The following is a 104,625-nucleotide window of genomic DNA, read 5'->3' as shown; positions in this document are numbered from 1 at the left end:
AGGGGTGACATCGAATTGCTGACAGCACCTCAGGCTGCCAGCCCCGTGACTAAAGGGCAGGGCTGGAGGAGTGCCAGCGCTGGGTGCTGCCGCTGCAGCCTGCCTAGGGATGGGAGATGCTCCTCACCGCCCTGCCCAGGCTCCCAGTGCTGTGGAGTTAGGTGGGGCTTGGGCTCTTCTCTCTGGTATCAGGTGATGGAAGGAGAGGAAATGGCCTGAAATTGCCCCAGGGGAGGTTCAGAGGGGACGTTAGGAAAAGTTTCTTTGCTGCAAGAGTGGTCAGGGATTGGAAGCAGCTGCCCAGAGAGGTGCTGGAGTCCCCAGCCCTGGAGGTGTGCATCCCCATGGCACCTGGGGATGTGGTTTGTTGGCCATGGTGATGCTGGGCTGATGGGTGGGCTGGATGAGCTCAGAGGGCTTTTCCAAGCCAAACAAAGATGCTGAAGGGCCTCAGGCAGCTCTGTGAGGAGGAAAGGCTGAGAGCCCTGGGGCTGCTGAGCCTGCCGAAGAGCAGCCCCAGAGGGGATCTGAGCAATGCTCAGCAGGAGCTAAGGGACCTGTGGGGGACAAGAGGATGGAGCTAGGCTCTTGTCAGTGGTGCCCAGGGACAGGCCAAGGGGCAATGGGCACAAAGTGGAACCCAGGAGCTTCCATCTGAACAAGAGGAGAAACCTCTTTGATGTGAGGGTGCTGGAGGCCTGGAGCAGGCTGCCCAGAGAGGTTGTGGAGTCTCCTTCTCTGCACAGCTTCCAACCCCACCCTGGTCATGGTGATGCTGTGCAAGCTGCTGGGGGTGCCCCTGCTTGGGCAGGGAGGTTGGACTGGATGCATGGAGCAAAGCTGGAGGTAGGTTGAGAGTGGAGGTGAGAAGGAAGTTGTTGAGCATGAGAGTGGTGAGAGGCTGGAATGGGTTGCCCAGGGAGGTGGTTGAGGCCCCATGGCTGGAGGTGTTTGAGGCCAGGCTGGCTGAGGCTGTGTGCAGCCTGCTCTAGGGTAGGGTGTCCCTGGGCATGGCAGGGGGGTTGGAACTGGCTGCTCCTTGTGGTCCCTTCCAGCCCTGCCTGATTCTATGATTCTAGCTGCAGAGTTCCCTTCCAACCCCATCCCTGGGATTCTAAGAAACTCTTAGGCATGGTTGCTCTCCTGTAAGGTTTGGGTGCTGCTGGAAAGCAGCAGTGGAGCTGTGTTTGCTGGGGCTGCTGGTGTCCTGTGGGAGCAGGGGGATCTGGGTTACTTGGTAAATTAGCTGCCATCCAAGAAAAGAGGAAAAAATGTGTTTTGATAGCATCTGAGGCAATGCTGCAATCTAGAGACAGAGAATATAGGCCAGAAACTGGGAGCCTGTGTCCCAGAAAACATCAAATGGGATATAAGGAGGGGGAAAAATAAAATCCAAACTCAACAGGCTCTGTCCAGGCTGCACTTTGAGTCAGGCTGTGAACATCTCTGCTGTGCTGGGCCATACTGGTGTGTGACTGGGAGGTGTGTGTGGGAGGGGGGGTTGCCTAGATGATCTTTGAGGTCCCTTTCAACCTAAACCATTCTGTGAATGTATGATCCTACGATTCTATAGTGCTATGATTCTATAGTTCTGTGATTCTAGGACTCTGTGAATCTATAGTTCTATGATTCTATGGTTCTATGACTCTCTTATTCTATGGTTCTATGATTCTATGACTGTGAATCTATGGTTCTATGACTCTGTGATTCTATGGTTCTATGATTCTATGACTGTGTGATTCTATGGTTCTATGGTTCTATAACTCTGTGAATCTATGGTTCTATGACTCTGTGTTTCTATGATTCTATGGCTGTGTGATTCTATGGTTCTATGACTCTGTGAATCTATGGTTCTATGACTCTGTGATTCTATGATTCTATGGTTCTATGATTCTATGACTGTGGATCTATGGTTCTATGACTCTGTGATTCTATGGCTGTGTGATTCTATGGTTCTGACTCTGAATCTATGATTCTATGACTTTGTGATTCTATGATTCTATGTTTCTATGACTCTATGGCTGTGTGATTCTATGATTCTATGGTTCTATGACTCTATGGTTCTGTGGTTCTATGACTCTGTGGTTCTATGGTTCTATGACTCTGATTCTATGGTCCTATGACTCTGTGGTTCTATGGTTCTATGATTCTATGGTTCTATGACTGTGGTTCTATGATTCTATGACTCTGTGATTCTATGGTTCTATGACTCTGGTTCTATGACTCTGTGGTTCTATGGTTCTATGACTCTGATTGAATGGTTCTATGACTCTGATTCTATGGTCCTATGACTCTGTGGTTCTATGGTTCTATGACTCTGTGGTTCTATGGTTCTATGACTCTGTGGTTCTATGGTTCTATGATTCTGTGGTTCTATGATTCTATGACTCTGTGATTCTATGGTTCTATAACTCTGTGGTTCTATGACTGTGGTTCTATGGTTCTATGACTGTGATTCTATGGTTCTATGACTGTGTGATTCTATGGTTCTATGATTCTGTGGTTCTATGATTCTATGACTCTGTGGTTCTATGGCTCTATGGTTCTGTGGACCTATGTTTCTGTGCATCTATGATTCTCTGGTCCTGCCATGCTTTTGGGAGCAAGGGGAATATTCCAGCTGGGTCTGAGGGCTGTGGTTAGTGAATCATGCAACGCTTTGGAACAGACTGGCTGGGGCACTTAGTGGTTGATTGGCCAGGACTGGGTGCTAGGTTGGACTGGCTGAGCTTGGAGGTCTCTTCCAACCTGCTTGATTCTGTGATTCTGTGACTTTAAAGGTCATCCAGCTCTAGCCTTGCTGCCATGGGGAGAGACACCTCCCACCAGCCCAAGTTGCTCAAGGCCCCATCCAAACCTGGCTTTGAACACCTCCAGGGAGGGAGCAACCACAACCTCCCTGGGCAACCTGTGCCACTCTCTCCTCACCTTCACTGGGAAGAATTTCCTCCCAGTCTCCAGTCTCAATCTCTCCTCTCCCAGCTCAAAGCCATTGCCCTTTCTCCTGTCACTATAAGCCCTTGTCAGCAGTCCCTCCCCAGCTCTCCTGCAGCTCACTTCATATACTGAAAGATTACTCCAAGGTCTCCCTGAAGCTTAAAGCCATTGCCCCTCATCTTTTAAAACAGAAAGAGGGCTTGGGGTAAACTGGAGAGCACCTAGAGGCAGGAAAAGTCTTTGAGGTCTGGAAAAATGCCTCTGGTGGAGCAGGAGAAGGAGGAGGGATGGAGTGGGGCTGAGCAAATGGAGGATCCAGAGGTGCCAAAAACCTTCCCAGGGCTGGGAAGGGCTCTGAAAGGAGCCTTTAACTGGGAAAAGCAGAACAAGAACTAATGACTGAAAGGCTGGAGCCAGACACATTGAAAGGAGAACAAAGGACACATTGCTAAGAGTGAGAGTAATTAACCACTGGAACAAATTATCCAGGGGAAGTGATGCCTTCTCCAGCTCCTGAAGCTTTCACATGAAGATGGGGAGGGTTGGTTTGGGGTTCTTTTTTTCCTCTCCCCCCCCCTCCCCCTCAACCTCTACCCCTAGAAGAGGTTTTACTCCAACACAACTGATTGGGCTGCATCCAGCAGCTACTGGAGGAAGTAAACTGGCCACGCTCAAAAAAGATCAGCCCAGACCCTGCAGAGTCCTCCTGGCTCTAAAAATCACCAGAACCAAGTTGTGGTGGTGGAAGATTTAAGGCAAAACAACAAGGTTCAAGTCCCCCCCACCGTGGGAGGTGTTTTGCAGAGCTGTTCCCATCCCCAGTGAAGCTGAGGCTGCTTTTGGCTGGGGACAGTTCCTTTGCCTCCTCTTTATTGGTGTCCTGCTCAAAAGGTGAAGCCAGAAACTGGTCTGGGTGGGGCTCCAGGCTGTCTGCTCTGTACTATGGGGCAAAACCAACCTGGGAAAGCAGAGCCAAGTCCAAGCTGGGAGTTTGCTTATCACAGAGTCAGTCTGCTTGGAAAAGACCTCCAAGAGCATCGAGTCCAACTATGAACCCAACACTGTCAGGGCACCACTCAGCACCACATCTCCATAGCTTTGAAACCCCTCCAGGGATGGGGACTCCACCACTGGCCTGGGCAGCCTGGGCCAAGGCTTGACAACCCTTAAGGGGAAGAAATTGTTCCTCATGTCCAACCTCTGATGCCACTTGAGATAATTTCCTCCTGTCCTGTTGCTTCTTACTAGCAGGAAGAGACCAACCCCTACCTGGCACCAGCCTGCTCTCAAGGAGTTTCAGAGAGCCAAAAGGTCTCTCCTCAGCCTCCTTTTCTTCTCCAGCCTGCACACCCCCAGCTCCCTCAGCCTCTCCTCACAGGGCTGAGCTCCAGGCCCTTCCCTAGCTTCATCTCCCATCTCTGGACACCTTCCAGCACCTCAACATCTCTCTTGACTTGAGGAGCCCAGAACTGGACACAGCACTCAAGCTGTGGCCTGCCCAGAGCTGAGCACTGGGGCAGAATGTGTTTGTGTGCATCTCTACTTATGCAACCTGTTGAGCCATGCTGAGAGCTCAGAGGTTGCAGCAGCAGCAGCAGCATTGCTGAGTCCCTGGCTGCTGTGACTCCATCCTCACATGTGTTTGGTGTCCAACAGCTCATCCCTTCCCATGAGCTGATGCAGGCAGGGGAGAGTCACTCAGAGCCACAGTCCTGTCATTACTCCACGATTAAATAAAGCCATGTAATTCCTTCCCCACCTCCACACTCCTGCTTTATTGCTCAGAGCCCACACAAGGAATTAATGTTTAAATAATGGTGGTGGGGTTTTGTTTTTCCCCTCCCCAGGAGCAGTTTCCAATAGAGGCAGGAATCTAATAGATCCTAGGAACAGGAACGAGCAGCTCCTGCCTCTGGGGTGGGATGCTGGGACTGGGGGGGAGGCTGCAGAGCAGAATTCAGCAGGAGGTTCCCACTGAGCTGCATCTCCATGGCCTCTGCTCTGCCTGGATACAGCCAAGGGGTCCTCACAGGCAGAGCAGGAAGGGGCAGCCCTCCCCCTCCCCAAACTCCTCCTGGCTAGAGCTGGTACTCATGGCAAGTCACCTTCCTCAGCATGGTGCCACCAAAACCCACCACCCAGACACTTCTGCCCAGGCATGACAACCAAGGCAAAGCACCTTCCTCAGCGTGGTGCTACACAAAAGCCACCACCCAGATACCTTTACCTCAGGCTGGCAGCCAAGGCAAGGCACCTTCCTCAGCATGGCACCATCCAATAGCCACCACCGGGATGCTCTTGCCCCAGGCTGGCACCTTCCTCAGCATGGTGCCACCCAAAAGCCACCACCCAGATACTCCTGTCCAGGGATGACAGCCAAGGCAAGGCACCTTCCTCAGCATGGTGCCACCCAAAAGCCACCACCCAGATACTCCTGTCCAGGGATGACAGCCAAGGTAAGGCACCTTCCTCAGCATGGTGCCACCCAAAAGCCACCACCCAGATGCCCTTGGCCCAGTCTGGCAGCCAAGGCAAGGCACCTTCCTTAGGGTGATGCCAGCTCACTCCAGCTTGGGAACTGCCTCCAATGCTCCCACTTCAGCTGTCAGCTCTACCACCTGAGGCACTTTCTGGGTTGTCACTCATCTTTTTGGTAGCAGCAGATGCCAGCCAAGCTTACCCCATGAGGAGTCTCTCCCTGCCAAGGCTTTCTGCTGCCCAACCTCTTTATGAACCCCAGCACAGCCCTGTGCAGCAGCAGGCATGGAGAAAAGCCCCTGCTAAGCAGGACCAACCATTCCCCTGCCTGTCTCCTTGGTTACAGCAGCTCCACACAACATCTAAAAGCACTTTTGGAGACCAGGCTGCTGGCAGCAGCTCCTCTGCCAGGCAGTTTGGGTCTCAAACAGTCTCAAGTTGTGGCAGGGGAGGTCTAGGCTGGATGTTAGGAGGAAGTTGTTGGCAGAGAGAGTGATTGGCATTGGAATGGGCTGCCCAGGGAGGTGGTGGAGTCGCTGTCCCTGGAGTTGTTGAAGTAAAGTCTGCATGGGGCACTTAGTGCCATGGTCTGGTTAGTTGGCCAGGGCTGGGTGCTAGGTTGGCCCGGCTGAGCTTGGAGCTCTCTTCCAACCTGCTTGATTCTATGGTTCTCCTGCAGGGATGCTGAGATTGGGTGATGGGGCTGGAAGGATGCTCTGCAGAGGAAGGCTTCGTGCAGATGCTTACACCCTCTACAGAGGTGAGTTTGCAGCTGGAGTAGAGCTGATGGGTCCTGTGCAGGGGCTGGGTTTTGATCAGAGAATGACAGAATTGGCTTGGTTGGAGAAGCTCTCCAAGATCAGAGTCCAATCCACCACAGGCAGCACCACTGTGGCCACTAAACTGTGTCCCCTCTGCAGAGGAAGGCTTCATGCAGATGTTCACACCCTCTGCAGAGGTGAATTTGCAGCTGGAGCAGAGCTGATGGGTCCTGTGCAGCCCCAATCACCACCAGCTGCCATTGCAGGTGCTGCAAGGGGCTGAGTTTTGATCAGAGAATGACAGAATTGGTTTGGTTGGAGAAGCTCTCCAAGATGATGGAGTCCAACCCAGCACCACTGTGGCCACTAAACCATGTCCCAAAGTGCCATGGCCACACATTGCTTGAACTCCTCCAGGCTTGGGGACTCCACCACCTCCCTGGGCAGCCTGTGCCACGTCAAGGAAGAAGATGGCTTTAGACCAGAGAAACTCTCTTTGGCCATCTCTGCAGAGGCTGCTCCTTGATGACTACAGCAGGAATGCTCAGCTCTTCCCCCTGGGATGACCTCTGCATGTCTGCTTTGGCAGGGAAGGGGTTGGGCTTGATGGCCTCTGGAGATCCCTTCTGACCTCCAATGTTCTGTTGATTCTGTCTGCCAACAGCATCATGTCCATGCAGCATCACTGGAGATGCCCCCACAGAGCTCCTGCTCCCAAATTTGTGAGACCTGCTCTGCTCTCATCCATCCCTGCTGCTCCTGAAGCCCGAGCAGGCTGTGCCCAGGGTCCCAGCACCTCTTGGGCTGCATCCCTCTGCCATGCATGGGTTGCAGGCAGCACTCAAGAGAGGCAAGATTTAGGAATCTGCTAAAACTCCACAGAATGTCTCTGGTTAATGTCTCTGGAAATTGATTTTGTTTATTTTTACCATTGGAGGTATTGATAACAAACCACAACCTACAGCTGAGGCCAGGAAGTATGGTTGGAGAGGAAGCTGATCAGAGTCTGAAGCCAAAGAGGCTGGGAAGGGCATTTAGAGGACATCTCTCAGCTCCTCCATGGAAGGGAGAGGACTCTTCCATCAGAAAGTGCTTCTGTGATCTCCTGGGGCCACACACAGTCCCTTTCTGCATGTGCTGGAGCAGGGAGAGGAGCTGCAGCCTCCACCTTGGCACACAGCAGGGTCGATTCCAGCTCAGAAGCCCCAACCTGGCAGCTCCTTCCCTGCAGCTTTGCTACTGGGCAACGACTTAGGCTAAGCCAGCAGCAAAAGGAGCCAAAAGCTGGCTCATTCTCTACAAGTTCTCTATAAGCTTCTCCACAAGCTCTCTCTTCTTCCTTCTCTACAAACTCTCTTTTTCACTCTCTACAAGCTCTCTCTTCTTCCTTCTCTATAAACTCTCTTTTTCACTCTCTACAAGCTCTCTCTTCTTCCTTCTCTATAAACTCTCTTTTTCACTCTCTACAAGCTCTCTCTTCTTCCTTCTCTATAAACTCTCTACAAGCTCCTTCTCTACAAGCTCTCTACAAGCTCCTTCTCTACAAGTTCTCTTCTTCCTTCTCTACAAGCTCTCTACAAGCTCCTTCTCTACAAGCTCTCTACAAGCTCCTTCTCTACAAGCTGTCTCTTCTTCCTTCTCCACAAGTTCTCTACAAGTTCCTTCTCTACAAGCTCTCTCTTCTTCCTTCTCTACAAACTCTCTACAAGTTCCTTCTCTACAAGCTCTCTCTTCTTCCTTCTCTACAAACTCTCTACAAGTTCCTTCTCTACAAGCTCTCTCTTCTTCCTTCTCTACAAACTCTCTACAAGTTCCTTCTCTACAAGCTCTCTCTTCTTCCTTCTCTACAAGTTCTCTACAAGCTCTTTCTCTACAAGTTCCCTCTTCTTCCTTCTCTACAAGCTCTCTACAAGCTCCTTCTCTACAAGTTCTCTCTTCTTCCTTCTCTACAAGCTCTCTACAAGCTCCTTCTCTACAAGCTCTCTACAAGCTCCTTCTCTACAAGCTCTCTCTTCTTCCTTCTCTACAAGTTCCTTCTCTACAAGCTCTCTTTTTCCTTCTCTACAAGCTCTCTTTTTCCTTCTCTACAAGCTCTCTACAAGTTCTCTACAAGCTCCTTCTCTACAAGTTCCTTCTCTACAAGTTCTCTACAAGTTCCTTCTCTACAAGCTCTCTTTTTCCTTCTCTACAAGCTCTCTACAAGTTTCTTCTCTACAAGTTCTCTACAAGCTCCTTCTCTACAAGTTCCTTCTCTACAAGCTCCTTCTCTACAAGCTCTCTCTTATTCCTTCTCTACAAGTTCCTTCTCTATAAGTTCCCTCTCTACAAGCTCCTTCTCTACAAGTTTTCTCTTCTTCCCTCTCCACAAGTTCTCTCTTCTTCCTTCTCTACAAGTTCTCCACAAGTTCCTTCTCTACAAGTTCCCTCTCTACAAGCTCCTTCTCTACAAGTTTTCTCTTCTTCCCTCTCCACAAGTTCTCTCTTCTTCCTTCTCTACAAGTTCTCCACAAGCTCCTTCTCTACAAGTTCCCTCTCTACAAGCTCCTCCTCTACAAGTTTTCTCTTCTTCCTTCTCTACAAACTCTCTCCTTCCTTCTCTACAAGTTTTCTCTTCTTCCTTCACCACAAGCTCTCTCTTCTTCCTTCTCTATGAGTTCTCTGAGGCCTTCAGAGCATCAGGAGGACCTAGAGCTGCAAAGTCAAAGTGGTCACCCCTACCCAGATGCTGCTAATGCTCCTAATCTGCCCAAAATCCGTGGGGATTTGCTGGCTGGTCCAAAGGGAACAGCCTGTGTCTGCCCTGTGTAGGTGGGGGGTAGCACCAACCCTGCCTGCAGTGGATGGGGAGCTCAACTGAGGGCTCTTGAGTGGGGAGGGGGGGTGGTGTCCCCCCCAGCATCATTCCTTGATATGGAACCATGACAGAGAGTAGGGCTGGAAGCTTGGAGGGGGAGAGGGTGTTGCTGTGCATGGTTCTCTGTTGATCCCTACAAAAGTCAAAGCCAGAAGTTCTCTTCCCTCTCCTCCTGTGCTAATTTAACCCAGAATGGTTTAGGTTGGAAGGGAGCTCAAAGCTCAGCCAGCTCCAACTCCTTGCCATAGGCAGGGACACCTCTCACTAGAACAGGTTGCTCAAAGCCTCATTCAAGCTGGTCCTGAACACCTCCAGGGAGGTTGTGGAGCACAGAATCACCCAATGTGATCAAAGATCACATTGGGTGATTCTGTGCTCCACAACCTCCCTGGGTAACCTGTGCCAATGTCTCACCACCCTCACTGCAAACAACTTCTTCCTCACATCCACTTTCAATCTCCCCTCTGCCACTTTAATCAGCTCTGGGATGCTGCAGCACTTGCACAGGGATTCCTCTGGAGCTGGGCTGTGCCCCTTGGGACCATTGCCATAGAATCATAGAACTGTTTGGGTTGGAAAAGCCCTCTAAGGTAATCCAGTCCAACCACCAACCCAACATCACCATGGCCCCAGCAAGCCCTGTCCCCAGGTGCCATGGCCATAGGTTTCTTGAACACCTCCAGAGATGAGGACTCCACCACCTCCCTGGGCAGCTTCTTCCAATCCCTGACCACTCTTGCAGCAAGGATATATTTCTTTACCCACTAAGTCTCCCCTGGCACAATTTGAGGCCATTGCCTCTCATTCTATCACCTGATAGGTCTGTGAGGAGGAAAGGCTGAGAGCCCTGAGCCTGCAGAAGAGCAGCCCCAGAGGGGATCTGAAGCAATGTTCAACAAGAGCTAAAGGACCTGTGGGGAGCAAAAGGATGGGGCCAGACTCTTGTCAGTGGTGCCCAGGGACAGGCCAAGGGGCAATGGGCACAAAGTGGAACCCAGGAGCTTCCATGTGAACAGGAGGAGAAACTTGTTTTGTGTGAGGGTGCTGGAGGCCTGGAGCAGGCTGCCCAGAGGTTGTGGAGTCTCCTTCTCTGCAGAGCTTCCAACCCCACCCTGGTCATGGTGATGCTGTGCAAGCTGCTGTGGGTGCTCCTGCTTGAGCAGGCAGGTTGGACTGGATGCATGGAGCAAATCTGGAGGTAGGTTGAGAGTGGAGGTGAGGAGGAAGTTGTTCAGCATGAGAGTGGTGAGAGGCTGGAATGGGTTGCCCAGGAAGGTGGTTGAGGCCCCATGGCTGGAGGTGTTTGAGGCCAGGCTGGCTGAGGCTGTGTGCAGCCTGCTCTAGGGTAGGGTGTCCCTGGGCATGGCAGGGAGGTTGGAACTGGCTGCTCCTTGTGGTCCCTTCCAACCCTGCCTGATTCTATGAACTCTCACCCCCATGCCCACCCCACAGCTCTGCCCTGGAAGGGACAAACCTCACCCTGGAGAGTTCATCACAGCCTGAGGAGCAGGAGAGGACATTTTTTTCTTTCAGGTAGGAAAAAAAAAAAAACTAAGAGGAGGCAACAAAGTCTTGTGCAGGCTGTCTGGGGATTCTGCCACGTGATGGCTGAAGGCTGAAGAGGAGGTTTTCTGGCAGAGAAACCTTCCAGCAGCATCACTGCCAGGCTGAGCAGCAGCAGCAGCAGCAGCTCCTCCAGCGTTAATGGCCTTGTCCTTGACATGGAGCTGGCTGCTATTAATAGGCAGCAGCATGGATGCAGCAGCCTGGGCTGGAGCAGAGCTGGCTCCATCCTCCCACCCTGCTCCCCCAGAACATCCCCTTCATGCCCCACATTTCCAGTTGCCACACTAATTATAATCACCTCCCTAATTCCTCAGCAGCTTCCCTGCTGTGGCAGGAAGCAGCCAGGCTCGGGGCGAGGCTGCTGCAGGTTATTAACAAGAAAGGATTAATTGGCTGCTGGGAGCTGCCCAATAGGACTGGTGTGGGATGGAAGATAGCACAGCAGTTCCTACCTGGAATGCTGGGTGGGGAATGGCTAGAGAGAAGCCCTGAGGAAAAGGATTTGGGGGTCTGGGGTGGTGAAAAGCTTAGCATGAGCCTGCAGTGTGAGTGCAGCCCAAACAGCAGCTCTGTGCTGGGCTGCAGCAAGAGCAGTGTGGGCAAAGGGCAAGGGAGTGGAGTCTGTCCCTTGCTTCTGCTCTGCTCAGACCCCACATGGAGTCCTGGGTGCAGTTCTGGAGCCCCCATACAAGAAGGACATGAAAGTGTTGGAGCCAGTCCAGAGGAAGCCACAAAGATGAGCTCAGAGGGCTGCAGCAGCTCTGCTGTGAGCACAGACTACAAGAGTTGGGGCTCTGCAACCTGGAGAAGTCTTCAAGAAGACCTTGGAGTGGCCTTCCAGGATCTGAAGGGGGCTAGAGGAGGGCTGAGGAGGGACTACTGACAAGGTCTTGGAATGACAGGATGAGGAGGAATGGGTTTGAAGTGGCAGAGGGGAGATTGAAAGTGGATGTTAGGGAGAAGTTGTTTGCAGTGAGGGTGGTGAGACACTGGCACAGGTTGCCCAGGGAGGTTGTGGAGCACAGAATCACCCAATGTGATCACTATAGACCCCAACATCTCCTCCTACCCCATCACTGCCCTCTCCTACCTCACCACTGACCCCTTCTCACCCACTATAAACCCCAAATACCTCTTCCTACCCCATCACTGTCCTCTCCTACCTCATCACTGACCCCTCCAACCCCAGAACCATCCCCTCTCATCCACTATAGAACCCAACATCTCCTCCTATCCCATCACTGTCCTCTCCTACCTCACCACTGACTGCTCCTACCCCAGAACCATCCCCTCTCATCCACTATAGAACCCAACATCTCCTCCTATCCCATCACTGTCCTCTCCTACCTCACCACTGACCGCTCCTGCCCCATCACTGCGCCCTCCTGCCCTACCACCAGCACTCCTGCAGCTAATGGTTGGACCTGATGATCTTAAAGGTCCCTCCCAAGCAAAATGAATCTGTGACTGCCTGGTTTCAGCTGGCACAGCCTTGGCTCTGCCAGGACTGCTGGCAGCTTGGCCGCAGCACCGCACGCAACTGTCAGCAGCACGGCAGGAGGGTGGGGACTGGCTCACGGTGATGTAGCAAACCCAGCAGGATGTCAAGGAGGATAAAACTCAGCTTGGTAACACAGCCCAGCCAGTCTGACAGATGGCCTTGGATCTTCAGGAGCTCAGCCTTGGGCTGAGGAGGAAGGCAGAAGCAGGGAGCTGGGCATAGATCATGGCACCGCAGAATGGTTTTGGTTGGAAGAGACCTTTTGGGTTGCAGAGTCCAAGCATGAGGTCACCACTAAGCCATGGCCCTCAGTGCCACATCTCCATGGCTTTGGAACCCCTCCAGGGATGGGGATTTCAGCACTGCCCCTGGCAGCCTGGGCCAGGCCTTGACCACCTTCAAAGGGAAGAAATTGTTCCTGGTGTCCAACCTAAACCTGCTCTGGGGCAACTGCTGCGAGTGTCGCAGCTGCCAGCAGCATGGCTTTGGCCAGTCAGCCCCGGGGGGACAGGCTGGAAGAGTTGGGGTTGTTCAGCCTGGAGAACAGAAGGCTTCAGGGAGGCTTTGGAGCTGTGTCTCACTATCTGAAGGGCACCTACAGGAATCATAGAAGCAGGCAGGGTTGGAAGGGATCACAAGGAGCAGCCAGTTCCAAACCCACTGCCATGCCCAGGGACACCCTACCCTAGAGCAGGCTGCACACAGCCTCAGCCAGCCTGGCCTCAAACACCTCCAGCCATGGGGCCTCAACCACCTCCCTGGGCAACCCATTCCAGCCTCTTATCACTCTCATGCTGAACAACTTCCTCCTCACCTCCAGGCTGACTCCCCCACCTCCAGCTTCATTCCATTGCCCCGCCCCAGTCCTAGCACTCATCAAGAGCCTCAAAAGTCCCTCCCCAGCTTTTTTGTAGCCCCCTTCAGATCCTGGAAGGCCACAAGAAGGTCACCTGGGAGCCTCCTCCTCTCCAGCCTGCACAGCCCCAACTCTTTCAGTCTGTGCTCACAGCAGAGCTGCTGCAGCCTCTGAGCATCCTCCTGGCCCTTCTCTGGACACTCTCCAGCACCTCTACATCCCTCTTGTCCCAGGGGCTCCAGAACTGGATGCAGGACTCCAAGTGGGGTCTCAGCAGAGCAGAGCAGAGGAGGAGAATCACCTCCCTGGCCCTGCTGGCCACACTGCTGGGAAGGCTGCAGAGGGACTGTTTAGGAGGTCTTGTGGTGGCAGGACAAAGGGCAATGGTTTGAAGCTGCAGCAGGGAAGATTTAGGTTAGACATCACCAGGAAGCTGCTGACAATGAGGGTGGTGGAACAGTGGAGCAGGTCACCCAGAGAGGGGGACAGACTCCCCATCCCTGAAGACATTCAAGGTCAAACTTGACATGGCCCTGAGCAACCTGCTCTAGTTGGAGATGTTCCTGCTGACTGCAGAGGGCTGGACAAAAATGACCTTTGAGAGTCCCTTCCAACCCCATGGGTTCTGGGATTCCATTCTCTGTGCTCAGACTGAGAAGCTCCAGCCCAAGAAGCCTCCTTTAGCCCTGGTTTGTTGCTAAAGGATTTGCAAAGCCATTTCAAGTGACAGAGCAATTTCCTTTGTGTCCTGTGGAAGCAGAGGGAGAAGAGCAGCAGTCAGTGTGTCACACACAGATCTGCTTTTCTAGCTGCATGTTTAAAGAGCAGCAGCTCAGTGTTCAGCAAAGGCACCACTGCAGTTAGCCCCAAATCAAAGGCTCAGTGTCAAAGGAATCATTTTCCTTACAGCCATCGAACCATGAGCCACTTATGCAGCCTTTGGAGATTAAAAGTGATCCAGAAACCAACATCTTCCCCACTCAGTGTTTGAAGGGATGAAGGTGGGGAGGATGCCAGGCTGGGCTGAACTCCCACTGTGAACAAATATCAACATCTTTGTTGGTGATCTGGAGCAGGGGATTGAGTCCAGCGCCAGTACGTTTGGAGGTGACACTCAGCAGGGAGCAGGTGTGGAGCTGTTGGAGGGTAGGAGAGCTCTGCAGAGGGACCTGGCCAGGCTGGATGGGTGGGCAGAGGCCAATGGGATGAGACTGAACAAGGCCAAGTGCAGGGTTCTGCACTTTGGTCACACCAACCCCAAGCAGCACTACAGGCTGGGGACAGAGTGGCTGAGAGCAACCAGGCAGAGAGGGAGCTGGGGGTGCTGGGAGAAAGGAGCTGAAAGTGAGGCAGCAGTGCCCAGGTGGGCAGCAGAGCCAATGGCATCCTGGGCTGGCTCAGGAGCAGTGTGGGCAGCAGGACAAGGGAGGTTCTTCTGCCCCTGTGCTCAGCACTGCTCAGGCCACACCTTCAGTGCTGTGTCCAGTTCTGGGCTCCTCAGTCCCAGAGAGATGTTGAGGTGCTGGAAAGTGTCCACAAGAGGGCGACAAAGCTGTGAGGGGCCTGGAGCACAGCCCTGTGAGGAGAGGCTGAGGGAGCTGGGGGTGTGCAGCCTGCAGCAGAGGAGGCTCAGGGCAGACCTCATTACTGTCGGCAGCTGCCTGCAGGGAGGCTGTAGCCAGGTGGGGTTGGGCTCTTCTGCCAGGCAAGCAGCAACAGAAGAAGGGGTCACAGTCTCAAGCTGTGCCAGGGGAGGTCTAGGCTGGATGTTAGGAGGAAGTTGTTGGCAGAGAGAGTGATTGGCACTGGAATGGGCTGCCCAGGGAGGTGATAGAGTCTCTGTGGCTGGAGGTGTTGAAGCCAAGCCTGGCTGGGGCACTTAGTGCCATGGTCTGGTTGCTTGGCCAGGGCTGGGTGCTAGGTTGGACTGACTGAGCTTGGAGCTCTCTTCCAACCTGCTTGGTTCTCTGATTCTACGACTTTTGACAAGGGCTTGCAGCAATAGGATGAGGAGCAATGGCTTTGAGCTGGGAGAAGGCAGATTGAGACTGGAGATAGGGAAGAAATTCTTTCCAGTGAGGCAGGTGAGACACTGGAACAGGTTGCCCAGGGAGGTTTGGGGATGCTCCTTCCCTGGGAACGTTCAAAGTCAGGTTGAATGAGGCCTTGAGCAACATGGCCAAGTGGAAGGTGTCTGGCCATGGCAGAGGATTGGAAGTAGATGATCCTTAAGGTCATTTCCAACCCAAACCATTCCATGAGGCCATGATTTTATGAACCTGCAGAACTTGGCCACAAACCTCAGAGAAATGAGTTTGGATCCCTTCTAGGGAAGCAAAGAGAGGCTGGGAAAAAAGAGCTTCTTGTGCATGCAGAGTTATGGGGAGAAGGCAGGGTCCCAGGGAGAGGGAAGGGTCCCAGGGAGAGGGGAGAGGACAGGGTCTCAGTGAGGGGGGAGAGGGCAGGGTCTCAGTGAGGGGGGAGAGGGCAGGGTCTCAGTGAGGGGGGAGAGGGCAGGGTCTCAGTGAGGGGGAAGAAGGCAGGGTGTCAGTGAGAGGGGAGAAGGCAGGATGCCAGTGAGAGGGGAGAAGGCAGGATGCTAGTGAGAGGGGAGAGGGCAGGGTGTCAGTGAGGGGGAAGAAGGCAGGGTGTCAGTGAGAGGGGAGAGGGCAGGATGCCAGTGAGAGGGGAGAGGGCAGGATGCTAGTGAGAGGGGAGAGGGCAGGGTGTCAGTGAGGGGGAAGAGGGCAGGGTGCCAGTGAGAGGGGAGAGGGCAGGGTGTCAGTGAGGGGGAAGAAGGCAGGGTGTCAGTGAGAGGGGAGAGGGCAGGGTCTCAGGGAGGAGGAAGGAGGCAGGGTCTCAGGGAGAGAGGAGAGGGCAGGGTCCCAGTGAGAAGTCCCCAGCCATGGGGATTAGTGGGGTGGGGATGCTCAGCTCTGCACTGTGCCACTGCCACTGAGCCGCTCTTGCTGCTGGGGGAGGAAAGATGAGGGCAGGCTCCTGGCAAAGAAGCAAACGTTTTATTGTGTAAACCCCAAGCAGCTGCTCAAACACAGCGCCCCCCCCAGCTCCACATGCACCACAGTGTGACAGCAGGACAGGCCCAGGTGTCCCAAGGAGGCAGGAGTCACGAAGCCACCTATGGATCTATCTCCAGGTATTATACCAGCTCCTTAGGCTCTGCTGCTGTGGGTGCCACAGCAAGACCCAAATGCACTCTTGAGCAAGCAGGTCAAAGGAGATTCTCCTCCCCCTCTTCTCTGCCCCAGTGAGGCCACATCTGGTGTACTGTGTCCAGTTCTGGGACCCCCAGTTCAAGAAGGACAGAGACTTGCTGGAGGAGGAATGGCAAAGGGCTGAGAGAACATCTCTGTGAGGAGGAAAGGCTGAGGGAATTGGGGCTGTTTAGTCTGGAAAGAGCAGACTGAGTGGGATCTGATCAGTGCTGATCAATACTTCACGGGTGAGTGTCAGGAGGATGGCACCAGGCTTTTTGCAGTGGTGCCCAGAGACAGGACAAGGGGCAACAGGCACAGACTGAACATCAGAAGTTCCACCTGAACACGAGGAGGAACTCCCTGAATTGAAAGGTGAGGGAGCCCTGGAGCAGGCTGCCCAGAGAGGCGATGGAGCCTCCATCTTTGGAGACCTTCCAAACCTGCCTGGATGTGTTCTTGTGTGACCTTCTCTAGGTGGCCCTGCCTTGGCATGGAGGGGTTGGACTGGCTGAGCTCCAGAGGTCCCTTCCAACCCCTGCCGCTCTGTGTGACTCTGTGAGCTCTGAGCGACGCTGCATGGCATGGGACATCTGGGCAGCCCTGTCTGGGTTAAAAAGGAAAGGGTTTGGTGTTCCTCCAGCTCTTCAGAGCACGTTGTGTTGTCAGGCACTGAGGCAGCTGCTGGCTTTGAATGAAAGCACCAACTCCTGAGTCAACCAACTGCAGGAGAACAGGAAAGTCTCTCGTCCCCGCGGCTGGCGGGGAGGGGAAAAGGGCAGGAGCATCGAGAAACCACAGCGTGTCTAACAACATAAACCAGTCTCATCATCTGCAAAACCACCCCACAGCTGTTGAGGGGGGCTGTTTTGGGGGGGCATGGCACCAGCAGTCTCTAAGTGAAGTGTTTCCTACCGGATGCTCTTCTAGAGGAGCAGGCAGCAACGGCAGGTGGCTGCTGATCCTTCAGGCAAAGGCTGGAGCAAGTGGGACACCTCCTTCTGCAAACGGTGCTGCCTGGAAAGAAACGTTTGCTTAACAAGGCACTCCCCCTGCTCCTGTTGGCTGCTTCAATTTGGGCCCAGCTTGACACCCAGTCACTTAGTGGAAAGGCAATGGCACTACAAAATGTTTTGCTAATCTGTTTGAAACACTTAATTAGAGTCGCGGCGCATTCGTTAGGGACTCTGCTTTCAGACTGGGATTGCAGCAATAAATCCTCATTCTCCAAGTGTCAGCTGCAATGCAGATATGGGAGCCAAAGGGGTTGCCAGAGGCAAGCTGCTAACTGAGGGATATGCTCTCCTCTTCGCCTGAAAGGGTGACCTCCAGCACCCAGACAAAGCTGGAATGGTATGTTAACCCAAGGAGCAAGGGTGCTCAGATGGAGCTGTCTTCTGGGTGCTCTGCTGGCAGCTGGGGACACTGTTTTTGGGGATCCAAGAGGCTGGAGGAACCCAGTGGACTCAGAGCTGATTTTGTGACCAGCCCTGGCACTCATTGCCCACCCTTCTCCATTTCTAAAGAGAGAAAGGAGAGGACAAAAAGGAGGCTGAATCCCATGGGACATCCCTAACAGTGTCCTCATTGCCCACTCTCCTGAAGCTCCAAAGAGGTTAAAGAGAGAACAAGGATGAGGCTGGACCCTATGTGGCATCCCTAGCAGTGTCCTCATTGCCCACTCTCCTGAAGCTCCAAAGAGGACAAGGATGAGGCTGGACCCTATGGGGTATCCCTAGCAGTGTCCCCGTTGCCCACTCTCCTGAAGCTTCAAAGAGGGTAAGGAGAGGACAAGGATGAGGCTGGACCCTATGGGGCATCCCTAGCAGTGTCCTCATTGCCCACTCTCCTGAAACTCCAGAGAGGGCAAGGAGAGGATAAAGGAGAGGCTGGACCCTGTGGGGCATCACTGACACCACCCTGGCTGCTGCAGAGCAGAGGCAGAGCTGGGCATCGAGGGTGAAGCCAGCCCAGCGCACCCCCTCCCAGGCTGCTCTGCTGTGCTGGGGTGGAGCTTGGGGACACCCAGTGGCCCAGGTCAACATGTCCCTATTCATCCCACGACACGGGTGCAAGCATCGCGTGGGCTGGAGGGACAGAGGCTCAGGGCAAACAAGCACCACAGCTGTGCCAGCAGTGCTCTGAGCTGGCACCAGTCAAGCAGCTCACATGGTTACCTCAGTCTTGTCCCAGGTACTTCTTCATGATGCTGGTGACATCGTCCTCCTTCCCTTCTGCCTCTGCCCGGCGGCTGGCACTGCCTCCCTGGCCGCTGCCCTTGCCGCTGCTCCCCTCCCCGTCCCCTCGCTGGGGCTGCGGCCGGCGCTTGATGCTGTCGTTGCTGCGAGAGGAGACGAAAGAGTCGGAGGATGAGGACGAGTCGGAGACGTCCCCAGGGTCCTGCCGGGCGGTCGGGCTGCCTTTGGCCGTGCCTTTCATGCCGGAGGACACCGAGCTGCCCGCTATGGCCTCGTCCTGGAAGCGGACGGTGAGGGGCCGGTGCCCGTCCCGTCTGTCCCGGCCGGGCTTGGCCAGGCTGCTGGTGGAGCGGCACTTGCGGATGGCCGGCAGGAAGTCATCGAAGTCCACGTTGGTTCTCCTCTCGTAGTTGAGGGTGGGGATGCGCCAGCTGAAGGGGTCGCTCCCCTTCCCCTCACCCAGCAGCTCCTCGCTGGATGGGTTGCTCAGGAGACTCCTTCCCACCTCCATATCTTCAACCGACGGCTCTAGGTAGCTTCTCCAGGAGCTCAGCCGGGGCGCACCCAGCACTTCCCCTCCAGGAGAGCTCGGCCGGCGCCCGGAGCCGTCGAAACTCTGCAGGAGGGAGTCGTAGGAGCCGAATTTGGCTGCTCTGCTCAGCGCCGGGGAGCCAGCAGGCTCGGCTGGCTCGGGGACCACGCTCCGCAGGCTGGAGGAGCGCACCGGGCTGGGGTCTGGTCCTCCCCCATCCTTCAGCTGACTCCCATCCGCCTTGCCCGGGGAATCCTCGGCTGCCGGGGCAGCCCTGGCGCGCCGCAGCGCTGCGGCACCGGTGGTGCGGTAGATGGGCAGGGCAGAGCTGTCACCCAGCGAGGGGGACCCCGGCTGCCGCCGCAGCTCCCCCACGTACTCTGAGAGGGCAGCTGAGGAGCTGGGCACCGTCCCTGCTGCCGGAGAGAGACGTCTTCTGCTTGGCACGGGCGGCGGCGCCGGGCTGGGGAACCTCCCATCCGAAGCAGGGGATGCCCCTCGGCGCAGCAGCGATGGGGACATCTCTCCCAGCCTCTCCCCAGGCTTTCTGGGGCTCTCCAGCTCCTCTTGGGCTGCTGGGGGGTTTCCATACTCCCGTCTCCTGGCGCCAAGTGAAGGACTCGCCACCCTGCCCAGACCTGCAGCCTCACTGGACCTGGCAGTGCCATGGGAAGCAGGCAGCCGGCTCGGGGATGGCTCCTTGCTGTCTCTGCTCACCCTAAACAAGAGATGGTGGAGTCAGTGTGGCTTCCAGTGACCAGAATCATGGCATCCTGAAATGGTTGGGATTGAAAGGGACCTTCAAGATCATCCAATTCCAACTCACCCCTACTATGGTCAGGGACACATTCCATTAGCTCAGGCTGCTCAAGGCCTCATCCAACCTGGCCTTGAACACCTCCAGGGAGGGGACATCCACAGCCTCCCTGGGCAACCTGTTCCAGTGTCTCACCTGCCTCACTGGAAAGAATTTCTTCCCTATCTCCAGTCTCAATCTGCCTTCTCCCAGCTCAAAGCCATTGCTCCTCATCCTATCGCTGCAAGCCCTTGTCAAAAGTCATAGAATCAAGCAGGTTGGAAGAGAGCTCCAAGCTCAGCCAGCCCAACCTAGCACCCAGCCCTGGCCAAGCAACCAGACCATGGCACTAAGTGCCCCAGCCAGGCTTGGCTTCAACACCTCCAGGGACAGAGACTCCATCACCTCCTTGGGCAGCCCATTCCAATGCCAATCACTCTCTCTGCCAAATACTTCCTCCTAACATCCAGCCTAGACCTCCCCTGCCACAACTTGACACTGTGACCCCTTCTTCTGTTGCTGCTTGCCTGGCAGCAGAGCCCAACCCCACCTGGCTACAGCCTCCCTTCAGGGAGCTGCAGACAGCAACGAGGTCTGCCCTGAGCCTCCTCAACCTCTCCTCACAGGGCTGTGCTCCAGGCCCCTCCCCAGCCTTGCTGCCCTTCTCTGACACCTTCCAGCACCTCAACATCTCTCTGGGACTGAGGAGCCCAGAACTGGACACAGCACTCAAGGTGTGGCCTGAGCAGTGCTGAGCACAGGGGCAAAAGAACCTCCCTTGTCCTGCTCCTGAGCCAGCCCAGGATGCCATTGGCTCTGCTGCCCAGTTCCACCCAGCAAGGACAAGGCTGAGCAGGAGCAGATGACATTGGCATGGTTGTCTCAGGATGGACTCCTGCTGCTGCCTCGAGCAGCTGGGCAATGCCCAAAGATCTGATCTTAAAGAACTCTGGGTGCCAGCCTGGCTAAATCCACAGGGTATGGTGAGAGCCAGCTTCAGCCCTGCCAACCCAACACACGCTTCCAGTTGTCCCTTTTTCCTTGGCAGATGACAGCCATGAGTTGGATTTATTTGATTCCTGTCAAAGCCAAAGATTATTCACTAAAATTTGATGAAGCCAACTCACAGAGCACCCTGAGTGCATCTTAATGCTTGTTCCACCCAGCCTGCTGCTGGGGAGGAGAAGGAGAGGGAGCTGTAAGAGCTAATCTGTGCCTGGCCAGGGGCTGCCTGTTGAGGAGGGAGCTGCAGAAGAGATGTGTGGGATTGGGAGCTCACACCCTGCAAGCAAGGGCTGGCGCAGGAACCTCATAGGCTTTAGCTCCTTTTCTCTCACCAAAGAGGAGTCAAACTGATCATCACAGTAGGGCACTGTCCTGGCAGGCTGATGGACAGCCTGGGTTGGTCAGACTCACAGAATTGGTTTGGCTGGAAGAGGCTTTTTTGATCATCCAGTCCAACCTTTAAGCCAGCACTGCCAGAGCACCACTAAAATCATGTCACTCAGGCACTGCATCCTCATGGCTTTGAAACCTCTCCAGGGATGGAGACTCCAGCACTGCCCTGGGCATTCTGGGCTAGGCTTTGACAACCCTTTCAGTCAAGAAGTTTCTTCTAATACCCAACTTAAACCTCCCCCTGGGGCAGCTTGAGGCTGTTTCCTCTTGTCCTATTTGCTTCTTCCAACCCTCACCTCATTCCAACCCTCCTTTGTTGTAGAGAGCCAGAAGAGGAAGCAGCAGGACCTAAATATAGACACATCTCTGGGAAGCCAGCAGCAGGCTGGGAGGTGTGGGGGCAGTGGTCAAGTTGTACAGCGCTGGTAATGAAGTGCCCTGCCCTGGGGGGGATGCTGAGTTGCCATGGGAACAGGGTGATTGCAGATAATCCACCCACCAGGCAGGACCTGGTGGGAGCAGGCTCTGCTGACCCATGACATCATTTACACACCGAGATAGGCTGGAGACCAAGCCCCAGGGCTAGGAAATGAAAGTGCTTGTGGAAGTGATGGGTAATGGAATGGCTTCGGGTCCCCAATGCACAGCAGCCTGGCCCCAGCCCTTGCCACTGTGCCATGAGCTCATTAAAGCAGCACAAACCTTTTCATTATTCAGCACCAAATGAACTGAGCAGAGATTGCACCTCCCTGAGGCTGTGGAGTTTCCTTCTCCTCTCCTTTCATCGTACAGGGGAAGTTCTTTACGATGAGTTTGGGTGCAACACTGCAACAGGTTGCCCAGAGAGGTGGTGGAGGCTTCATCCCTGGAGATGTGCAAGGTCAAACTTGACAGGGCCCTGAGCAACCTGATCTAGTTGGAGATCTCCCTGCTGACTGCAAGGGGCTTGGACAAGATCACCTTTATGGGTCCCTTCCAACCTGATAGGTTCTGTGAGTCTCTGGAGGCTAAGAAGGCAAATGGGCTCCTGGGGGGCATGAAGAAGAATGTGGCCAGCAGGTCAAGGGAGGCTCTTCTGCCCCTCTGCTTTGCCCTAGGCAGGCCACAGCTGGAGACCTAGCTCCAGTTCTGGGCTCCCCTGTTCAAGAGAGACAGGGAACTACTGGAGAGAGTCCAGCAGAGGCTACAAAGATGCTGAAGGGCCTCAGGCAGCTCTGTGAGGAGGAAAGGCTGAGAGCCTTGGGGCTGTTGAGCCTGCAGAAGAGCAGCCCCAGAAGGGATCTGAGCAATGCTCAGCAGGAGCTAAGGGACCTGTGGGGGCAAGAGGATGAGGCCAGACTCTTGTCAGTGGTGCCCAGAGACAATACAAGGGGCAATGGGCACAAAGTGGAACCCAGGAGGTTCCATGTGAACAGGAGGAGAAACTTCTTTGGTGTGAGGCTGCTGGAGGCCTGGAGCAGGCTGCCCAGAGAGGTTGTGGATTCTCCTCTGGAGAGCTTCCAAACCCCCCTGGCCCTTGTGATGCTGTGCAAGCTGCTGTGGGTGCCCCTGCCTGAGCAGAAGGATTGGATTGGATGATCTGCAGAGGTCCCTTCCAACCCCTACCATGCAGGAGTTCAGTGAGTCTGGGACTGCCTCCCTTTGATGCTGGTTGTCCTTACAAAGTCATTAGCTTCTAAAGGCAAAAGCAGCTCAGAAAGCTCTCACCTAAACCTCCTCACCAGGGCTGCCCAGGGCTCCCAAGTGATATTACAAATCCTGGGAGTCAGCCTCTAGCTTGGGATTTATGGATGAGCAGAGGATGCTACAGGATGGGATGAGACCATTTCACACTTGTGCCTTGGGAGATGCTCTCTGAAGGAACTCTGCTGCCTTGGGAGATGCTCTCTGAAGGAACTCTGCTGCCTTGGGAGATGCTCTCTGAAGGTTGGAGAAAAGGAGGCTGAGGGGAGACCTCATTGCTCTCTACAACTCCTTGAAGGGAGGTTGGAGCAACATGGGCATTGGGCTCTTCTCCCAAGCATCAGGACAAGATGAAACTAAACAGCCTGATGTTGTCCCAGGGGAGGTTTATGCTGCACATGAGGGACAATTTCTTCTCCTTGAGGGCTCTCAAGGCCTGGCCCAGGCTGCCCAGGGCAGTGGTGGAGCCCTCATCCCTGGAGGGGTCTCAGAGCTGTGCAGATGTGGTGCTGAGTAATGAGGTGCTGAGGTTGGAGCAACATAGGGGTTGGACTCTTCTCCCAGGCCACAAGGCAGGATGAAACTGAACAGCCTGATGTTGTCCCAGGGGAGGTTTATGCTGCACATGAGGGACAATTTCTTCCCCTTGAGGGCTCTCAAGGCCTGGCCCAGGCTGCTCAGAGCAGTGGTGGAGCCCTCATCCCTGGAGGGGTCTCAGAGCTGTGCAGAAGTGGTGCTGAGGGCCATGCTTTAGTGGCATCCTGGCAGCGCCGGGTCCACTCTCAGACTCAACGACCTTGAAGGGACCTTCCAACCCTACCAACTGAAGGAGCAAACCTCTGCTCCACATTTCAGCCTCAGAGCAGATGATTTTTCTTCCCTCTCCAGCCAAAGGCAAAAGCAGGCCCTGATGCAGAGCTGCAGAAGGCATCTGGAAGCCAACGGGAGGCTCTGCAATCCGCCATTCACGGCGCAGCAAATGACACACAACAGTAATTAGGGAAGATTACACAGCAATTAACATGATTACAATTATGCTAGTTGAAATAATTTCTAGAATAAAACCCACACATGCCTTGCAACACAGAACCAGGGCTGAAAGTGTTGAGGAGGGGGGGAGGGGGGCTTGGGTGCTTTTTTTTGCCTGGTGGCTCAGAAAGTGCAGCCAAGACGACTCCACTCCAGGGAGTGAAAAGACTTTGGCCTCATTTCTGTCAGAAGAGGATTTTCTTGTCATCTACAGAGGAGCTTCCCAGGCCCCCATGCAGTGATCTGCTTTTGACACCACCATGTTTAAAAATAAATGTGTTGGATCCCCACCAGCCCTGGGACCCAGGGAGAAAGGAGGAGGAGAAGGGAATCTCAGCGTGGCGAGGGTTGGAAGAGGACCTCTGCAGATCATCTAGATCTAAGCACTAGGTAGAACACTGCTGCTGCCTGCTGTGCCTCAGGGACAGAGCTGGTGTGATCCTGGGCATCTCACTGTGCCCCAGGCACCCCTGGGCTTACTCAGGGTTGGAGCTGCCCCTACCCACCCAGCATGAGAATCATAGACTCATAGAATCAAGCAAGTTGGAAGAGAGCTCCAAGCTCAGCCAGCCCAACCTAGCACCCAGCCCTGCCCAACCAACCAGACCATGGCACTAAGTACCCCAGCCAGGCTTGGCTTCAACACCTCCAGCCACACAGACTCCACCACCTCCCTGGGCAGCACATTCCAATGCCAATCACTCTCTCTGCCATCAACTTCCTCCTCACATCCAGCCTAGACCTCCCCTGCCACAACTTCACACTGTGTCCCCTTCTTCTCTTGCTGCTTGCCTGGCAGCAGAGCCCAACCCCACCTGGCTACAGCCTCCCTTCAGGCAGTTGTAGACAGCAATGAGCTCTGCCCTGAGCCTCCTCTTCTGCAGGCTGCACACCCCCCCAGCTCCCTCAGCCTCTCCTCACAGGGCTGTGCTCCAGGCCCCTCCTCAGCCTTGCTGCCCTTCTCTGGACACCTTCCAGCACCTCAACATCTCTCTTGACTTGAGGAGCCCACAACTGGACACAGTTCAAGCCTACACTTCAGTTGCAGCAGAATAGATGCTTTAGGATCTCAATTCTCTTCCAAATTCACAGATCAGTTTCATGTTCAATGACTCCCAGCATGGTGGGGTTGGAAGTGACTTTGGAGATCATCCAGACCAAGCCCTCTGCCCAAGCAGGAGCACCCACAGCAGCTTGCCCAGCATCACAATGGCCAGGTGGGTTTGAAAGCTCTGCAGAGAAGGAGACTCTACAGCCTCTCTGGGCAGCCTGCTCCAGGGCTCTGCACTCTCACACCAAAGAAGTTTCTCCTTAAGTTCAAGTGAAATCTCCTGGGTTCCAGTGTGGCTCCATTGCTGGGCTGATGCCAGGGTCATGATGTGGTGAGGTGCAGGAACCAAGAGGCAGAGCCTTGGGCTGCAGGTCCATCCCCTGACCTCACCTCAGGACCAGCCCTTCTAGCATAGAATCAGAGAATGGTTTAGGTTGGAAGGGACCTCAAAGCTCAGCCAGTTCCAACCCCCTACCATAGACAAGGACACCTCCCATTAGAGCATCATTCAGCCTGACCCAGAGCAGGATGAATCCATAAAGTCCTGAATTGGCTTCCTGAGGGAAAACCTGCTGGCTTAAGGGGTGATGGCTTGAAACTGAAAGGGGGATGAGAGGAGATTTATGTTAGACATAAGGAAGAAGCTCTACACATTGATAATGACCAGATGAGGAGGTTCAGACTGGCAGAGGGGAGACTGAAACTGGATGTGAGGAGGAAGCTGTTTGCAGTGAGGGTGGTGAGACACTGGCACAGGTTGCCCAGGGAGGTTGTAGAGCACAGAAGCACCCAATGTGATCTTTGATCACATTGGGTGCTTCTGTGCTCTACAACTTCCCTGGAGGTGTTCAGAATCAGGTTGGATGAGGCCTTGAGTGACCTGTTCTAGTGGGAGGTATCCCTGCCTATGGCAGGGGCTTGGAACTGGCTGAGCTTTGAGGTCTCTTCCAACCTAAACCATTCTCTGATTCAAGCAGCAGAGAATCAGAGAAAAGATGAGCCAAGCCTCCTGTAGACTGCCACAGAGCAGCCTCCTCTGCTCTCCTCTGGCTGCTGGCAGCTGTTTGTTCAGCAAACATCTCCCATGTCGTGCAGAGAAGATTCATTTTTCATTACTGGCTGCTCTTGTAAGACAAAGGAATCTCAATAAGGATGAGCTGGTTCTGCTGATCTCCTTTTTATTACCTTACCACCCTCCTGGCCTCTTGCTTTGCATTTCTCATCACCTCCTCTCCTCTATTTCCATCTTAAATTAGCTGAAGCCAAACAAAGCAACTGACATCAGGATTTGTAGGTCACCTTTTTTTGGTGACTCTCTTCCCCCTGCTCCTCTACCGACCAGCATAGAGGAATTGTCACATTGGCTCCAGGTCTTGGTACAAATTGCCTCTCCCTGGGGTTTGTCCCTGCACTAGAAGGTCTTTTGGGTGAGCACCCAGCTGAGGTGTCAGTAATTCATTGAATCATAGAATTCAGTGGTGGGAAGGGACCTTCAAAGCTCATCTGGTCCAGCTACTCTGCAGTCAGCAGGGCCATCAGCAAGTAGAACAGGTTGCTCAGAGCCCCAGCAAGAGAGCAGGTTGCTCAGAGCCCCAGCAAGAGAGCAGGTTGCTCAGAGCCCCAGCAAGAGAGCAGGTTGCTCAGAGCCCCAGCAAGAGAGCAGGTTGCTCAGAGCCCCAGCAAGAGAGCAGGTTGCTCAGAGCCCCAGCAAGAGAGCAGGTTGCTCAGAGCCCCAGCAAGAGAGCAGGTTGCTCAGAGCCCCAGCAAGAGAGCAGGTTGCTCAGAGCCCCAGCAAGAGAGCAGGTTGCTCAGAGCCCCAGCAAGAGGGCAGGTTGCTCAGAGTCCCAGCAAGAGGGCAGGTTGCTCAGAGCCCCAGCAAGAGGGCAGGTTGCTCAGTGCCCCAGCAAGAGGGCAGGTTGCTCAGAGTCCCAGCAAGAGGGCAGGTTGCTCAGTGCCCCAGCAAGAGGGCAGGTTGCTCAGAGCCCCAGCAAGAGGGCAGGTTGCTCAGAGCCCCAGCAAGAGGGCAGGTTGCTCAGAGCCCCAGCAAGAGGGCAGGTTGCTCAGAGCCCCAGCAAGAGGGCAGGTTGCTCAGAGCCCCAGCAAGAGGGCAGGTTGCTCAGAGCCCCAGCAAGAGAGCAGGTTGCTCAGAGCCCCAGCAAGAGGGCAGGTTGCTCAGAGCCCCAGCAAGAGGGCAGGTTGCTCAGAGCCCCAGCAAGAGGGCAGGTTGCTCAGAGCCCCAGCAAGAGGGCAGGTTGCTCAGAGCCCCAGCAAGAGGGCAGGTTGCTCAGAGCCCCAGCAAGCCTGACCCTGAATATCTCCAGGGATGGGACCTCAACCATATGGCAACCCCTTCCAATGTTCTACCACCTTAATTCACACTGGGCACCCACTGAGTCCTGGACAGCCCTGCCAGCAAGCACCTCAGGGTGGCATTGGGAGCCAAGAAGGTGAAGTTAAGCCACACAGGTGCTTGGGCCACTCTCCAAGGCCCCCACAGCTCATTAGCATCAAGAAGAAAGCACTGAGCAGCGAGCAGATGGCATACAAATCCTCACATGGGCTGCAGAACCTCTTTAAATTCCCTCTGGAGAGCACCTCCAGGGATCCTACACTGCTTGGAGCACGGGTTTGATGGGCTGGCTTTCATCTCACTGATCCTGACATGGCAATGACTACCTTTCTCCAGCTGGTGTTTTGACCTTAAACCCCTCCAGCTCCTTTCTGCACCTCCTGGAAGGAGCAGAAGCAAAGCACTCACCATGCTTGTGCCAGCATCTCTAGCACCCCACAAGGAGCTGTGGAGACTTCCCTGTCCCTGAACAGCTGCAGTCATTGCAGCCATGCCACCAGGGAGCTCCTGGCTGTGCCAGGGGATCCATCACCCAGAGTGACTTTGTTTTGTCTATGGGAAAAGAAAGAAAGGACATGGGAGCCTCTGAGGGCTTGCAGTGGTTTGGGATGCTCATCTCTGCTGAAGGAGCTGTGGGGTCCACTCTCCTCGTGTCCTACCCTCTGTGTGCCTGCAAGTTGCTGGAGGTGGCACCAGGCACCTGCAGTTTCCCTGGAGGAAGCTCTGGTGGTGTCCTGTGCCAGGGAGCAGACACACATCTGTCACTGCTGGAGGTGGCTGTGACCAGGATGGGCTGAGGGTCCCTTACTTGGCCCCAGGGGTCCCTTACCTCAGGTTCTGGGGGTACCTTGCCCAGTCCCTGGAGCTCCCTTACCTTGGTCCCTGGGTGCTGTGGCTGCCAATGGACTGTGCTGAGATGCTCCCAGCCATGCTGGTACCCACAGACGACCCTGTCCAGGACCTGATGCTCTCTGCAGGCTCCAGGCTGAGCACAGAGCCCACGCTGGAGCAGGCATCCCTGTGGGGAGAGGAGAGAACCCATCAGCTCCAGAAGAACAGACAGGAGGGTTAGCAGCACTGGGGAGGGGTCCTGGGCACTTGTGAGGGTGAGGTCAAGGCAGGGGGGGGAGGGGTCTCATGTGGCTGCAGTAAAAGCATCTCCAGCTGGTGCATTCTGCTCTGGCTGGTACATTCTGCTCTGGCTGGTTTGTGGCACAGGTGGGCCACACCAAAGCTCTCCAGGTAACCTGGTCCCTGTGCCAGTCCTGGTGCCATTGTTCCCTTCAGCTGTTCTATAAGCAGTGGGTAGGAGAACCCTGCTGCTAGCTGCAGTGCCCCAAGGCTGGAGCTGCAAGGACAGAGCCAGTGTGTGACCCTGGGCACCCTACTCAGCCCCATGCACCCCTGGGCTTCCCCAGGGCTGGAGCTGTCCCTGCCCATCCACACTTCAGCTGCAGCATGATAAATCATTTAGGATCTCAGTTCTCCTTCAAAGCCACAGATCAGCTTCATCTTCACTGAATCCCAGCATGGTTGGCATTGGAAGGGACCTTTAGAGATCATCCAACCCCTCTGGCTCAAAGCAGGGGCAGCCACAGCAGCTTGCCCAGCATCACAATGGCCAGGGGGGTGTTGGAAGCTCTGCAGAGAAGGAGACTCCACAACCCCTCTGGGCAGCCTGCTCCAGGGCTCCAGCACCCTCACACCAAACTGATCTTCAGACAAAGCCTGCTGGATGCCTGTTTGTGCCTGTTGCTCCTTGGGGCACCCTGAAGGAGAATGATCCTTCTCGAAGCACAGCCTGGTGAGAGCATCTTGCCTGCTCTAACAGAGGGAGGTGCTGGGAAATGAATGGGCAAGGTGGGGCACAGAAAGCCAGCACATTCAGAAGCTCATCTGCACCCTTCCCATGGGCATCTGGTGGTCCACAACCCATCTGGCAGCTCCCCAGGGCTCACTCACGTCTCTCTCCCGGAGCACAGCGACTCCCTCGTCGTCCTCACGCTGTAAGGGACAAACAGAGAGTGAGCAGAGGGGATGCTGATGGGTCCCAAAACCCCTTGATGCCAGCAAGAAGATGAGCACCTTCCCAGGTGATGCATCCCCTCCAGCAGCCCAAGCTTGGAGTGCTTCAGAAGATACCATTTGGTAATCAGAGTTGGGTTTATAACTCAAAATCATAGAAAGGAAAAGGCCTCTGAGACCATCACATCCAACCAGCAACCCAGCACCACCACAGCCACCAGGTTGTACCCCAGAGTGCCACTTTCTGAGCAGCTCCAGAGATGGTGGCTCCACCACATACTCACAGCAGCTAAAAGATGCTCTAAACCACACCCTGAAGTGCCATATCCTTTTGAGAGGTCCCCCAAAGCCAGAGTTAGCAATATCCTTCTGAGAGCTCCCCCAAAGCCAGAGTTAGCAAGACCCTGGCAGCCGTGGAGGAGCAGCTCACCTCTCCCCTCCAGCTCCAAACAAGCACCCAAAGCAGCACACAGAAAATGCCTTGGGACCTTCAGGGCTGTCTGCAGGTTAGCTCAGGGTCACAGCAGGTCAGGGGCTGGAAGGGACCTCCAAAGCTCAGCCAGTGCAAGCCTCCTGCCAGAGCAGGATCACCTGGACCAGATCACACAGCAACACATCCAGGCAAGGCTTGAAGGTTTCCAGAGAGGGAGACTCCACAACCAACCTGGGCAGCCTGCTCCAGGGCTTTGTCACCCTCACAGGGGAAAAAATTCCTCCTCATGTTTGCATGGAGCTCCACAAGCAGCCCTGGCACTGAGCTCTCCCCTGCCATGCTTCCACTCAGTTGAAATCAGAGACAAACACAGCTCCAGCACCTCTCATTAAACCATCGACTCCCAGGGTGGTTTGGGTTGGAAGGGACCTCAAAGCTCCTCTGACTCCAACCCCCCCACACCATGGACAGGGACACCTCCTACTAGACCAACTTGCTGAAGACTGCCAGCTTCCATTCCACACAGCCACAGAGTGTCAGGGGCTGGAAGGGACCTCCAAAGCTCAGCCAGTGCAAGCCCCCTGCCAGAGCAGCATCTCCTGCACCAGATCACACAGCAACACATCCAGGCAGGGCTTGAGGATCTCCAGAGAGGGAGACTCCACAACCCCCCTGGGCAGCCTGCTCCAGGGTTCTGCCACCCTCAGTCAGGAAGGCAATGGTTGAGTGGTCTCCCCAGACAGCAAGTCCCCTTTGCAGCCCTCCCTCCCTCCATTCCCGGCCCCTTCTGCTCACCTCTCGGCATCGCTGTCGTCGCTGGAGCGCAGCTCCTCCAGGGCCACCTGCAGGTCAGCGATGCGGCGGATGGAGGTGCCCAGGTCTGCCTGCAGGACCTGCCGCACGGCTGCCAGCTCTGCCACCTGCTGCTCCTGTGTGGGTGGCACTGCGTTAGAGCCTGCAGCTCCCCACGGCCCGGGAGAGGATAGGAAAGGGGCTGCTGGTCACAGGAGCTTAGGGGTTGGAAAGGACCCGAAGAGATCATCCAGTCCAACCCCTCTGCAACAGCAGGACCATACAATCTAGCTCAAGGCACACAAAAACACATCCAGACAGACCTGGAAAGGCTCCAGAGACCCCACAACCTCTCTGGGCAGCCTGTGCCAGTGCTCTGTGCCACTCACAGTCAATAAGTTCCCCCTTGTGTTGAGCTGGAACCTCCTGTGCTGCAGCTTCCATCCATTGCTGCTTGTGCTATGCCAGGGAGCAGTGAGCAGAGCCTGTCCCCCACTCCTGACCCCCAGCCCTCAGATAGTTATAAACATTTATTAGATCCCCTCTCAGTCTTCTCTTCTCCATACTAAGCAACCCCAAGTGCCTCAGCCTCTTCTCATCATTCCCCCATCCTGATGCTGTCCTAACATCCAGTCTGAACCTGCCCTGGCACAACTTGACACTGTGTCCCCTTCTTCTCTTGCTGGCTGCCTGGCAGAAGAGCCCAACCCCACCTGGCTACAGCCTCCCTGCAGGCAGCTGCAGACAGCAATGAGCTCTGCCCTGAGCCTCCTCTGCTGCAGGCTGCACCCCCCCAGCTCCCTCAGCCTCTCCTCACAGGGCTGTGCTCCAGGACCCTCCCCAGCCTTGCTGCTCTTCTCCAAACACCTTCCAGTACCTCAACATCTCTCTTGACTTGAGGAGCCCAGAACTGGACACAGCACTGAAGGTGTGGCCTGAGCAGTGCTGAGCACAGGGGCAGAAGAACCTCCCTTGTCCTGCTGCCCACACTGCTCCTGCCTGCCAGAAGAGCAGACCCACCCAGGCCATGCAGGGACTCAGCACCACCCGGGGCCGGGTGGCCTCGCAGCGCACCAAGGATGCTGAGCACCGCAGTGCCCATCGGCCCTCCAGCTAGGAAGGAGATCTTTGTGCCATGTTCCAACCCAGAGCAGAGAGGAGGGGAGCAAGCAGGAGCTGCAAATTCAGTGTGACTGAGGCTGCCAGCTGTAAAATTGCCCCAGCGGCCGTGACAAGGTGAAGGATGATTTGCAGCCTGGGCTGCGACAGGGCACGGCGCAGGAGCTGGCAGAGTGTCAGAGTAAATCATGGAAGCCCTGGGATCAGCAGCAGAGGGGGCCTGGGAGAGGGGAAGAAGAGCATCTCAGTTCATCAAAACACGCAGAGAAGCATCCCAGCTGGGGCTGCACAGCCTGATGGCTCTGCAGGAAAGCACTGCAGAACTCAGCTCTGCCAAGAAGGTCTCCAGGAGGCAGGGCTCCACAGACCCTTTCCTGCCCTCCCAGCTTGAGGGAAGGACTCAGGCCAGTGTGGGAATTCTCTGACTCACTCCATTCAAGTCATAGAAGCACAGAATCCTAAGCATGGTGGAGTTGGAAGGGACCTCTGGAGATCATAGAATCAATCAGGTTGGAAGAGAGCTCCAAGCTCAGCCAGTCCAACCTAGCACCCAGCCCTATCCAGTCAACCAGACCATGGCACTAAGTGCCCCATTCAGTCTTTCCTTGAAGACCTCCAGGGAGGGTGCCTCCAGCACCTCCCTGGGCAGCCCATTCCAATGCCAATCACTCTCTCTGTGAAGAACTTCCTCCTAACATCCAGCCTAGACCTACCCCAGCACAACTTGAGACTGTGTCCCCTTGTTCTGTTGCTGGTTGCCTGGGAGAAGAGGCTACCCCCCACCTGGCTACAGCCTCCCTTCAGTCCTCCAGTCCATCCCACCCTGCTAAAGCAGAGACATCTGCCACCAGGTGAGGTGCCCAAATCTCCTGGGTATCAGCCACAGGTGCCATCAGCTGCCACAGGTGCCCTCAGCTCCCACAGGCCTTTTGATCACCACAGAACCATGCTTGTAGATAGCTGAAGGGTGGGTGTCAGGAAGGTACCAGTCTCCTTTCAGTGATGGGCACAAACTGGGACCCAGGAGGTTCCACCTCGACATATGAGGAGAAACTTCCTTACTGTAAGGGTGCTGGAGCCCTGCAGCAGGCTGCCCAGAGAGGTTGTGAAGTCTCCTTCTCTGGAGGCTTTCAAGGCCCATCTGAATGTGCTGTGTGTGAATGGCTCTAGGGGATCCTGCTTTGGCAGGGAGATTGGGTTCCATGATCTCTGGAGGTCCCTTCCAACCCCTACCACCCTGTGGTTCTATGATAGAGTAGTAGGGGTTGGGAGGTACCTCCAGAGAACACTGAGTGTGAGGGGAGAGAGCCCCAAGCCTGTGCCAAACTGTTTGCAGCTGTGACACCAGCAGCAGATGAAAAGCTCAACCCTGCCAGTGGCTGACAAGAGGCTCTACAGAACCAGCTCCTCAGCCCCAGGACGTGGCACAGATTAAACCCAGCTCAGTGCCTGCATTCAGTTCCCTTCCTTAGTTGTTCTGCTGTGAAGCTGGCAGGGAAGCAGCTGGACACAAAGCCAGGCACAGCCCTCCTGGTCCCTCAGCCCTGCTTCTTCTGGTCATGGACAAACAAAGTGGACAAACTTCTGCAAGAGCACTGCAAGAGGCTGCCCGGGGAGGTGGTGGAGTCCTCATCCCTGGAGGTGCTTAAAGCACACATGGATGTGGTGCTGAAGGACACAGCTCAGCGGTAGCAGCTCCGCAGTAGAGGTGGGATTGTGAGCTCTAGGCAAGCAGTTGGCATCAGTGATCTCCAAGGTCTCTTCCAACCCCAGCAGCTCTGTGGTTCAGTGATTCTAAGATAAGAAGCATGAGCTCTGCACCTGGCAAGGACAGGAGGAGCTGACAGCTGCCAGAGAGTCCTTGCTCCTGGGGAAAAATATTGCCCCTCTCCATCCTCACACACAGGTGTGGGTAAGGGTCCCCACTGCCACCCTCCTCCTGTGGTCCAGCTTCCCCATCAGGCAGAGAAAGATGCTCCAGCCCTTGACACTCTGCGTGGCACTACAGCCACCAGTGGAGAGCTGGTCAGAGTCCACCTGGAACTGAGAGGAGACACCCAGCTGGCTGCTTCCTCTCTCCCACCCCCTCACCCTTCCATCTCTCCACATCCCAGCTTTGTTTTTTGTTGCCTCTCTGGAAGAGGATTTCTCAAAGCTCCTTTTCCTTCAGAGCTTCTCTTTTCATCTCCTTTTGTCTGGGAAGCATTTGAAGCCCAGTTAAAAAGAGCTGAGCTAAAGCAGCACTGAAATAATTAATGGCAACTCCAAAGGATGCTGAGGCAGGAGCCACCCAGCACCACATCCTCATCACCACCTTCTGTTGTTGTTGTTGTTGGGGCTTCTGCTGTCACAACACAACCTCTGCAAGCTCCCCCCTCCACCCCAAGTGAAGTGTGAGCTAATTAGCCCAGGTTGGATTGCTGCTGCTGGAATAATTTAACCTACACCTGCAGAATTAATCAATCATTATTGCTTTTAATTAAGTAATTAAGGTGCAGGTTTTCAGGGAGTTTGAAGTGACAACATTTTTGTAGTTGAAGGTTGGAGTGAGAAGGAGCCAGCAGAACTGTGGTGTTCCTGGTAATTGGGGTGAGGAGCTGCAAGGGCTGGAGATCTCCTGAAGGATTTGCTTCATTAGTGGCAAACCAGAAATCAGACTTCTGCTCTACAGCCTCCAGCACCCAGCCTCACCTCTAGGCTCTGGCTGAGCCTTCCCTTGCTGCTCCTCCAGCACCCAGCCTCACCTCTAAGCTCTGGCTGAGCCTTCCCTTGCTGCTCCTCCAGCACCCAGCCTCACCTCTAGGCTCTGGCTGAGCCTTCCCTTGCTGCTCCTCCAGCACCCAGCCTCATCTCTAGGCTCTGTTTCAGCCTTCCTTTGCTGCTCCTCCAGCACCCAGCCTCACCTCTAAGCTCTGGCTGAGCCTTCCCTTGCTGCTCCTCCAGCACCCAGCCTCGCCTCTAGGCTCTGTTTCAGCCTTCCCTTGCTGCTCCTCCAGCACCCAGCCTCGCCTCTAGGCTCTGTTTCAGCCTTCCCTTGCTGCTCCTCCAGCACCCAGCCTCACCTCTAGGCTCTGTTTCAGCCTTCCCTTGCTGCTCCTCCAGCACCCAGCCTCGCCTCTAAGCTCTGGCTGAGCCTTCCCTTGCTGCTCCTCCAGCACCCAGCCTCACCTCTAGGCTCTGGCTGAGCCTTCCCTTGCTGCTCCTCCAGCACCCAGCCTCACCTCTAGGCTCTGTTTCAGCCTTCCCTTGCTGCTCCTCCAGCACCTACCCCACCTCTCAGGACAGAAGATCCTGATAACTCCTGAAATTCAGGAAGGGCAAATGCAGGGAGAGGAGGAGGCTCCTGCACCAGTACAGCTATGGGGGTGATCTGCTGGAAAGTGGCTCTGCAGAGAAGGACCTAGGAGTGCTGGTGGACAAGCTGCTCATGTGCCAGCAGCAATGTGCCCTGGTGGCCAAGAAGGCAAATGGGCTCCTGGGGAGCATGAAGAAGAATGTGGCCAGCAGGTCAAGGGAGGTTGTTCTGCCCCTCTGCTTTGCCCTAGGCAGGCCACAGCTGGAGACCTAGCTCCAGTTCTGGGCTCCCCTGTTCAAGAGAGACAGGGAACTACTGGAGAGAGTCCAGCAGAGGCTACAAAGATGCTGAAGGGCCTCAGGCAGCTCTGTGAGGAGGAAAGGCTGAGAGCCCTGGGGCTGTTGAGCCTGCAGAAGAGCAGCCCCAGAAGGGATCTGAGCAATGCTCAGCAGGAGCTAAGGGACCTGTGGGGGCAAGAGGATGAGGCCAGACTCTTGTCAGTGGTGCCCAGAGACAATACAAGGGGCAATGGGCACAAAGTGGAACCCAGGAGGTTCCATGTGATCAGGAGGAGAAACTTCTTTGGTGTGAGGGTGCTGGAGGCCTGGAGCAGGCTGCCCAGAGAGGTTGTGGATTCTCCTCTGGAGAGCTTCCAAACCCCCCTGGCCCTTGTGATGCTGGGCAAGCTGCTGGGGGTGCCCCTGCCTGAGCAGAAGGGTTGGACTGGATGATCTGCAGAGGTCCCTTCCAACCCCTACCATGCAGGAGTTCAGTGAGTCTGGGACTGCCTCCCTTTGATGCTGGTTGTCCTTACAAAGTCATTAGCTTCTAAAGGCAAAAGCAGCTCAGAAAGCCCTCAGAGAAGGTGGTGCTGAGACCCAGGGCTGCAGGGACATCAGAAGGTTTAACTGGGACCCTGCTGGGAGCTATGGGTTTGCCTGGCTGGGAGCATGGCACTCCTGGCTGGAGGCACAAACAGCTCCTGCTTCCCTTCTCGAGTTCACTGAAAGCAGCAAGTTAAAAAAAGAACAACAAGAAGAAGAAAACCAAAAGCAAAACCTTTCAAGCTTGTAAATGAAAAAGAAAATCTCAGAGAGGTGAGGCTGTGATGTCTCCAGCATGCTGGGCTGGCAGCAGATAAGGGGGCTGAGAAGATCTGGAGCCCAAGAATTAGGGGGGGAAGGTTATTTACACCATGAATCTCACCTTCCTTAATGAAAATACAAGGGTGTGAAGAAGATCTTCACACCTGCACTCTGGGTTGCTGCCAAAATAGCTGCTTATTATGCTGAGGAATTTCACAGCTCTGGTAAAGGAGCCTGATTTGAAGATAGCACCCAGCAGAGCCACCCAGGACGTGGCTCAGTGGTGGGGCTCCAAGGTGGTTATGGAGCTGGCTGTCCATGCAGGGGAGCTGAAGAAGATTAGGAGGAAGTTGTTGGCAGAGAGAGTGATTGGCATTGGAATGGGCTGCCCAGGGAGGTGGTGGAGTGGCTGTGCCTGGAGGTGTTGAAGCCAAGCCTGGCTGGGGCACTTAGTGCCATGGTCTGGTTGACTGGACAGAGCTGGGTGCTAGGTTGGACTGGATGAGCTTGGAGGTCCCTTCCAACCTGGCTGATTGTATGGGATGCAAAGTCCAGCTGGCTCCCTAGCCTGTGTCTCTGCCAGCAAGATCAGCTTCACCAGAGGATGCTTGTGTTGGGATAAATATAGAGTCACAGAATCACAGCAGTGGTGGGGGTTGGAAGGGACTTCTGCAGATCAAGACCAGCCCCCTTGCTAAATCAGGATCACTTAGGGCAGGACACACAGGAACACTGGCTGAGGCACTTAGAGCCATGCTCTAGTTGACTGGATAGGGCTGGGGGATAGGTTGGACTGGGTGATCTTGGAAGTCTCTTCCAACCTGGTTGATCCTATGATTCAGATGGTTTGATCTTTGATCACATTGGGTGCTTCTGTGCTCCACAACCACCCTGGAGCTGTTCAAGGCCAAGTTGGATGAGGCCTTGAGCAGCCTGTTCTAGTGGGAGGTGTCCCTGCCTATGGCAGGGAGTTGGAATTGGATGATCCTTGAGCTCCCTTCCAACCTAACCCATTCTCTGACTGACTCCAAATTGGACATTCACCTCTCTCTCCTCATAAGACTCAATTCCTGCTGTGGCCTGAGGAGATCAGCACAGCAGCTGAGCAATGAGGAGCTGTCACAGGCTGGGATCCAGGTTTTCTTGGAAGAGGAGCTACAGCTCCATGGAGGAGATCCAGTACATGCAACCAGAGCAACAAACAGGGCCAAGTACCTCCCCCCCTGCACTGGAAAACATATCCCCTCCCCTGCTAGCTGCAGGCTTGGAAGGTATCCAAACTCCCTTCTCCTCAGAAGATTCATCAGGCAGAGCCATCTGCCCAACAGCCAGCTCAGCAGCTCCCATCCCTGCTTCCCGATGGATTTTCCCTGCTGCCTGTGAGCACTGTGAAATCTGCCTCCCAACCAGTCAGAGAGATGGTGGAGAACATCCAAGAGAGGGAGGAAAAAGAGCTGGCCTGAGCAGAGCTGGAGGTGTGGGATGGTGGGCTGGGATTTTCAAGTGCCTCCAGCACTGCTAAGTAGGAGCTGTGAGAATAAAATACCTTAAATAGAGACATCAGGAAACAAGGTGGGATCTGTGTGATCAACAGCAGCTGAAGAGGAGCCAGCAGTGTGCTCAGGTGGCCAAGAAAGCCACCAGCATCCTGGCTTGCATCAGTGATAGAGTGGCCAGCAGGAGCTGGGAAGTGATGGTGCCCCTGGACTGGGCACTGGTGAGGCCACAGCTTAAATCCTGGGTTCAGTTTTGAGCCCTTCACTCCCAAAAGGCCATTGAGGAGGTGGAGCAGGTCCAGAGGAGTGCAACAAAGCTGGTGAAGGGTCTGGGCTGGTGAGGAGCAGCTGGGGTTGCACAGCTTGGAGAAGAGGATGCTCAGGGGAGACTTCATTGCTCTCTACAACTCCCCAAAAGGAGGCTGGAGCCAGGTGGGGTTGGTCTCTTCTCCCAAGGAAGAAGTGATAGGATGAGAAGAAACAGCCTCAATGTGCACAAATGGAGGTTTAAATTGGACATGAGGAACAATTTCTTCCCTTTGAAGGTTGCCAAGGCCTGGCCCAGGCTACCCAGGGCAGTGGTGGAGTCCTCATCCCTGGAGGGGCTTCAGAGCCATGGAGATGTGACCCTGAAGGATGAGGTTCAGCAGTGCCCTGGCAGTGCTGGGTTAAGGCTTGGACTCAATGATCTGGAAGGTCTCTTCCATCTGAAGCAGTTCCACGATTCTATGACTCTGAGCCAAGCCACACAATGATTTTGTCCCTCCAGCCACACCTCCTCCCCCTCAGCAGCATGTGGCCAGTCCACAGCCTCCCATCTGTTTATTGAAAGGGATTAAAAGGAGCCAAGTCTGAGGTGCAAGGCCCTGACTGGAGTGGTGTTGAGTGAATAATTGAAGCAGCATTCATAATTGATGGGAGATTTAACTGCAGCAGAGCCCTAAGTGGCTTTCTATTAACTATTGATGGTCTCCAGCAGGTTCTCCACAGGCATGGTCTGGCCCCCAGCCCTCCCCTGACGTTTTATGGAAGGGCTCCTAGGAGCTCACACAATCTGGGTGAACATCTCTGCTCCTGGGGAACACCACAGCATAGAATCAAGGTTGGAAAAGCCCTCTGAGATCACTGAGTCCAACCATCAGCACAACACCACCACAGCCACCAAACCACATCCTGAAGTGCCATATCCTTCTGAGAGCTGCCCCAAAGGCAAGGTTAGTAATATCCTTCTGAGAGCTGCCCCAAAGCCAGAGTTAGCAACATCCTTCTGGGAGCTCCCCCAAAGCCAAAGCCAGAGTTAGCAATATCCTTCTGAGAGCTACCCCAGAGCCAGAGTTAGCAGCATCCTTCTGAGAGCTCCCCCAGAGCCAGAGTTAGCAACATCCTTCTGAGAGCTCCCCCAGAGCCAGAGTTAGCAGGACCCTGGCAGCCATGGAGGAGCAGCTCACCTCTCACCTCCAGCTCCAAACAACAAGCACCCAAAGCAGCACACAGAAAATGCCTTGGGACCTTCAGGGCTGTCTGCAGATTAGCTCAGGGTCACAGGGACCTCTGAAGCTCAGCAAGTGCAAGCCCCCTGCCACAGCAGGATCTCCTGGACCAGATCACACAGCAACACATCCAGGCAGAGCTTGACTATCTCCAGAGAGGGATACTCCACAATCCCCCTGGGCAGCCTGTTCCAGGTTCTGTCACCCTCACAGGGGAAAAAAATTCCTCCTCATGTTTAAATGAACCTTCCTCTGCCTCAGCTTCCACCACTGCCCCTTGTGCTGTCCCTGGGCATCACCCAGCAGAGCCTGGCTCCAGCCTCCTGCCACTCACCTTTACATCTTTATAACCATTGCTGAGGTCACCTCCTCCTCTCCCAGCAGCACAGCCCCAGCTCCCTCAGGCTCTCCTCACAACAGAGCTGTTCCACTCCTTTAACCATCTTTGTGGCTCTGCATTGGACTCTCTCAAGCAGTTCTATGTCTTTCTTGAACTGAGGGGCTCAGAACTGGACACAGCACTCCAGATACAGCCTCAGCAGGGCACAGCAGAGGGGCAGGAGAACCTCTCTTGACCTACTAACCACAGCCCTTCTAATCCACCCCAGAGTTGAGGTCATAGAGAGGGAAAGTACAGCAGCAGCAGCTTCAAACTCCTCCCCTAGAGTGACCTCCCCCCCGCCCAGCACTGCCTTACCAGCTCCACACGCCGGCGGCTGGACTCCAGCTCCCTTTGCACCAGGTCATCCATGGCAGCCTTCATCTCCTCCATCCTCCTCTGGTAGTACCTGGTGTTTTCCTTCTCCCGTGCCTCCGACTCAGCTGCTTTCTCCAGCTCCTCACCCATCTTGATGATGCTGTCTCGCAAGCGCAGCACCAGCACCTGGGAGGAGTGGGGCAAGGTGAAGCGTGGGAGATGTGGCCAGCCTGGGAGAGACCTCAAGGACCATCTTCTGCAGCTCTCCACCAGCATCAAGTGATGTGAAGAGCCCTCCACCCCGTGCCACAGAGCCAGGCACCATGATTAGCATTACCAAGCACCTCTCTAAACTGGCTGCAGTGACTGCACGCCACAGGGACCACAGCCCACCCCTGTATGCAGCTCTGCAAACCACCACAACTGGCAGCACAGGACCCATGGCACCTCCTGAGGCTCCCTTGGAGCTGCCTGCTGCTTTGTGGGGGCCCAAGGGCATTGAGGCATGGTCTAGTTGATTGGGACAGGGCAGGGTGATAAGTTGCAGTGGCTAAATTTGGAGGTCTCTTCCAGCCTGTTTGGTTCTATGATTTCTTTGCCCTGGGGCTCATTTGAGCAGAGCAACCTGGAGGAATTGAATCATAGAATGGTTTGGGTTGGAAGGGACCTCAAGGATCATCCAGTTCCAATCTCCTGCCATAAGTAGGGACACCTCCCACTAGAACAAGTTACTCATCCAGCTTGGTCCTGAACACCTCCAGGGAGGTTGTGGAGCACAGAGTCACAGGATGTGATCTTTGATCATGTCCTGTGACTCTCTGCTCCACAACCTCCCTGGGCAACCTGTGCCAGTGTCTCAGCACCCTCAACCTGTGCCAGTGTCTCACCTCCCTCACTGCAAACATCTTCTTCCTAACATCCATTTCAATCTCCCCTCTGCCACTTTAAACCCATTCCTCCTCCTCCTGTCATTCCAGGACCTTGTCAATAGTCCCTCCTCAACCCTCCACTTCAGATACTGGAAGGCTACTCCAAGGTCTCCTTGAAGCCTTCTTTCCTCCAGGCTGCAGAGCCCCAACTCTTGTAGCCTGTGCTCATAGCAGAGCTGCTGCAGCCCTCTGAGCATCATTGTGGCTTCCTCTGGACTTGCTCCAACACTTCCATATCCTTCTTGTGTTGGGGGCTCCAGAACTGTACACAATCCCCTGAGGTGCCAGTGGAATCATTTGGGTTGGAGAAGTCATTGAGCCCAAACACTCTGCCTATGACCTCTGGGGCTAAGCCAGACTCACAGCATCCATCAGGCTGGAAAAGACCTTTGAGATCATCAAGTCCAACACTACCCAATCAACCAAACCATGGCCCCAAATGCCACATCCAGCCTCTTTTTTATCCTTTCCAGAGACAGCATCTCCACCCTTTCCTTGGGCAGCCCATTCCAAAGGCCAATCACTCTTTCTGCAAGGAGCTTCCTCCTCATTTCCAGCCCAAACCTCCCCCACGCTGCGCGGCTTGAGGCTGCTTCCCTTCCCCGCCTCTTGCTCAAGCTAGGAGCAGGTGTTGATCTGTTGGAAGGTAGGAGAGCCCTGCAGAGGGACCTGGCCAGGCTGGATGGGTGGGCAGAGGCCAAGGGGATGAGATTTAACAAGGCCAAGTGCAGGGTTCTGCACTTTGGCCACAACAACCCCAAGCAGCGCTATAGGCTGGGGACTGAGTGGCTGGAGAGCAGCCAGGAGGAAAGGGACCTGGGGGTACTGATAGATAATAAGCTGAAGATGAGCCAGCAGTGTGCCCAGGTGGGCAGCAGAGCCAATGGCATCCTGGCCTGCATCAGGAACAGTGTGGCCAGCAGGACAAGGGAGGTTATTCTTCCCCTGTACTCAGCACTGCTCAGGCCACACCTTGAGTACTGTGTCCAGTTCTGGGCCCCTCAATTCAAGAGAGATGTTGAGGTGCTGGAACATGTCCAGAGAAGGGCAACAAAGCTGGTGAGTGGCCTGGAGCACAAATCCTATGAGGAGAGGTTGAGGGAGCTGGGCCTGTTTAGCCTGGAGAAGAGGAGGCTCAGGGGTGATCTTATTGCTGTCTACAACTACCTGAAGGGGCATTGTAGCCAGGTGGGGGGTGGCCTCTTCTCCCAGGCAACCAGCAATAGAACAAGGGGACACAGTCTCAAGTTGTGCCAGGGTAGGTCTAGGCTGGATGTTAGGAAGAAGTTCTTCACAGAGAGAGTGATTGGCATTGGAATGGGCTGCCCAGGGAGGTGGTGGAGGCACCGTCCCTGGGGGTCTTCAAGCAAAGCCTGGCTGAGGCACTTAGTGCCATGGTCTGGTTGACTGGTTAGGGCTGGGTGCTAGGTTGGACTGGATGATCTTGGAGCTCTCTTCCAACCTGCTTGATTCTATGATTCTATGATTCTCTTCCCGGGTGCCTCTTCCCCCAAAGCCGACGCGGTGGCATGGCTGCCCCTGCCTTTTGCCCACGAGCTGCAGCTCCCCAGGGCTGCTGCTGCCCTGTGTGAGTGGTGGAGGGGCTGGTGGTACCTCGAAGCGCTTCATCTGCACTGCCTGGAAGTCCAGCTGGCTCTCCAGGTCGCGGATGCGAGCCTCCTGCCGGCTGACGATGGAGCGCTCGGCCGGGCACTGCTCCAGATGTGCTGCTCGTGCCTCTGCTGCCTGCAGCTGCAGGAGGATGGGCTGAGTTAGCATCCCCCCCTCCCCGTGCCATGGGGCTTTGGCCTCATCCCAAAGCCAGGCCCCATCGAGTCATCGAATGGTCTGGGCTTGGAAGAGACCTCCAGAGGTCATCCAGTGGTGTCCCCCTGCAGTCAGCAGGGACATCCCCACCAGCCCAGGTCACCCCCAGGGACCCCTCAAGCCTCACCTTGAATGTCTCCAGGGAAGGGGCCTGCCTGGCAACCTGGTCCAGTGCTCCACCACCCTCATAGTCAAGAACTTGCTGCTAACATCCAACCTAAATCTGCTCTCCTCAAGCTTGAAGCCATTGCCCTCATCCTGTCACTGCAGGCCTCTGTGAACAGCTTCTCTCCACCCTTCCTGTAGGCTCCCTTCAGGCACTGGCAGGCTGCTATTAGGTCCCCCCAGAGCCTCCTCCTCTCCAGACTGAACACCCCCAGCTCCCTCAGCCTGTTCCCATAGCAGAGCTGCTCCAACCCTCTGATCATTTTTGTGGTCTCCTCTGTACCCTCTCCATCAGGTCCATGTCCTTCCTATGATGAGGGCTCCAGAACTAGATGCAGTACTCCAGGTGAGGTCTCACCAGAGCAAAGTGGCAGAATCACCTCTCTGGTGAGTCTCCATCCAAAACACCTCCCAGTTCCATTCCTTCACCACCCCACCAGTCCCTCACCCTGGTGTAAGCTGCACCAAGGAACCTCTCATAGCATCCTAGAAAGGTTTGTGTTGGAAAGGACCTTAAAGATCCTCCAGTTGCAACCCTCTGCTGTGTGCAGGGTTGCTCACAGGTTGCTCAAGGCCTCATCCAACCTGACCTTGAACACCTCCAAAGGAGGGGGGGATCCACAACCTCCCTGGGCAACCTGTTGCAGCCTCTCACCACCCTCACTGCAAAGAATTTGGGGTGCTGTGGAAAGCATCAGCTTCCTGCTGCTAACACCAGGCAAGGAACACATGGCACAGATAGGGTTTGGGCATGAGAAGAGTGGTGGCCAGAGGAGACACGTCTGGGTCTCTCTTGCTTTTGTCACAAGCCCTTTTAGGACAGCAGGAGTGCAAATGCCCAGCTTACAGCTGCATGGAAAGCTGCCTGCATTGAGCCATGGAATCACAGAACTGTTTGGGTTGGAGAAGCCCTCTGAGGTCATCCAGGCCACTGACCCAGCGTCACCACAGCCAGCAAACCATGTCCCCAAGTGTGTCCATACATTTCTTGAACACCCCCAGGGATGGGGACTCCACCACCTCTCTGGGCTGCCTCTTCCAGTCCCTCACCACCTCTTGCAGCAAAGAATTTTTCCCTCCTCTCCAACCTGACCCTCCCTTGGCACAATTCCAGGCCCTTTCCTCTCATTCTGTCACCTGATACTAGAGAGAAGAGACCAACCCCACCTGGCTCCAGCCTCCTTTCAGGGAGTTGCAGAGGTTGTAGTGAGGTGGGGGCTGGTCTCTGCTTTCAGCTTTTCCTTCAGCCCTTACTCCAAGGTCTCCAACACAAGCCACCCTCTTAGTGACCCCATGACAGGTTTGGTTCAGGTTTGTACCTGACACAGAACCCTATGAGGAGAGGCTGAGGGAGCTGGGGGTGTGCAGCCTGCAGAAGAGGAGGCTCAGGGCAGAGCTCATTGCTGTCTGCAGCTCCCTGAAGGGAGGCTGTAGCCAGGTGGGGTTGGGCTCTGCTGCCAGGCAAGCAGCAACAGAAGAAGGGGACAGAGTCTCAAGTTGTGCCAGGGCAGGTCTAGGCTGGATGTTAGGAGGAAGTTGTTGTCAGAGAGAGTGATTGGCATTGGAATGGGCTGCCCAGGGAGGTGGTGGAGTCACTGCTCCTGGATGTGTTCAAGCAAAGCCTGGATGAAGCACTTGGTGCCATGGTCTGGTTGACTGTATAAGGCTGGGTGCTAGATGGACTGGCTGAGCTTGGAGGTCTCTTCCAATCTGGTTGATTCTATGGGAATTTGTCTGCTTTTATCTGGGCTGTCTCTAAAGCCAGTGAGTCCTGCTCCTGCTTCCTGGAAGGCTTAGCCATGCTCCAGTAAAGCACTGCACTTAATGGGATTATTGATGTGTCTTAAATGGAATCCAGGGGCTCCAGGAGGATGGGAGCAGCTGCAGAGGGAAGGCAGTTTGGCATCTGCTAGGCACCCAGGCCAAGGGCAATACCCCGTCCCTGGGTCAGCCCCAGCTCCATCTCACAGTCAGTCCCACCTTGGGATCAGTCTCATCCCAAAGCCAGTCCCCTGCCAAGGTCAGGTCCATCCCATGGGTCAGCCACATTTTGGGTTTAGCCCCCAGACTCCATCCCAGGGTCAGCTCCTTTCCAGGGTCAAGGCCATTCTTGACTTCAGCTTCATCCCAGAGTTGGCCCCATCCTAAGGTCAGCTCCATCCTGGGCTCAGCCTTGCCTTGAGTTTAGACCCATCCCAGGGGCAGTTTCATCTCAAGCTCAGCTCCATCCCAGGGTCAGCCTCATTTTGGGTTTAGCCCCATCCCAGGGTCAGCTCCTTTCCAAGTTCAAGGCCATTATTAGGTTTAGCTTAATTCCAGAGTTGGCACCATCCCAAGGTCAGCTCCATCCCAGGGTCAGCCTCACCCCCAGTTCAGACTCACCTTGGGTTTAACCCCAGTTCCAGGGATCAGCCTCATTCCTGAGTCAACCTCATCCCCAGTTCATCATCTTGGATTTATCCTCACCCCAGGATCAGCCTCGTTCCTGGGTCAGCCCCATCCCAAGGTGAGCTCCACCCTGGGCTCAGCTGCATCCCAGGGTCAGCATCATCACAAAATGACATTCACGGTTGGCACCAGCTGCCCAATGGGCACAGACAAGAGAAGGTGCCCAGATGTCTCTTGCTCCTCAGCTGTGGGTGCCAGGGGCTGGGGAGGAATTACCTTCTCCTGAAGGCTCTGCTTTTCTTTCTTCACATCCTCCACCTGTGCCTGCAGCTCCCGGATCTGAGCGATATCTGTCGCCGACTGCAGAAAGAGGAAGCCTAAGAGTGGGAGCAGACCCCAGGGCTTGGAGCAGTGGGCAGGTGCCACAAGGAACGTGGTGCCAAAGCCTTGCTCATGCCAGCACCTCCTACCACCAAAACAGTCAGCTTTAATTCTCCTGACTCAGTGCAACTGCCCTAATTTTTGAGGCAATACTTGGAGACCAGGACAATAAGCATAGTGTCGAGGTCGATCCTGTCCCCAGGGACCTTCCAGACACAGACTCTTGGCTCTGTAACACCACTGCAAAGGGCACCAGACTGTGAGCTGTCCATCTCACCAACCCAGCCCTGCCCCCCTGAGAGCCTTGGGGTCCCTCAGCTCCGGCTACAATCCTGTGGGAGAACCTGGCTGTTGCTCAGGAAGCCCCAGGGCTGTCTGTCAGCACTAAAAAGTCAGCACTGAAAAAGCTCTGCTTGAGAAAAGAGTGAAAGAAAGAGAGAAGAGGATCCAGAGAGGAATGCTGGAGGATTTCCCAGCTACTGGGACCAAAGCCATGCCATCTCTTGAAAGAAGACTCAAAATCATGGGGGAGAGAAGCCAGAGCCGTGAGCCATCCCTTCCTCTCAACACATCATCTGCTTCCTGAGGTCCCTTCCCTGTGTCCCAGGGAAGGAGCTGCTGACCCTTCCCTGCCCCAACCCCTACCTGGGCAATCAGAGCTTTGTGCTTGGCCATGAGCTCGTTCAGGTCTTCCTGGTCCTCATCGATGCGCTTCAGGAGGTCAGCTCTCTCGTGCTGCAGCTGGTACAGCTGCTCATCCACCTGCAGGAGGGTCCATGGGGGCATTGGAGGAGCACAGCATGACACCACCCAGACCATGGCATCCTCAGGAACGTGCTGCCACCAGCCTCTCATCCCAAAACGGCACCAGGAGAAGCAAAGGCAGCTCCTGGATATCTGCAGAGGGGAACTATGGAATGCTGAACCCCTTCAGTGTCCACTGCTGCCTAAGGCAGTGGTGGAGGTCCCCATCCCTGGAGAGGTTTCAAAGCTGTGAAGATGCAGTGCTGAGGGCCACAGTTTAGTGGTGCCCTGACAGATAATGGTTGGATTCAATGACCTTGGAGGTCATTTCCAATCTTACTGAGTCAATGATTCTAAATATGCTGATTATTGCTCTCAAACAGAGGGAGGGAGGACTGTGCCCACTCCAATCCCACCTCCCCCTGCCCTTGCTACAGCTCCACAAACACACCAAGCTCTTGTTTCTGTTGAGGGTCTCCAGCTCTGTCTGTAAGTTCTCCAGTTGCAGGGCTGCTGTCTGCTGGCACCTCTGGGCCTCAGCACATTTGGCTTCACTCTCTTCCAGCTGGGAATAAAATGGGGCAGATGATGACTAAAGGTGCAGGACCCACATGCTGCTGCTGCTGCTGTTTATCCTGCATCTCCAGGTTCACTTACACCTCACCTCCAGAGCATTTCCCTCTGCTAACACAAACAGAAACTTGACCTTTTAACATCAGGTCAAGCAGTTTGGAGCTCTGAGCCACCTGCTCTGGTTGCAGATGTCCTTGCTGACTGCAAGGGGCTTGGACTAGATGACCTTTAAAGGTCCCTTCCCACCCAAAGCCTTCCATGCTGCCTCCAGAAGCAATCCTACCCACAAGCAGCCCTGGCACTGAGCTCTCCCCTGCCATGCTTCCACTCAGTTGAAATCAGAGACAAACACAGCTCCAGCACCTCTCATTAAACCATCGACTCCCAGGGTGGTTTGGGTTGGAAGGGACTTCAAAGCTCCTCTGACTCCAACCCCCCCACACCATGGACAGAGACACCTCCTACTAGACCAACTTGCTGAAGGCTGCCAGCTTCCATTCCACACAGCCACAGAGTGTCAGGGGCTGGAAGGGACCTCCAAAGCTCAGCCAGTGCAAGCCCCCTGCCAGAGCAGCATCTCCTGCACCAGATCACACAGCAACACATCCAGGCAGGGCTGGAATATCTCCAGAGAGGGAGACTTCACAACCCCCCTGGGCAGCCTGTCCCAGGGTTCTGCCACCCTCATAGGGAAAAAAATCCTCCTCCTGTTTGCACGGAACTTCCTCTGCCTCAGCTTCCACCACTGCCTCTTGTGCTGTTGGGCATCACCCAGCAGAGCCTGGCTCCAGCCTCCTGCCACTCACCTTTACATCTTTATAACCACTGCTGAGGTCACCTCTCAGTCTCCTCCTCTCCCAGCAGCACAGCCCCAGCTCCCTCAGGCTCTCCTCACAACAGAGCTGTTCCCCTCCTTTAACCATCTTTGTGGCTCTGTACTGGACTCTCTCAAGCAGTTCCATGTCCCTCTTGAACTGTGGGGCCCAGAACTGAACACAGCACTCCAGATGCAACCTCTCCAGGGCCAAGCAGAGGGGCAGGAGAACCTCTTTCAACCTACTAACCACAGCCCTTCTAATCCACCCCAGAATGGCATTGCCCCTCCTGGCCACCACAGCACATTGCTGGCTCACAGTCACCCTCCCATCCACAAGGACCTTTTCCACTTCACTGCCTTCTAAGAGGTCACTCCCCAAACCTATACTGAGGTTAGAATCATAGAATGGTTTAGCTTGGAAAGGACCTCAAAGCTCAGCCAGTTCCAACCCCTTGCCATAGGCAGGGACACCTCCCACTAGAACAGGTCGCTCAAGACCTCATCCAACCCAGTCCTGAACATCTCCAGGGAGGTTGTGGTGCACAGAATCACCCAATGTGATCTTTGATCACATTGAGTGATTCTGTGCACCACAACCTCCCTGGACAACCTGTACCAGTGTCTCACACCCCCCCCAACTCACTGCAAAAGAACCTCACCCTTGTTCTTTTCCCCTTCACACAACGGAATTTTCCACTTGGGAAAGGAGAAATTGAAATCACTCAAACCCCCCCCCCCAATTAAAAAAAATGCATAATGCATGAACTCCTGAAGAACATCTCAGTGAAGTGCTGCACCATCTGTTAAATACCTGAGCAAAAAAAAAACAAGGATGCTGCAGCCTTATTAAGAAGCAAAGCTCCACTTGGAGCCAGATGGATGCTGCTGAATGGAAACGGAGTGTTTCAGCTGAGCTCTCCTCACTGAGGAGCTGGGTGGGTTGCTGGTGGGCTGGTTTGGCTGCCTCTGAGCCTTGTTGTGAATGCCATCAGGAATGGTTTAGGTTTGAGGGAGGGAATAAATGCAGGGGTGAGAGAGAGGAAGAGGAGGAGGGGGGGTTAATGCGTGGCAGTGCAGCGGAAACTCAATAGCCTCTGAATCCTGAGGAGTTGGACTTTGATGGAATCACAGAGAATGGTTTGGGGTGGAAGAGACCTTAGAGAGCCTAGAATCCAGGAATGGATTAGGGTGGAATGGACCTTAGAGATCCTAGAATGCATGAATGCATTGGAGTGCAATGAACCTTAGAGACCCTAGAATCCATGAATGGATTGGAGTGGAATGGACCTTAGAGACCCTAGAAGCCATGAATGGATTGGAGTGGAATGCACCTTAGAGATCCTAGAATCAATGAATGATTTGGGGTGGAATGGACCTTAGAGACCCTAGAATCCATGAATGGATTGGAGTGGAATGGACCTTAGAGACCCTAGAATCCATGAATGGATTGGAGTGGAATGGACCTTAGAGATCCTAGAATAGTTTGGGGTGGAAAGAAACCTAGAAATCCTAGAATGGTTTGGGGTGGAATGGAACTTAGAGAACCCAGAATCCATGAATGGATTGGGGTGGAAGGAACCTCACAGATCCTAGAATGTTTTGGGGTGGAAGGAATTTTAGAGATCCTAGCATGGTTTGGGGTGGAATGGACCTTAGAGATACCAGAATCCATGAATGGATTGGGGTGGAAGGAACCTTAGAGATCCTAGCATGGTTTGGGGTGGAATGGACCTTAGAGATCCTAGCATGGTTTGGGGTGGAATGGACCTTAGAAATCCTAGCATGGTTTGGGGGGAAGAGGACCCTAGAAATCATTTAGTTCCAACTCCCCTGCCACAAGCAAGGACACCTCTGACTAGACCAAAATGCTCAGGGTCCTCCCTGGGCAAGCTGTTCCAGGGTCTCACTGCCCTCACTGTAAAGAATGTCTTCCATGGAGATGGGCATGGCTATGGGCATGAGTATGAGCATGGACATGAGCATGACCATGGACATGGGCACTCCATCAGCCACGCCAGGCTGAGCTCACCTTCCCTTCCCTTCTTCCTCGGCGCAGGTGGGAACAGCTGGTGCTGGCAGATGTTCTTTCTGCAGAACCATTATCTCAATGACATCTGCATGGTGTTGGAGTTGCTCCTGCCTCCTGATGGCTTTGTTGCTGTGCAGATTAATTAATCACTGCTGGGTTTGGAGAGTTGGCATCTTTAGCTCAGCCCTGGTGCTTCGGTGGTGTGGGCTGCGCAACCATGGCCAGCTTAGTGTCATCTATGGGCACCCCACGGGACCTCAAGCTCACCCCAAGGCTCAGATTGCCCCCAGCGTGGTGGGCACAAGTGTGGAACGTGCCTGCAGCTAGTCAGGTTGCTCAGCACCAGCTATGAGCTGGCTTGAACTAAGGAAAATCCACTGTGATTCCTGCTCCTTTCTCTAGCATCCCTGAAGGACCTGGGATTGTTCAGCCTGGAGAGAATGAGGCTGAGCAGAGACCTTCTGGTTCTCTGCAACTCTCTGAAAGGAGGCTGTAGCCAGGTGGAGTTTGTTCTCTTCTCTCTACTATCAGGTGATAAGATGAGCAGAAGTGGCCAGAAGTTGCCCCAGGGGAAGTTTAGGTTGGACATGAGGAACAATCTCTGCCCCTCGAGGGAAGTCAAAGCCTGGTTCAAGCTGCCCAGGGCAGTGGTGGAGACCCCATCCCTGGAGGGGTTTTAAAGGTGTGGAGATGTGGTGCTAAGGGATGAGGTTTAGCAGTGGCCTGGCAGTGCTGGGTTAATGACTCAACTTGGTCAGACTCTGATCTGAAAGGTCCCTTCCAACCCAAATGCTTCTGTGAGTGCCTGATTCTCAGATCCCTATGGCAACACAACCCAAACCAAGGGCTGCTGGAGCTCCTCATTAGACAGCCAGCAAACGTGCTGAGCAGAAAGTAATTAACAGGGCTGCAGGAAATACAAAGAGAAGACTACTTCACCACTGTTGGCTTAATCACAGAGAAGAGCTTCTGACAAGGAGACTCTCCTCAGCACCAGAGGCTCTTCTCACTGCCTGGGGCAGCAGGATGCTCACACAGAACAAGGTCACCACTCACCCCATGGACAATTGCAGTCAGACCTGCAGCTAATTCTTGTGCCTTACCCAATGGGAATCAGAGAGTGGCTTGAGCTAGAAGGGACCTTAAAGATCATCTAGTTCCAATCTCTTCCATAGGCAAGGACACCTCCACCTAGAGCAGGTGGCTCAAAGCATCACTGCAGGTGTTTGAGGCCAGGCTGGATGAGGAGGTGCCCACAACTTCTCTGGGCAACCTGTTCCAGTCTCACCACTTCCATAGCAAGGAATTCCTTCCTAACCTCCAGTCTAAATCTACCCTGCTCTACTTTCAAGCCCTTTCTCCTCATCCTATCACTACAAGCCCTTGTAAAAAGTCCCTCCCCAGCTCTCCTGTAGCCACCTTCAAGTACTACTAGAAAGTTCCCTTGGAGCCTTCTCTTCTCCAGGCTGAGCATCCCCAGCTCCTTCAGCCCGCTCCGCTGGGCAGGGAGGTGCCCTCCCAGATACCCACCTGCTTGTGCAGCTTCTGCAGCTCCTGGGCACTGGCAGCAGGCTCTCCAGGGGCTGTCACCAGCAGCTGGACGTCAGCCAGCAGAGCCCGGGTGCGCCGCAGGTCCCGCCGCAGCCGCTTCTCCACGTCGAAGTCTCGGTGGCCAATCTGAAGGAGAGAGGAGAGGAAGTGTCCTGAGAGTCCTGCTCTCCCCAGAACCTCTCCACTAGACCTTTCCACTCCAAGGTGAACATTCCCCATTCTGAAGCAGGTCCAGAGTAGGGCAGCAAAGCTGGGGAAGGGTCTGGAGAAGAGGGGTGGTGAGAAGCAGCTGAGGGAACAGGGATCGTAGAATCAAGCAGGTTAGAAGAGACCTCCAAGCTCATCCAGTGCACAAACCCTATGAGGAGAGGCTGAGGGAGCTGGGGGTGTGCAGCCTGCAGAAGGGGAGGCTCAGGGGTGACGTCACTGCTGTCTACAACTACCTGAAGGGACATTGTAGCCAGGTGGGGGGTGACCTCTTCTCCCAGACAACCAGCAACAGAACAAGGGGACATAGTCTCAAGTTGTGCCAGGGCAGGTCTAGGCTGGATGTGAGGAGGAAGTTGTTGGCAGAGAGAGTGATTGGCATTGGAATGGGCTGCCCAGGGAGATGGTGGAGTCACCATCCCTGTGGGTGTTCAAGAAAAGCCTGGATGAGGCACTTAGTGCCATGGTCTGGTTGACTGGATAGGGCTGGGTGCTAGGTTGGACTGGCTGAGCTTGGAGGTCTCTTCCAGCCTGCCTGATTCTATGATTCTATGATTCAACCTAGTACCCAGCCCTAGCCAATCAACCAGACCATGGCACTGAATGCCTCATCCAGGCTTTTCTTGAACACTTCCAAGGATGGCAACTCCACCATCTCCTTGGGCAGCCCAGGTTCAGTCTGGTGAAGAGGAGGCTGAGAGCAGACCTCATTTCTCTCTGCAACTCCCTGAAAGGAGGTTAGTCTCTTCTCGCAAGGAAGAAGCAATAGGATGAGAAGAAATGGCCTCAAGTTGCACCAGGGGAGGGTTAAGTTGGAGATTAGGAAACATTTCTTTGTTGCAAAAGTGGCCAAGGATTGGAACAGGCCACCCAGGGAGATGATGGAGTCCCCATCCCTGGAGGTGTTCAAGGAACGTGTGGCCATGGCACCTGGGGTCATGATTTAATGGTGATGGTGGTGTTGTGTGGTAGGTTGGACTCAGTGACCTTAGAGGATTTTTTCCAACCCAAACAATCCTGTGATCCCATGATTCTATTCCCCACATGGTCTGGGAAGAGAGGGGGAGGGTCAGGAGAAGGAGAGAGGGTCAAGAGAAGGGGAGACCCAGAAGCTGTGAGTCCAGTATCCATGCTAGGAGCCAGTGAAGAAAATGCAGAAATGACTGTGTCAAAAATCCCAGGGAAAAACCTCTCTGTCCCTTGAGGGGAAAAGACTGACAAAGGCAGGAGAAAGCCAATCCAAAGGGGAAAGGGGATGCCCCAGCAGCTGCTGCTGAGGAAACTTGGTGTGGGGTTATTCCCACACCCCTGATGCAAAGCATCTGGAGTCCCTGTCAGCCACCGTGGGGTGGAACCTATGCAGCCACCCCTCTGACAATCCCCAGCCTTGACTCCCTCCAACCCTGCTGAGGCATTCTGGAAGCTCATCCCGGGGCACTGTGGTGTCACCTCACTACTCTGAAACCTTTTAAAGTAGTAGAAAGGACTTCAGAACAAACCAAAACACAAACCCATCCTCCACTCTCCCCCCTCAAGCTGTGAGCAGCCATGGTTTCTAGGAGAAAAGAATCAGCAAACCAGCAGCTGAACAGGGAGATGGCTCCAGAGCTTGATTTCAGACTTAGTGGAGTGGAAGAACATTTCCCACCGTGTCTGTTCTCCACAGCTCTCCTTTCAAACTCCTTCTCCTGTTTTCTGTCTGCTGGCTGAAATTAATTGTGTGGATTTGACCTTGCAACCCAGTCCGCAGCCGGCTGGCATTTGCTGGGAGCAGAAATCGTTGGCATCTCCATTTCCTTAATTAGTTTTCTGGGCTGGATGGGGTTGGGTTTGGGTTTTTTTTTTCCCCTCTCACTTAATAAACTGTTCTGAACTCCCTGACCACTGTACATCAGGTGGGGTTTGAGCCACTGCAGTGGAGCAGCTCTGCTGTCATCCCTGCAGGCAGAATCTTGGAGAGCGTTCATAGAATCATAGCACCAGAGAACCATAGAATCACAGGATCATAGAATCATAGGACCACAGGATCATAGAATCAACCAGGCTGGAAGAGACCTCCAAGGTCATCCAGTCCAACCTAGCACCCAGCCCTATCCAATCAACCAGACCATGGCACTAAGTGCCCCAGCCAGGCTTTGCTTCAACACCTCCAAGCGCGGCGACTCCACCACCTCCCTGGGCAGCCCATTCCAATGCCAATCACTCTCTCTGCCAACAACTTCCACCTAACATCCAGCCTAGACCTCCCCTGGCACAACTTGACACTGTGTCCCCTTGTTCTATTGCTGCTTGCCTGGCAGAAGAGACCAACCCCACCTGGCTACAGCCTCCCTTCAGGTAGTTTGAGACAACAATGAGGTCTGCCCTGAGCCTCCTCTTCTCCAGGCTAATCAACCCCAGCATCATCTTCCCATAGTTCAAGGTTTCTCCATCATCATGCAGAAGGGATATGGGGGGTCACAGACTCATGGAATGGCTTGGATTGGAAGGGACCTTCAAGATCATCTAGTTCCAACCTCCCTGCCATGGGCATAGACACCTAACAAGTAACCTAGGTTATGCAAGACCTCCTCCAGCTTGGCTTTGTCTCACCTCCACAGAGGAGGCATCCACAACCTGCCTGGGCAACCCTTTGTGGGCTGTAGCTGGAAGCAGCAGGGCAGGTACAGCAGTCACCACCTCCTACAACTTTCCAGCCTTGGAAGTGATCTCCTAGCCCAATCTAGAACTCTACTCCACAAGATTCACCTTAAACCATAGCCCCAAGCCCCACAGCCAAACCACCCTTACACACATCCAGGCTGGGTGACTGCACCACCTCCCTGGGCAGCTCATTCCAGTCCCTGACCACTCTCTCCAGGAAAAACTTCTTCCTAATGTCTAATCTAAACCTCCCCAGCCTCAGCTTGAGGCCATTCCCCCTTCTTCTGTCTCAAATTCCCTGTGAGCAGAGCCCAGCAGCAGCCTCTCCACGATGTCCCTTCAGGTAGCTATAGACAGCAATGAGGTCTGCCCTCAGCCTCCTCTTCCTCAAACTAAAATCCTTTAAGATGATCCAATTCAACCATCCACCCAACACCACCTGTGGCCATTAAACCATGCCCCAGAGGGCCATGTCCATGAGTTTCTTGAACACCTCCAGGACTGGTGAATCCATCACCTCCCTGGCCCAGGATGGAGCTTGGTGGGACTGGTTATCTCCTGTGTGATGCTTCTGCCCACAGCCTGGCAGGCAGTGCCTGCTGTCACACATGCCACTGCTCTGCTGGTGCTGGGAAGAGGCAGGGGACAGAGGACACAGCAGCCAGCTGCACATGCCTGAAGAACCAAGCTGCTGTCCTCTCCACACACACATTCCCACTCCCTTTTTGACAGGCAGTGGGGGCAAGGCCAGCAGTGCACTTTGCCTGGCCGAGGGGTAGCAGTGAGGAGAGGGGAGAAGGCTTCAGCCCCATCAGGCTGCCCCCCGAGGTGGGAACCTTCCTCTTACCTGCTCACACAAGGTGCCAATGAGCCCTTCCAGGTCCTGCTTCTCACGTAGCACCTTCTTCTTCTCCTCATACTCCTGCTCCAGCTGCATCTCCAGCTGCCGGAGCTGTGCACAGGAGAAGAAGCCAGCTCAGAGCATGGCCACCACCCTGTCAAAGCCCCATGTCCTGGCAGGGCATGGCCACCCCCACAGCAGGAATCTGGTAGCTTCTGGCAGAGGATGCTCACCAAAGCCTCCCATCGCTGCAGCTGCTGCTAGGGACCAGGCAGGGGCCACTGCTACCCTCAAGGCAGTGCCGCTGCTCCTCACTAGGAGGAACAGACAAAGCTGTTCTGGTACCTGCAGGACTTCTGGGGACATGCTGGCCTGTTTGAGCCACCCTGCCTGCCAGGCATGGCCTGAGCTCAGGAGTGGTTACATGCTCCATTCAGCCAAGCCAGAAGAGGGTTTGGCTCTAGGGTCTGGAGCATGAATCTCCTGAGGAGTGGCTGAGGGAGGTTTAGGCTGGGCATGAGGAACAATTTCTTCCCCTTAAAGGGTTGTCAAGGTCTGGCCCAGGTTGCCCAGAGCAGTGGTGGAGTCTCCAGCCCTGGAGAGGTTTCAAAGCCATGGAGATGTGGTGCTGAGGGCCATGGTTCAGTGGTGCCCTGGCAGTGCTGGGTTAAGGGCTGGGCGAGCTGAAAGGTCTCTTCCAACCCAAACAATTCCATGATTCTGTCATTCCTCCAGGTTTCCTCAAGCTCATTCCATGACCACAAAGAAGGCAAGGAACATGCTTCTTGCTCCAGGTGCCCACCAGTGAGGGCATCAGAGGTCTTGCAGGGCAGAGTGTGGCACAAAGGTAGGGTTTGTCCCCAGGAATAAAGGGAGCATAAGATCCAGCACCAAGTCTTCACCCCTCTTGCTCAAGCATCACCTTCCCACAGCACTGCAGCAGCATCACCTGGCACCCCAGAGCTCTGCCACGCAGCTGAGAAAGGTCCAGCAAGTCCAGCTGGGTGCTGGTGGTAGCAATGTGCTGCCAAGCCAAGGCAGCTCACTGCCAGCCTGCTCCTCCCCCTCAGGAGCAGCTGCTTGGCTGTGCCTGTGGGAGCCAGCGTGCCAGGCTGTGACCCTGGCATAGCTCCCTGGAGTCCTCCCTGCCCCAGCCACCTCCTGCAGCCCCAGCTGCTGCTCAGACTGGGTTTAAAACAGGAATGGAAGCAAGCTGCTGAAGACTGGAGGCTCTCCAGGGTGTCTCTGCCACGTAGTCATTTGGAAAACAGTCCTGGGGCCATACAGGGTGAAGGAGAGAAGGATGAAGCTTGCGCTGAGGGAAGTTGTGTGCCAGCCATGCTGGCAGCCCCCTGCTCTCTGCCCTAGGTAACAATGGAGATGGAGGTGCAGGAGGGCAGGGAGGACCCTAGGAGAAGCCCTGAGCTGGTTGTGAGGATATGACAGAGAACTGCTTGGGTTGGAAAAGGCCTCTAAGATCACTGAGGCCAACCATCAACCCAACCCCACCATGGCCATCAAGCCATGGCCCCAGGTGCCACGGCCACACACCTCTTGGACACCTCCAAGCATGTGGACTCCACCACCTCCCCGGGCAGCCTCTGCCAACCCATCCCCACCCCTGCAGCAAAGAAAGGGTGAGCAGAGCTCATGCTGGGCTGGTGGTGGGAAAGCAGCTCTCACCCCCCTGAGGAGGAAGGACCTTCGGGGATCCTCCTTTGCACCGTGGGAGGAGGGGCAGCCAGCTTTGTGTGTTCCCCCCCCCCCCCCCGTACCCAGCGCCACCCTACCCTCTTCTGGCAGGACTGCCGCACGTCCTCCAGCTCCTCCTCCTTGTCCTCCAGCTCCTTCTGCTGCATCTGCTTCATCCGCTCTATCTCCAGCTCCAGCCTCAGATGGAGCTGAAAGAGCCCGAGGTGAAGGTGCCAGGGGTGCCCCCCGGCGCTGGGGGGGATGCTGGCGGTGTGGGCGTGGGCTGGAGGCGCCCCTGGGGACCGCCTTACCTGCTCCAGGTGATCGACAGCAGCCGTTTGCCGCTCCAGCTCCTTCCGCTGCTCGCCAGCGCTGGCCTCCAGCTCCCAGAGCTGCTTCTTGAGCGTGGGCACGCTGTGGGCATCCAGGGCACTGGGGGTGCTGAGCTCCTGCAGCCGGCTGGACAGCAGGCTCAGCCTCTGTGCCAGGCTGGCCACCTCTGCCTCCTTCTGCTGCTCGGCAGGGGGGCAGAGGATGAGTCCCAAGCGTAGGAGAGAGGTTTTGTGCAAGCATCCTGACCTTAGAGCCCAGACAGCTTCCCAACAGCGACAGCAGAAGCACCCTGGAGCAGCAGTGGGCAGACCCTGCCCTGCACGGACCCCATGCCCTCAGCAACCCTCTTGCTCTTCACAGAACCACAGACTGGTTTGGCTGGTTTGGCTGGGAAGGGATCTCTGCAGGTTCATCCAGCCCAACCCCGCTGCAGCCAGCAGGGACATCTGCAACCAGGGCCCCAAACAGCCTGACCTGCAGTGCTTCCAGGCATGGGGCATCAGCCACCTCTGGGGGAGCTGGGCCAGGCTCTCACCACCCCCAGTGTCAAACACTTCTCCCTTCTCTCCACTCTGAATCTGCCTCTTTTAGTTCAAACCCTCACCCCTTGTCCTGTCACCACAGGCTCTGCTCAGAAGTCTGGCCCCAGCTTTCCTCTTGGCCCCTCTAAGCACTGAGAAGACACCAGAAGCTCTCCCTAGAGCCTTCTCCTCTCCAGGCAGACCAACCCCAACTCTCAGCTCGGCCTCCCAGCAGAGCCCTTCCAGCCCTGCCAGCATTGCTGTGCCCTCCTTTGCCCCCCCTCCAGCAGGTCCCTGTCTGTGCTGTGGACTCCAGAGCTGGTCCCAGCACTGCAGGTGGGGACTCAGCAGAGCACAGCAGAGGGCAGAATCCCCTCCCTGCCCCTGCTGCCCACACTGCTGGGCATCAGCCCAGGATGAGCTTTGCTGCCTGGCTCCTGATCTCACCTTCTATCTCCTGTGGGGTGTCCCCACAGGGGTTCTCCTCATCCCCTGCTGCCCAGGGGATCCCCCCAGCCCCTCTGCCACGAGGGGCACCTGACACAGCATCACCCCATGGGAGCACAGACCTGCACCTGCTTGCAGGTGAGTTTATGGCTGGAGATGTGAGGAAGACCACAACTGACTTCAGCAAAACGAGCTTGGGGTTAATCAGCTACATGAGTGGATGGAAACCACTGCTACAAACTGATCCCTGTTCTTCTGGCAGAGGAGGGCAGTGCTGAAATACCTTAGGGAGGCCCTAGAGCTGTGCTACAAGAGATGGGAACCACCTTGCTGGGATTTTCCTGGTGGCCTCTGCTGGGACTGATCAGAGCTTGGCTCCAAGAGCTGGTGTCAAAGAGGGATGACCCCATCTTACCTCCAAGCTCTGCTGCAGTTTGCCCATCTCCCAGCGGATGCTGGTGTTCTCCTGTGACACTTTTTCACGGAGGCTCTTCTCAAAGGCAGATTCCCCCAGGGCTTGGGCTAACTGCAGGTCGAATCTGGAGAGCAGACAAATGTCAGCCCCCACCTGAGATGATTTGCAATGGCAGCACAGCAGCCTTCTGCTCGAGGGCAACGGCAGAAGGGCAGGGAGACAGCCTCAGGCAGCAGCACACCAACCCCTCCTGGTGTTTGGCTTCCCAAGTGCTCCTGGCTGCCAGCATTTTGTGCCCCCCCAGTCACTCCACACAAGTGAAGGGCAGCCACGTTGCTGAAGGGCTCTGACACAAGCCTGGTGAGGACCAGTTGAGAGAACTTGAGTTGTTTAGTCTTCAGAAGAGGAGGCTGAGAGGAGACCTCATCACCCTCCAAGACTCCCTGAAAGGAGGCTGGAGCCAGGTGGGGGGAGGGGGATTGGTCTCTTCTCACATGCAACAAGGGCACATCAAAGCTTGAGCATGAGGGTGCCCCAACACTCAGTGAGCTGGGAACCAGGCAGCCCTCTCCAAGATGCCACCAAGTGTTACCATGGAATCATTGAGGCTAGAAGAGACCTCTGAGATGATCAAACCCAACTGCTCACCCAGAGCTCACAATCCACCACCACCACCACTGCTAAGCCACTGCCACTAAACCACATCATAGAATCAAGCAGGTTGGAAGAGACCTCCAAGCTCAGCCAGGCCAACCTAGCACCCAGCCCTGGCCAATTAACCAGACCATGGCACTGATTGTCTCATCCAGGCTTTGCTTCAGCACCTCCAGGGATGGGGACTCCACCACTCCCAGCACCACATCCACCTCCAGGGATGGGGACTCCACCACCCCCTTGAGCAGACTGTTCCCATCTTTGATGACCCTTTCCTTGAAGAAATTGTTCCTCATGTCCAACCTGAACCTCCCCTGGCACAACTTGAGGCTGTTACACAGAATCACACACAGAGAACCATGCAGGTTGGCAAAGCCCCTCAGGATCACCAAGTCCAACCTAGAACCCTACTCTACAAGATTCACCTTCAACCATAGCTGCAAGCACCACATCCAAACCACCCTGAAACACAGCCAGGCTGGGTGACTCCATCACCTCCCTGGGCAGCTCATTCCACTCCCCGACCACTCTCTCCATGAAAACCTTCTTCCTAATATCCAATCCAAACCTCCCCAGCCTCAGCTCGAGGCCATTCCCCCTTCTTCTGCCTTCAATTACATCGGGAATTATCCCATTCTGGAAGCATTTTACAGTCCCACAGCAAGGAGATGTAAAAAGGAACCTCCTGGCTTGGTGCAACCTCCAGCACCCAAGACAGATGAAAGCCGTGGCTCTTCCAGCAGCTCCTCACTCAAAGCCACCTCAGGCATCCCTGTCCCCTTCCCTCACAGCTGTCCCCACCAGTCTTACTTCTTTTGCCTCTTCTCCAGCTCGTGGCCGCGGGTCTGCAGGTTCTCAGCCTGCACTCGAGCGTCCTCCAGCTCACACAGCAGGCGCCGGCACCGCCGCCGCAGCTGCTGCAGCGCCTTCCTGGCTGCCTCCCAGCCTGCTTGCGCCTCGGCCAGCTGTGGGGAGAGGCGACAGCGAGCTGTGAAGGAGCCCTGCAGCACAGGGACCCTACAGCCACTCCCTGTCTGGGGCTTGACCCCTCTCCAGCACCAGGGAATGGTGCACTTGGGGATCTTCCTTCTAACAAGGGTGCCTGGAGCCCTTATGCTCCAAGTCTGCTGGCAGCATCACACCCCACTCTAAACCACCCCATCCTGCCCTACACCATCCCATGCCATCCCATCCCACCCTACACCATCCCATCCCGCCCTACACCATCCCATACCACCTCATCCCACCCTACACCATCCCCTCCCACCTCTACACCAGCCCATACCATCCCTTCCCCTTCCATCCTACACCACCCCACCCTACACCATCCCATACCATCCCATCCAACCCTACACCATCCCCTCCCCTCCCATCCTACACCACCCCACCCTACACCATCCCATACCATCCCATCCAACCCTACACCATCCCCTCCCCTCCCATCCTACACCACCCCACCCTACACCATCCCATCCAACCCTACACCATCCCCTCCCCTCCCATCCTACACCACCCCACCCTACACCATCCCATCCTGCCCTACACCATTCCATACCATCTCATCCCACCCTATACCATCCCCTTCCATCCTACACCATCCCATCCTACACTACCCTCTCTAACCTCTACACCATCCCACCCCACCCTACACCATCCCATCCCATCTCATCCCACCCTATACCACCGCAGCCGCAGCCTACACTGTCCCATCCCATCCCACCAGACCTCATCCCACCCTACACCATCCTATCCCACCCGACCCCATCCCATCCTACACCATCCCACCCTACACCATCCCATCCCACTCCACCCCACCCTACACCATCTGATCCCACCCCATCCCACTTTACACCATCCCACTCTACACCACCTCACCCTACCCTACACCATCCCACCCCATCCCATGCCACCTCACCCCACCCCACCCCTCCTGCTCAGTCAGCTCCAAGGGTGGATGCCTGATCCCATTCCTGGAGCCAAGGAGTTGACTGCTCCGAGAATTCACACGGGGTTTTTTTGGAGAGGGCCAGAGGCAGAGCTCCGAGCAGCCAGAGGATGCTCTCATTAAGGACTGACTTTAACTAAGCAAAGCTCTGGCGTTAATGAAGCCTGTAATTCCAGAGCAGCTCTCGGGAAGCAAATGGGCTGCTTGGCTTTACTCAGGCTCCTCAGCCTGGGCTGCTTCTCTGATTACTCTTTAATGGGCCATGAATAACTCTCATTTCTTCAGCTCTTCCTCCTGGGAGGTGTCCTGCCTCCAGGCACTTGGGCTTTTTCCCTCCTGATGCCAAAGCTTGGCAACTGCCAGCCCTTTGCCTCAGCAGCTCTTTGTGGGACAGATGATGGAACTGTAAAATGGATTGGAAGGGACCTTCAAGATCATCCAGTTCCAGCCCCCTGCCATGGGCAGGGACACTTCCCACTGGGCTCATCCAACCTGGCCTTGGATACCTTCAGGGAGGGAGCATCCACAACCTCTCCAGGCAACTTGTTCCAGTGATGATGGTGCAAGCACAAGCCAAGAACATCAAGACCCACCACTAACTTCCTCCCCACCCTAGAGCTTCCCAAGCCCATGCTCACTCCTGGGCTTGACCAAGGTTGAATTTTGGCATCATTTAGGTATTGGAATAAGTTCCCCAGGGAGGTGGTGGAGTCACCATCCCTGGAGGTGTCCAAGTGGTGCGTGGCCATGGCACTTTGGGATATAGTTCAACGGCCATGGTGGTGTTGGGTTGAGGGTTGGCCTCAAATGATCTTAGAGGGTTTTTCCAACCCAAAGAGTTCTGTGATTCGATGGAAGTGACTTTTCAAGCTGCTCAGTGAGAGCAACAGCAGCAGCAGCAAGCAGCTGCGTTTCTGAGCCCCAGCCCTGGGATGCTTCACCTGGCCAGCACCACAAAGAGAGGACCTCCAGCTTCAGTAACATCCCTGGCCCTTCAGCGTGCCCCTGGGGAGTCCCTGACCCCTCCTGTCCCACAAAACCAGCAGCTTGCCTTTTGCTCCAGCCCTGCCTTGGCTCCCAGCTCAGACTCCAGGCGCTCCTCCAGCTGTGCCAGCCTCTTCCGCAGGAAGGAGATCTCCGTCTGCGCGCAGTCAAACCGCACCTGCCACTCGTCCTCTGCCGAGGCACAGACACCCAGAGGGGCTGGGTGGGTGCTCAGGCCGTGCCAGGGGCAGATGTGTCAATGCTCACTGACACCACAGCTCCTGCACATCGTGAGCACCAGTACTGAGCTGGTAAGGTGCAGCTGGCCCAGCTCACACACAACTGTGGAGCTCTTTCGGTTGGAAGAGACCTTGGAGGTCACTGAGTCCAACTATTAGCCCAGCACTGCCACTGGTGCCACTGCACCATGGCCCTCAGCACCACATCTATGTGGCTTTGAAACCCCTTCAGGGATGAAGACTCCATCACTGGCCTGGGCATCCTGGGCCAGGCCTTGGCAACCCTCAAGGGGAAGAAATTGCTCTTCGCATCCTAGCGTGTACCCCAACCCCAAGCACAGCAGGCATGCTCATCCCATCCCACCCCAGCCCACTTGTGTCTCAGCAGCTTCCCCAGCACTCCAGAGCATGCTTCAAGCACACTACGAGCTGCCAGGAGTGCCAGCAACACCCTCTGGCAGAAACCTTGCTTGATTCCCTGCCTGCATCCCCATCCCTCCTAGCAAAGGAGCAACAGAGGGACCAAAACCATGCTGGGATGACCATGGACTGAGGGAGCAGCGTTTCGTGGGGGGTTCAGACCTCTACCCATTGCAACAAGCTTTGGAGCCCCACAGGTCAACCCAGGTGCCCACAACATGCATTTCTTGGGGGGGTTCAGACCTCAGGTCAATGCAGGTGCCCACAACATGCATTTCTTGGGTGGTTCAGACCTCTACTCATTGCAACAAGCTTTGGAGCTCCACAGGTCAACTCAGGAGCCTGCAGCATGCATTTCTTGGGGGGTCCAGACCTCAGGTCAATGCAGGTGCCCACAACATGCATTTCTTGGGTGGTTCAGACCTCTACTCATTGCAACAAGCTTTGGAGCTCCACAGGTCAACTCAGGAGCCTGCAGCATGCATTTCTTGGGGGGTCCAGACCTCAGGTCAATGCAGGTGCCCACAACATGCATTTCTTGGGTGGTTCAGACCTCTACTCATTGCAACAAGCTTTGGAGCTCCACAGGTCAACTCAGGAGCCTGCAGCATGCATTTCTTGGGGGGTCCAGACCTCAGGTCAATGCAGGTGCCCACAACATGCATTTCTTGGGGGGTTCAGACCTCTACCTATTGCAACAAGCTTTGGAGCCCCACAGGTCAATGCATGTGCCCAGAACATGCATCCCCACCACCACCCTTAGAGACAATTCCTACCTCCTCCAGAGCCACTTATCTTCATCTCACGCAACTGAACCAGCTGCTGGGCCTCCTCCAGTTGCTTTTCCACTGACTCCAGTTTCTTCTGCACTTGGTCATGTTTGCTCTGGAGAAACCCAGGGGAGGAAAGGAGTAGCTCTACCCACCCCCAGGGCACTCAGGTGCAGTGAGGCTGTGTTGAGAGGGTGGCACTGCCACCAGCGTGGGTTCAGGGCTCTCCTACCTGCAGCTCCTGCAGCTCACGGGCACCTCGCAGCCTCTCTGCCCGCTCCCCATCCAGGGCCTGGCAGGTGACATCACCTTTGTACCTCTCATCTGACAGCTCTGTCGTCAGGTCGATGATCTGGAGGTCAGCAGGAGTCAGTCTGGGCACCACCATGCTCAGGGAGTGGCCAGTCACCTTTCAGCAACCCGAATGCCCTCACCACTGCCCCCTGACAGATGCCTCTGCTTAGGCTATGTGCTAAGTGCACATCAGCACCCACCAGTACCACCAGTGGGAAGCCAGGCAGTGCCCAGTGTGGCTGCCTGCGATGGCTGTGCTGCCAGCAGCTGGTGCCAACAGGCTCCCAGTGCTCCTCTTCCTCCATCCAATGACATTTTAAGGCACTTTGCAGCCACCCTGCACCATCTCCTTGTGGTATCCAACAAGTTCAACTCCACAGTTGATATGACTCCACAGCTGAAGCTGGATGAGGCCTTGAGTGACCTGTTGTAGAGGGAGTGTCCCTGTCTATGGTGAGGGGCTAGAGCTGGATGAGCTTTGAGGTCCTTTCCAACCTGTGGCATTGAGTGCAGCCTCAGCAAGTTTGCTGCCCACACCAAGCTGTGTGGTGCAGCAGCCAGGCTGGAGGACAGAGATCCATCCAGAGGGACCTGGACAGGCTGCAGAGGTGGGCACAAGCCAACCTCAGGATCTTCAACAAGATCAAGTTGCAAGGTTCTGCAGCTGGGTTGAGGCAATGCCAAGCACAAATGCAGGCTGGGCAGGGAGTGGCTGGAGAGCAGCCCTGAGGAGAGGGAGCTGGGGGTGCTGCTGGAGGAGAAGCTCAACAGGAGCCAGCAGTGTGCACTTGCAGCCCAGAAAGCCAAGCAGAGCCTGGGCTGCAGCAGCAGAAGTGTGGCCAGCAGGGCCAGGGAGGTGATTCTCCCCCTCTGCTCTGCTGAGACCCCACCTGGAGTCCTGCATCCAGTTCCTGGAGCCCCTGGGACAAGAGGGATGTGGAGATGCTGGAGTGTGTCCAGAGCAGGGCCAGGAGGATGCTCAGAGGGCTGCAGCAGCTCTGCTGTGAGCACAGACTGAAAGAGTTGGGGCTGTGCAGACTGGAGTGGAGAAGGCTTCAAGGTGACCTTCTTGTGGCCTTCCAGGATCTGAAGGGGGCTACAAAAAAGCTGGGGAGGGACTTTTTAGCCTGTCAGGGAGTGACAGGACTGGGGGGAATGGAGCAAAGATGAAAATGGGCAGATTCAGACTGGATGCTAGGATGAAGTTCTTCAGCATGAGAGTGGTGAGAGGCTGGAATGGGTTGCCCAGGGAGGTGGTTGAGGCCCCATGGCTGGAGGTGTTTCAGGCCAGGCTGGCTGAGGCTGTGTGCAGCCTGCTCTAGGGTAGGGTGTCCCTGGGCATGGCAGTGGGGTTGGAACTGGCTGCTCCTTGTGGTCCCTTCCAACCCTGCCTGATTCTATGATCCTGTGAGTCAGAGGAAATAGCCTCAAGTTGCCCCCAAGGTTTAGGTTGCACATGAGGAGCAGTTTCCTCCCTCAAAGCATTATCATGCACTGGAAAAGGCTGCTCAGGGCAGTGCTCTCAAGGTGCTCTCCAAGCAGGAGACTCTGATCGTGCTGAGAGGCAGGGGACAGGCAGAACACTCCTCCTGCACGCTGTCTCCTTGCCATCAGCATTCATCCCGCGGAGCTCAGCCTCTCCTGGTGTCAGCAGGGGTTGGCAAGCGTGCTCCTGAGAGCTCGGGGAGAACATGAGCCGGCTGTGTGGCATTCCCCACTCAAATTACAGCCTGTGTCAGCAGAAGGGATGACACTCACGGGGCCACCTTCCAGCCTCACACGCTGCTGCCAGCAGGAGGTGACATCCCTCCTTGCTGGAGGGGACATGAGGCTTTCCCTGGGGACACCCCAAACCACAGCCCATCCCCAGTGCATCCTGGCTGCTCTCTGGGTGCAGATGGAGCAGATCCCACCACTGCTCTGGCCAGTGGGATCTCATCCAGCAAGGATCCCCTGCAGAGATGCTGACCCTGGGTGCTGCCATGGGGCACCAGAGCTTCTCTGGGTCCTGCCTGGAGGGCCACAGCTGCCTGCAGTCACTCTTGCCCCCATCCAACCCTCAGCTTCTCCTGCTGGGATGGTTGTGGCTGCTCCCTCCCTGGAGGTGTTCAAAGCCAAGTTGGCCTTGAGTGACCTGTTCTAGCAGGAGATGTCCCTGCCTATGGCTTTGAGGTCCCTTCCAACCTAAACCATTCTATGGTTGGTGGCTGCACCCTGCTGTTATACTGCTATCAGAACATCCCTGGAACCTCCCCAGCTCAGCTTGTTTGGGGCTCTCAGCAACCTGCTCTAGCTGAAGGTGACCCTGCTGAGTGCAGAGGGCTGGAACTGGCTGAGCTCTCAGGTCCCCTTCCCACCCACCCCAGTCTGGTTCTGTGCTTTTACTTTCACACCCTGCCCCAACAGCTCCTTTTCCAACCCAACCAATTCCAGCAGAGGAATTTTGGGCCCTGGAGGGGGGGTGTGGGCGGTTCTACCTTGCTCTCCAGCTTCTCTGTGTTCTGCCTGAGCTCGCTGCAAGCCTGCTCAGATTTCTCCAGCTTCTTTCTCAGCGCCGCCAGCTCCTCCTAGGGCAGATTGCAAAGGAAAGGTCCATGGAGAGCTCCAGCATGCCTGCTTTAGCTGTGAAAAATACACCACCCCCCCCAAACCAACGACCCAAGCACCTCCTTTTCTGCTCAAAATAAGCAGGAGAGACGTGGCTGCCTTATTAAGGCCATTCACCAGGCAGCTTTGAAGGCTGCAAATTGCTGGGGCTGCAGCTCCTGACGTGAACTCCATCGAATGGAATCCTCAGCCCTGCTGTGTACCAGGGCACAGTTGCACCAGAAGGAACAACCACCCCCTCAAAGGCTTGGGATGAAGCAGCTAAAAGTCCCCAGATCTGCTCACGGAGCATTCCTGGGGCCCTGGGTAAGGTTATCAGAGAGGAAAGTTGTTTGCTGTGATGCTTTTGTAGGCAGCCTGAAGGAGCTGCTCAGCGGAGCCTGGTCCTGCTTTGATGTCCCAACGCTGAGCAGAAGCAGGACGTGCAGAGCTGTGATAAAACCAGGGGTTAAGGGGTGATGGGGCCTGATGGTTCCCGGGTGGGTTTGGAGGGAGACACAGAGGCTTGGGCAGCTTTTATTTTCGGCTGAACCAGCCTGCAAACATCTTGTTAAGCCCTCACTAAGGCAAGAGGAGGAGCAGGACTCCGGGGAAGGCAGACTGAGAATTTGCTGCAGGTCTCAGAGGGTGTAGAAGGGCCAGAGGTGGCGTTTCTGGGTCAGAAAACACCCATTAATGTCCCCTATTAGCGGTGGAGCACAGCTGGCAGCCAGCAGAGCTCTGGGGACAGCAAAGAGCAGAGTTCCCTGTGCCGAGGATGAGTTTGGCTGCTCATTAGCCATCATCTCACCAAAGGATGTGGAACACCTGTCCCCACGGGGCTGGGTGCGGTGAATCCAGCCTCAGCAAGCTCCTGGGGGGGCACAGGCAGGGCAGCAGGGCTGCCACAGCCCTGGGGTAGGGCTTCTGGACACAGGGACGTGGTGCATTTGCTTCTGTCTCTCTAAGGAAGGAGGGGAGCTGCTTCTCCCTCCACATCTCTGCACAACACATTACTCAGGGCAAAAAAAAAAAAAAAAACCAAACCAAAAATGGAGATGGTGACTTCTGGGTGATCAGAAAAACATTTCTGCCCTGGCAGAAGAGGCTTTCAATGGGGCTGATCCACCAGGCAGAGCCCCTAAAGCATCCCAGCCCATCCCATCCCACACCAGCACTCCCCAGCCATCCCACTCTGTTATCCCATCCCCTCCTATCCCTTGGAGCATACTTCTTTGGCATGGAGCTGCTCATCTGCCAGGTTAACACTGAGCAGAGGTCTCACACGGCTCAGCAGCTGCCACCAGGACCAGTGCCTGACCAACTGGAAGACCACCAGGTTCTTCTGGATGCAGCGGACAGCAAGGCGCTGGACCTGCAGGGAGACACAGCCAGCAGTGTCCCTCCCCCAGCCATGAGCAAGCCCATGAGGAAGGACCTTGCTGGGGCACTGGGCTGGGGAGGGATGAGGTGGTGGAGGAGCTCTGCACTTCAGGAGATGGCATCATGGCATCTGGTGTCTCTGCCCACGGGGCATGGCAAGGTGGGGACCCTTCAAAGGGGCAATCTTTTCTGCTCAAAAGAAGCTGCAACGTGGATGCTGTGGGCTGTGCCACAGCAGCACTGAGGCACTGAGCCCCCCGCAGCAGCAGCACTGAGGCCCTGCAGCAGCAGCACTGAGCCGCCCCCGCAGCAGCAGCAGCAGCACTGAGCCCCCGCAGCAGCAGCAGCAGCACTGAGCCCCTGCAGCAGCAGCAGCAGCACTGAGGCCCCGCAGCAGCAGCAGCAGCACTGAGCCGCCCCCGCAGCAGCAGCAGCAGCACTGAGCCCCCGCAGCAGCAGCAGCAGCACTGAGCCCCCGCAGCAGCAGCAGCAGCACTGAGCCCCCGCAGCAGCAGCAGCAGCACTGAGCCGCCCCCGCAGCAGCAGCAGCAGCACTGAGCCGCCCCCGCAGCAGCAGCAGCAGCACTGAGCCGCCCCCGCAGCAGCAGCAGCAGCACTGAGCCGCCCCCGCAGCAGCAGCAGCAGCACTGAGCCGCCCCTGCAGCAGCAGCAGCACTGAGCCCCCGCAGCAGCAGCAGCAGCACTGAGCCGCCCCTGCAGCAGCAGCAGCACTGAGGCCCCGCAGCAGCAGCAGCACTGAGGCCCCGCAGCAGCAGCAGCACTGAGGCCCCGCAGCAGCAGCAGCACTGAGGCCCCGCAGCAGCAGCAGCAGCACTGAGCCGCCCCCGCAGCAGCAGCAGCAGCACTGAGCCCCCACAGCAACAGCACAGGGGCTGGCATTTGGTGGGCACAGGGTGTCCATGGCCTGTGGGATTGATACCTTCAACCTCTTGAACTTCTGGCGGCTGAGGAAGCCTTTGCAGGCAGCCTGGAGCAGGATCATGTTCCTGGCTATCAGCTTGTCACGTTGCTTCTCTAGCCTGGAGATGACTCCTGGCTTCAGGAAAACCTGGCAGCAAGCAACAGAGGTTATAGCAGGGAACAGGACAGGGTCTGAAACCTGCCTGCAGCCAGCAGGACACATTCCTGCCTAAGACCTGGCAGCCTCCCCTGAGATCTGCAGGAGACCAAAGGTCCTTGGGGCCAGCTCAAAGCACTGGGCTAGGAAACGATTCCAACCCTACCTGGCCAAACCCACATTGCACACATCTGCTGCATGCCAGGAAGGTGGCCCTGGCACCAATCACCCTGGGGATGCTCATGGGTCAGCAAGAATGACCTGTGTCACAGCTCCCTCCTACATCACAGCTCCATCCTGCCCCCAGGACCTGCAGCAGGGTGGCTGCACGTCCCAGAGAGCACTTTCCACCCATCCCTGCATCTCCTGCTCCTGGAGCATCACCAAAATGGGTTGTGTGTGTGCAGGTCCCAGTGGCAGCCTGGTGCAGGTCCCAGTGGCAGCCTGGGAGCACAGGTGGCGATTGTCCTGTTGGATCTAGCGACTGCACTCTGCATGTTGGGCATTTGCTCTGCCTCTGCCTCCTCTCACTCCTCCTTTCTGCCAGACTCCTCTCAGTGGTGACCAGTGACAGGACAAGGGGCAACTGGCACAAACTGGAACCCAAGGAGGTTCCATCTGAATAGGAGGAGAAAATTCGTTGTTATCAGGGTGCTGGAGGCCTGGAGCAGGCTGCCCAGAGAGGTTGTGGAGTCTCCTTCTCTGCAGAGCTTCCAAACCCACCTGGCCATTGTGAGCCCAGGCATCAACCATCAAGTAGCTTCAAGTCCTCAAAGCTCTTCCCTTGGGCCATTGGCCACATCCCACCCACTACAAAGGCAGCAGAGTCACCTCCCCGGGTGGGGGCAGTGCCAGCACAGGTATAGAGAGCAGCAAAGGAGTTGGGAACAGGGAAACCAGAACTATACACATCATTTGAGAAGAGAAAGCTCTGAGGATAGCTCAGAGCAGCCTTCCAGGATTTGAAGTGGGGTGGAATCACAGAACCATGCAGGTTGGCAAAGCCTCTCAGGCTCACCAAGTCCAACCTAGAACCTTACTCTACAAGATCCACCTTAAACAGGCTGCTCAGGGCCCCACCAAGTCTCATCTTGAATGTCTTCAGGGATGAGGTCTCAATCACACCTCTGGGTTACCTGTTCCAGTGTTTCACCATCTGATCTGTAAAGAACTTCCTCCTCATGTCCAGCCTAAATCTCCTCTGCTCCAGTTTCAAACCATTGCCCTTTGCCCTCTCACCACAGGCTCCCCTCAGCAGTCCCTCCCCAGCCTTCCTGTAGGCTCCCTTCAGATACTGAAATACAGCTCTAAGGTATTCCCAGAGTTTTCTCTCCTGCAGGCTGAACAGTCCCAACTCTCCCAGCCTGTCTATATAGGAGAGGTGCTGCAGCCCTCTGACCATCTTTGTGGCCTCCTCTGGCCCTGCTTCAGCAGTTCCATGTCCTTCTTGTATCAGAGGCCCCAGAACTGGACACAGTATGCCAGATAGGGTTTGGTTCCTCACTCCACCCAGATGCCATGGGAAGCAGGGGAGGCTTTCTCTCCAGTCTGGGATGCTCTGAGCAGCTGGTGTGGGGCTGGCTGTGCACTGGGAGCAACTGAGAAGCAGAGATCAGAGTCATCATACCTGGCTACGTCCTATGGCAACGCTCTTCTTCTCCAGATCCAGTGCCTGGAAGAGCTCCTCTATAGCCTGTGGAGAACACCAGAACATCACAGAACTGCTCAGAAGACATTTACACCCTGGCATGAGTCTGCTGAAACTGGGGTCAGAGACCTCTGGGCCTTATGAGCATGTAGTAAGGGTGCATCCAGCTTATGGGCACCCAGCTGTGCTTTCCTTTCCTCCTCCCCATCCAGAAGTGCACTCACCCAGCCCAAGAGCAGCCTCAAAGCAGCTTCTCCAGCCCTGACTCATGGTGCCAGAAGGGCTTTCTGCCAGGGAAGGGGCTTTGGGCAGGATGAGGAAGGGAGAACTACAGCCAAGAGCAGCCTCAAAGCAGCTTCTCCAGCCCTGACTCATGGTGCCAGAAGGGCTTTCTGCCATGGAAGGGGCTTTGGGCAGGATGGGGAAGGGAAACCTACAGCCAAGAGCAGCCTCAAAGCAGCTTCTCCAGCCCTGACTCATGGTGCCAGAAGGGCTTTCTGCCATGGAAGGGGCTTTGGGCAGGATGGGGAAGGGAAACCTACAGCTTCTACAGCTGTGAGATTTGCCCCCTGTTGCTGCCATTCCTGTTCAGGAAGGACCCAATGCACAGGTGGCCATAGAAGGAGACTACTCAAGGGAAAGAAAGAACCTATCCCAGCACCATTTAGCCAAGGTCCAGCTGTGCTGCTTGGCTGTGAGCCCTTGGTGCTCCCTAACAGCTCAGCCCATGAAGCTGAAAGCAATGGGGAAAAGCATCAAGCTCTCCTCCCGAGCTCAGCAGCACAGAGCTGAGTCCCCCACGGAGAGACTTGCAGGAGATTAGTCCTGAGCTGCTGGAGAAGCCTGAACTCAATTACTCTGAGCTTTGGACCAACGTGAGGACTCAACAACCAGCAGCAGCAGTAGCATCAAGCATTTCCCCAGGGCAGCAAACCCTGTCTGGACAAAGGAGTGATGTGAAAATCCCAGAAACAGCCACAGAAATCCTCTGCTAATACTTCACTCCATATCACATCCTCCAGCAGGATCATCTCCTTCAGGAAGGACAAACCCACGTGAGAAATCTTTTGGCATGGACCCAAGAGCACCTTGAGGCAGCAGAGCTGCAGCAGCAGCAGCTGAGCACGCAGCAGGCAGAGGTGGGGATGTAGCACAGGAGTGCCAGGGGGGTTTGGACCAACGGGTGGGGGTGAAGGGATGGAAAAGGACTTGGAGGTGCTGGGGTGTGAAAAGCTGGACATAAAGTGTCTCCAAGCCCAGACCCAACCATGGCCTGAGCGGGCAGGAGGGGCAGGGAGGAGATTCTGCTCCTCTGCTTCACACTGTTGAGCCCCCACTTGTTGTGCTGGGCTCAGCTGTGGAGCCCTCGGCACAGCACACACAGGGAGCGGGGCCAGAGGAGGCTACAGCAATGCTGGCAGGTCTGGAAGCTCTCTGCTGTGAGGCCAGGTTGGAAGGGTTTGTGTTATTCAGTCTGGAGAAACCTTCTGGTGACCTTTCAGCACTTAGAAGAAAGCTGGGGACAGACTTTTGAGCAGGGTCTGTTGTGACAGGACAAGGAGGGAGATGGTTTGAAACTAAGAGAGAGATTCAGAGTGGAGAGAAGTAATGTTTGACACTGAGGGGTCATGAGAGCCTGGCCCAGGTTGCCCAGAGAGGTGCTTAATGCCCCATGCCTGGTTCTGTGGAGCTCTGAGCAGCCTGCTCTAGTTGCAGATGTCCCTGCTGACTGCAAGGAGGGGTTGGACTGGATGACCTTTGAAGGTCCCTTCCAACCCAAACCATTCCATGATTCCATGATCCTGCCCTCCAGACCCAGCGTTTGTGCCGTGGCTCTGCCAAATCAAACCAACCAGACAGAGCCAGAGCTCTGGAGAAAGTGGCACAGCCTTCAACAAGAAGATTTCCAAAGCCATTTCCTCCTGAGCACTGAAAAGCAGCACTGAGAGGCTTCATTCCCAGGCTGATTGCTCCAAGTCCTCTCCACGGGTCAATAACGTTGGTGATGCAGCCCACGCCTGCTGCTTCTGCACAAAGAGCCCCTGGGGAGAGGGACTGCAGGATGAGGAGCTGAGCTTGGCTGGCTGCTGAGCTTGCTGGCTGCTACAGAACACATGTCCCACCCTGCTCAGGGGGAGGATGAAGAGAAACAGGATGAAAAGCCACCCCTTGCAACCCAGCGCTGCATGATGCTGCACCCATGCGGGATGCAGCCCTCTGGTTGGACCTCTCCTGGCAACTGTAAGGGAATCATGGAATGGTTTTGGTTGGGAGAGACCTCTCAGATCCTCAGATCCAGCTATTAACACAGCACTGCCAGAACACCACTAAGCCATGGCTCTCAGCACCACAGCTCCATGGCTTTGAAACATCTCCAGGCATGAGAACTCCACCACTGCCCCTGGGCAGCCTGGGCCAGGCCTTGACAACCCTCAGAGGGAAGAAATAGAATCATAGAATCAGGCAGGTTGGAAGAGACCTCCAAGCTCATCCAGCCCAACCTTGCACCCAGCTCTATCCAATCAACCAGATCATGGCACTGAGTGCCCCACCGAGGCTTGGCTTCAACACCTCCAGGGATGTAGTTCCTTATGTCCAGCCTGAACCTCCCCTGGGGTAACTTGAGGACATTTCTTCTCATCCTGTTGCTTGCTCCTTGGGAGAGACCAAGCCCCACCTCACTCCAACCACCCAGGTCAGGGAAATGCTGGTGTGAGATTGTTTGGGGAGAGGACAACCAGAGATGGGCAACACCAGACCATAGGTTGCTAGTGAAGGCAATTTCCTCATTGCAAAGCAAGCCCAAAGAAACCACTCTGGGGGAGCAACCACTCCAGCACTGACAGAACCCATCTTGGGGCACTCAGCTTCTGCTCCCCAGCCCAGCAGGTACCTTGCTCTCATTTGGCACCTCATAGGCAGAGATGTGCTTCTTCATCACGTCTGGAGCCAGCACCTGGAAGCGCCGCCAGAACTGGGTCAGGAGCAGGCGATCTGCATACCCTAGGGACAGACAGACAGACATTGGTGGTGGCTCTGCCAGCCTGGGGGCATGTGGCTTGTAATGAAACGCTGGGGAGGGACACAGAAGTGGGAGGTTCTGCAAAGGGTGGCATGTCCTGACAGCAAAAGGTGTCACAGGCAGTGGGAACCCAGAGAGCTGCCTCGAGTGGAGATAAGCCCCTGCAGTGAGGGCAAGGTGGAAGGAGTAGAGAAGCAGCCAAGATACATTTCAGGTGGCCAGATGCCACCCCAGTGGTTCCTGCCACGCAGGAGATGCTCCTGAGTCTCCTGCACAGATCCCTCTCTCCATGGCATGGACTGTGACCATGGTCAGTACAGGTCCATCCTGATGCATGGACACTTCAAAGAGGGCATGGAAAAACCCCACCAGAGGTTGAGGTCCAGCCACTATGCCAGGCTCTGCCATCTGGTAGCAGTGCAGGATGTGGGCAGGAAACCCTGGCAAAAGCAGCAATAAAACCTCAGGGACTTCCTGAAGCATGCAAGAGCTGAGCTGTGGGCACAGCAGCATGGGTGGGTGGCATGGGCACGGCGCATGGCAGCGGCGGAGGATCAGCCCTACCAATGCGGTGGAGGCGAAGAGCATCCAGGAGCTGGGTCCCCTCCAGCTGAGCTCGCAGAGTTGGCACATCCAGCTGTGGGGCTGCATCAGGTGCTGTGGGGGGATGAGGGACAAGCCCCTCCATCCCTGGGCCAGGCAGGAGGCAGTGGACAAAGTGCAGCTGGGATCGTCGGAGAAGGTTGGTGAGAGCATCCTGCCAAGCAAGCAAGCAGAGGTCAGTGGGGATGGAGGGGGGCAATAGGGCAGCATGTGGTGGTGGTGGTGATGGGAGACACTCCTTGTGAACCCACAGCAGGGTGGGCAGGCAAGGAGCCACCCTCAGAGACCTCAAAGCCCAAGTTGGGAACAGCAGCTTCATCACACAATCATAGAATGGTCTGGGTTGGAAAAGCCCTTTCAGATCACCCAGGCCAAGCCCTCTCTAAGTCTCTACCAAGGCTGGAGCTAAACCACAGAATCAGTCAGGGTTGGAAGAGACCACAAGGATCATCCAGTTCCAATCCCCATGCCATGGGCAGGGGCACCTCACACTAGATCAGGCTGTCCCCAGCCTGGCCTTAAACACAACTAAAGTGATCTGCTCAGTGTCCTGTTCTTTATTGTCTAGTTAGATCCTGAGCCTCTGTTCTGGCCTGGAACATTCAATCCATCTAATGACACACCTGTTAGTCTGAGCTTCTGTATGTTGTGGTGTTGGGTCAGTGGTTGGACTTGATGATCTTTGAGGTCTTTTCCATCCAAAAGATGTCTATAACTCCTATGATTATAACCTCCAGGGATGAGGCTTCCACCACCTCCCTGGGCAAGCCCTTCCAGGCTCTCACCACCTTCATGCTGAAGAAGAACTTCCTAACATCCAGTCTGAACCTACCCATTTCCAGCTTTGCCCCATTCCCCCCACTCCTACACTACCTGACAGCCCAAAAAGTCCCTCCTCAGCTTTCCTGTAGCCCCCTTCAGATACTGAAAGGCCACAAGGAGGTCACCTTGAAGCCTTCTCCTCCAGCCTGAACAGCCTCAACTCCCTCAGTCTCTCCTCATAGGAGAGCAGCTCCAGCCCTCTGCTCATCTTCATGGCCCTTCTCTGGACACCTTCCAGCACATTCATAGCCCTCTTGTAACAGAGGCTCCAGAACCATGTCCCTCAGCACCACATCTCTGTGCCATTCCAACACCTCCAGGGATAGAGATTCAACCACCTCCCCAGGCAGCCTGTTCCAGTGTCTGAGAACCTGGTCAGCGAGGTGAGCTCCAAGTGCAGGCCACAGATGCTGAGCAGGACCTTCTCCCTGAAATCTCACATCTTCCATTGCTGGGCTACAAGAAGCTAGCAGGGTTGAGAGTTCCTGGGAAAAGGTTTGCACAAAGCCTGCAGAGACTGAGTCTCATCTCCTCTGGAGAGCTGAAGCACCTAATTATGGCTGAGATCAGCAGGAGCTTGGCACATGCCCAGCACGAAGGGTCAGGCAACTTGGCTGAGTGCTTAAGAGGATTAAGTGGTGGCCCAGCAAGGTGCACGTGTAATCTGCTCGTGGATTTGCTTGTCTGGGATGGCTGCCCTCAGCAACAGCACTGCTAGGGGGCTTCTGGCCACCTACAACCAGAACAGCATCCAGGGCCAAGAGCCCTGTGGGACATGGGGCTGCAAGCATAGAATCACAGCCTGGTTGAGTGGGAAGGCATCTTTAATGCTCATCCAGTGCAACCCCCCTGTAGTCAGCAAGGACATCTCCAAGTACAGCAGGCTGCTCAGAACCCCAGGCAGCCTGACCTGCAATGGCTCCAGGAATCATAGGATCAAGCAGGTTGGAAGAGAGCTCCAAGCTCATCCTAGCACCCAGCCCTGGCCAATCAGCCAGACCATGGCACTAAATGCCCCAGCCAGGCTTCGCTTCAACACATCCAGGGATGGCAACTCCACCACCTCCCTGGGCAGCCCATTCCAATGCCAATCGCTCTCTCTGCCAGGAACTTCCTCCTAACATCCAGCCTAGACCTTCCCTGGCACAACTTCATACTGTGTCCCCTTGCTCTGCTGCTGCTTGCCTGGCAGAAGAGACCAACCCCAGCTGGCTACAGCCTCCCTTCAGGTAGTTGTAGACAGCAATGAGCTCTGCCCTGAGCCTCCTCTGCTGCAGGCTGCACACCCCCAGCTCCCTCAGCCTCTCCTCACAGGGCTGTGCTCCAGGCCCCTCAGCAGCTTTGTCGCCCTCCTGTGGACACCTTCCAGCACCTCAACATCTCTCTTCAATTCGGGAGCCCAGAACTGGACACAGCACTCAAGGTGTGGCCTGAGCAGTGCTGAGCACAGGAGCAAAAGAACCTCCCTTGTCCTGCTGCCCACACTGCTCCTGAGCCAGCCCAGGATGCCATTGGCTCTGCTGCCCACCTGGGCACACTGCTGCCTCATCTTCAGCTCCTCTCTACCAGTACCACCTCTCTGGGCAACCTGGAACAAGCTCTCACCACCTTCAGTGTCAAAAAAATTGCTTCCTTGTATGGCAGTGACCCCACTTCTATCTAGCACTGGTGAACCCCAGGCCCATGGTGCAGGAGGTGTCCATCCAGGCAGGGTGAGGACCTTCCTGCCAAGGAGGATTGTGCCTAAAGCAAGGTTCTTAGTGTGGAGTTATAGCATCCCTGCATGGTTGAGGTAGGAAGGAACCTCTGGAGCTCACCGAGTGCAAGCTCAAGCAGGGCTGGAGCCTCTGTTCTGGCCTGGAACATTCAATCCATCTAATGACACACCTGTTAGTCTGAGCTTCTGTATGTTGTGGCGTTGGGTCACACAGCTTGCCCAGCATCACAACGCCCAGGTGGGTTTGGAAGCTCTCCAGAGAAGACAACTCCACAACCTCCTCTGAGCAACCTGCACCCTCACCACTCCTCCTGTTCAGACAGAACCTCCTGGGGGGCTTCCCATTTCACAGTATCACAGTATCATCAGGGTTGGAAGAGACCTCACAGATCATCAAGTCCAACCCTTTACCACAGAGCTCAAGGCCAGACCATGGCACCAAGTGCCACATCCAGTCCTGCCTTGAACAGCTCCAGGGACGGCGACTCCACCACCTCCCCGGGCAGCCCATTCCAGTGTCCAATGACTCTCTCAGGGAAGAACTTTCTCCTCACCTCCAGCCTAAATCTCCCCTGGCACAGCCTGAGGCTGTGTCCTCTCGTTCTGGTGCTGGCCACCTGAGAGAAGAGAGCAACCTCCTCCTGGCCACAACCACCCCTCAGGTAGTTGCAGACAGCAATAAGGTCTCCCCTGAGCCTCCTCTTCTCCAGGCTAACCAATCCCAGCTCCCTCAGTCTCTCCTCGTAGGGCTGTGCTCAAGGCCTCTCCCCAGCCTCGTCGCCCTTCTCTGGACACGCTCAAGCATCTCAATGTCCCTCCTAAACTGGGGGGCCCAGAACTGAACACAGCACTCAAGGTGTGGTCTAACCAGTGCAGAGTACAGGGGCAGAATGACCTCCCTGCTCCTGCTGACCACACCATTGCTGATGCAGGCCAGGATGTGCCCACCAGCACCCAAAGCACCCCAAACCCCTCCGCCCAGAGGCTCCTGGCGCCCACACTCACCGCCTGCAGCTTGAGCTGGGCGCACACCGACCTCTTCTTGACGGCGGCGAAGCTGCTGGCGAAGGTCTTCCTCAGGCAGGCGTTGCGGTGCAGGGCAGCCTGGGAGCGCCCCTCCAGCCCTGCCAGGGTGCGGCAGGGCAGCGGTGCCTGCCAGCGCGGCTCCACCAGCTGCTTCACTGCCGAGCTGGGGGGCAGTGAGCGACGGCTCAGGCTTGCTGGGGAGAGCAGCCGCAAGCTCTGCTCCCAACCCGCTCCCCACTGCGCGCCCAACGCAAACGCACTGAGTCCTAGAACAGTCTGGGGGGGAAGGGACCTCAAGGATCGTCCAGTTCCAACTCCCTGCTTGCTATAGGGAAGGGACAGTTCCCACTGGAACAGGTTGCTCAAGGCTTCATCCAACCTGGTCCTGAGCACCTCCAGGGAGGTGGTGGAGGATGGAATCACTGAATGTCATCTTCCTAACATCCAGCCTAGACCTCCCCTGGCACAGCTTGAGGCTGTGTCCCCTTGTTCTGTCCCTGGGTGCCTGGCAGAAGAGATCAACCCCACCTGGCTACAGCCTCCCTTCAGGTAGTTGTAGACAGCAATGAGCTCTGCCCTGAGCCTCCTCTTCTGCAGGCTGCACACCCCCAGCTCCCTCAGCCTCTCCTCATAGGGCTTGTCCAGCCCAACCCCCCGACAGAGCAGGATCTCCTATACCAGATCACACAGGAACACATTCAGCTGGGTTTTGAGTATCTCCAGAGAGGGAGACTCCACAACCCCCCAGGCAGGCTGTTCCAGCTCCTCTGACCTCAGCCAGGCTGCAGGTCCCCTCTTGGGACGATCCACACAGGCCCTCCCCACCATGAACAGGCCTCTTGGAGCTGGGACAGGTTTGCAGCCTCAGCTGATGCCATAAGACAGAAGGATGACCCCGGGCACCATGGCACCTCCCCTGTGCTTACCTGGTGGAGCTGTGCAGCCTCAGCTGATGCCATAAGGCAGAAGGATGACCCCGGGCACCATGGCACCTCCCCTGTGCTTATCTGATGGAGCTGTGCAGCCTCAGCTGATGCCATAAGGCAAAAGGATGACCCCTGGCACCATGGCACCTCCCCTGTGCTTATCTGATGGAGCTGTGCAGCCTCAGCTGATGCCATAAGGCAGAGGGATGACCCCGGGCACCATGGCACCTCCCCTGTGCTTACCTGGTGGAGCTGTGCAGCAGGTGGATGGCATTTTGGGCAGAGAGGTTGAACTTGGCTTTGCTGACCCAGCCTGTCAGGTCGTAGCGCACAGGGTCAGTGCCCAGCTGGTGGCAGATCTCAAACTGCAGAGCCTGCTCACACCTCCGGATGCAGCTGTCCCCTGCAACAGCCACAGCAGCTCACAACCCAAATAACAGAATCCCAGCAGGGGTAGGGGTTGGAAAGGATCTCTGCAGATCATCCAGTCCAACCCCACTGCTCAAGCAGGGGCACCCCCAGCAGCTTGCACAGCATCACAAGGGCCAGGGCGGGTTGGAAGCTCTGCAGAGAAGGAGACTCCACAACCTCTCTGGGCAGCCTGCTCCAGGCCTTCAGCACCCTCACACTAAAAAGTTTCTCCTCCTGTTCAGATGGAAGCTCCTGGGTTCCACTTTGTGCCCATTGCCCCTTGGCCTGTCCCTGGGCACCATTGACAAGAGTCTGGCCCCATCCTCTTGCCCCCCACAGGTCCCTTAGCTCCTGCTGGTCATTGCTCAGATCCCCTCTCAGGCTGCTTTCTCCAGGCTCAACAGCCCCAGGGCTCTCAGCCTTTCCTCCTCACAGGTCCCTCAACATCCTTGCAGTCTCCACTGGACTCTCTCCAGTAGTTCCATTCTCTCTTAGAGAGCTCAGAACTGGACCCAGGACTCCAGCTGTGGCCTCATTAGGGTAGAGAGGCAAGGGAACCTCCTCTGACCTGCTGGCCACACTCTTCTTCACACATCCCAGGTTGCCATTGGCTCTCTTGGCCACAAGGACACATTGCTGGCTCATGGGCAGCCTGGTGTCCACCAGCACCCCCAGGTCCTTCTCTGCAGAGCTGCTTTCCAGCAGATCAAACCCTCCCCTGCGCTGGTGCAGGGACTTGCTCTTCCTTACACATTCAACTTGGTGAAGTTCCACCCTACATTCCATCCTGCCCAGCTCACCCCAGGAGAACACCCCAGAGAGCTGCTCCACCTGCAGCCAGATGGTGATGCCAAAGGGTGGGCAGCTGAGCTGACCCCAACTTACCCTCCTGGTCAGGTTCCTTCGTGGTGAAGTAGGAGCAGAGGCGGTCGAAGGCAGCGCTGTCCCCGGAGCCTGGGATCAGAACCTCCTCATCCAGGATCCACAGCAGCCCCTTGTGATTGGCCCCGGGGCTGCTGGGCAGCACCTGTGGCTGCCCAAAGGAGATGGTCCTTGGTGACAAGGTCCTTGGTCACCTCCCTGTGTGACCCACCTCACCAGCGTACTTCCACCTTGATCCCATCCTGCTCCCCCGCCACAGCTGTGCCCATGTTTCTAGAGCAACTGGACCAGGGTTGGGACACCCTCCTGGCATCATGCAACTCTGGATATCAACCCTGAGATCCCCTCCTGAGGCAGAGGATGCTTCAAATACAAGCAGAGCAACCAACTCCCACTGTGGCCAGAGGGGCAGGTTACCTGTGAGGAGCTCAGGTCGATGATGGACAGCGTGGCCAGTGGAGAGCGCTCTGGAAGATCAAAAGACACCTCAACATTCTCCTGGAAAACATGATTCAAAAGCTGACTTCAGTCAGAGGACCACAGCATGGCTTTGGTTGGAAGGAGCCTTTCAGCTCATCCAGTCCAATCACTAACCCAGCACTGCCAGGGCACCACTAAACCAGAGCTCTCAGCACCACATCTCTCTGGCTTTGAAACCCGTCCAGGGATGGGGACTTCACCACTGCCCTAGGCAGCTTGGGCCAGGCTTTCACAACCCCTCTCATAGAATCAAGCAGGTTGGAAGAGACCTCCAAGCTCAGCCAGCCCAACCTAGCACTGAGCTCTGGCCAAGCAACCAGACCATGGCACTAAGTGCCCCAGCCAGGATTGGCTTCAACACCTCCAGGGACAGAGACTCCACCACCTCCCTGGGCAGCCCATTCCAATGCCAATCACTCTCTCTGCCAACAACATCCTCCTCACATCCAGCCTATAATTATTCCTCATGGCCAATCTAAACCTTCCCTGGAGGTAACTTGAGGCCATTTCTTCTTGTCCTATTCACTTGTTCCTTGGGAGGAGAGCCCAACCCCCCACCTGGCTTCAACCTCCTTTAAGGGAGCTGTAGAGAGCCAGAAGGTCTCCCCTCAGCCTCGTTTTTCCGAGGCTGAATACCCCCAGCTCCCTCAGCTGCTCCTCACAAGATCTGTGCTCTAGACATGGTTTGATATCTGAAAGCCAAGAGGAGATGACTTAGGAGGAGGATGGTGTAGGCTCTGCTCCTGCTCAGCTCTGTGAGCTTGCTGCCTTCTCAGGCTTGTCCAGTGACTACATAGTCATCACCAGTGGGCAGCACTTGGGCAAGTGAAGTGTTTAAGCCACGAGAATCCAACAGTTTTCCCAGAGCTGAAGGTATCAGAGTAACTCCTGCAAGCCTAATGACTTCACCCCTGCTTGCAAGATTCACAGCTGCTGATTTCTACACAAATTTATCACCCTCCTTTCTACTCTCCATTATTGATGAGCTGAGGCAAAGCTCAGCTGCACCAGCAGAAGGAGCACAAAGCCTCCTGACCTGCAGCAGGCATGTCCAAAGAGATGTCAGGGCAGCCTGAAACCACAGAACCATTTCAGTTGGCAAAGACCTTGCAGGTCATTGAGTCCAACCATCACCCAGCTCTACCAAGGCAGCTAAACCTCAGCACCACATCTCTGCCTCTTTGCAATACCTCCAGTGATGGGAAGTCAACCATCTCCCTGGGGAGCCCATTCCAATCTTTCAGAAGCCTTTCAGTGAAGAAGCAGCTTCTTCTAATATCCAACCCAACTCTGCCCAGGAGCAACTTAAGGCCACTTCATCTTGTCCCAAGGAGACCAGGAGTGGGACAAGAGGGGGGATGAGCAACCCAGCTCCATCCAGCCCCCTCAACACACCTCCCATTAAACCCACTGAGGCTGTTATTTGGTCACCCCGTGGGAAGGCCCCAAAGAACCCATCCCCATCTGCTGCCAGTCCTCATTCCTCACCTCTCTGTACCTCTCCATCTCCAGGAGGAAGGTCTTCTCATAGAAGAGAGCCTGCAGCCTCTCCTGCACATAGTTGTGGCAGAGCTCCTCAAACGTTGCTGCTCGCTCCTCCCGCCGGTGCCGCGGGTTGTGGAAGCCAGGAGTGTCCACCACTGTGATGGAGGCCATGGAGAGGTGCTGGGAGGAGAAAGACCTGGGCAAAGAGACACACAGCCCACCAGGTTTCAGCCCTGGATGCACCCAAGCTCTCTCTTTGGAGCTGGCATTGTCTCTCCCACAGTGTTTGCAGCCCTGGGTGGGCACCGTCCCATGGAGCAACCACCCTGCCCTATCCAGTCAACCAGACCATGGCACCAAGTGCCCCAGCCAGGCTTGGCTTCAACACCTCCAGCCACACAGACTCCACCACCTCCCTGGGCAGCCCATTCCAATGCCAATCACTCTCTCTGACAACAACTTCCTCCTAACATCCAGCCTAGACCTCCCCTGGCACAACTTCAGACTCTGTCCCCTTCTTCTGCTGCTGCTTGCCTGGCAGCAGAGCCCAACCCCACCTGGCTACAGCCTCCCTTCAAGTAGTTGCAGACAGCAATGAGCTCTGCCCTGAGCCTCCTCTGCTGCAGGCTGCACACCCCCAGCTCCCTCAGCCTCTCCTCACAGGGCTGTGCTCCAGGCCCCTCCCCAGCCTTGCTGCCCTTCTCCAAACACCTTCCAGCACCTCAACATCTCTCTTGAATGGAGGAGCCCAGAACTGGACACAGCACTCAAGCTGTGGCCTGCCCACTGCTGAGTACAGGGCCAGAAGAACCTCCCTTGTCAGGGGTGCTCTGTGGGGCTCCTTGTGCCTGGTGATGGCTCCTGGGGGGCTGACAGTGTCCTCACACAACTGCCAGCAGGGTCCTCAGATGGAGATTTTCAAACAACTGTTTTCAGCATCCTTGCTCCATCCTTCTCTCCAGGCAGCCCTCAGGAGAAGTTCCCCTTTGGTAGCCCCAAGAAAAAGGAGCTCTTACCCACTGCTGCCCCCAGCACAATGCCCAGCAGCTCCATACCTGTTGATGAGTGAGACAAGCACAGCAAAGAGCTCTTCGTAGAGACCAGAAGCCATCCCCTCCACACACTCCACACCTGTCATCTTTGGTCCTGGCACAGGCAGAGAGAGGAGAAGGCAAAGCCACATCATTTCCTTCCAGATGAGTTCAACCAACCAGTGCCATGCTAAAGGCTGGCTCTACAGGTTCTTGCCTGGAGCAGAGTAACTTGCAGGGTTCCAGCTGTAGCTCTGCTGTTGAAGATGAGCTGAGCTTGGAAAGGCTGACCCTAAACCCAGGCAATGCCTCACATCCCTCCTGCCATGTGCCTGCTGAATCAGCACCCTGAATTAACCCCAGGTAATTTCACTCCAAGATGAACATTGAGGGGTTGGAGCAGGTGCAGAGAAGGGTCTGGAGAACAGGGCTGGTGAGGAGCAACTGAGGGAACTGGGAGTGTTTAGTCTGGAGAAGAGGAGGCTGAGGGGTTTGAGTTGGAAGGGACCTTAAAGCTCACCAGTTCCAAGCCCCCTGCCATGGCCAGGGCTACCTCCTACTGGAACAGCTTGGTCTAGGCCACATCCAAGGACAAAATAACCATACTGCAGTGGACATCATGGCCTCTCCCTCCAGCAGACCCCCCATTCTGTCACTGTGGGGGTGACAGAACCCTGGAACAGGCTGCCCAGGGTGGGTTGTGGAGCTTCCCTCTCTGGAGATAGTCAAAGCCCACCTGGATGTATTCCTGTGTAACCTGGTCTAGGTGATGCTGCTCTGGCAGGAGGGTTCGACTGGATGAGCTTTGGAGGTCCTTCCAGCCCTTGACACTCAGTGATCTCCCCCATGCAGAGCACTTCACACCCCTCTCACCCAGGAAGGAAGGGGGCAGGGATGCAGCAGCCTGATACCTGCTTGGCTGTCGTCTGCCGGGGGGTGCCGGTGGCCTCGCGCCGCGACCTGCGCCAGGATCTGCTTCAGGTGGTGTTTGAAGACAGCAGTGGTGAGCTCCTCCAGCTCACAGCCCAGCACCTCTGCCGCCTTGCTCGCGCTCTCAAACTTCATGAACTGCTTCCTGCCAACTGGGGAGAGGCACAGAGGGGCCACAAACAAGCATAGACTCAACCAGGTTGGAAGAGACCTCCAAGATCGTCCGATCCAGCCTAAGGAGGCAGGTTTAGGATGGACAGCAGGAAGAAGTTCTTCACAGCAAGAGTGATTGGCATTGGAATGGGCTGCCCAGGGAGGTGGTGGAGTCACCATGCCTGGAGATGTTTAAGAGGAGCCTGGGTGAGGCACTTAGTGCCATGGGTTAGTGAATTGGAAGGGTTAGGTTGGACTCAATGATCTCAGAGGTCTTTTCCAACCTGCTTAATTCTGTGATCACCCAGCCCTGGCCAAGCAACCAGACCATGGCACTAAGTGCCTCATTCAGGCTTTGCTTCAACACCTCCAGGGATGGTGACTCCACCACCTCCCTGGGCAGCCCATTCCAATGCCAATCACTCTCTCTGCCAACATCTTCCTCCTAACATCCAGCCTAGACCTCCCCTGGCACAACTTGAGGCTGTGTCCACTCATTCTGTTGCTGGTTTCTGGGCTCAGGCAGAGCCAGCCCAAGCAGAGACAGACACAGGCTGAGCCTGCACACTCCCACATGCAACCCCCTCTCCCCTCAAAATCAAAACCAACTACACCCTAAACCAGCTGCTGTTTGTACATGGGATGGTGGAGGGGGGGTTGCTCTACTAGTGCATCTCAGGTGCCTTCCATCCCCCCCCACAAGGCAGCTGGATCAGCTCTTCCCTCACAGCAACTGCTCAGAGAGGTGGTAGTTGGTGTCCCATCCCTGGAACCACTGCAGGTCAGGTTGTCTGAGCAACCTGCCCGAGGTACAGACCATGCCACCTGCCCAGGCTGCTGCTGCCAGCATGGCATCAGGAGTGCTGTGCGTGTCAAGAGCTCCAGTGGAGGCAACGAGCAGATGTGTTGATGGGAACTGATGGGATTAGGAGACAATCCCTCAAAATCCTGGATCACCTTCCCCAGCCCCAGCCATGCCAGCCCTGCCTGACAGCAGGAGAGCAGCAGTAGACAGACCTGGCACAATATTTCCACTCAGCCACAGCCATTCCAGCTTCGTGATTAAAACCAGTAGGGAAGCAACCTGCAGGATCAGGATCTCTTTCCAAAAGGAAAGGTGCTGAGGAAGCAGCCAGCCAGAGCAGGAACACAGAGGGATGAGCAGAGAGGGGATGAGCAGAAAGGGGAGCAGCAGAGACCTCAGGGCAGCAAGTTTAGGTGGTGATGGGTGAGGAGCCAGAGCAGGGCTCTGATGGGTAACACAAACCTCTAAAACACAGCAGGCTGCTGCTGACAGGGAGAGAGGCTTTGGGTTGGAGAGTAGGAGATGGTCACATCCTGGCCAGCCCCACGGAGGTCCATGGTCCTCCACTGACCACTGAAGCGATGCACAAAGCAGGAGACTATTTTGCCCAGGGCCAGAGCTGGGGAGCTGCTTCCCAGCACACCCAGGAGAGGCATTCCTCACTCCCCCCTCCCCTTTGATCTTTTCCCATTATCTTTTATTCTGACTGAAAGACTCCAACATCAAGGAGCAGGCAGAGGAATTGCCTCAGCAACTCGGCCTTTGATTGATTTTGTGTTCACTTGGGTTGGTCTGAGCTGGCTGAGCAGGGGCTGCTTCCTCTCACAGCTCCACGCACTGCTGCTAGAGGGGCTGTAGGGTCAGGGCTGCACAACCTGCCCACTGCCAGTTGCCCACATCAGCCACTCCAGCTGCCCACGCTGCCTGCTCTGGCATCCCTCACTGTCCTGTCACTACAGCATCCCACATTGCCTGCTCTGGCATCCCACACCAGTCACCCCAGCATCCCACATTGCCTGCTCTGGCATCCCACACCAGTCACCCCAGCATCCCACACTGCCTGCTCTGGCATCCCACACCAGTCACCCCAGCATCCCACACTGCCTGCTCTGGCATCCCACACCAGTCACCCCAGCATCCCACACTGCCTGCTCTGGCATCCCACACTGCCTGCTCTGGCATCCCACACCAGTCACTCCAGCATCCCACACTGCCTGCTCTGGCATTCCACACCAGGCACTCCATCACCCCACACCAGTCACTCCAGCATCACACACTGCCTGTCCCAGCATCCCACACCAGTCACTCCAGCACCCTCCACCTCACTCCAATCTCCCCTTAGGGAGCTGTAGAGAGCCATAAGGTCTCCCCTCAGCCTCCTTTTCTGAGGCCGAGCACCCCCAGCTCCTTCAGCTGCTCCTCACCAGTCCTGCCTGGTCGTCACCATCCCTGGGACTGCTGCGGTGAGCCAGAAGCATCCACACAATGATGCAGGAGGGTGATAGATGCAGGATCCTGCCCTGACGCTGCCAATCGTCACAGGGGCTGGGCTCTCAGACCCTCCCCAGCCCGATCAGCACCTCCAGCCCCTGCTCCTGTTGGGCTTTCCTCTTTCCAAAGGATCCAGGGGTGTGAGGAAAGCCACGTTTGGCTCCCAGCCATGGCACGGGGAGCACCTGAGTGACTTGCAGCCACTGGAAGCCTGCTTGATTCTATGAAAACCGAGGGTGGGAAGCCCTCAGAAGGCAGAGAAAGAAAGCTCTGTGGCTCCCTAACAGTCAGCAAAAGGCAGAGCTTGAGAGTCAGCTGAACGCTGACCCCCAGCTGTGCCCTAAACCTCCTTCTCCGTTTCAGAGGCAAGGGAAGAAACGCGAATCTGTCACCTTCTGCAGCCCACAGAGGCGACTGGAAGCACTTAGGTAAACGGGTACCTGGGGTGTCCCCCCCACGGCCTCTGCCCCTCCCTCAGGCTCCTTCCTCACCAAAAACAACAACCAAAACGAAGAGCTGCTCCAACACCTCTCCAAAGGCACCGGGGAAAGGCTGGCACCGGGGATGGAGCAGGCTGTTGAAATCCAACCTTTTCCTCTCCCTCTTTTCCCAGCTGCAAACAGCATCTCCCACTCGCAGCAAGGTTGAGCTGGGGCCACCCCTCCCTCCCTTCCTTCCTCCCTTCCTTCCTCCCTTCCTGGCTCCTGAGCAAAGCCGAGTTGGTGAGGAGGCAGCCAGCCGCAGCAGGGCAACAGACAAAAAGAAAGCTGCAGCTAACCCTTGCTGGGGGCCGAAGCTGCAGCGTGGCAGGTGCCAGGGCTGGGGCTGGCAGCGCCGGAGGCTGCGGTGCTGCTGAAAAGCCAGCGAGGAAAGCTCCCTTCGGTGCCACTGCGAGGGGAGGGTTTTGAATAGAAGCTTTCAAAGCCTATGAAAGGGGCAGGGAAGCTGATGGCTATCAGCAGCCGAGGTTCCACCACATTAAAGGAGCCATCACCCCCACCGAGACTTGTGCTCCAAGCCGGCTTTGATCCATTTTTCATCCATTTTTCATCCACCTTTGCTTTCATATCTCCCCTTTTGTTGAGGTGCGGTGGGGGAAGCGCTCAGCGCAGCGAGTGCTGCTGAGACATGCGCTGCTCGTTAATCCCCTGCCCGGCTCTGCTCCCCTGCCCCAGCCCTGCTCCCCAGACACCTTCCTAGTCCTGCCCGGCTCTGCTCGTTAATCCCCTGCCCGGCTCTGCTCCCCTGCCCCAGCCCTGCTCCCCAGACACCTTCCTAGTCCTGCCCGGCTCTGCTCGTTAATCCCCTGCCCGGCTCTGCTCCCCTGCCCCAGCCCTGCTCCCCAGACACCTTCCTAGTCCTGCCCGGCTCTGCTCGTTAATCCCCTGCCCGGCTCTGCTCCCCTGCCCCAGCCCTGCTCCCCAGACACCTTCCTAGTCCTGCCCAGCGCTGCTCGTTAATCCCCTGCCCGGCTCTGCTCCCCTGCCCCAGCCCTGCTCCCCAGACACCTTCCCAGCCCTGCCCAGCTCTGCTCGTTAATCCCCTGCCCGGCTCTGCCCCCCAGCCCCAGCCCTGCTCCCCAGACACCTTCCTAGTCCTGCCCAGCTCTGCTCGTTAATCCCCTGCCCGGCTCTGCCCCCCAGCCCCAGCCCTGCTCCCCAGACACCTTCCCAGCCCTGCCCGGCTCTGCTCCCCTGCCACCTTCCCAGCCCTGCCCGGCTCTGCTCCCCTGCCACCTTCCTAGCCCTGCCCAGCTCTGCTCCCCTGCCACCTTCCTAGGCTTGCCAAACTGCTGGGGACAAGAGCCGTAGAGCAGAACACTCGATTGTGTGATCTGGTCCAGGTGATCCTGCTCTGGCAGGGAGCTTGCACTGGCTGAGCTTTGGAGGTCCCTTCCAGCCCCTGACCTGCTGTGACCCTGAGCTAACCTGCAGACAGCCCTGAAGGTCCCAAGGCATTTTCTGTGTGCTGCTTTGGGTGCTTGTTTGGAGCTGCCAACCTGCATGGTCCTGTGAGTCTGTGGCAAGGTGAAGCTTGACAGGGCTCTGGGCAACCTGATGCAGTTGAGGATGTCCCTGCTGACTGCAGGGGGGGGTTGGACTGGATGACCTTTGGAGGTCTCAAACCATTCTATGATTCTATAACTAAACCACATCCCCCAGCACTACATTGACACAGCTCTTGAGCACCTCCAGGGATGAGCACTCCAGCACCTCCCTGGGCAGCCTCTGCCAAGCCCTGACCACTCTTGCAGCAAAGAAATGTTTCCTCATCTCCAACCTAACCCTCCCCTGGCACAATTTCAGGCCATTTCCTCTCGTTCTATCACCTGATACTAGGCAGAGACCAACCCCACCTGCCCCCAACCTCCTTTCAGGGAGCTGCAGACAGCAACGAGGTCTCCTCTCAGCCTCCTCTTCTCCAGACTAATCACCCCCAGCTCCCTCAGCTGCTCCTCCCCAGTCCTGTTCTCCAGACCCCCTCACCAGCTTCCTTGCACTTCTCTGGTCCTGCCGCAGCCCTGGCAGCAGGATTTGAGGTGCCCAGTGGCCAGCAGAGGGGCAGGATCTCCTCCCAGCCGCTGCTGGCTGCATCACTGCTGACGCAGGAGCAGCCTCGTCCCTTTCAAACAGTTACTCAATGATTAATGACACAAATTAGCAGCAGACATGTTGGGGCACGCTGCAGAGACACTTATAAACGCCTGGGGCTGAGTTTATGGCAGCCTCAGAAAGTGAAGTGTGTAAATCACTGTGGCTGCCTCCAGAAGGGCTTCGAGGCAGAGGGTAGCATGCACAGAGTTGAGCATCAGAGGTTGTGCAGCATGAGAGTGATAAGAGGCTGGAATGGGTTGCCCAGGGAGGTGGCTGAGGCCCCATGGCTGGAGGTGTTTGAGGCCAGGCTGGCTGAGGCTGCGTGCAGCCTGCTCTAGGGTAGGGTGTCCCTGGGCATGGCAGGGGGGTTGGAATTGGCTGCTCCTTGTGGTCCCTTCCAACCATGACTGATTCTGTGATTCTAAGTGCCACCTAAACCTGAGGAGGGACTTCTTGACTTTCAGGGCAGGTTGTCTAGAAGCCTGAAAGGAGGTTGTAGCCAAATGGGAATGGTCTCTTCTGCCAGGCGCAGAACAAGAGGACACAGCCTCAAGCTGTGCCAGGGCAGGTTCAGGCTGGATGTTAGGAGGAAGTTCTTTGCAACAAGAGTGATTTGCATTGGAAGGGGCTGCCCAGGGAGGTGGTGGAGTCACTGTCCCTGGAGGTGTTTAAGAGGAGGCTGCATGAGGCACTTAGTGCCATGGGTTAGTTGATTAGAAGGTGTTAGGTGATAGATTGGACTCAGTGATCTCAGAAGTCTTTTCCAGCCTGGTCAATTCTGCATTTCTGTGACCTTCTCTGAGAGGTGATGGAGTCTCACAGAATGACAGAACCATGCAGGCTGGCAAAGCCCCTCAGGATCACCGAGTCCAACCTAGAACCCTAATCTACAAGATTCACCTTAAACCACAGCCCTAAGCACCACATCCAAACCACCCTGAAACACCTCCAGGGATGGAGACTCCACCACCTCCCTGGGCAGCCCATTCCAATGCCAATCACTCTCTCTGACAACAACTTCCTCCTCACATTCAGCCTAGACCTCCCCTGCCACAACTTCACACTGTGTCCCTTTCTTCTGTTGCTGCTTGCCTGGCAGCAGAGCCCAACCCCACCTGGCTACAGCCTCCCTTCAGGCAGCTGCAGACAGCAATGAGCTCTGCCCTGAGCCTCCTCTGCTGCAGGCTGCACACCCCCCCAGCTCCCTCAGCCTCTCCTCACAGGGCTGTGCTCCAGGCCCCTCCCCAGCCTTGCTGCCCTTCTCTGGACACCTTCCAGCTCCTCAACATCTCTCTTGAATTGAGGAGCCCAGAACTGGACACAGCACTCAAGGGGTGGCCTGAGCAGTGCTGAGCACAGGGGCAGAAGAACCTCCCTTGTCCTGCTGGCCACACTGCTCCTGAGCCAGGCCAGCACATGGCATCATCCAGCTCCTCCACAGGCACAAAATGCTCAAAGCCACCAGCCATGCCACAGCCTTGGGTGAGCACTGCTCCTGCATGCCTCCCCATGGGCAACGTGCCCTGGCATCACCAGGGTGTTCTTCCCCCTCCTCCAACCCACCCAGCAGAAATGAGGTCCAAGGAAAGGAGTGGATCTCCTCTTACCTTTACAGGCCCCAGCAGCTCCCAGGTGGTAGATGCCAGCCAAGACACGCCAAATGCCCACTTGCTCCTCTGCCGTGATGCCCAGCGTGCCCATGGCAGCCTGCAGCTGGGTGAATGCCACCGAGGCTCTCTGCTTCTCCTCAGGCTGTGGGTGGAAGGAGATGGGAGGCAAATCCCCATGGCCTCTGCCAGAGCAGCCCAGGGGGTGGGCACAGGGATGCACAGGGGGGCAAGGCAAAAGGGCATCTGAACACCACGTGGGCAGCAAGGCAAAGACACCAAGGGACCTCGGGAGGAGTTTGGAAAGCAGTGGGAGAGGCTCTGGCAGGTTCCTCAGGAGCCTGCTGTGAGGAGCAAGCCTGACTGCATCTTCTCAATCCTGCAGCTGAACACAGCTCCCACTCCAGGGCTGTCCACAGGGGTGTCCAGCAGCAGCTAGAGATGGTATCCTGGTATCTTCTCACCATGTGCACCCACCGTGGGCACGCTGAGGCCAGCTGAACAGCTCCCAGCCACCAGCAGGACCTCACCTGCCCACCCCTAAGCATGGCAGCTCCATCCATGACTCCTGCCACTTATTTATTTGGGCCAACACAGCCCCACAGGGAGCTGAGTCCTTTCTCCTTCTGGGCTGAGCCTGCTGCCTGCAGACAAGTCCAGTTCTCTGGAGCTAGGCACCAGTGGGCACCATCCCCATGCTGGCAGGGACCAGCCCTGAGTCTCTAAGGAGCAACCCACTTAGACTCAAGGGTTTGAGCTCCTGCAGGGTGGCTGCTGAGGAGGAAACACAACTGAGAGCTGCAATTGCTCCAGCATGCAAAATCCACCCCAAATTCTGTGCCCCTGGTGTCACAGCAGGGTTGTCCACCCCCACCAGCAGCAGGGTGGGAAGGGCTGGGATGTCACCAGGTAGATTTTTTGGTCTGAAAGATTGCTCCAAACTCCAGAAGAATCCAGAGCCAGCTCTGGAATTCCCTCTGGGCTGGCTCCACAGCAGCTGCCCCAGAGGCAGCTCTGGGGTTCCCTCTGGGCTGGCTCCACAGCAGCTGCCCCAGAGCCAGCTCTGGGGTTCCCTCTGGACTGTCTCCACAGCAACTGCCCCAGAGGCAGCTCTGGAGTTCCCTCTGGGCTGGCTCCACAGCAACTGCCCCAGAGGCAGCTCTGGGGTTCCCTCTGGGCTGGCTCCACAGCAGCTGCCCCAGAGGCAGCTCTGGAGTTCCCTCTGGGCTGGCTCCACAGCAGGTGAAGGAAGAGTTGCCACCATCCCTGCTCAGCCAGAATGGAGCAGCTTTTGGGTGTCTCACCCTTCACCAACCCCATCCTCAGCACCCTGGGTGCTCCTTGGCCAAGGCCAGTGCACCCTGCTGAGCCCAGCCTGGCTTTCTGGGGACCTTCACGTGCCATGGAGGATATCACTGGGAGGAGAAGCAGTGGCAGGAACAAAGCATTGTCCCTTTTGCAGAGCTCACAGCCCCTGGATGCCAGAGGTGTTGTCCATGGCTGGTGCTGCCCAGCCCTTCCTGACCCTCTGCATCCCAGTGGGAAAACTTTCTGTGCTGGGATGAGGAACTCACAGGAATTGGGGGCTGCAGACAGAGGTAAAACCCCCTCTGTGACCCCAAATTTGCTGCTGTGGTACCTCACTGTGTCCTCCCCGGAGGCCACCATGCCTCTGGCTGCTGGAGCAGGGCAGGAGGTGCCAAATGAAGGGGGAATGTTGAATTCATGGGTGGAAGCTGTCACTGCAAGCTGCTGTGCTTCATGCTGGACCTTTGGCCCATGGACAACCTGCCTGAACTGCTCAGACAGCTCAGACTGGAGGAGCTGGTGCTGGAAACCAACTGCAGGACGTTTAGTCCCTAAAAATCCCATTCTGGATTAGGGACTCTCCAAACAATGTGCTCATCCCATCCCCATCCTCCCAGGATCTTCTGTCACAGGGAAACATCAGGAGTTGTTGGCTCCAGAGCAGCAGGATCCACCCTCAGGGTGGGTTTGGAAGTCCAAACCCAAGTGCAGACCATCAGGCAGCAGCTTGAATGCTCCAACAGGGCTGTTGGAAAGGTTCCTCACACCCCAGTATTTGCTCCTAGCCCTCCACAGGCCTGCTTTCTCCTTACCTTGGAGCATGGCTTGATCCCAAAGGAATTGCTCTCAGCCACCTGGTGCAAGTGCAGCATTGTCCTGGAAGCAGGCACAGAAAATAGGACTCAAGCTTCCACCCACCCTCAGCACCCCCCAGCATCCCTGCCCACTTCACTGGGGGCATCCCGAACACCTACAGGGCCCCCAGGTGACACCCCAGGGAAAGGATCCTGTGGCTGTGACCTGGAATGGGGATGGAGCTGGCAGCACACATGCCAAGATCCTTCCCCCAGGGCAGCTCAGGGATGTAAGGAAAGGCAGAAGGGAGCAGGGAGAAGGATCAGGTGCTGGTCTCATCTGAGCAGCCCAATTTGAGCTTTAGGGAAGGGGTGGCAGAGAGCAGCAGAAAAGGTCCCTGTTTGCTAGGGAGTCACAGAAGCATGGAGTGGGTTTGGTTGGAAGAGACCTTTCAGCTCACCCAGTCCAACCATCAACCCAGCACTGCCAGGGCACCACTAAGCCATGGCCCTCAGCACCACAGCTCCATGGCTTTGAAACCCCACCAAGGATGAGGACTCCACCACTGCCCCTGGGCAGCCTGGGCCAGGCCTTGACAACCCTCAAGGGGAAGAAATTGTTCCTCATGTCCAACCTAAACTCCTCCTGGGGCAACTTGAGGCCATTTGCTCTTGTTCTGTAACTTGTTCCTTGAGAGAAGAGACCAAACCCTACCTGGCTCCAACCTTTCAGGGAGCTGTAGAGAGCAATGAGGTCTGCCCTCAGCCTCACAGGATGTTAGGGGTTGGAAGGGACCCAAAAAGATCATCAAATCCACCCCCCCCCCTCCCCCAGCCAGAGCAGGACCAGAAGGTCTGCCCTCAGCTGCCTCTTCTCCAGGCTGACCACCCCCAGCCCCCTCAGCTGCTCCTCATCAATCCTGTTTCTCCAGACCCTTTCCCCAGCTTTGTTGCCCTTCTCTGGACCTGCCCCAGGCTTTCAATGTCCCTCTTGCAGTGAGGGCCCCAAAGCTGTCCCCAGGACCTGCAGTATGAAGCCCCCTGCAGCACCACTGATGCAACCACTCTGTCCTCTCTCAGCAGAGGAGGTCTCAAAACCCACACTGCTGGAGCAGGGAGTTGGTATCAGTCCCAGCCAAGCCCCTCAGGACCCTTCAGCCAGGCAAGGAGCAGAGCTGCCACACACCCACCTCTGTGCCACATCCAGCCCTGCCAGCAGCATGGGGAAGATGTTGAAGTTGCTCTCTCCCTGGGGCTGCTGGGCGATGCGAGACCTCTCCAGCAGCATGGTCTGGGGAGGGAACGGAGGCAGGAGTGAGCTGCAGCACCCAGCCCACGGGGACAGGGACAGACCGAGAGGGGGCTGGGAGCTGCCAAGGAAGGGTTGAGTTTCTCCTTGCAGGGCAATAGGTGGGTTTGGAGCCTGCTCCTCACTCCTGCTTGGGGCTGTGCACCACAGGCTGTGGAGCAGGAGCTGGGTGGTGCCCCAGGCACACATCAAGGTGCAACTCCCAAGGTCCCTCCCCACTTTGGAGCTCTGGGTGATGTGATGGTCCTGGCATGGGTGCTCCAGTCTCAGGATAGACCATTGCCTGGCCTTGAGACAAGCTTAGATCTGCCTCCAGCCTTGCCAAGGTTGGTCAATGCCAGCACTGACACCAGGAACCCTGCAGAGCTGGGATGTCCCAGATGGATTGTCCCAACATCCCACAAGCATCCCAGGAAGGGGGTCCAGAGAGGGAATGTTCCCAGGAGCACATTTCCACTCCTAAACAAGGACCAAAACGTGGCTGCTGGCTCCTTGGTGGTGCCTGGGGGGCAGGAGGGGCAGCAGTGGTGGCTGCTGGCTCTTTGGTGGTGCCTGGGGGACAGGGGAGGCAGCAGTGGTGGCTGCTGGCTCCTTGGTGGTGCCTGGGAGGCAGGAGGGGCAGCAGTGGTGGCTGCTGGCTCTTTGGTGGTGCCTGGGGGGCAGGAGGGGCAGCAGTGGTGGCTGCTGGCTCTTTGGTGGTGCCTGGGGGGCAGGAGGGGCAGCAGTGGTGGCTGCTGGCTCCTTGGTGGTGCCTGGGGGGCAGGAGGGGCAGCAGTGGTGGCTGCTGGCTCCTTGGTGGTGCCTGGGGGGCAGGAGGGGCAGCAGTGGTGGCTGCTGGCTCTTTGGTGGTGCCTGGGGGGCAGGAGGGGCAGCAGTGGTGGCTGCTGGCTCCTTGGTGGTGCCTGGGGGGCAGGAGGGGCAGCAGTGGTGGCTGCTGGCTCCTTGGTGGTGCCTGGGGGGCAGGAGGGGCAGCAGTGGAGGCTGCTGGCTCCTTGGTGGTGCCTGGGAGGCAGGAGGGGCAGCAGTGGTGCCTGGGGGGCTCCCCACTAGCAGATACCAGCTCAAGCCTTCTCCTCCAGCAGAGGAGGCCCTGAGGACAGGCAGCTATGATCAAAGTGCCTTTGCACAGCAGCCCTGCTGGGGATGAAAGCCCCCAGAGGTTCTGCTGCAAGCTGACTTGTGAGGTGCTGCTGAACTCTGCATTTCCTCATCAGCATCTCATCCCAGCACCGAGCTCCTTGCCAGGAAGTGCAGGGGACAGCCTGAGGCTGGCAGACCTCCTGGCTTGGCATCTTTGGCCCAGGAAGAGAAGCAGTGCAGAACATTACCCCTCACACCCAGCCTGGCTGGCACAGGTGGCACAGGAGCTGTTCACTCCCATCCCAAGGGCCTCCAGTTTCAGTCAGAGCCCTCCCCCACCTCACCCAGTGACAGGTCCCACGGGCACCTGGAGGTGAGCAGCAGTTATCTGGCCAGTGGCATTGAAATCCAGCGACAGGAGCATGGAGAAGCGTGTGGAGCTGCTGCTGGAGCTGGTGGTCACGGACCCAAAGGCTCCCAGGATGGTGAACATGGCCTGGATCTTCTCCACTGCAAAACCCAGCACAGGCTGCAGCCCTGCACCGCTCCAGTGCTTGCTGGCAGAGAGCCAGACCCCAGCAGGGCTGCACCAGCACAGCCTCATAGAATCATAGAGCCAAGCAGGTTGGAAGAGAGCTCCAAGCTCAGCCAGGCCAACCTAGCACCCAGCCCTGACCAAGCAACCAGACCATGGCACTAAGTGCCCCAGCCAGGCTTGGCTTCAACACCTCCAGGCACAGCCACTCCACCACCTCCCTGGGCAGCCCATTCCAATGCCAATCACTCTCTCTGCCAACAACTTCCTCCTAACATCCAGCCTAGACCTCCCCTGCCACAGCTTGAGGCTGTGTCACCTTCTTCTGTTGCTGCTTGCCTGGCAGCAGAGCCCAACCCCACCTGGCTACAGCCTCCCTTCAGGTAGTTGCAGACAGCAATGAGCTCTGCCCTAAGCCTCCTCTGCTGCAGGCTGCACACCCCCAGCTCCCTCAGCCTCTCCTCACAGGGCTGTGCTCCAGGCCCCTCCCCAGCCTTGCTGCCCTTCTCTGGACACCTTCCAGCACCTCAACATCTCTCTTGACTTGAGGAGCCCAGAACTGGTCACAGCACTCAAGGGGTGGCCTGAGCAGTGCTGAGCACAGGGGCAGAAGAACCTCCCTTGTCCTGCTGCCCACACTGCTCCTGAGCCAGCCCAGGATGCCATTGGCTCTCTTTGCCTCAGGGCTGCACACAGCTGCTGGAGAAAGCTTCTGCCCACAGCTCCTCCTTTTCCTGCCCTCTGTGTGCTGTACCTGAGACCATGCCACCCATGCTGCCCACCATACCATGTGCCATTCCCACTCCTCACTGTGCCCCATACCTGAGACTCCTATGCTCACACTGCCCACAGTGCCCCGTACCCCAGAAGCCCGTGCCATCCACGCTGCCCACAGTGCCCCGTACCCCAGAAGCCCGTGCCATCCACGCTGCCCACAGTGCCCCGTACCCCAGAAGCCCGTGCCATCCACGCTGCCCACAGTGCCCTGTACCCCAGAAGCCCGTGCCATCCATGCTGCCCACAGTGCCCTGTACCCCAGAAGCCCGTGCCATCCACACTGTCCACACTGCCCTGTACCCCAAAATCCCATGCCATCCACGTTGCCCACAGTGCCCTGTACTTGAAGCCCTAATACCCACACTGCTCCATCCCCAAGATCATGCCACCTGCATTGCCCACTGCATCCCATACCTAAGAGCCCGATGCCCACTGTGCCCCGTACCTGAGACCGTGCCATCCACGCTGCCCGCCATGCCCACCAGGTACTCCAGAGCACTCTGGCAGCATGAGGTCTTGCCAGCCCCACTGCGTCCCAGGGGCACAATGGCCTGCTCCTGCCGTAGCAGCAGCATCTTCCTGTAGGCTCTGAGTGCCACCGAGCAGATGTGTGGGGCTGTGCCACCCCGCTTGCCCCTGGGCACCTGTGAGCAGAGAGAGACTGGCACAGAATGCCACAGCGCCACAGAATGGCAGGGGTTGGAAGGGACCTCTGGAGATCCAGCCCAAGCCTCCCTGCCAAGGCAGGGGCACCTAGAAAAGGGCACAGTGGAACACGTCCAGGTGGGTTTGGAATGTCTCCAGGGATGGAGACTCCACCACCTCTCTGGGCAGCCTGCTCCAGGGCTCCAGCACCCTTCCATTCCAGTTCCTTTTCATCTCCAGATGGAGCTTCTGATGTTCCAGTCTGTGCCCACTACCCCTTGCCCTGTGGCACCACTGCAAAAATCCTGGTGCCATCCTCCTGACACCCACCCTTGAAGTACTTATCAGCATTGCTCAGATCCCACTCAGTCTGCTCTTTCAGGACAGGGAAGCTTCCATTCTCTCAATCTTGCCACATCCTGGGTCCCAAGCATCCCTCAAGCACCCCTTGCCCTGAGCATCTCTGCTGCTGAGTGCCCCTCAAGCACCCGTTGCCCTGAGCATCTTGCTGCTGAGCATCCCTCAAGCATCCCTTGCTCTCAGCACCCCTGCTGCTGAGCGTCCCTCATGCACTCCTTGCCCTGAGCATCTCTGTTGCTGAGTGCCCCTCAAGCACCCCTTGCCCTGAGCATCTCTGCTGCTGAGTGCCCCTCAAGCACCCCTTGCTCTCAGCACCCCTGCTGCTGCGTGCCCCTCAAGCACCCCTTGCTCTCAGCACCCCTGCTGCTAAGTGTCCCTCAAGCATCCCTTACTCTCAGCATCCCTGCTGCTGAGCCTCCCCTCGCATGCCCTCGCTGCGACGGTCCCACGGTGCCATCTGCTGGCACTGCAGTGCCCAGCGCCCTCCACCACCGTCCCCAGCGGAGGTCGGCAGCCTCTTGCCACCCAATCTCAGGGTCGGCCCCTGCCCCTCTCACCTTGCCCGAGCCGCTGGTGGCTGCGAAGCTGGGTCTGATGGCCACCAGGCTGGGCCCGGCGTAGGTGTACGGCAGGCGAGCTCGGTAGCGCTGCCGCAGCGTGTGCAGGGCGCTGCACTCGTTGAGGCTGAGCAGTGTGGCCAGGTCCTCGGCCAGGTCCAAGCTGGAGGGGTTGGTCTGCAGGAATCAAGGAATCACAGACTGGTTTGGGTGGGAAAAGACCTTTCAAGCTCATCCGATTTACCACATACATCCCCCCCCCCCATCCCCCCCAGCAGGAACATCTGCAGCTAGAGCAGGGTGCTCAGAGCCACAACCAACCTGACCTGCAGCGATGCCAGCCACGGGGAATCAACCACCCCTGGGCAACCTGGGCCAGGCTCTCACCACCCTCAGTGTCAAACATTTCTCCCTTCTCTCCAGCCTGAATCTCCCTCTTTTAGTTCAAACCATCACTCTTTGTCCTGTCCCAGTAGGGTCTGCTCAAAAGTCTATCCTCAGCTTTCCTCTTGGCCCCTTTAAGCACCAAAAGGCCACCAGAAGGTCTCCTTGGAGCCTTCTCTTTTCCTGCCTGAACAACCCCAATTCCCCCAGCCTGGCCTCACAGCAGAGCCCTTCCAGCACTGCTTTGTCCTTAAGGAACAGAGGGCTACGAGGAGGAGGAGGGGACTGGAGCATTGCCTGGTGAGGACAGTCTGAGGGACCTGGGGCTGCTTAGTCTGGAGAAGAGAAGACTGAGAGGGGATTTAATCAATGTTTATAAACACCTGAGGGCTGGGGGTCAGGAGTGGGGCACAGGCTCTGCTCACTGCTCCCTGAGACAGGACAAACAGCAATGGATGGAAGCTGCAGCACAGGAGGTTCCAGCTCAGCACAAGGGGGAACTTCTTTGCTGTAAGGGTCCCAGAGCCCTGGCACAGGCTGCCCAGAGAGGTTGTGGAGTCTCCTCTGAAGACTCTCCAGGCCTGTCTGGATGTGTTCCTGTGTGCCCTGAGCTAGATTGTGTGGTTCTGCTGTGGCAGGGGGGTTGGACTGGGTGATCTCTTTGGGTCCCTTCCAACCCCTGACACCCTGTGAACAGTCAGAGCCCCCCTTGAGCTCAGCCATCATGGCCTGGATCCCACCAGCATCCCAACACCTTGGACCCATCCAGCCTGCCCACAGGCTCTAATCCTGCCCGGGCATTGTGCTAGATTCTGCAGGCAGAGGCTGCAGCCCTGCAGCAGCCAGAGCCCAGGAGGGTCTCACCCTCTGCACGCTGTCCTCGTCCACCTCCGCCACGCTGCCGTCCCCATCGCGCCGCACCCGCACCCTGCCTGCTGCCGGCTCCGCTGTCCCCACGTCTGGCTTCAGCTGCGTGGCTGCAACGAGAGGGCAACGACTTCCTCCAGCCTGGCATGGCCAAGGCAGCTCCAGGCAGAGCCGCTGCTCCCTGGGGTGCCGCCAAGGGGCACCTCCGAGGCACGGGCACGACGCAGTGCAAGAGCCGCACCCAGTGCCCACCCTGCTCCTGACCCACAGCCAGGCTGGGGACAGACAGCTCTTGGGTGGTGGGAAGTGAGGGCAGGGGAAGGCATTACCCAGGGTGAATCCATCCTCCTGGATCAGCCAAACCTTCTCCGCTTCGTACCAAGCATCCTGCGGGGGGCAGAGAGGGAGCCTGCAGCAACCGGCAGGAGCTGGGACACGCAGGGCAGAGCCTGGAGGGCTGGGGACACCTTACCTGCTCTGTGTCCATACTCTCCTCCATCTCTTTGCTCTCTCCTGGTGCCTTTTTGTCCTCTCCTGCTTCTTCCTTCACCTTTCCAGCCTCCTTTGTCACCTCTTCTGACTTCCCTTGGATCCCTCCTGGCTCCTCTTTGAGCCCCTCTGCTTTCTCTGCAGTCTTTCCAGGCTTTCTGATTTCCTTTGGCTCCTTCTTCCCACCTCCAACATCTTTCTTCATATTCTCTGGCTCTTTCTTGGCTGCTCCCAGCTCCTTCTTGGATCTTGCCTTGGATGGGGGCTCCTTGTGCCCTGGGGGTGCCCCTTTCTTCTTGCTGCTCTCAGGACCTGTCCCTTTCAGCAGGTCCCCCTCCTTCACCAGGAGTTTGCTGCAGCTCTGGGGGCCTTTGCTGGGTGTGGGGGCTGCAGCTGGGGGACTGTGCCCCAGGACAGGGTCCTTGGAGCTCTTCTCAGGGGCTGGAGCTGCAGGGCTGCTCCCTGGGCAGGGGTGCTTGGAGGTCTTCTCAGGGGCTGCAGCTGGGGGACTGCCCTTCAAGAGGGGATCCCTGGAGCTCCTCTCAGGGGCTGAAGCTGGAGGGCTGCTCCCTGAGTGGGGGGTTTTGGGGGTCTTCTCAGGAGCTGGAGTTAGAGGTTTGCTCCCTGGGCCAGGGTCCTTATGGCTCTTCTCAGGGGCTACAGCTGGGGGACTGCCACCCAGCCTGGGGTCCTTGGAGGTCTTCTCAGGGGCTGCAGCTGGGGGGCTGCTCTCTGAGTGGAGATCCTTAGAGGTCTTCTCGGGGGCTGCAGCTGGGGGGCTGCTCTCTGAGTGGAGATCCTTAGAGGTCTTCTCGGGGGCTGCAGCTGGGGGGCTGCTCTCTGAGTGAAAGTCCTTGGAGGTCTTCTCAGGGGCTGCAGCTGAGGGGCTGCCCCCCAGGCAGGGGCCCTTGGAGCTCTTCTCAGGACACGCTGACTTGGCTGCCTTAGGAGCCTCCAGCCGCAGGGTCTCTGCCGGTTTGGGAGCAGCTGCTGCTGAGCTGGGTGCAGGGGATGGGGCTTTGCTGGGGGTGGCCCCTGGTGAAGCCCTCCCAGCTGGCAGCTCCTTACGTGTGAGGCCCAGGACCCCTTTGCTGCCCTGCCCCTCTGCTTTCAGTCCGTTTTGCAGCTGCTGCACCTTGCTGCTCACTTCTCCTCCAGCAGCTGCAGCCACTCCAGGTCGGGGCTTGCTGTCCTCCCCCGTGGGCTGCCAAGCAAAGGAGAGGAGCTGGAGCCAACAGGGAGAGGGTGAAGGCCCCGACCCCACCCCAGCTCCCGGAGGCTGCAGCCCAGTGTGGGGTGCCTGTGCCAAGCACAGCCTGGCAGGACATGGAACTCCAGCCCTGATCCAGTTGCTCTGGGTATGGCCAAGAGCTGCAGGTGGCTGCCCAGACCTGGCTGCGTGGTTGCAGTCAGTGGTGGCATCATCATCCTCCTTCTTCTCCCCCTTACAGCCATCCCATCCACCCACCCACCCCCTGGATCATCGCTGGGTGCCATGCCCAGGGATACCTCCACACTCCCTCTCCTGTGCTCAGGGAGTTGGAGGACTTTGTGCCTTGCTCCATTCCCCACCCTTAATTAACAACACCTGGCACTAATCAAGCCCACAGCACTAATTGCTCAATTCTGGCAGCTGGCTGAGCCCCACCTCAGCACAAAACCCACCTCCTGCCAAGAGCTACTCCTGGTGCTGTTGCCTAGGACAGGAATTGGTTGGGGATGGGGACAGATGGGGACACTCAGACAGTGCCAAGGCAGGACACCCATCGGTGTGTGGGCTCCATCACTGCTCACCTCCTCTTTCACCCCAGCCTTGGTCTCCCTCTTCAGCTTGGCCTCCTTGGCCTCCTTCTCAGTCTCCCTCACAAGCTGCTTGATGAACCCCCCAGGGATGACCGAGAGGAGCAGGGGAGGGGTGGATGGGGGTGGTCCTCTGTCCTCGTCCCTGATCTGTGGGCAGGAGCACAGGCTGGGTTACAGGGCACAGTGCAGGGACAGGACCCCTGGCAAAGCAGCCCTGTTGGGCACATTAGTGGCACGAGCAACAGAGCATCATCACCCTGCTCTGCCAGCGTGGCCAGCCCAGACATCCTTCAGGTTGCCCAGCGAGGCTGTGGGTGACCTGTGAGCACCAGGCTGGCTTGAGGATGAGTAGGAAGCACCAAGAACAAAAGCCCCATGTAGAAGTGCTCACTGTGCCATGGAGGGCTGGGCACTGCAAGGAGCCCTCATGCACTGCCAGCTCTGCCCAGTGCCCAGCAGCTCTGGCACAGAGGTGGAAGGACCTATTCTGGCTGTAGCAAGTCAAGAAGCAGCTCCTGGCATCACAACGGGCACATGCAGACCTGGGAGTCCCTCTGTGCTGGGCCCCAAGCTGGCACAAATTCCAGCAGCTCCCACAGCAAAGGACTTTGCCAACCCATCCATGCCCCTCACAGCACCAGCACCAAACCCCACAGAGCCCCCTGAGGCTCAGCCCTGGCAGGGAACCACCTGCCCCAAACAGCAGCAAAGTGGCTCAGATCAGAAGACTTAGGCTGCAGAGGTGCCCAGAGCTGGCAGGGCCGGGCACAGCACGAGCAACACGTGCAGGAAGCCAAGGAGATGCCAGCCCTGGTGGCGTGTGGCAGTGTGTGCATGTCCCCTCCCCAGCACAGCAATGAGCCCCCTGGGCAGCCCATGAGCACCCAGCCCCAAAGCACCACCAGTGCCACCCAGACTGAGACTTTCCTTCTGCTCCCAGAGTGCCAGGCGTGAGGAGATGGCCATGGTGGTGGCGAGGTGGCACAGTGCTGTACGGAGAGCCGCAGGGAGAGAGGAGAGAGTTAGCCAGAGGCTGCTGCTGGCCGCGGGGCTGGCAGCACCACGACCTTGCTGAGCTCCTGGCACCAGATGGAGCATGGCAGCCTAGGGACGGGTACCGAGCGGCCACCTGCAGCCCGCGGCACGGCGAGGTGCCAGGAGATGCGGCGCTGCGAGGCGTCGGTGGGCACCGGGGCGGCGCTGGGACCCCTCCGCCCTGTGCTGGGCGGCGCAGGGTGGCCGCAGGAGCCTGCCCGTGCCCCGTTCCGGGCGGGGGGCAGCTGTCGGGATCATTCACACCCCGTGCCGGGGCTCCTGCGGCCGCCTCTCCTTGTACAGTAAAGGGCAGGAGCCCCAGGAGCGGCCGGGAGCTGGCTCAGGAATGTCGCCTGCCTTCCAGCCAGCGGCTCTGCCCGCCGCCCGGCCCCGCTGCCCCCGGGCGCCAGCGCTGCCCCCTCGCTGCCCCCCACACGCAGCAGGTCACCCCCAGCCCCTCCGCCGGCGCCGGAGCCTCCCTCCTGCTCTGCACGGGGGGAAACTGAGGCACGGGGGAGCGCCAAGCAGCCGGCGTGGCACAAACCAAGGGCTGGGCACCGCTGCCACGGCTCAGGCTCCCCTTACCTAGGGAGCAGGATGCGGCCCCCGTTTGGGTCCGGTCCCCGCAAAGCAGCCACCCCCGCAGGACCTGCTGCCATCTGCCTGGGTGCCAGCGGCCGGGGCCATCGAGGGCCCCAAGCCAGCCTGCTGCGTGGGGCAGGGGGCACCAGCCCTGTGCCCATCTCCGCGCCCAACCCTGCCCGGCACAGGCAGGGAGCTGGAAGCCACCTCCAGAGCCGAGGCTGCCACCATCACCGGCCCTCCCCACCTAAAAATAGCCCTTCCCCTCCGAGGGGCCCCCGGCCCAGCTGCCAGCACACCCTGACCCCTCCACGGGCCCCTCAACCCCAGAGGGTCCCCCCTCAGAGCTCCATTACCTGGACCGGGGGGCTGCGGGCACAGGCGGGCACCAGGCGGTGCCACCCGTGCGGGACACGGCGAGCGGAGAGCGAAGGCGGCGGAGGGGCAGCGGCGGCAGCAGGGCAGCGGCGGCAGCAGGGCAGCGGCGAGCGCTCCTCACACCGCCCCCCGGCACGGCAGCTGAGGTGACACATGTCACAGCTAAAAATAGCCTGCGCTGGCCGCAGACGGTGGCACGGCGGGGCCCTGCCGTGCCCTGGCCTCTCGGCAGCGCCTGGCACACGCCTCTGCCACCCCTGCACACCCAGCACGCGTGTTTGTGCCCTCCGTGCCAGCGCACCAAGTGGGGAGGGGGGCATCCTGGGTTGGCATGAAGCAGCTCAGGGGCGCTGCAGGAGGGCATCCCAGGTTGGCCCCAAAACCTCATGGTTGGGTGGTGCAGCAGGGCACCTCAGATTATCCCCCCACAGTCGGGTGCTGCAGGAGGGCACCTCAGGTCGGCCCCAAAATCTCATGGTTGAGTGGTGCAAGAGGGACCCGAGATGTCCCCACATCCCCATGGTTGGGTGCTGCAGGAGGGCACCCCAAGTTGGCCCCAAAACCTCATGTTTGAGTGTTGCAGGAGGGCACCTCAGGTGGTCCCCACATCCCCATGGTTGGGTGCTGCAGGAAGGCACCCCAGGCTGTCCCTTGGGTTCAAGCACTGGCATGGGGCACCCCAGAGCAGCCTGGCTCCCCTGCCAGCTCCAGCCCCTCTGAGATGGGGTTTGGAGCTGGGGAGGGACCTGAGAGCTTAAAATAGTCTCTCGTGGTCTAAAGAGGCCACCCCAGTGCCAAGGCCAGCGTGGCCAGGAGCCTGGGCAGGTGGGGAGCAGCAGGCAGAGCCCTGCCTGCCCTCGGGGGTGCTGGCACCACAATCTCCAACCTCACCTCCCTACGGAGCTCTGCCAGGGACTGCTGGGTGACTGTGGAGGGGCAGAAGGTGACCCTCCAGGGACTGGCAGGACCCACATCCCACCCAGCACCAGAACCCAACACCCAGACAAGGCTGAAGGAGTGAGATGAGGCCAAGCCCAGCTGCAAAGGTGCAACCCAACCCCTGCTGCTCCACATCTCCACTGAAGAGCTCCATGGATGTGCCCAAGGGATCGGCGTCAACAGCTGGCAAAGCTCTGTTGCTAAGGAAGGGAACAAGGTTGCTGGTGTGTGCCTGACAGGACACCAAGGCAAGCTCCAAGGTGCTCCAAACTTATTCTCAATCCCACATTTCCAGCCAGAATACTATAATTGAAGGGTGCTGGAGCCCTGGAGCAGGCTGCCCACAGAGGTGGTGGAGTTTCCATCTTTGGAGACTTTCCTAACCCAGCTGGACGTGTTCCTGCGTGCCCTTCTCTAGGTGCCTTGGCATGGAGGGGTTGGACTGGCTGAGCTCCAGAAGAGGGAGGTGATTCTCCTCCTCTGCTCTGCTGAGACCCCACCTGGAGTACTGCATCTAGTTCTGGAGCCCCTGGGACAAGAGGGATGTGGAGATGCTGGAGAGTGTCCAGAGCAGGGCCAGGAGGATGCTCAGAGGCTGCAGCAGCTCTGCTGTGAGCACAGAGTGAAAGAGTTGGGGCTGTGCAGGCTGGAGCAGAG

The 104,625-nt window shown here is 56.6% G+C and overlaps 1 protein-coding gene across 1 annotated transcript; it reads right to left on the bottom strand.

The window, feature by feature from the left end:
• Window positions 1-15,895: 15,895 nt before the first annotated feature.
• On the bottom strand, window positions 15,896-103,349 carry MYO18B (myosin XVIIIB). The gene is made up of 45 exons (XM_064169055.1): window positions 103,008-103,349; window positions 102,153-102,314; window positions 101,026-101,181; window positions 100,897-100,928; window positions 99,215-100,706; window positions 99,072-99,129; window positions 98,740-98,852; window positions 97,492-97,668; window positions 96,375-96,573; window positions 94,985-95,127; window positions 93,419-93,519; window positions 92,247-92,310; window positions 90,127-90,271; window positions 83,458-83,628; window positions 82,571-82,661; window positions 81,519-81,711; window positions 79,968-80,048; window positions 79,554-79,701; window positions 78,501-78,660; window positions 77,311-77,494; window positions 73,728-73,920; window positions 73,035-73,144; window positions 70,121-70,186; window positions 68,356-68,484; window positions 67,264-67,407; window positions 65,924-66,013; window positions 63,385-63,504; window positions 63,159-63,267; window positions 61,791-61,915; window positions 59,605-59,759; window positions 58,141-58,264; window positions 56,736-56,936; window positions 56,523-56,633; window positions 54,739-54,843; window positions 51,021-51,167; window positions 46,523-46,636; window positions 45,973-46,089; window positions 45,223-45,306; window positions 42,181-42,318; window positions 39,638-39,823; window positions 30,459-30,592; window positions 29,168-29,209; window positions 28,080-28,223; window positions 18,346-19,616; window positions 15,896-17,185 (listed from the first exon to the last, which is right to left on the bottom strand). Exons 1-44 carry the CDS (start codon window positions 103,347-103,349, stop codon window positions 18,347-18,349), a joined length of 8,370 nt encoding a protein of 2,789 aa, XP_064025125.1. The 3' UTR covers window positions 15,896-17,185; window position 18,346.
• Between the last annotated feature and the right edge of the window lie 1,276 nt (window positions 103,350-104,625).

This window comes from Pogoniulus pusillus, chromosome 30 (assembly GCF_015220805.1).
Source record: "Pogoniulus pusillus isolate bPogPus1 chromosome 30, bPogPus1.pri, whole genome shotgun sequence".
In the NCBI taxonomy this organism is placed as follows: domain Eukaryota; kingdom Metazoa; phylum Chordata; class Aves; order Piciformes; family Lybiidae; genus Pogoniulus; species Pogoniulus pusillus.
Note: the sequence above shows the minus strand (reverse complement) of the source record. Positions and strands in the feature narration are given on the sequence as shown.

Excerpts from the sequence above, each read along its gene's own strand:
- MYO18B (XM_064169055.1), bottom strand. The coding sequence starts at position 103,349 with ATGCCCCCCTCCCCACTTGGTGCGCTGGCACGGAGGGCACAAACACGC. Across the intron at positions 63,268-63,384 it reads GTGAGCTGCAGGAGCTGCAG|AGCAAACATGACCAAGTGCA; the intron begins GTAGGAGAGCCC and ends GGGTTTCTCCAG. Across the intron at positions 61,916-63,158 it reads GATAAGTGGCTCTGGAGGAG|AGGACGAGTGGCAGGTGCGG; the intron begins GTAGGAATTGTC and ends GTGCCTCGGCAG.